This window comes from Lynx canadensis, chromosome C2 (assembly GCF_007474595.2).
Source record: "Lynx canadensis isolate LIC74 chromosome C2, mLynCan4.pri.v2, whole genome shotgun sequence".
Lineage (NCBI taxonomy): Eukaryota > Metazoa > Chordata > Mammalia > Carnivora > Felidae > Lynx > Lynx canadensis.
The window spans coordinates 30,142,118-30,286,296 of NC_044311.2; the positions used below are offsets into that span (position 1 = coordinate 30,142,118).

General features: G+C 39.1%; 1 protein-coding gene across 2 annotated transcripts; it reads right to left on the minus strand.

Moving 5' to 3' along the window:
- Positions 1-5,137: 5,137 nt before the first annotated feature.
- RYK (receptor like tyrosine kinase) lies at positions 5,138-110,689 on the minus strand. Of its 2 annotated transcripts, none has more exons than XM_030329669.1 (15): positions 110,461-110,689; positions 73,740-73,861; positions 59,847-59,946; positions 57,549-57,683; positions 55,349-55,402; positions 49,921-50,065; positions 45,870-45,970; positions 41,473-41,598; positions 39,771-39,857; positions 33,532-33,601; positions 27,529-27,661; positions 26,175-26,284; positions 25,861-26,020; positions 6,496-6,632; positions 5,138-5,573 (listed from the first exon to the last, which is right to left on the minus strand). In XM_030329669.1, the coding sequence occupies exons 1-15, from the start codon at positions 110,687-110,689 to the stop codon at positions 5,462-5,464; spliced, it is 1,821 nt and encodes a 606-aa protein (XP_030185529.1). In that variant the 3' UTR covers positions 5,138-5,461. The 2 variants fall into 2 exon arrangements, with proteins under 2 accessions (XP_030185529.1, XP_030185528.1); XM_030329668.1 differs by having other exon boundaries at positions 41,473-41,607.
- Between the last annotated feature and the right edge of the window lie 33,490 nt (positions 110,690-144,179).

Sequence of the window (144,179 nt, forward strand, 5' to 3'; positions counted from 1 at the left end):
TTATTTTATTTTCAAACTATACATGTTTTCTCCAATCTTGATATATCCCCACGGGAATGCTTATCCCTCTCTAAAAATAAATCACTAAGAAATGCTTTAGTTTTGAAATATGGGATAAACCAAGTATGAACAAATGCCATATTATTATTTGCTCAAACAAATATCAATTCCCATTTCTTTTTTTTTTTTTAAATAAGTTTCTAACATCTTAGCAGCACTCAGCAAACAGAGGCCTGCAGATTCAGTCTACTTATATATAAAAGTTATATATATAAAACACTTATAAGTGCACTCAATACACTTATGTAGGATGTTCATGTGTCCCAAAGAATGAAGTTCAATGTTATTCTAAAATATTAAGCACAAAAATAAAAGTACAAATAAAATTAACTTAATAAGCAACTGTATTTTTCCTTTCTAGACCCATAAATTATATCACCTCCTTTTTATTATATGATGTGGGGATGAGGGGTAGACCAGGAAAACAATCTATCACTGATGTCAATGAATTACTTCATTTGGGGTAATTATTTTCATGTGTAATGACAAAGCTGACTTTGTAGAAATGTGAAACAATCTGCCATTGGGCTAATTATTCCTGTGACCAGGGAATAATGAAGTGAAAAAGTGGCCAAGGGATTTGGGGGAGGGGGTGGTTTAAGCCACCACTGGGGTGGGATATAGTCTTCCCTACCAATCTGTCTCTTCTTATTTCATGCCATATTGGTTTATATTACATAAATCTTAAACTCTTCAAATTTGAATATAAATATCACACTGATAATAGAACACAGTATTTTAAATATGAGATAATGATTTTAAAGAATCAGCAGACTTTTTTTAAGCCTAATTGCTCTCGTGCAAATAGATATTTTTACTCAATTCGTTAAATATTCAATCCAACCATGTGTCAAGCACTAATTAAGCAAATGAGATTCAGACGTGAGTGACATACAAATTCCTATCCTCAAGGTATGCACAGCCAAGTGGTAAAAATAAGCCCACATCTTACCTTTGTCACAGTGCAAACCCAGGAACAAGGCTGAAAAGCAACTACAAAGCCTGGAGGAGCAGGGCAAGGTGTCAGAGCAGTCTCCTGCACACCTGGGTGATCTGGAGTGGAGTGTGGCACTCTAAGAGGAGCAGCACATGCAAAGGAAAGGACACATGAAATGACACAATGCATGCGGGCAAGAGTAGTGAGCTGGAGAAGCAGTAGGTAAAACTGCAGGGTTCAGTGGAGACTGCGCACTTGGGAGTCCATAACCCTATCCTGAAGGCTTTGGGAAAGTGGTGAAGGGCTTAAGCAGGGACAGCAGCTCTGTTTTAGGAAGCATCACTCTGCCAGAGTCTGGGTGGGTGGGTTAAGGGTCAAGGCCAGTAGGAAGTTATGGAGGCAATGGAGCAAAAGATGATGGTGATGAGCAAGACAACCATGTTGGGTCTGAAGTCCTAAGGAAGTGAACTCAACAGAGCCTGATATTCATATAACAGAAACATTTAAAGTTCTGTGGACCACCTCCCCTCCCCTTCACATTTTTTCCCCAATTAAAACATCACCTTTACCACAACCAAAGAGACTGGGGGCAGGAGTCGAGAGTCTTTCATGCTTATAGACCAAATGACATGAAAAAACGTGTCCCATTCCCTAAAGGGACTTCTTCCCTTACTGGATCATTCCCATTAGCCTCTGGAACATTTTGTGGTACTGTATCTTCATCTGGAAAACAAACATGCTCTCCTCCCAGTCCCCCTGCCTGCACCCCCAAATACTTCTTTGATCTCCTGTAGTTAAATGCTCCATTCCCCTTCATAAGAAGAACTCTTCAACAGTGCTGACTACAGCAGCGTCTCCACCTACCCACTTCAGTCATACTTCAGCTTGCTCCAATCCCTCCTGCTTTTGTCAATAACCTCCATAATGCCAAATTCCATACAGGCTTCTTTCTCCATGTTGAAATACTTACTTTACTGGGCTCCCATGACAACTCATTTTCTTGTTTCTGTTGTTGCTTTTTCCCATGAGAGTGGCTTCTTTTCAGTCCTCTTTTGCCATCTCTTCTTCCTTCACTAAAGTGTTAAATGTTGAGAGAGCATAGGACTCAGTCCTAAAACCTCTTTCCATCTAAACTCTCTCCAGAGGTAAGTTTATCCAATACCATGACTCTAAATATAGTCTATATGTTATACTCCTACATTAACATGTTCGATGAGACCTCTTCCCTGAGTTGCAGACTCTCATCTATCTACAAAGATAACCAACTGGCATCTCAAACACGGCCTACAACAAATTACAGATTCCCTTCGCCAAAGCAAAATTCTATTCCTTTTCAAGGTTTTTTTTCCATCTCAATATATAGTTTGGCCATACAACAAGATGCTCAAGCCCCAAACCAACTAGTCATCCTTGATTACTCTTTCATTCTCCACCCAACCTTCCAACATCCAAAAGATCTAGATGCTGTCTGTTACCTTCAAAACTTGTCTCTAATCTGCCCCTTCCAATCTCTCATACTACCCAAATTGGTCCCAAACCACTGTCCTTTATTTCCTAAACTATGCAACATTTCTTAACGAGTCTTATTACTTTCCCCCTTGCCTCCCTACAATTCAATCTTTACAAAAGACCTGGCATAGTATTTTTTAAATGGCAAATCAGATCATGTCACTGCCTTATTTAAAAAAAAAAAAAAATGCTTGAATGAAAAATTCCATTTTATTTAGAAAATATGTGCCCCATGGCTTACAAGGCCTTGCTGTTATCTGTTCCTGTGTCTTTCAGACCTCATCTGGTACCCTCTTATCCCTAGCTATATTACAGCCATGCTGGCCTGTGTCCTCATCTTCCAGCAGCAGCAGCTGGAAGATAAGCAGAAAAGGCCACGTCCAGAGGACAGTTTGTTCTGTTTTGAGGCCTCTGCAATTATGTCCCTTCAGCCTGGATCTTCTCATAGCTGGCCTGTCATTCAGATGTCAGCTCAAATGCCACCTGCTCACAGAAGCCTGGCTAAATATTACACCTAAAGTTTTTCTCTATGATACACCTATTTTTTTTCCACAGCACTTACCAAAATCTTACTTATGTCCATTATCTGCTTTTCCCAACCAGAATGTAAGACTTAGAAAGAGAGGAGCCCCATCTGTCCTATTCCCTGCCTATCTTGAGAGCCAGACATACAATGGACACTCAATAAATATACATGTATTGAATGAATAACCTAATCCTCCTTGCTTCTACAAATAAAATTTTCTTACAATGGGGGTGTTATAAGAAAGGACAGACTGTAATAGAGCTCTAGGTCTTTGGAGACAACTTATAAAACCGTATCAGTGCTTTGTTAATTTACTTCTTCCCTATAAAAAGTACCTTTTCTGCAAAATCTCTTCAGTAATATTCACACCCTACAACAAAACAATTAGAAGAAGACCAGCCATGGAAATCTTATAACTGCTCTTTTCATTGAAGTCAATGACTCCAAGTAGCTCAGCAAGAAAAATCTATTTAAACTCTTAAACCACCTACTAAAACAAAAACACATATATAACATAAAACAGCTTACAAACACAAAAAGATAAGGTTAAAGGCATCACACATCCCAGCAAACTGAGAGCACCTCCAAGAGCAACTGCTAACTTGGGATAGTAAGTCACATGTCAGCACTTTTTCTTTTAAACTGATCTTGTACATAATAGAACTGTGATTTCTAAACAATGTATTTCTAAACAATAACCTGAACACAAAACAGAATGAAGTGAATGTTGGAAGGGATGCTAGAGTTGAACCATTCTATGTATATAATGCATATAAAGAACTAAATAAATATTTGTTGATTGAATGCCAAGATTACAGGTTGTGAACAAAATCATTTGTAACTTACAAACAGTTCAAAGAGCTTTTAAAAAACTGGGCATTCAGGGGGCTAAGTATTTCATAAAACCAAAGAACCACTGTTATTAAATAAATGGTACTCAGAAAAATCATACTCTTGGTCTGCTTTTGGAAGAGCATGTGCTGGGTGAGCTACTTTTCCAGATGTGCTGACTCATAAAACTTCTTTAAGAATGGCACAAGCCTCCAACTGCTACACATTCTCCCTAATAACCTGTAAGGATGGGAATAGAGGCAGGCACCTGCAGGCCTAGCTATTTAGGCAGCCCATTCAACTCTGCCTTAGGCCAACTACAACCAAGCATAAATACATACATACCCCTCATTTAATGGCTCTGGATAAAAGTTCCAATGTTGTAATACTTCCTTGTAATAATAACCCCAACATCTTATTAGACTTTGGAGGTTGAGTAGAGTCAGCTGTAACTGTGTTAGGGCTTCAGAGCCTGATTACATGGATGTCTAGCTGGTTGCTACATGTTCAAAGACTTATCAAACACAACCAATTGTTCATTATGAACAATATGTTCAATACTGTTGTAATATAAAACAAATCCTTTAATTTTTCAAGTGTTTTAAGAAATAACTTTATACTTAAGCCAGTCTTGAAGATTAGCACAAAATTTACCAGTTTACTTTCTTTTTTCTTCACTACCCAGAACAACTCAAGCACCCACTCTGTGCATAGCACTACCCTAGGTGCAATAAAAGGGATTCTTAATCTTAGAAACATGATTTCACTTTCTGGAACTGTATTATCTCCTTTCTCAGAGAGTAAAATAAATAAAATCGCCATCATTTACTACTGACCTGCCCCAAATCTACTTCCAGCTCACAGAAACACTAATTCCTGCCAAACTGAAGATGTTTCAATGAACTCAGCTTCTACTTTCCCCAAAATAAGAAAGCAGAAATAATTTCCATTAAAAAATTAAAAAAAGAAAAGTTTCCCACAAAAGGACTTCTATTTCTAAATTTTTTTTCATTTTTTTCCCCGTAGCTTTCCCACAGTTTTCTTCCTCTAATATTGCCTTTTCCTGTACAAGGCAAACCAGACATCTTTTTATGCTGTTTTTCTTTTCCTAAGGAAAAAGTAATGTATCTTGAAGACAAACCATTCCCAAGACTAGTGATAAATATTAAAAAAAACAAAAAAACAAAAAAACTTTAAAGGTGAATCACCTATATTACCTTGACGAAGTAAAAAAATAAAAAGCAGTTGGCACTAAGATAGCTATTTCAAATATCTGTGTTTAAACAATTTTTAAAACTGTTTATTTATTTTGTAAGAATGTACCCCTAGTCCAAAGTAACTATGTTTTAAAAAATTTGGGGCCAAAAAATTTACAAAAGGCTTTTCAGTTCAACCTAATAAAAATGATATCTAGAAAATATTCCACATTATTACGTCTGTCTTTAAAAGTTCAGATTCTAAAGCATTCCTAAGGCACGGTGTTCCGGAAGACATGTGCTTCTGCTGGTGTTGTATGATGTACGAAGCATCTATGACTGGTTCCAAGTGAGCCCCGACAGGCACAGTGCTCCTGATGCTGTGGGACTGTGAGAAGCGAGTCAGACATAAGCCCCCAGGGCTGCATGGAATTCCGTGAGACACTGTACCAGCTGCTGGAACTTGGGCCTCTCCTCTGGGTCTAAGGCCCAGCAACAGGCCATCACAGCAAACCTGCAGAGTGACACAAATGGAAAACTGGGTTAATGATAATACAGTACTCCTAATCTTCTGGTCAATTTGATGCCAGTTATGTTTTTTGTCTAAAGGTGGGCATGGAAAAAATGATATTAAAAACCAATGAATATTACTATATGTTGGCAGTTCTAAAATGAAAAGAAACTAAAACAAGTTACCTGGATTTTATGTGTGGATTTCCATTCTTCATGATGTCATATCAAAATACATCAGCAAATACAGAGATTTCATATAAATACCTAAAACCCATGTTTTCTGAGAGAAAGAACTTGAAGGAAGTAGAAAGTTTATCTAAGCTCTAAGCACCCTACATCTACAGTGAAATCAGTGCAAAAGATGCCACCTCACGTTGGTGTATAAAGCTTCGGGGGATTCAGGAACTGAGACCAGAGTCACGTGTGCACCCAGTCACCCCTGAATAGCCTCCTGCCCCCCTCAATCCCATAATTTATATGGGAAGTTACATGATGAAAGCAGGAAACAGGAACTATCTCAGTCACTAGCCTGGAGCAGTTTCCTTACATATCAGTTGACGCCAATTGACAAGGTAAGATGACAGTGAGAAAGGCTTTTTATAACTAAGGCTGTATAAATAAAAGTCAGATACTCACTCTACATAGAATAACTGACACAGTATTCAGTACTGTCTTACTCTGTACATTATTAGTCTCTCAGATTAGACTTACAAATAGAAGAACAATAAAATGTTCTAATGACAAATGTATTAAAGAGTGAATGAGTCTGGTTTACTTTGTGATTCTCTATGAGTCTAATTCAAATCCAAAGAGTCATTCTTCTCTAAAGGAAAGTCTCTGTATGAATACGGACACTGGCTCTTCTTTTATCCCAGTATCATAAATGGAGTGAAACCCATGTCTTCAAATTCAGAAACACTTACAGTTCATCAGGACAGTTGATTGGCTGGGCTATTCGGTAGCCATCTTTCAAGTACGCAGCCATCTCAAAGGGATCAATGTCCACATACGGTGTCTGTCCCAGAGTCATGAGCTCCCACAGCGTCACTCCAAAGGCCCACTAAGGAGAGGAGGAGAAACACAATGAGGCAACATTTACAACATGGGCAGACTGCTGCTGCCCATGACCAGGGATGAACCGAAAATAGCACCCAATCTTAAAGGAAGCAAAACATCTACCAAAAGAAGTCTATGATAGCTACTTAGTTTCTCTGAGACAGAAAAGAGCATTTGGGGGCGCCTGGGTGGCTCAGTTGGTTGAGCGTCTAACTTCAGCTCAGGTCATGATCTCACAGTTAGTGAATTTGAGCTCCGTGTCGGGTTCTGTGCTGACAGCTCGGAGCCTGGAGCCTGCTTCGGATTCTGGGTCTCCCTCTCTCTCTGCCCCTAGCCTGCTTACACTCTGTCTCTTTTTCTCTCTCAAAAATAAACATTAAAAAAGAAAGAAAGAAAAGAGCATTTTAATGAATGCACCCTTTAATGTGAATATCATTATTATATATTCTAAGGTAATTAGATCCCTCGGAATGAACTGTTTTTACTGTTGATTACAAGACTCACCACCCTAGGGGCGTCTGGGTGGCTCAGTCAGTTAAGCATCTGACTTCAGCTCAGGTCATGATCTTGCAGTTTGTGAGTTCAAGCCCCGCATCAGGCTCTGTGCTGACCACTCAGAACCTGGAGCCTGCTCTGGATTCTGTATCTTCCTCTCTCTCTACCCCTCCCCTGTTCACACTTTCTCTCTCTCTCTCAAAATAAATAAACATAAAAAAAAAAAAAAAGACCCACCACCCACCACCATTAATTATATCTAAGATTTTCCTAAAATGAAAAATCTGTTACATTATATAACTATAGCTAGTGTCCATAACTGAAAAGTGGAAAATGAATAAAACTTAAGCCTAACTGCAGGAAGGGCATTCTGAATACGCGAAATATGTAAACTATTTAAATATAAGATGTCATGGATTTTTACTATATTCAAATAATTTAAATTAATAAATGAAAGTATCTTGAAAAAACATCTTTGGCCCTCGCTTGAGTAAAAGATCAGATTTATTTAAAATCAACATGTGAACTGTCAGTAAGAACAGAAATCATAAGCAGTGGCAATAGTGTTTATTCATGGTCCAAGCAGGACTCCCCATTTTGGCCCTGGCTCACAGGGATTGCTATCCTGGCTCACAGGGATTGTGCAGCAGGCAGGCAACACGTCTACATAGAGTTACTGCCATGTGATCAGAAAGGGCTCAGAGCAGGGACTCCCGCTGATCCACTGCCACTTGTGAACCCTGAGGTCAGAACAGCTGAAGCTGGATGAAGAGGAAGATATCTGTGTACCATGGTATCGTGTTTATGAGTCCCTTCTGTTCTAGACATTTTGAATCCTTTACCTTATCTAATTCTCACAAAAAACCTATGAGAAGCACTGGTAGCCCAATTTTACAGGTAAGAAAAACTGAGGCCAGAGAAATAACTGGCCCCAAAAACCAAATTTTTTTGAGTGAAGGAGAAAAAAAAATTAAGAAAAAGAAAAACACACGAGTCAAAAATGAGTCTGTGTACAAAATCTGAGCATAGTGCATTAAATTTTAAGTAATTATTTTTCAATAACAAAATCGAGAAATACTCCCTAAAGTATACAGATTTAAAAAAAAAAACCTTATATTAGTGAACAACAGCTTTATTTCTTATTATAATCTATGCAAAAAAAAAAAACAGTGGAAAGATATCTTTTAGGATATTTAAAAAACTATCAATGGAGAATTCTATACCAAGCCAAAATATACTTCAAAAATGAAGGCAAAAATACAGAATTTTTTAGACAAACAGAAGCTGAGATGGAAATTAGGATCTACACAAAAAAATGAATAATACTAAAAACATGAGTAACAACTAGATTTTTTTATTTTAAAGTTTCTTCAATAGATTGTTTAAAGCAAAAACAGTAACAGTGTATTGTGGGGCTTATAATGTATATAGTAGTAAAATGTATGTCCACAGTAGCATCAAGGATGGAAGGAGATACTAAGTGGAAATATTATAAATGCTTCTATTAAACATGAGTGGTAGAATATTATTTGAAAGTCGAAGGTGTACACTGTAAACTCCAGGAGAGGGTTCTCAACCTCAGCACTATGTATATTGTGGGCTGCATAATTCTTTGCTGTGAGAGACTATCCTGTATCTTGTGGGATCCTTAGCAATATCCTTGGCCTCACCCACTAGATGCCCCAAGTGGGGTAACTGAAATTACCTCCAGATCTTACTCAATATCCCCTGGTGGGGAGGGTAAAAATGCCCCCAGCTGGAGGTGAAAACCACTAAGCTAGACTAATCAAAGAAAAGAAAGGACACACACTACTGATACCAGGAATGAAAGAGCATCATTACATCAAAAAATATGAACTCAACTTTATGACAATAAATTCAATTAACTTAGATGAAATGAGCAAATTCCTCAAAAGATGTCAATTATCAAAGTAGACCTAAGAATAAACAGAAAATGTATGTAGCTTATATCTATTACAGAAATTGAATGCATAGTTAAAAATGTTTCCACAAAGAAAACTGCATCCAGTTTCACTGGGTGAATTCTACCAAATTTGAAAGAGAAAAACACAAACCTTTATTAGTTTCCTAGGCCTGCCATAATGAAGTACCACAAACTGGGTGACTTACACAACAGTATGTATTATCTCACAGTTCTAGAGTCTAGAAGCTTATTCTCAGCTTCTGGTGGCAGTCAGAAATCCTTGGTGTTCCTAGGCTTACAGCCGTGGCAACTCACTCTGCCTGTTTTTACTGACATTCTCCCTTCCCATGTCTGTGTCTCTTCTTATAAGGACACTAGTCATACTGGATTAAAGTACACCCTAATTGAGTATGACCTCATCTTAACACTATGTCTGCAATGACCCTATTTCCAATAAATGTCACATTCTAAGGTACTGTGGTTTAGGACCTCAACCTAGTTTTTAGGGGGGCACAATTCAACCTATAACACAATCCCATACAAATTCTTCTCAGAAAATGGAGGAAGGGAATATTTCCCAACTCATTTTGAGGCTAGCATACCCTTAAATACCAAAACCAAAGAGTTAATAAGCCTTTGGAACTCAGTATCCTTTTCATTAACAGATCATTAGGGTGGAGCAATGCCCATCCCTGAGGTCTAGGTTTTTGAAGGGGGATGGAGTGCAGGGGAGAGTGGAGAGAAAGGGACAACAGGTGGATAGAGTGCAGGGGAGAGTGGAGAGAAAGGGAGGACAGGTGGAGAGGGATGTATAATTTTAAAATCTCCATAGAGACAGCCTACTGGAATTTTCCTTAAAACTGCTGGTTTAAAAATGGAAAAATGATTTCAAATTAATAAAATTTAAAGGAAGGTGCCTGCATACATCTAGGTATTTATCTATCTTAAAGGCTCACTCTAGGTGAACTTTTAATAATGATAATAATTAGTAATACATAATTTTAAAAATCATGTCCAACTTCCATATGGAAGGCAGTTCACCACCCTGATGCAATAGAGCCCAAAGAAGTAAGACTGGTTGGGTGTTCTCACCCTTTCTTCATGAGATGAGATGGGCCTGTTCTTACTCACTGGATTGTGGCAGCAGCTGTGGAAAAGGAATAATCCAAACTAGATTTTGGAGGAATAAACAATGGGAATTAGTAACAAGTGGATACTGCCATTTTGTACACAAGGAATAACCCCACCCACTGACAATGGAGGTACATTCTATCAATTTCTGACTGTAAGGGACTTTCACAGTAATGCTGCTGGTATCTGAGATCTGGACATACACGGGTATGAAAATAGTATAATGTGCATAAGCTGATTTTAAAAAAATTACTTCTTTCGCATTGTTCTGTTCACATTATTTTCACTAAGCTTCCACCTAAGGTTCTCATATTACATATTGCAACACTAATAAACACCAAAAAAAAAAAAAAAAAGAACAATAAAGCCAAAGGGTACACTGCAGTTTCATTTCCTTAAAAGCCAACAAAAGTGATTAATTACATGTTGGCTCACCAACCTTTAAAAAAAAAAAAAATCAAGACCAAACAGCACAAGGATGATTTGTGGAAAAATTGCTCTCTAAAGTCTTCCGATAACTAAGCCATTTAAAATTTAGACAGACTTATTCTATAATTTCCTTTTGTTTGACGTCGTTGGAAAGGGGGCAATAAGAAGGTCAAGCTGTTTTTTCCAGAGTTTTATGAAAGGCTGTTGCTATATCCGTTTAAAGAACATTTAGAGAATAACAAGTGTTCTTTCATTCGTCATATTCTCTTCCCCCAACTTGTGTTATTTTATAGCTTAATATATAGGACATGAAACTTTTTTTTCACTAACAACATATACTGATGTGAGCTAAGGTATACAAATAAGATTCTTTTTTTTTTTTTTTTTTTTTTTTTTTCTTTTTAAATGTAATATTAACTAATGCTGGGTCTATTCAGAGATTTCCATTCTGTTACTTCAGGAATTTATAAGGCAAGGCTGACCTCAGCATACTATATACTGCTGAGAAAAGAATTCTGTCCATTTTTAAAGGGTCTCAATAAAAGCAGGACAATCAGGTATTTTATGGCTGGCCTTTCTGTTAGTACTAGAAACCTAACAACCCCTTCTCACGTACGAAAATGGATTCAGATGACCAAAGTGCAATTAATTTAATCTGGGTCAAGTGTTTTCCAAGCTTGACTAATGAGAAGAATCATCTAGGGTGTCTGTGACAAGTACACATTCCCCAGTCCTATCCTAATCATTTTGAAGCCCGGAACTCACTCTTTCTCTCCATCCATTCATTTATTCATTTTAGAGAGAGAAAGAGAGAGAGAAAAAGAACAGGGGAGAAGGGCAGAGGGAGCAGAAAGAGAATCTTAAGCAAGATCCATGCTCAGTGCAGAGCCCCACATGGGGCTCAATCCCACAGTCATGACTTAAGCCAAAACCAAGAGTCAGACACTCAATGACCGAGCCACCCAGGCACCCTGGAACTCAGTATTATAAACAAGAGTCCTTGTTCAGTCTTAAGATCCAGCAAATTTAGGAATTAATTTTAAATGTGTTAGCAAATGGTGGTCAGGTAACAAAGATAGTTTTTGTTTTTATTTTTATTGCAGTTTGGCTGACACTGAATAAACTGCACATGAAGTGCTCGATTTGGTAAGCTGATACATGTATATATTCCTGCAACCACTGCCACAATCAAGATAATGAACATATCCATCACCTCCAAAAGATTCTTTCTATTCTAATCCTTTCCCCCTGCCCCTCCCCACCACTACCCCTACCATCCCCAAGTAATCATTAATCTGCTTTCTGTCACTGGTTTGCATTTTCTAGAATTTTCTATAAATGGAATCATTCAAAGAGTACACTTTTTTGCCTAGCTTCTTTCACTTAGAGTAATGATTCTGGCACTCATCTAGGACACAGCATGTACTGACAGTTCATCCCTTTCATTGTTGAATAGTAGTCCATTATATGAATACAGCAGCTTGTTCATCCATTTACCTGTTGATGGACATTTGGATTATTTTCTGGTTTAGTTACTGAAAGCTGTTATAAACATCTGTGTACAAGTACTGGCAAGGATACACGCTTTCATCTATCTAGGGGCAAAATGACTGCATATGGTAGATACGTTTAACTTTTTAAGAAACTGCAAACTGTTCTCCAAAGCAAATGTACCATTATGTATTAGATTCCCACCAGTAGCGTAAGAACACTACAGTTCTTCCATGTTCTTGTAAACACTTGTCTTTTCAATTTTAGTCATACAAATGGGTGTGTAATGCTATCTAGCTGTGGTTTTAACTTGCATTCTCCTAATAACTAATTAACTTGATATTTTCATGTGCTTATTTGCCATATATCTTCATTGGTAAAGTGTCTCTTCAATTATTTTGCCTGTTTTTGTTACTGAGGGTTTTTTTTTTTTATGTTTATTTATGAGAGAGAGACAGACAGAACGTGAGCAGGGGAGGGGCAGAGAGAGAGGGAGACACAGAATCCTAAGCAGGTTCCAGGCTCTGAGCTGTCAGCACATGGCCTGACATGGGGCTCGAACTCACGAACCACGAAATCATGACTTGAGCTGAAGTCAGATGCCTGACTGAGCCACCCAGGTGCCCGTTACTGAGTGTTAAGAGTTCTTTATATATTCTGCATGTATTTCCTGTATCAGACATATGATTTGCAAATATTTTCTGAGTGTGACTTGCCTTTTCATTCTCCTAATACTTAATGCCAGCATTACCTGGTCTTGATTACTGTAATTTGAAATCAGACTTCTAACTTTTTTTTTTCCAAAGCTCTTTTGGCTACTCTAGGCCCTCCACATTTCCATATCAATTTTAGAATCAATCTGTCAATTTCTACCAAAAAAATTAAAAGCCTGCAAAATTTTTGTTTGGGACTATGTTGAATCTATAGATAACTTGGAGAAAACATCTTAATATTGAGTCTTCTGATCAATAAAGAAGGTATAATTCTTTGTTTATATAGGTCTTTAATTTCTATTAACAACGTTTTATAGTTTTCATTGTGTAGATATTTCATATTTTAGTTACATGTATTCCTAAGAATTTCATGTTTTTTTAATGTTTATATGTTTATTAAAAACCTAGGTAGAGAAAACAATATGGAGGTTCCTCAAAAAATTAAAAATAGATCTGGATACAATCCAGTAACTCCACTTCTAGGTACAGCCAAAGGAAATGAAAACAGTATTTTCAACAGATAAATGCACTCCCATGTTTACTGTAGCATTATTCACAATAGCCAAGATATGGAAACAACCTAAATGCCCATCAACAGATGAATGCATAACAAAGAGGTGGTATATATACAATGGAATATTAGCCATAAGAAAGGATACCCCGCCATTTATAACAGTATGGATGGACTTTGAATATATTATACTAAGTGAGATAAGTCAGAGAAAGGTAAGTAATATACACTATCACTTATACGTGGAATCCAAAAAAGGCAAACTCATAAAAAATAGAGAGTAAAATGGTGGTTACCAGGGGATGACGGGTGAGAGGATAAAACTGATGTTGTTTAAGGATACAAACTTGCAATGAGTGGTAAATAAGCCATAGTGATCTAATGCATAGTATAACAAGTATAGACTATAATACTGTAATTATATGATAAATATCACTGTAACAGCAATATTACAATATATAAATGTATCAAAGTAACATGTTATAACCTTACATTTACAATGTTATGTCAAATATATGCAATAAAATAAGAATGACCAAAACAACTTTTAATTCTGATTTTTCATTATTTGTATATAGAAATACAACTGATTTTTACACATTGATCTTGTACCCTAACATTTTTTAAACTTGATTATTAGTTCTAGTAACTATTTCGTATATCACACTGGATTTTCTTCATAGATGATCATGTTGTCCACAAATAATCACTTTTTCCTATCCAATCTTTCCTTGTGTTTTATTTCCTTTTCTTGCCTTAGTGCACTGGCTAGAACCTCAAGTACAACACTGAAGAGAAGTGGAGAGTAGGCATCCTTGTCTTGTTCCTGTTATTAGCTAAAAACAATTCAGTCTTTCAGCATTAAGTATTATGTTAGTTATAGCTGTTTTTGTTTTGGTAGATGTCCTTTATCAGATTGAGGAAGTTCTCTTCTATTCCTAGACTGTTGAGAATTTTTATTAGGAATGAATTGAGGATTTTTTCCCCTAATACTTCTTCTGCATCTATTGAGATGATCATATAGTTTTTCTTTTTTAGTATATTAATGCAGTAAATTGCACTGCTTGATTTTCAAACGGTAAACAAACTTGTATACTCAGGCTAAAGCCAATGTGGTCATAAAGTGATTTTTTAAATATATTTTGGATTCTACTTGCTAAATAAACTTTTGTTTAGAATTTTAACATCTATGATCATGAGAAATAATAATCTAGTATCTTTTCTTCTGATCTTTGGTGATGTTTCAAAGTAGTGCTGACCCTGTAGAATGAATTAGAAAGTATTCTCTCCTCAATTTTCTTGAAGAGAATGTATAGAATTTGTATTATTTCTTTCTTAAATGTCTGGAATACCAGTGCCCTAGAGTTCACTCTGGACCCAGAGTCTTCTCTTTTAGGCAGGTTTTTAACGAAACAATTTCTTTATAGGGCTACTCAGATCATCTACTTTTTGAGTGAGCTCTAAAAGTTATTTTCCAAAGTATTTGTCAACTTCACCTAAGTGTGTGAATTTACTGGGAAAAAGTTGTTCATAATATTCTTACTACTTAATACTTGCAAAGAACCTGTAATGCTGTCACCTTTCTCATTCATTATATTGTTAATGGGCAACTTATTTCTTTTTTCTTGATTAGTCTGGTGAGAGATTTATCATAAACGGTATTCTCACAATTTCACAGTGAAAATCAATTTCACTAATTTTCTCTATTATTTTTCTATTTCATATTTCACTGACTTCTGTCTATAATATCATCTTTTTTCATCTACCTACTTGGGGTTTAAGTTGCTCTATTTCTAGTTTGTTAAGGTGAAAACTAAGATCACTAATTTGAGACTTTTCTTATCTAATATTGATATTTAGTAGTGTATATATTCCTCCTTGAGTAGCATCCCTCAAACTCTGAAATATATTTTTTCATTCAATTCTAAATATTTCATAATTCCCTTCTTTTAATAGTTTATTTGAGAGAGAACACACACACATATGCGAGTCAGGAAGGGGTAGAGAGGGAGAGAGAAAATCCCAATCAGGCTCTGGGCTGTCAGTGCAGAGCCCGACATGGGGCTTAATCTCAGAAACTTAGCCAAAATCAAGAGTCGGACACTTAACTGACTGAGTCACCTAAGTGCCCCAAAATTTCTCTTTTGATTTCTTCTCTGACACATGGGTTATTTGGAATGTATTATTTAGTTTCTATGTGTTTGGGAATTTTCTAGATTCCTATTTTTGATTTCTAATTCAATTCCACTGTGTTCACAAAACTCTACTTTGCATGAATTGAATCTTTTTATATTTATTGATTTCTTTTATGGACTGGAATATGGTCTATCTCAGCAAATATTCGATGTACACTTGAAAAGAATATGGATTCTGCTGTTGTTGGGTGGAGTGTTTTGTAGTTGTCAATGAGATCCAGGTTGGTGGACACTGTCATTCAAATCTATATCCTTACCAATTTTCTATTTTATCAATGAGAGAGGAACACTGAAATGTGTTCAATTATGTTTTAAAGAGAGTCAAATAATAAGAAAAAATTTAAATATTTATCCATATAGTTACCATTTCTGGTGCTCTCTGGTTCCTTTGTAAATTTTTTTTTTAACGTTTATTTATTCTTGAGAGACAGAGAGAGAGAGAGAGCAGGGGAGGGGCAGAGAGAGAGGGAGACACAGAATCTGAAGCAGGCTCCAGGATCTGAGCTATCAGCACAGAGCCAGACACAGGGCTCGAACTCACAAACCACAAGATCATGACCTGAGCCAAAGTCAGATGCTTAACTGACTGAGCCACCCAGGCGCCCCTCTGTCTCTGATTCCTTTGTATAAATCCATATTTCCATCTGGTATCACTGGTTCCTAAAGGGCTTCTTTTAATATTTTTTGTAGTGTGGGTTTGCTCATGACAATTATTTCAGCTTTGGTATTTCTAAAAAGTCTTTATTTCCCCTTCATTTTTGAAAGATATGTTCACTGGGTATAGAATTCTATATTCATAGGATTTTTTTCTTACAGTACTTTAAAAACATTGTTTAGGGGCGCCTGGGTGGCGCAGTCGGTTAAGCGTCCGACTTCAGCCAGGTCACGATCTCGCGGTCCGTGAGTTCGAGCCCCGCGTCGGGCTCTGGGCTGATGGCTCAGAGCCTGGAGCCTGTTTCTGATTCTGTGTCTCCCTCTCTCTCTGCCCCTCCCCCGTTCATGCTCTGTCTCTCCCTGTCCCAAAAATAAATAAACGTTGAAAAAAAAAAAAAAATTTAAAAACATTGTTTAACTGTCTTCTCCCTTGCATTGCTTTCAGTAAGAAATTTGTTGCCATCCTTTACCTATTTCCTTTGTATATTAATGTTTTTCTTCTGGCTGCTTTTAAGACTTTCTCTTTGCTACTAGTTCTGAGAAATTTGATTATAACGTACTGTGGTTTCATTTCTTCTTGCTTCTTGGGTTTGGGGTTTGCTCAATTCTTAGATCTGTGGGTTTACAGTTTTCACCAAATTTGGAAACATTTGTCTTCATTTCTCATTCTTTCTGTCCCTCTCCTTCACTCTGTGGACACCAATTACACATATATTCAGGAACCTGAAGCTGTCCCACAGCTCAATGAGAGATCTTTCTTCAAGAACTTCCTGTATCTTCTCTCTCCTTCTACTTCTCACTTACTCCCATCTCAGAAGAAAGGTATTCCTCCTCCCATGCCAAGACTACACCTTCACCTGGCCTCCTGAGCCCATTTCACCTATCATCTCTTGGACTGCCCCTCCAAAAACCACACATCAATCTCTTTATTTCCATGTTACCCTGGCCTAAAAACCAAACCAAACAAACCCAATAAAAAACAAAACAAAGAAGTAACAAAGCCTCTGTTAATTCTGCCATCCCATCAAGCTAAGATCACTTCATTCCTCTTAACAGCTGTACTTCTTCCAAGTGTAATCTACTTATTGCCCCCCCTTCTCATCTCCCACAGACCCCACAACAATCACATATATCTTTAATGATTTACTAAACCCACTTGTTCAAATGTCCTCAATGATTTCCTAATCCTCTCTGACCACTGCAGGTATGTTTATAGACTAAAGTCTCCTTGAAACTATTTCCTTCCTTGGTTTCTGTGATGCAACATTCAATTTAATTCTTTATTCATCTTTCTTTTTTCACTAACTGATACTACATATACCCTATATTCTTCCCTTGGTTTTCTTTTCTCTCTATTCACTACCCCTGGGATCAAATGCTCCTGTTCATTCAATCCTCACTTTAATGAAGCTTATGTCCAATTTCTAATATCTTGCTTCTTTGTTGTTCCAGAACTCCAGACCCACATTTGATCCATTAGTATCTTGAACTCAACATGCCCCACATATCAAATCAATCATGTTTTCCCCCAAAACAGATATTCTACCTGTTGTCTTCAATTGTGTTATATCTTCACACTGACTTAAGATTTACCTCAACAGCAGAACTAAAGAATAGTACAGAGCAAAGATTTCACTGAAGTTTTTGGAAATATGGGCCCCAAGTAGAAAGGCAGAATAAACATCTATGCAATAGATCTAATGGTTAAGAAGGAAGCCTCAGTGACAAAAGTCAATTAATAAATTTACTCATAAATAACAACTGTAGTCAAAACAGATGGAATCTCTGAAGTAAGGTCTGTGGGAGTGAGACAAGAAGAAATGTGAGATTCAGCATGGAAATAGAGAGGATAAGAGGTCAGTGTGAGCCATTCAGGATTCTTTTACACATTCAAGTACACAGCTCTCTTAAGGATAAGATTAACACAGTTGGCTGTGAATGTTCTTAAAATAAATGACCCAAAAAGGCATATCTATATACATCAACTTCAATTCTGTAACTATGGAACATCTGCTAAAGGAAAGTAAGTAAAGCAGAGTTTCTACTACCCATTCTGGAAAGAATGACTTATGCATAAAAATATAATGCAGCATGTGGTAGGTGCCGTTAGACAGGTACAAGACTTTCTGGATATCCAAAGAAGACCAAATTAAAGAGCATAAAAGTACCTTGTGTATTTGGACTCAGCAGGAATTCAAGACTGGATGAAATGCGGACTATAAGGAAATGTACAATGGAAAATATAAAGCTAAAAATGGAAGATGAGGTAAGAAACAGAAGGCTCTGAAAACTAGGGGAAGGATCATGGATTTTTCTTTACCAACTCCCTGTGATCAAGAGTTCACTTTGAAGATCAAAATATCATGGAGGAATATTCCTAGCAGTGAAAGAAAGCTAGTGTTCACTTAACTTACTAACATTAATTGATTTTCACAAGTTTTCAAAACTGATATCCACTGTGCACAAGGTACAGGTGTTATTATTATATACTCCTTCCTAAATATCCAATTTTTAAAGCTTTTATTATTCTATGAATTTTAGTTTTCAGACACATAGTTTCCATGTCTTTTTCAATAACTGATATATATGTACAGGAGTAAATTACTTTAAAAAAACTTAAATATTTAAAATTTAACATATAACTAACAAATTTATACAAGTCACCCTTAAAATGGAACTTTCAACAATTCTTCAAGGTTAACGGTCTACCTAAAAATCTTGACACTCTTCCAGATTTATCATTGTGGCAAGTATTTTTTTTATCCCAGCTAAACAAACCCAGATACACAATGACTGTATACAAAATGCACTGACTGCATCAGATATCAAATTTAGTACATGCTGCTGACTCAACTTCAAAAACTGGCAATCTTGGGGCGCCTGGGTGGCGCAGTCGGTTAAGCGTCCGACTTCAGCCAGGTCACGATCTCGCGGTCTGTGAGTTCGAGCCCCGCGTCGGGCTCTGGGCTGATGGCTCGGAGCCTGGAGCCTGTTTCCGATTCTGTGTCTCCCTCTCTCTCTGCCCCTCCCCCGTTCATGCTCTGTCTCTCTCTGTCCCAAAAATAAATAAACATTGAAAAAAAAAAAATTTAAAAAATTAAAAAAAAAAAAACTGGCAATCTTTAGGCACAGAGTGTCATACATGATTGAAAAGACATGACTTCTACTATGAAACTGCCCTAGGATCTGTGATTAAGAAAGACAGCAGAGCCAATATTGGATGCCTATCAGGCCATTACACATATCTGCTATTTATGACACTTTACAGTACCAGCTGCTTAGACATTGCCCCATCAAAACACAGGCTATTTGAAGGGAATGTTAAATACAATAAGGACAAGGAAGGGAAAGGAAAGGGAAAGGGATGTTCATGAAACCTCCTGAAAAAAATAGCTATTCTTAGGGAAAGCCTAATACAGAAAATGTATCAAGGGCAATACTTGATCACAAGACAGCAACCAGTCACCTCCGAAAATAATAACTGTTCCTAAAGTAAATCCATTTATTCCTCTTTCCCAGGAAAAACTACTAGGACTATTAAAATAACACTATTAAATACAACTAGGCAATATTTTAATATTAATAATATTAAGTTTTAAATCTTTATTTCCTAATGTCTGAATGATCCTTTCACCTCTCCAGTTTTTTCTTAATATCTTTATATCAATTCCTCTTAATGCTAATTTTTATTTAGTTATATTTATTGAAGTATAGTTGACACAAAATATCAAATTAGTTTCAGGTGTACAACATAGTGATTTGACAAGTCTATACGTTATGCTACGCTCAAGTGTTAGCTACAATCTGTCACCATACAAGGCAACTCTATTCCTCTTAAAATGTGAATTTTATGTTTAAATCATGAGTCTAAGATTGTTGATGTGTAAAATCTGCAACTATAATGGAAATGAATAAATACTGGGAATCTACACATTATTCTAAAATTAGTAAGAAACAATATAAAATAGGAAGTTTTCCATACTTTTAAAAACATTAGGTATTCTCCCAGTGAAGAAATAGGCAAAAGACATGAATAGACACTTCTCCAAAGAAGACATCCAGATGGCCAACCAACACATGAAAAAATGCTCAACATCACTCATCATCAGGGAAATACAAATCAAAACCACAATGAGATACCACCTCACACCTGTCAGAATGGCTAACCTTAACCACTCAGGAAACAACAGATGTTGGCGAGGATGCAGAGAAAGAATATCTCTTTTTCACTGCTGGTGGGAATGCAAACTGGTGCAGCCACTCTGGAAAGCAGTATGGAGGTTCCTCAAAAAATTAAAAATAGAACTGCCCTATGACCCAGCAATTGCATTACTAAGTATTTATCCAAGGGATACAGGTGTGCTGTTTCGAAGGGACACATGCACCCCCATGTTTATAGCAGCACTATCAACATTAGCCAAAGTATGGAAAGAGCCCAAATGTCCATTGATGAATGAATGGATAAAGAAGATGTGGTATATATATACAATGGAGTATTACTCAGCAATCAAAAAGAATGAAATCTTGCCATTTGCAACTACGTGCATGGAACTAGAGGATATAATGCTAAGCGAAATTAATCAGAAAAAGACAAATATCATATGACTCCATTCATATGAGGAATTTAAGAGACAAAACAGATGAACATAAGGGAAGAGAAGCAAAAAAAAAAAAAAAAAAAAAAAAAGGGAGGGGGACAAAACATAAGAGACTCTTAAATATAGAGAACCATCAGAGGGTTGCTGGAGGGGTTGTGGGAGGGGGGATGGGCTAAACGGGAAAAGGGCATTAAGGAAACTACTCCTGAAATCATTGTTGCACTATATGCTAACCTGGATATAAATTTAAAAAATAAATTATAAAACTTTCAAATAAATAAAACAAAAACAAAAAACATAGAAGCTATAGTTCTCAAACCCCTCCTCCCCCAAATGCTACATATTCTCTGAAAACCGTACCTTTCTCTTTGATACCACAGTAGTTCAGAAGACCACTCTTCATGAGTGTATTACCAATGTGAATTTCTTCTGCTCAAGGCATGGGCAATGACTTTCCATGACACTGGGCAAATGAGCAGTAAGAAGCACTCTGCTATAGATACAGTTATCTAGATACCTAGATCTAGATAACTAAATTTCCCTCCTTCTTCTAGGTCATCTTTAACGTTCACAAAATAAATATTGTAAAGGCACAAGAAACACATTTTAATTTACTCTGTACCCTAAAACTGTTCAAATACCTTAAAGAGTCTCATTACAGTAAGTCATACTGATAAGATTAGCATGGAAATCATTTCCTTGACTTGTTTTTGCCAAGAAAATGTTTTTTAAAAACAATGTAATACTATAAAGACAAAAAAGTACTAAGAAAGAAACTCTTAATTGTGCATTCCTGATTGCATTTAGTCTCTTAATAGGAGGTAGTCTCTTAATAGCAGAATTATGTTAGCTACTATAATTACCTAAATAATTGAAAGAAGATATAAATCAAGAAATCTATTTTCAAATAAAGGAAAAGAAAGTCACACAAAAAAATCCATGGTGGTATCTATATCTGATGAAAACAGAATAAAAACAATATCCAGAAATTCTTAAGAATGCCTAAGATGATGTCATATCTTGGAATAATAAAACAGATTTATAACCAGTCAAATCTAGTTGTGCATATTTCCTAAGTTCAACAGTTAAAAGCTGATATTAACATTATAAGAATATTGACATACTGAAATATTGAATCTTTTCAGTAAAAATTATGGAAACACAATCAAGAGATGCAATGTATTATTTTTAAGATAGAAAACATTAATGTATTTCCAAATAAATCACATAGAATTTTCAACTATAAAAAAAAAAAAAGCAAAAATGTTAAGGCTCTTTTAAAGGACAAAGAAAATGCCCCCTCCAAGGCAGTTATATCATTTGTTAGGTGCTACATTTACACCTGAAATGTGTATTTTACATGTGTAGGACTCTGTTGGGAGTGGAGTTACATTACTTATCTTGCATATGACTACACACAAAGCTTTTCAGCCCCAAACCAGTATTTCAAATGGAGCTTTTGAACCCCCAACTCCATCCATAATGGAAAAGTGGGAACAGAGAACAATGATTATGCATAAAGATTTTCAATGCAAGTGTTAACAAGCAATCTTTAACATTTGTGTTTTAATGTAAGAATTCAAAAAGTATTTAATCCCACAAAACTGAATACACTAATAGTGAGTGTGACATCACAGTCATAGGACACAGAAAAGTGTTCCTATTCCTTTTAATCTTAACTATCTAAGACAAAAGATATTTAAAGGGAAAATATATACACGCACATATATTTTAAAAGAAATGAATTTCTAAGAATCTAAAGAAGAAAAATCTGAACATTTTAGGAGCTAACCATATTAAATGTAAATCCATGGGTTTTCTCACTATCACATTCTAAGTACAGCCAGAAGAATTTGGGTCACACAGAGATTTCAAGTAAGTTTATGCCAAGATACACTAAAAGTAATTATGATTTTAAAGTAAGTCTGCTGTTAAGTTGCTCACCATTAAGTTCGTGGAGATTTTTTAAAAATAAAGCTGTCAAGTGATCAAGCAGCAAGCAACAAGGTATCTAGTACAACAACTACATTCTGAGAGAAGACAGATTCTTACATAAAATACATGAACTCTTGCAAAATTTATAAAATACCATAACCATAAAAGTAACTAATTCTAAATATAATTTTGAAATGTTTGCTCAAGTAAACCATGTATCCTCAACTTGGGACTTGACCAGCTAATACAGGACAGTGTACTCGGCTGAAGAGATGTAGATCACATTGCTCAGGGATGTATTATTTTTTTTTTAATGTTTATTTTTGAAGGTAAGAGACACAGAGCGGGAGCAGAGGAGGGGCAAAGAAAGAGGGAGACACAGAATCCAAGCGGGCTGCAGACTCTGAGTGGTCCACACAGAGCCCAACACGGGGCTTGAACCCATGAACCATGAGATCATGACCTGAGCCGAAGTCGGATGCTTAACCAACTGAGCCACCCAGGCACCCCACCTAGGGATGTATTATTAACTATAGTTTCATTGGTTGCAAGTGTATTATCTAATTTAACTTACACTCTGCAGTTCCTGTGAAATATTTAATCATAAATGTTATAAAAAATAATTCCATTACTTCTCAAACTTATAGTGGAATAACCTACGCAGCTAAATACATTAAATTAAGCAGTGCATTTTCTAGGGGCTTCCACTGTAAGAGCAAACAGCACTATTGGCCATCTTGTATATTACCTTGAAATAGAAACTATCACTACCTCTTTTACTGAGAGATTAATCAAACAATTCCCAATCTCTTGAAGTTACATGGCATACTTGTTATTTAAGAAACATCTTCCATTTCCTGCCCACTAGACTAGTTTTGGGTTCACCCCAACTGCCCCTTCATTTCTGCTAAGGCAATTATGCTGTATTTCAACGAGTAACAAAATCACAAATTTTAAAAATCAACCATGGAAAAAAATAGTAATATCCCAAAGAGATGAGTGACTTAATCTTTTAAATCAACAATGGAGTAAGAATTTAAAAAAACTATATTGAACAAAGTTACTTTTCTTCACTCAAAAATGCTCAGATTTCTACCCCTTTCTATTAAAGGGGTAGATCTGAAAACCATATAGTTCTAGTTTAACTGATATTATGTTTTAAGCTATGTGCTAAAAACGTTAAACTCATTTGTACTCCAATGAAAACAGCTTTGCTTAATGTAGAAGCTGGCAAAGAATTCCAGCTACAATTCGGAACTTCTAAATAAAGATCTGGCAACCTCCAAAACATATCAATAAGAGCATAATTTGTCCTTACTGATATTCATACAGGAGCTGTGTGCTAGACTAAAATCAAACTCCGCTTTCCCATTTTATATTATTTGAGAAAAATCGGTATCAAAACTGAAAATACAACCTTTCCCTCCCACCCTCAAAAAAGCTTATCCTGGATTATATAGGTGGGTCCTAAATGCAATCATAAATATCTTTATAAGAGAGAGGCAGAAGGAGTTTTAAGAGACAGACACACACAGAAGAGAAGGTGATAGGAACATGCAGCAGAGAGATGCAGCCATGAGCCAAGAAATGCCAACAGCCATCAGCAGCTGGAAAAAACAAGGAAAGTTTCCCCCTTAGGGGCTCTGGAGGGAGCATGGCCCTGCCTACACCTTCATATCAGACATCTGACCTCCAGAATTCAATTGTGAGAATAAACCTCTCTTGTTTTACCACCAAGGTTGCATAATTTGTTATAGCATCCAGAGGACACTAATACAACTAAGGAAATGAGGGCATTAAAAGAGCAATCCTCGGGGCGCCTGGGTGGCGCAGTCGGTTAAGCGTCCGACTTCAGCCAGGTCACAATCTCGCGGTCCGTGAGTTCAAGCCCCGCGTCAGGCTCTGGGCTGATGGCTCAGAGCCTGGAGCCTGTTTCCGATTCTGTGTCTCCCTCTCTCTCTGCCCCTCCCCTGTTCATGCTCTGTCTCTCTCTGTCACAAAAATTAAAAAAAAAAAAAAAAAAAAAAAAAAAAAGGCTATTCAAAAAAAAAAAAAAAAGAGCAATCCTTAAAGCACACAAACTTAGAAATAAAAGGGTAACCCTATATTATAAATAAAATCTATTGATGTAAACCACAAGATACAAGGATATAGTAAGCCCAATTTTTACAGCTGAAACTTCAAAGCAAACAATTCTGTAAGATTTTATATTTATTTATCTTTAAAAATTTATGTCAGGTTAGCTAATATATAGTGTATACAGTGTGCTCTTGGCTTTGGGGGTAGATTCCTGTGATTCATCGTTTACATACAATACCCAGTGCTCATCCCAACAAGTGCCCTCCTCAATGCCCATCACCCATTTCTCCCCTTCCCCAACCCCCCATCAACCCTCAGTTTGCTCTCTGCATTCAAGTCTCTTATGGTTTTATATTTAATACTAACGTATCATCGAGTGGTCACAGAGGGCGACCCTATAAGCAAAAGTTTTACCTAATCTCTATTCAGCTACAGTAACAAACTGTACTGAGATAGAAATATAAATCCATCTTTCAAATGAGACTAAAAAGTGAGAAATTAAAAGCAATTTAAAATGTCTACAAAATACCCACAAGTAAACGTGGCTACTGAAACTATTCATCACTAAGTATAAAGGATCCCACTATATGATCTTCTCTGGTGGGCAGAACTACTCAGAAACAGACAAAAGGGAAGAGAGTGGCATCTGGGGAATTACAAATAACACAGTTCATAATGTTGGAAGAGGATGTTTGAAAGGAACAATAAATCTTTATGATCTGGCAATCACTTGGTTCTTCTGAGACTTACATAAGAAAAAAAAACCCAAATACTGAAATCTCTCTAAGCCTTAGTATCTACCTTTAAAACTGGGATATTCGTGTCTAGCTACTTCATAGTGTTAACAGCCCCCTTACAGGGTTACTCTGAGGATGAAATGTGATTACACACATTGATGGCCCCTGGTCTGAGTCACAGCATCTTTCCATGAACTGGTTGACTGGCGCTAACTACACTTGCTTTCTCAATGAAACATTTCAGGGAACAGTTACTAAATTAAAAAAAATATATAGAAAAAAAATTAAAACATAAAGCCTCTTCACCATTCTATTGATATCCAAGATTCCCAGCACTTACCACATCACTAGCACTGGAGAACTCATTATTAACCAGACTTTCCAGAGCCATCCACCGAACTGGCCTGTTTTCATTGTCCCCCAGACAGTGATAGTCCATGGGGAACAAGTCTCTGGAGAGGGCATTGTCTGTGATCTTAACTTGAAGTGTGTCATCAATCCTGAAAAGTAAAGACATGAGCATCAAATGCAATCAGACTGTTTAAAACATATGAATCAGGGTTACTCTTACAATTCCCACAGTGACTCCTGGAGAGAGCCCAAATCCAGGGAAAACTAAACATCAAAGGACAGTGACAAGCTCATGGCACCTACACACAGTTCCTAGCAGCCAGGTCTTTGTGGATGACTTCCCTTCTGGCCAGATAGCTCATTCCACAGGCAATCTGAATGGCCATGTGTACCAGGTCTTGTTGAGAAATTGCCTGTGGTTAAAAAAAAAAATGACATTGCTTGTAGTTAGCACAAAAATTATGATGGCAGCTACTTATTTTATTCCACAATCCTACTCCATCCCAAAATACTTCTTTACACCTACACTTGACTTTTAAAAAGCTACTTCTTGACCAAGAATATGTTCCCATGGCTCCCTAATATTTGTATCTACTAGTACTTATCATTCTGTAATGTAACTTACCATTTACTTCACACTGTCTCTCTCATCTGTTAGGTAGATCTCCCCAACAGCTAGGACTTACAATAGGTGCCCAATAAATATCTGTTCCATGAATGCCAAATTCTCAAGATAGTATTTCAAATGTTTATTATTTGATAACCTGTTCTTTAAAATCAAAAGTTTTTATTAGATTATCTCTGGAGACCATTTTCAAACTAATATAAGTCTATAGCTCTCACTACTGATATGCTCCTCTAGAGCCAGTATGCTAGTACTGTGGGCTAAGGAGTGAAATTCTTCCTCAGGTAATGCTGATGGGCTGCAGCCTCCAACAATTTTTGGGGAACCCTGGCTTTAATCCTGTCAATTTACAAAGCATATTGACTTATAGGTCACTTGATGCAGCATTTGAATCCACTTTCTCTGGGCAACTGTAGTAAGTACATCATTATAAACTCTAAAACAAACAATACAGCTACAAGTTACAGTAGGCAACAAAACACCAGCTAGGCTTTACTACCACTACCATCATAATGTGTCTGGAATATAACCAAATGCTTCACAGCCATGTGCACAAGCAGCAAAGAGAAGGAAACTCCTAAGTGATCGATATCTTAGAGCCAAGCATATTAAAAACAGATCCATTATCCCCATAATCTAGACCTCCAGTCACGACCAGCTTTTGGTATAATATGGACCAAATGACTCTGTCAAGTATGTTTCCATTCCTACAAGGGAGATCTAGTACCAGTGCCTTCAAAGAGTTATCAGGAAAATGGCTGAGATGGTGTCAGAGAGGGTCTGAGGTGATTATAAACAAACACACAATGGATAAAAGGAGAAAGTTCAGCCATCAGTGAAGTGCAACCTTTAAGACAGGAATCATAAACCATTTTACTCTAAATCAACAGGGTATAAATATCTTCTAGTTTATTTTGAGTTTCTTTTTATAGGTTTTTAAACAGTTTATATATAGGAAGGTTAACATCTATTTTCAAAGATAATATCAGAAGTTCCCGGCAAATAATTAGTATCGGGGCAAATTTTTCTCACCTGCGGATTATTGGCCTCTACTAATTTGCACTGCCGTAAAAACAACTTAAGATTCCCCCAATTCATGTAAGGCAGTATCACCATGGGCTTTTCTCCTTCTTCTATACACACATGCGTAATAGGAAGAAGATTTCTACAAAATAATGAAATCAGGAGAAAGACAAGTGAAATCTAAAACCTCAAGGGCTTATTTTTAATAAAAAGCAATAAAGGTAACCTAAAACAAAACCAGAAAATCTCAAACATACTTAAAAACATGATAACCATTAAAAATGTAATAATGTTATAAATGCCCCTTAAAACTAGACATCAGTGTTTCCCACATATACTCTTGGTGGATAGATAGGGAAAAGCTGTAAACTCAGAGTTGTTTCCCGTGGACTGGATTCTCTGAAGACACTCTCTAGTCACACTAAAACTTTACTCTTATGGGGTAATCAGAGACATCTAAAAAATGACTTGATGCATTTATATAACATCTTCTTTAGTCCATCAACACATTAAAGAAAAGCAGACCCCATGCAGACTATGGACCAGAATATGCTATCAAGAAGGCCTCAGAGAGGCTGCAACCGCCACAAAAGCCAAGATGCCCTTAGCTGGTCCCATGGGACTTAGAATCTGATTTCCAAATCCTAAATTTACCATGTACTGTTTGTGCAACCATCTCTCCTGGCCTTAGTTTCCATACCTCTAACATGGCATCATACCAACCATAAAATGTTGTTATGATGTACAAGATAAAGCCAACCATGTAGTAAGCAGTATTGTTTCTCTTTAAATTTCCATGGCACACATAAATACTTTCATCCTATTTCCTGACGACACCTCTTTCCATTGATACCTGGAAATAATTTAATTTTCTTCAAGGTTTGTAACTTTTTACATAATTATCTCATTTTCCCAACTATGCCAAAAAAGGCAAAAACATGAATTCTTATTTTTATGCCCAATGCTTTGTATTCTGTGCCATAGAAAATAAGCATTTAATAAATATTTGATAAATAACACAAGTATCACAGCCTTAAAAACAATCCTACTCCTTAACTTAGTAAATTCTGCCTCTAAGGATATTTAATAAAGAAATAATATCAAACATTAAAAAGCTACATGAACAAGGATAGTTAATGAAATATTAATAGCAAAAAGTTACAAACAACTAACAGCACACCCAAATAGCAGGATAGTACATAACAATTAAATGGTCACAAAGAGATGTTAAGAAAAGAAGAGTAAAAGTTTATCTTATATGAAAGCAAGATACAAAATTTACATATGTTTGCAGGGTAATTTCAAAGATGGGAGAAAAACTAATAAAACTCTGCACAGAAATATGACAAGAATTAAAAGTTGTTGTCTTTGAGTTGTGGGGCTTTAGATCATTTCTATCTTGCTTTTTCTGTTTTGTTTTTTTCTAAATTGTTTCAATTGAGCATGTGTCTCTCTTAAAACCAGTCACACAACTCTGACCCAACAGTGCACAAGTGAAAGCTGCGGACTCCTCTACTGCTATGTAGGACTTACTAATAGGGAAAGCACTGACCCCTAAGCAGCAGAAAATGAGGACTCAAGAGATTAGTAGACCTGCACAAAAAAACCTCCTAGTACAGCTTCTGCTTGCCATTACAGCCTAAGAGTGGCAGTGATGATTAGTCCCACTCAGTTGAGTGAAGAAACCCATGCAAAGAGAGGTTAGGTTATCTGCCAAGCACAAACAACAAGTGCATGGAGAAGAAAATTCAAAACTTCATCCAGTTCCAAAACCCTTTGCTTTTCCCTGGCTCACTGGATATTCCCTCCCGGGAGAGCAAGAAGGAATGCACGGGAAGTGACAGTGCCTCTTTTCTTACCAAGTCCCATGCACACTAAAATGAGTACAACAGGTTTGCATTCAGGTTTAACTGAGCACACAATGATTTGAGGTGTAATGTGAAGAGTTACCTGATCTAACATCCCCAAAATTATTTCTCTGCTCCTCTCCTCAGGTCTGAAATTCACTGAGCAGAGTTAAAGGCATTTTATCCAGGCACAGTAAGTTTGCTGTTTGAGATCAAATCATTTGCTGTATCACCAGGGGATTAAAAGCCCTCTAGGAGAGGTAACAAGTTGCACGAACATGTTTTTTTTTAATTTTTTAAATATTTTATTTATTTTTGAAAGACAGAGACAGAGCGCAAGCAGGGGAGGGGCAGAGACAGAGGGAGACACAGAATTTGAAGCAGGCTCCAGGCTCTGAGCTGTCAGCACAGAGCCCCACGTGGAGCGCGAACCCACGAACCGTGAGGCCATAATCTGAGCCAAAGTCAGACACTTAACCAACTGAACCACCTGGGCACCCCTGCATGAACATGTTTTAAAGTACAAATGGCTGGCCTTCATTCTATCCATTTTATAAAGAAAAGGAGGATAAAAAGGAAGATCTGGGACCTAGATGAAGAGCGGATGAGAGTAGAAACTGGTGCTGTAGGCAAGAACAAGGTAGAAACAGGGAAGGTTCTGTGGGGACATGAGACAAGAACTGCACGCAGTTCTCAGTCTTGCCAAGCGTGCCTGCAGAGTGAGGGCCAGGAGGCACTCAGTGTGAGGTCACCACCAGGCAACTTCAGGTCAATGGAGAGCCAAACTGCACACAGAAATAACTCAAGAGTACTTTAATATGAAGCACTTCAGATGTAATTAAAATAAATTGGTATCTTTTTATTTATACAGCTATTTCAATTTACAGTAAATATTATTCTCATAAATTCCAGTAGAAAAAGGAATAAAAAGAATTTCAAAATACTTAAAATATATCAACACTTTACAATTCTTATTCTTGGAATGTTAAAACATGAAGTAAACATGCTTTGCATGTGGAATTGCGTACCACAACCAGTTTTAAAAAGTTAAATTCTGAAATGAGGTGTCATTTCTTACTAAGTGTATTTTGTTGGCTTGATAAGTTGTACAATATGAACACTGAAGATCATTAGTTCATTTTTGTCCCTCAGGCCTAGCAGAGTTCCAAGTACAAAACTGGTGCTAAATGAATTAGAATAAGAGAATGAACAAATAAATGCACAGACGCACCCATGATACTCATTAAAAACTAGGAGTCCTGGTATTACTCTACAGCCAGGAAGAACAATTAGCCATGACCAAACTAGACAATCTGCCTTTAGAATACTTTCCCCAATCGCTGAATGTCCAGTATGAGCCCTATTCAGCATGTGGCATTCCATCACCTAAGGTGTCCTGGGCTGCTAATTCATCCTGATAGGATGCTGGAAAACCATACAGACTAAAGCCACATGAGAAATGCTGCAAATACTTGCTCTGAACGTTATTCAGCCAAAGCACCTAGGCTACAGTGGATATAAAACTGCTTCTTGGGAAAATCTTGGCTTTGTCTACATTTATCCCTGTTTCCCACTTCTGTGAAGTGTACAGACCTTTTATCAGGGTAAGAATACTAGGTAGGTACCTAAATACTAGGTTGACATTACATACTAGTATTAAACACTTTTGGCTCTTCCTCTCAGAGTCAGCAGAATAGAACATCAAGCACTTCCAATCTGGTCAAGAAGGACATTTCTAAATGACCATTATCCAGTTCTTGTTTTGTTACTCAAAGGAAACAAAATGTATTTTTTATAAAATATAATCTCAGGAATGTTATCCATGCATTCCTCTGTAAATACGTTCTATACTTGGACTGAATCAGACCAATGCAAGGTAACATTCTTCAATCACTTGACTTTAACCCTTCAATGGGACATCTTCAGTCCGACCATTACTGTATGTCCAATTTTTTCAAACACCCTGGGCTTTTTTATGCTCAATGAAACTAAAAAGTGTATCTGTTCATTATATTAATCAATGCCCCAAGTATGATAAGCCTAATGTGACATCTACTTGAGAATTTGAAACTAGGAAAACTTTTTTCCTCCCCCAAAGAACATCTGTTTCTTTCCCTTCTAATACTGAGATTTATCAACTTTTAATGTTTCCCCAGAAACTAAAAGATGTTTTATGTTCAATCACAGCAAAAATATTTGTATCCTTATTGTTGGCTTATTTGTTTTCTCCCCCACCATCACAAAGCCATAAAACTCAACTTTCATTACCATTTTATTGCTCTCACTACTGCTGCCTTCTTTTTAGGTTCTCAAATTCTTTCAAATAGGAACCAAAGTATAAATGAAACTCAAAAATAAAACTCTGCATAGTCATCTTATTTTTTGGCAGAACTCAAGTAACTGCCAAAGTACAAAGAAATTAAAATGCATGATGCCTTTTGCATGCATCACTTGTGTGTGTGCGTGTGTGTGTGTGTGTTTCCCCAGAAGTCCATAAATATCTTCCAAAAGGGATGGTCACTGACCCATTTTTTTAAACATATGCAACCAAATCTGCAATAGGCATACAAATTAAGCTGACTCTATGTAGTTTTTTTTCTTTTTAAAAACCTTGCCCCAATACTGATACTGCAGCATGTTGAGATACAATATTTAAGTCCTTTTTGTTTCAGAAGATAGAGCTTTTGTTATAGCTCTGTAAGAGGACTGATATGAGTTTTTTTTTAAAGTTCTTCATACAGAACTACAAGTATTTCTTAAAAACCATACTATGACCTAATGACAAGATCGTGGTCAACCATTCAATGAACTGCTCCAAATCTTTTTTAAATGTAGATATGAATTCATAGTTACTTACATAAAAAGTTAGATACACTGCTCTGTTATATTAAGAAGCCTGTTAACCTTGTTGAAGATAATAATGGTATTATGATTATATTAAACATCTTCGGATCACCTGGGTGGTTCAGTCATTAAGCATTTGACTCTTGATTTCCAGCTTGGGTCATCTCACGGTTTGTGAGGTTCAGCCCCACATTGGGTTCTGCGCTGACAGCGCGGAGCCTGCTTGGATTCTCCCTCCCTCTCTCTCTGCCCCTCCCCCACTTGTTCCCTCTCTCTCAATAAGTAAATATTTTTTAAAAAAATCTTCATGGGGGGAGGGGAATTGCAGGCTGGAAATGAATTTAAGTGCTGAGATGTCTAGTTTACTTTAAAATATTTCTACACTCCTAAATATCTATGTATCATCTAGGTAGATAATAGACATTTATATACACCAAACAAAAGTGGTAAAATGTTAACTTTCACTAAATTTAGGAGATGGGATTACTGGTGTTTATTATTCTTATCTCTGGTATTCTATGTTAAATAATTTCATAGCAGGTATTTTTTAAATATTTTTTTAATATTTTTTTTCAAGTTTTTATTTATTTATTTTGAGAGACAGAGAATGAGCAAGAGAGGGAGAGAATCCCAAGCAGGCTCCGTACTGTCAGCTTGAAGCCCAATGTAGGGGCTTGAACTCACAAACTGTGAGAACCCATGAGACAAAACCAATAGTTGGATGCTTGACCGACTGAGCCACCTAGGCACCCCTCATAGCAGATATTTAAAAAAAAATTTTTTTTTAATGTTTATTTATTTTTGACAGAGAAAGAGACAGAGCATGAATGGAGGAGGGGAAGAGAGAGAGGGAGACACAGAATCTGAAGGAGGCTCCAGGCTTTGAGCTGTCATCACAGAGCTAGAAACAGGGCTTGAACTCACAGACCACGAGATCATGACCTGAGCCAAAGTCGTATGCTTAACCGAATAAGCCACCCTGGCGCCTTTTTTTTTTTTAATTTTTTTTAATGTTTATTTATTTTTGACAGAGAGTATAGCAGATATATATCACTATCCTAATTTTTAAAGAATAATATGCACACAAATATGTAAAAACTCCCTTTTCTCAAAAGTTTAGCTATGTTTTATCCAGCTATGTTTTCTTTTCTTCCTTAGAATCTATTGCATTTTTTAATTTTTTTCACTGATATTCTATTTAAAAAATAAGGGCATTCCAAAAAGCTTTCAATTCAGAACATATCACAACTTTCTTAAATAAAAATGTAGTATACAATGTTACCATGCTTAACACTTAAATGCTGGGTAGTTTTCCTCTCACCTGTGATGAAGACCTCGTAGCTTACAACTTTCAGTGAGCATCATTGTCACCTGAATTTCAGAAGCTTGATCTATATAAAGAAAAAGACATTGTCATGGATGTTAACACTATATATGTGACAAGACCTATTCTGCTATTAGCAAAAATTTATCTCAAACTATAGGATGAATTTTCATTATAAGATACAGGTAAATCTACATAGGTCTAGCCTATTTCTATTATCAAATTACAAAATATTACAAAATTCTATTGCAACAGGCAGTGTTTCATTTAATAGATGAACATTAACAGAAGCCATGAAGAATAAATTTGAGTATGTAAAAATTAGAAATTAAGTAAGGTTCCATAAAAAAAGTAAAGAAAGTAGTAGCAGGCTGGAAAAATATACATAAAGGGCTAATTTCATTTTTTCCCTTCTTTAAAGAACTCCTACAAACCAATAAGAAAAAAATTTAGAGTCAAAAGATAAAAGCATAAACTTTACTGAAAAAAAGCAACACAAATGACAAAAAAAATTACAAAATGACTTTTAGCCTCACCCTTCTGTAAAGACAAACAAACTAAATTAAGAGGTATCATTTTCTTTTTTTTTTTTTTTTAATTTTTTTTTTTTTAACGTTTATTTATTTTTGAGACAGAGAGAGACAGAGCATGAACGGGGGAGGGGCAGAGAGAGAGGCAGACACAGAATCGGAAACAGGCTCCAGGCTTTCAGCCATCAGCCCAGAGCCCGACGCGGGGCTCGAACTCACGGACCGCGAGATCGTGACCTGAGCTGAAGTCGGACGCTTAACCGACTGAGCCACCCAGGCGCCCCAAGAGGTATCATTTTCTTGGTCAGAGTGGGACAAAAACAATCAGCTACCTGCCAGTTTGGGCAGGAGTGTGATGAAACAGGTTCATCAATAGCATCTTGGGAAAGTGAGGGAAGCAATACCCAACAAAGTGTAAAAATACATATACTCTACATCATCAGCCCACTATTAAGAGCATAATCTACAGATATAGTCACAAAAGTTCATCTACATATAATGTAACAAGAATATTATTCACTTGTAATAGCAAAAAATTCAAAACAACCCAAAGTGCCCATCAAAAGAGAATCAGTTAAATTAGCACACTGGGATACTATGCAATTACTTTTAAAAAATAAGATTTAAGTCTCTATGTATGACAGAAGATCTCCAAGATATATTAAATTTTAAAACCAAGGTGACAAATTGTTTGAGTGACCAGTTATGTTTTAAAAACAAATTATTTGAAAAATTAGATACATCTGGACACATTTTTTTTCTTACTCATGAAGAGAATCATAATAAATTGTTAATGATGGTTAGGTTTAGAGATGGGAGAATTTAAATTTTGCACCTTTCTCTTCAATTTACATGTTCAAACCTTAGAAACATAAAACTATAAAAAAAAATGACCACAGGGGTTCTGAAGGGAGATTGTGGCCCTTTTATTTTCTTCTTACCTATCTGAGTTAAAAGCTAGCAAACAAAAAGAACTGATATTAAATTAATAGAAAAAAATGTAATTATCATGTAATACCCAAAACTAGTATGATTATTCCATTTTATTTTTAGCATCTGAACTTACGGTTTTTGGTCCAAAGTAACAGAACTATAATTGGCTTTTAGTTCAATGTTTTTGAAACACAAAACACAATAATGCAATTTACTAGTATCTTTAGTTTGCGCCTCCAAAGGAATTTTAAGTCAGCAAATATCTGCACAAATCTATAAGCATTCTTTATCTTACGGGGGCCACTACTTTAATAATAAGGATTTTCTCCACTATTTAAAAAGAACATTTCCATTAAGTGAATGGCATATTTTCATTATAAAATTGGAAATGAGTTTCAGTTTTTTAAAAACCAGCCTGAAGATGGGAATGCAAGCTGGTGCAGCCACTCTGGAAAACAGTATGGAGGTTCCTCAAAAAACTAAAAACAGAACTACCCTACAACCCAGCAATTGCACTACTAGGTATTTATCCAAGGGATACAGGTATGCCGCTTCAAAGGGACACATGCACCCCCATGTTTATAGCAGCACTAGCGACAATAGCCAAAGTATGGAAAGAGCCCAAATGTCCACCCATGGATGAATGGATAAAGATGTGTTGTATATATACAATGGAATATTACTCAGCAATCAAAAAGAATGAAATCTTGCCATTTGCAACTACATGGATGGAACTGGAGGGTATTATGTTAAGTGAAATTAGTCAGAGAAGGACAAAAATCATATGACTTCACTCATATGAGGACTTTAAGAGACAAAACAGATGAACATAAGGGAAGGGAAATAAAAATAATATAAAAACAGGGAGGGGAACAAAACAGAAGAGACTCATAAATATGGAGAACAAACTGAGGGTTACAGGAGGGGTTGTGGGAGAGGGGATGGGTTAAATGGGTAAGGGGCACTAAGGAATCATTGTTGCACTATATGCTAACTAATTTGGATGTAAATTTTAAAAAATAAAAAATAAAATTAAAAAAAACTGGCCTGTAAGATATCAAAAACAAAATTATGAGTATAGTGTACCTTTTATTTACTTATTTATTTTTAATGTTTTTATTTTTGAGAGAGAGACAGAGCGAGTGGAAGAGGGGCAGAGACAGAGGAGACACAGAATCTGAAGCAGGCTCCAGGCTCTGAGCTGTCAGAGCCCAACACGGGACTTGAACTCAAGAGCCATGAGATCATGACCTGAGCCAAAGTCGGACACTCAACCGACTGAGCCACCCAGGCACCCTGAGTACAATGTATCTTTAAAAACACTTTCAAGGGCACCTGGGTGGCTTAATCGGTTGAGTGTCCAACTCTTGATTTCAGCTCAGGTCGTGATCCCAGGGTCGTAGGATCGAGCCCTGCATCAGGCTCCGTGCTGACCATGGAGCCTGCTTAGGATTCCCTCTCTCTTTCTGCATCTGCCCCCTCCCCTGCTAGCACTCCCTAAAAATAATAACAACAACAACACTTTCAAAGAAACCAATAACTAATTTGTATGTCAACAGTAAAAATAGTAGTAACTTGCAAAGTTTCTGATCAACGCAACAAGAAGGAGAAAAAGATACAAAGACTGGCAAAGCCAAGATTCACATCCCAGCCCTAGATAGTAAAATGCCAAACCAAGAGTAAAATCCAGATCACTGAAGTCAAGTACTATGAGTATGTGTCACATTTACTCCTTAAAAGTGCACCTGTCAAAGCTAAGCAATCACAAACTTCATTTTCTTCCAAGACTAACTAGTGGAATCACTCCCTCTTCCACAACTTGCTAGTAGTGTCCACTTTTCCAGACAGCTTCACTTAGTTTAAACCTTTGTAGGAATGTAAAATGGGCGGATGAAAAGCCAAGGGCTTGAAACACTTGGTACTTCTTTGGAAAACGTGCATCACACTGATGTCTGCCAGAATAAACTCTAGTTGTCTAAAAACTGCTCAAAATTTAGGATCATCTAGGAATGGCAGAATGTGCCTTTATTTCTTTTTCTGTAATCTAAATAAATTTTAATCAAATTATGACCAGGACGATTTGGGGACTGTTAGGGTCTTTTTCAGATTGAAATCTAGTAATATTTGGAAATCTGCACCCAGTTAATAAGTGGTGACCTTCCTGTCAACTGGCATGAAGATCCAAATAAAAGTCAATTTCAGGACATGTTATTTTATGCCTAATTTTCTTCAAATTATTAACTTTAATAAGCATACTCTATTAAGCAAGGGACACTTGAACTAGATGATGATCTAAGAACAGTTGGAGTTGGAGAAAAAATAATTTTATCCATTTAGTAAGAAAAAACCATTTTCCTGGATTCCCTTCCCAGTCTAGTCCAAGTCTTTTAATTTTAAATACTGAAAGATCTATTTTAAGATGTGCACATTTGAAAAGAATACTATAAAATATTTACATTCCAAGTTACAAGAAGAACAAATGATTAAAAAAAACTCATTTCCAAATTGCGAAGTAGTAGCAACTATAAAACAAAATAAGAACCCAACACCAATAACCTCAAATTAATTAATTTACTTCATGGAATTCAATTTCACAATATTCACTGTATGAGATTCAGATTCTTAATTTCAATCTCTGGAAATTTCTTTCTTATACATTATACACACACACACACACACACAACTTGTGTTTTATATATAATATACATATATAATAACATTATTGTTATTTTTAAGGTTAGTACAACTTTTTAGAAACAACATAAATAATAGACTGGAATGTCTATTAAGTCTCTGTGCAAATTTACAAATTTTTTATGAAGCCAAATTCTAATTTCTTGCTTATGTCTAAAGGTAAAGGTCAATAATCTTTTAAAAAGTTATTTTTTACACTTTAAGCTACATTTCTAATTGTGTGGCAAGTAATAAAGCATACGGATTTGTGAAAGAAATTTGCCAGATTTTCATAGCTTCAATTAAAAAAAAATTCCAAAAAAATAAATCTCAAGATACCCAATCATATGGAGTTATCTAACAATTCTGCGCCAACGACTGTGGTCAATGCACTTCCTCTTTGTTTCTCATGCAAACCCTAACTATATCTTGGCTAAGGACTCACTGTGCTTTCTCTTGTTTCCATCTAGCTCAGAAGGAACATTACAATCACAGTGGTTAAGGCGTAGAAACAACCAATTGACTACAATTTCAAGTGTATCCGGAAGGAGAAATCTTATCTTGTGAAACAGTCCCAGAATCTGCATTGTGTTTTCTTATCACTATTATTTCCTTTTTTTCTCCTTTCCAACCCTAAGTCAACCCAATTATACATAGAAAGTTCTTTTGCTAATTCAAGATTCATTCAGAACAAATTAGTGACAGCCTAGTTGTAAACTAACCACAGATTTATAAACTCCAGAAGAAATATTAAAATCACAGAGGAATGTTTCCTTAAAATTTGGGGAAAATGTAACAAAAGTCAACAGTATTAAACTAAGGGTTCAAATTCTATATTTATAAACGGTAATATGTAAAATATCTTTCAAACCTAGTCAGAAAACCTAACGGACCAAACTTAAATATTAACCTTTAAAAATGCTTTGGGGCTAGGAGAGGTAGGTAGATAAAATATATACTGAACAGTATAATAAGTTAAACCGTTTAGAAAACAATGCGTGAATGGCAAGTGTGTGTTAAGCAAGCAATTTTGCTAAATTAAAAGAAATCAAATTACCCTTATTTTTAAGGTTAGTACAACTTTTTAGAAGCAACATAAATCCTTCATACTTTTCCATCAATTCATTTAAGTAGATTTAGAAACATAAGTTTTTATAAATTAACTTTGAAAGCTTCATAAAATGTCACCTCTTACATATAAAACGGAATTTAATTTTTTCCTCAATTTCTGCATCAAAATGTTATTATTTGTTTTTTCAAAATTAACATCTTGTCATCTCAGTCCATATCAGACACTGTCAGACATTAAACACCCTATAAATTACATTTTTCTTTTTCTTAAAATGACCAAATTTAACTAAAATTTAAGCTCTTACAAATATCAATTATAAAGTGAAAAATTAGGCATCATATTGCTCCAAAAGAATATGTGAAAATAGATATTCTGTTCATGATAACATTAACTAGTGTGATATACCCTTTAGAAAACAATCTGACAACATCTATCTAAATTTTAAATGCAAATACCTCTTGGGGCAACAATGTCAACTATGGCTATACCTATAAAACTAAGCCAAGAAGGATACATACACACATGGATATTTTCTGCAGCATTACATATAATAGCAAAAAAAAAAAAAAAAAAGGCAGGGAAGTGGGAGGAAGATAAACAAGCCTATTCATGTAAGGTACTATGAGTCTGGGGTGGAGGAGGGGGGACAGGGTGTTTTTTATTCTTTGTAGACAGCAGTATTGGGAGTGGGGAGGAGGAAAAATAAGTAACTGTTTTTAAGAGGAAAGAAACAACTTTTACCTAAGAAAAACACAATAGTACATATAGCAACAATGAAGTCAAATAGATGTAATTTAACTACAAGCTCAAGTAATACCCAGTAAGTGTTTAACATCTTACATTATTAGACCTTTTTTTCTATACCTTATGAAAACAAGCCAAATATCCTCAAAAGTTAGCCTCATATGAGCTAAACTCACATGAACTGACTTAAAGGTCTGGTGCAGACTCAGAATCTGAGACAGAATCTCACTGGCATGATCTACCTTAGGGAAACATTTTGGTAACAGTATGGAAAAAAACCCTACCTTTAACTGTTTTTACAAATGCTTGTTTTTCTTTATTTGGATCTTTTTCATCTACTAAAATCCCATGGAAAATACGCCCAAAAGTACCTAGAAGGAAAAATAATAATTAATGAGATCATCATATGATAACCTTCATAAAACTGTAAGTACAAAACTTCCTGGCACAATATAACTTAAACATAACAAGGACATATGTGATCAGCAGCATTATTCTCACCTAAATCTTTGTTTTTTTAATGACTATTAGAAATTCTTTGTAACTATGGAATATTCTAACTTGCTTTTGTTTTTTTTAAGTTTATTTATTTTTTGAGAAAGGGTGTGCGCCAGCGCGCGCACGCGCACACACACACACACACACACACACACACACACACACACAAGCAGGGAGGGACAGAGAGACAGGGAGAGAGAAAATCCCAAGCAGGCTCCGCGCTGAGAGCACAGGGCTCTATCTCACAAACCATGAGATTATGACCTGAGCAGAAACCAAAAGTCAGACACTTAACCAAGTAACCCAGGCACCCTTTAACTTGCTTTTAGAAATACCATATTTAAACTAAGTGTATGAGAATCCTTTCTGAATCATCCTAAATAAACTAATGATATAGCCAGGAACACTGGAACTCAGTAATGGGGTATCCATTAGAGGCATTTATGAGTTTCTAAGCTTAGCTTCAGAACAATAACAAAAGAGAACAATGGACTCCCCTCATACATTCAAAAACAGACCAAAAATTTTTGCTTCTTTTAATTACTACTTGTCACTGGGGACAGTTCAAACCTCTCAGCTGTGATTGACCTATAAGCATCTCAACCAAAGATGAATTCAGAATGACTCATATGCATTCAAAACATTACAAACTGGATTGTGGAAGGGGGCAAAGGTAATTCTCTCTTTAATAACTTGAGGGACTCAACTCAATGAAGTACGTTATTATTAATTTTGGTCCTCATTCAGCATCTCCTCAATCAATACCCTAAAATTCAAGAAAGAAAACAAGGACCAACAGGTGGGAAAGGGAAGGGTACTAAAATCTACCAAACATCTATTATGCGTAAGTTCATTTAATGTACATCATTTCATCTAATCTTCACTACTAGTCCAAGTGCAGACAATGCAGTGCAAATTTACAGAAAAGGAAACTGGACGTGGAAGACATTAAATGAGTTCTCCAAGGTCACACAGGTGACAAATCATGGGACGGGGATGGAAGTTGGGTGTGACTCCAAAGCCCATGCTTGTTCCATCTGCTCCATCCCCATACTATCTGTCACAGAGAAAATTACTTAGAATATTTGAAACAGGCTTGCTAGGTAGTGATCATCTTTAAACAAGAACAGAAAATATATTTAAAGGTAGTATTTAAATGCTAATATATACAAATACGTATATTTCTATACATATTTAATACATAAGTACATTATGTCTTAATACGTAATACATTTAATACATAAGTACATTGGTAAGTACATTAATGCTTTAATGTACTGAAAAATCAAGAATTACACCAAAGCTGTATTACGGCAAATTAAAGATCTAAAGAAAGAGAAAATAAAAATCAGTTTTAGAAAGGAAATAAATTGTATACTTCTATCCTTAGACACAAAGACATGAAATTCTTACAATCTGAAATAAAAAAAAATTTTATAGTGTTAACATTAAATCTTGCTTGAGAAACGATTTTAAGAAAATAAATACCTTCTTGGAGTACATCTTTTAAAGTTATCCTCTCCCTGGATATTGCTATATCCTTCACCTTAGCTTTGGCCTCCAAAAGAGTGACACTTCTCAGGTCGTTCTTCTCTATCCGCAAGGTAGGATAACCTGAGGAGCCAACAAAGCCAGACCAAGAAATATAAATACCCTATTGTGCCATCAGGGTCAACTAATACAGTTCAAACCTCAGGACTCAAGTCACAGGAATGAATAAATGTAAGAATCACAAAATGGGGGTCGCCTGGGTGGCTCAGTCAGTTAAGCGTCCGACTTCGGCTCAGGTCAGGATCTCACGGTCCGTGAGTTCGAACCCCGCATCAGGCTCTGTGCTGACAGCTCAGAGCCTGGAGCCTGTTTGAGATCCTGTGTCTTCCTCTCTCTCTCTGACCCTCCCCCATTCATGCTCTGTCTCAAAAAATAAATAAACGTTATAAAAAAAAAAAGAGAAAGGCACACACATGAACAGGGAGAATTACTTATGAAGGTCACACAAAATTATTCTTCAATGTTTATATATTTTTGAGAAAGAAAGTGTGCGTGCACGCACACAAAAGGGGGAGAGGCAGAGAGACAAGGAGACACAGAATCTGAAGCAGGCTCCAGGCTCTGAGTTGTCAGCACAGGGCCCGACGTGGGGCTTGAACCCATGAACTGTGAAATCACAGTGAGACACTCAACCAACTGAGCCACCCAGGTGCTGCAAGGCCACACAGAATTTTAAAGAAACACTTTCTACCTATCCCAAATCCTTAAAATGCATAATTAAGACAAGAAACACTAAAATGAGTATTACCATTACCACCACTTCAACTGCCTTTCACCCAAATGAAATAAGCTTTGACTCACAGAATATTTATTTGTTTGTTTATAGTGTGCAGGGAAGGGGGAGAGGCACAGAAAGGAGAGAGAATCCCAAGCGGGCTTGTGCTGTCAGTGCACAGCCCATTGTGGGGCTCGATCTCACAAACCCTGAGATCATGACCTGAACCAAGATTAAGAGTTGGACATTTAACAGAGGCACCCTAGGCACCCCTTTTTTTATTTGTTTATTTTTATTTATTTCACTTGAGAGAGAGAGAGGGGGGGGGAGAGCGAGCACAAGTGGTAGAGAGGGGCAGGAGAGAGAGAGAAAATCTTAAGCAGAATCTATGCTCGGCACGAATGTGGGGCTTGACATGGGGCTCGATCTCACAACCCTAGGATCATGACCTGAGCCAAAATAAGAGTTGGATGCTCAACTGACTGATCCACCCAGGCACCCTTGACTCACAGAATTTAACTTATTCCCCTTTATGGACTGTTTTTTTCCCCAAAAGATTTTCTAATATAATCTCCTAACAAAACAACTTTTCAAATGAAAAGACTATCTTTTCGAACAAAACATCTGGTTGATTTAATCAATCTCATGCTTATACAGCCTAGTTGTATCATTGTGAGATACATCTGTTTTTCAGCTCCGCTATTTTCCCACTCATTCTTACTGGCAAAAATAAAATTTCTAGCTATAACTTAAAATTTTCATTCCAAGAAAAAAATGTTAGAATAGAAGGAAGATTCAGTGTTAGCAAGTAGAAACCGGAATGGTTTCTCTAAGACTTATGCACTTTGGTAAACACATGGTAAGAAAACTCCCTGGAGAGATAAAAGACCTAGACAATGGTCATCAATTGTTGCTACAAGATCTAGACGAAAGGCTTGGGAGAGTTCTGTAACCAAAGGATTAGGCTGATTCTACTGATTCACCTGATTCTACTGATCAGCAGTTTGAACAGGATACACACAGGTGTGTGAGTATCTGTATTTGTATATGTTTAATCGTACCTGGAGTTCTCAGAGTTTCTTAGATCTATGGTCTGTTGTTTTGTTATTTTGGAAAATTCTTGGCCATTGTGTCTCCAAATATTTTTTTTACTCCTCTCTTTGTCTTTCTTTTATTTATATACAAGTGGATTTCCACTGGATTTTTAAAAAAATGTTTGTTTTTGCCCTACATAATAAATGAATCATCTATCTCAAGATAATGTCCACAAAAATAAGTACATTTCTTATCAATAGTAACTAAAAATATTTTTAATAAGTAATTTCAAGTGACTTTTTTTTTAAATGTTTTTATTTATTTTTGAGACAGAGAGAGACAGAGCATGAGCGGGGAAGGGTCAGAGAGAGAGGGAGACACAGAATCTGAAGCAGGCTCCAGGCTCTGAGCTGTCAGCACAGAGCCTGATGTGGGGCTCGAACTCACAGACTGTGAGATCATGACCTGAGCTGAAGTCGGACACTTAACCAACTGAGCCACCCAGGCGCCCCTCAAGTGACTTTTAAAAAGCATTTCGCTTTTAGCATATAATAATTGAATCTCTATCTCTTTAAGGTTATAGCCACAATCAAGAATTGACTCTACTGAGCAAATCTTGACATTTAAACATTAAAATCAATGATGTATTTCTTCTGAATAGTCTGGACTACTTTCATATCTATCATTGTGTTTTCTGAAGAGCATATAATTCTTTCTTTCATTGGCGGTGATGGTAACTACTGATGATTTCTTTAAAATTTCATTTAATCTTGAGCATTCCCTCTTTCCCCCTTTTCTTTTTCTTGCCACTCTTATTAAAGAAACCAGTTCTGTTATCCTGAAGAATGTTCAGCATCTGCTTCTTCAAGTATCATTTAACTTGTTCTTCGATCCCTGTCTTTCTTGTAAACTGCCAATCAGTTCCACAGCCATAATTAGGTGCAGGTTACCTCTTAGGAGTGGGGAAGGGAGACAAAAAATACTCCATGGGTGGTATATCACATGTGGGAGTACAAAATATCTAGTTGTCCTACTTTCCGTGATGCAAAGTTTCATTAGAGGAGTCACACCATGACAGTCTGCTCCCTCAAATGATCCCATTTCCCTTTGTTCACAGGGTTTTAACACTGATGGTCTTTTTCTGAATCAATTATTTTAACAGAGGTTGTAATTATGATTTTCTTTTTTTTTTTTTAATTTTTTTTTTCAACGTTTATTTATTTTTGGGACAGAGAGAGACAGAGCATGAACGGGGGAGGGGTAGAGAGAGAGGGAGACACAGAATCGGAAACAGGCTCCAGGCTCTGAGCCATCAGCCCAGAGCCCGACGCGGGGCTCGAACTCACGGACCGCGAGATCGTGACCTGGCTGAAGTCGGACGCTTAACCGACTGCGCCACCCAGGCGCCCCGATGATTTTCTAATTCTATCATTCCTTCCACATTTATTAGCTAGGATTCTTCTGTAAAGAAGCATTTTCCCTCATCAACCAGCACTATCTGCTTACTCTGAAATACAGTTCATATAGCCAGTCATCAGAAAGAGGGATTTTTGGTGCCTTAGTTACTTCTCATAATGATTAACTTCTTCAATAACTATCATCACAAACTCAAGGATTTTTACACATTGTTTCCATCCACTGCAGTCATTCTTTTTGATGCTCAAATGTCCCATTTCAACCTGCCCCAGGTTTATCTTGCCCATTCCTGACCTAGTCCTGAAATTCTCCATTTCCCCAAAGAATCCTGGTTCTTTTTAATGGGAAACAGTACTGGAAGACCACAACAGGGCACTGGATGAAGAACAGATAGTAAATGCCAGTCCAAGGAAGATACCAGCTAACTGCCTATAAGACCTAATTAATCGATAGCACTACTGAGTTGAGCCATGATTTATGGTCCACTGTTTATCCTGAGGATTATGTTGTTTTCTATTTGTGTGGAGACTCATTCCTCCTTGCGTCTAAATTATATTCTAAGAATGATTATTTTCCCCCAACATCAACATGTTACAGTGTAAAAACTTTTATCAAAATCCTGTTTAAAAAAAGGGGGGAGTGCTCGCTTCGGCAGCACATATACTAAAAAAAGGGGGGAAATCAGATTTCATGTTCTCAATTCTAATGGCAGCTATCCTACAGGATAGGAAGTTATTCTATCATGATTAAAAAACAATGTAAAATCCCTACCACTGCCCTTCAGATTATCACACAATTCATTAAAATCTAAGACTCATCTTCATACAGCTCAATGGCTTATTCTATCTAACTACCTGAAAATATTTCTTCTGAATTTCTACAGAAGTGATTCAGTATCCCTTTTAATGTAATTAACCTATGGAAATCTCCCCAAAATTAATTCTAGCAACTGAACTTAAATTATATTTTCAGTATTCCAATTTTAGAATGTTTCACTCAATGTTCTAGAAAGCAGAAGTTGAAGATCAAGCCTAATTCTGCGCATGTTAGATACTATGTACATGGGATGGTACACATGCCCCACAAATAACCAAGCACACAGGAACCACTGGCAGACAGACCACAGACAGCAATAGTAAATCATCTTTAGAATTAAATTAACTCTTACTGGTGATAGGAGTTGCATTGTTGGGTGTGTCAGCTCTCAGATATTGAGTCGTCTGGGTAGATGGCTGAGACAGCCCTTGGGAACTACTGCTGGCACTGATGCTGCAAACAAGTTTTAAAAGAGAAATATTTGGTAAGTCAGCTTCAGTGAAAACCCTCCTTTTTCTATGTATGCAAAAACGCATCCAACCCGTATAACCAGCTTCAAATCCTGATGGCAATCACAATAATGCATGGATCTCCATCACAAACATGCCATATTGAAATTTTAATCTCATAATATAGAGCCACTTCTTCTTTCCTTTCTATCCTCACAATCATTAAGCAGGTTCATCTTATCAATCATTCAGAAATGCAGGTATTAGTCCTTAGACACCATAGACAGCAGTCCTTAACCTCACACAGAGATATGATATGTTAGGGATCTATGGGTCATCTCTTAGGAAAAGAGCCCATGTCATCCAATTAAATTGCTTTAAAAAAAAAAAAAGAAAAAGAGGAGTAGAATGACAGGCCTCTTTTACTAGTGGTCCAAAATCAAATGGCCTAATAAAGAATATAAAAGCAAATCAAATATGCCAATATGCCCAAGGCTTTTTAAGGGGTATTATCTCTGGTTCAAATCAATCCCACCTTTTTAGAATTTCTGGAACTTATTACAATTTTCTAGTATTTGAAGCATTCCATTATACCATATCCTTTAAATAATATAAGAGATCCAGAAAAGGACAGGCTCAAGTAACTGTTAACCCTATACTCAAGATTTTACAAATTAATCCCTCGTTAAGTATGTGCTTTTGTCTTTTCTGTGGGTAAAAACCTTACCCCAGGTTACCCTTGGGCACATTTCAGTTTCACTACCTCAGCCCTTGAATTCTGTAGTAGACGGGGGAGGGATAGAAATTTAACATGAAAAGTGAACTCAGATGGCAGGAAGTCATACCAAACTGTCAGGATAGGCTTTTCATGCCTTCCTTAGCTGTAGGATCAGCAGGGTCCAGAGGCTCCCAACTTTCCTAAATATGCAATATCTTTGAACTGACCAGGCCCCACACAATAACTCTGTATTTTCAAAACCTGGTGATTGAAAAAAATAATGACAAAAAGTTGCTACTCAATCAGGGTGCCTGGGCAGCTCAGTCGGTTAAGCGTTCGACTTCAGCTCAGGTCATGATCTCACGGTCTGTGAGTTCAAACCCTGCGTCGGGCTCTGTGCTGACAGCTCAGAGCCTGGAGCCTGCTTCAGATTCTGTGTCTCCCTCTCTCTCTGCCCCTCCCCTGCTTATGCTCTCTGTCTCAAAAATAAATAAAAACATTAAAAAAATGTTTTTAAAAAGTTGCTACTCAAGAACTGATCTCTGTGAGTCTACACATGTAGTGGGTATGAGGCAGTACAGTGAAGAGATGAAGACCATAAACCTTGGGTATGGGGGCAGTACAGTGAACATAAACCTTAAAATCAAAACTGCCAGCACCATTTACGAGCTGTATGATCTCAGGCAAACAAATGGTTCTGTAGCCTCGAATTCCTCATGTTTAGAATGAGTTTGATTCTACCTCCTGACAAGGTTGCTAAAAGGATTATATGAAAAATAAAGAAAGAAAGCTTTTAGGAGAGTGCCTTGTCCTCAAACATACACTTACAAATTATTAGAAATTATTATTATAATATTATTAGTAATATTAGAATGATAAGGAACCACAGGACACCTGTTTTTGGAGTTCTGGGTACTACTCAAAGATCAGACTAAAAATCAGTGTTGTTGAAAGTCCAGGGGAGGGAAGAGAAATGTTACCATCCCCAAAGAGTGGAAAATAAAGGACTTCAATTTACTTACCCATAAAATAGGATTAAGAAAACCTATCTCCCAGGAGTTTTTTGAGGCCCCAGTTGTATAATATATGTGAAACTATTACCTAACTATTACCTGCAACCAACATAGTTAAATAAGTGGCCAAACTCCAATTTACTGGTCATTTGTTTCTCTCCAGTAACTGAACAGTAGGTGGCACTCTTGTACCACCTCAGAATTCTTGAAAAGCCTACAAAGAGTACATTACTAGCCATCAAGCTAGTAAGTAGAACAGCGAGAATTCAGAGATGCTTTGTTTGGCTCTTAACCACTAGGTTATGCTCTGAAAATAAGTGATAATGTAAGTTGCTTTTATTCAGGCAATGTCTGGAAACCTTTGCCCAAAAAAGGAAAGAACCAGAACACCTAACACATGAGTATAACTGATTTAATATATATTTTAGCAAGCTGAGGTATATGCTCCATTGAATCTGTAAGTTTTTGCACAATTCTGGCTTATGTGTGTTCACAGCCCTAGCACGCACGTTAAGCATTCAAGGAAAATGTGTGTATCAAGACTTCTAAATGCCAGGTTCCTCAGTGACTCCTTTAACTGTGCGTATGTCCTCTCAAAGTCCTATCTAAATGTCCCTGTTACCTTACTTCCCACTCAGAGGCTTCCAAATGTCATTTCTTCCTCTATAAACCCCAGTGCTAACTTTAACACCACCATATACACAAAACCTATTCTGAAACACATCTCCCAAGTATTTCCCTTCCTATTCTTACCTTCTTCCTCTTCCTTCTCTACTCAGATAAAGCAAGTAAAACAGAGGGGACAAAGAGTACTTAGGGGCAGATACTGAATCCAACCAAGTTGTGTTGGTTGTTTATGCCACACATATGCTTACCCACTGTGTGTATAACACTGTGTAGGCCTGAGGATTCAGTAATCAAGAAGACATATTGCTCCCTAGTTGGAAAAAGCTTATAGTCTAGCAGCAGAGACAAGTACACAAACATGATTACTGGAGAAAAAAGTAGAATAACTGCCACCAAAGACAGAGAGACAGAGAGGGAGAAGCAGAAAGCAGGAGACAGAGACAGAGGAGAGAGAAATGGGCAGTTGGGAAGCTTAGAAAAAACTTCATGTAAGAGATGGCAATGGAATTGAAATCTGAAGAAAGAACAAGGTTTAGGAACCCTGTGGGCAAAAGGAAAGCATGAATTAAAGTCCTAAAGGGCAAATATAGGGCAAAACTGTGGAACAAGTAATCATCTGACTACAGCATAAGTAAGGGTACAGTAAGGGAAAAAGAGAAAGGTTCAACAAGTTTGGAAAATACCTCTCCACCGAAAGAAAGGCTTTGAAAGGCAAGTCATGAAGTTGGAAGTCTTTCAGTCAGCAAGTGGGAATCACTGAGGAGAAAAACAAGAATTGTGTACTGGGAAAATAAACCTATCATTCCATCTTTACCTCTTACCCTATCCTACCTATAAAGTCGTCCCTGTCATCTCTGATCCACCTAGGCTGGGACAAGTACCTTTTCTATTCTCGCACTATACTACACATATCATAATCACCAGATTTATAAACTTCTATAATTATAGGTTGTCAAAGATAAATAAATACTTGAAGCTACAAGGTATATCATTATTTTTTTTAATATTCCCAGCATATCTAACCCTGTGTATCTCCAAGGCTACACATTAGAATCATCCAGGAAGCTTTAAGAAAAATACTGATGCCCTAACACCACCCCAGACCAATTACATCAGAATTTCTGGAAAGTAGGACCCATGTTTTATAAGCTTACCCATGACTATAATGTGCAACCAGGTTGAGAACCAACGGTTTAAAGCACAGCAGGTTCTCAATAAATTTACTGGATGGATGGATGGAAGGATGGATAGATGGATGGATATAATGACAATGATGGAGGGATGAACTAGGCGGAAGAAACAGGGCTATTTTAAAAAGGTACTAGGAGTGGAATAGAGTCATGTCAAAGGGGAAGGGAATAAAAGTGTGCTCACCACTTCTTACCCATAAACTAATAAACTATAATTTGTCTTCAAAATATCTTTTAAATAAAATCAGAGAAACATAAATAATCACAAAGACAACAGTTGTTCTTTTGGCAAGACCTGATCACCCTCCCTCCTCTCCCTGTGCACCACTGTGCATACTGTGTGGGCTCCCATGAAAATGCAGATAACCGCTTTAATTTTTTTCCTTTCCCAAAATAGGTATAATACCTGTCATCCAGTTCAATTCTTTTCATACTATGAAGGTGCAAAACAGCTAATATTATTGCTACAAGAAATATTACTGCACAGCAAACCCCCACGCTGATATAAAACACACGTGTAGAAGTGGTTGGAGCTGCATGTACAGGATCATCTGAAATAAAAATGAAAAAGCACATTAAGCTTCCTAAACAAATATTATCAATTGCTTTGTGACACAATGAGTATCCTGTTCTTTGTGAGAAAGATTTTCATTTCATGTGTCCATTCTTTGATAAAATCAGTCACCAATGGTGTGTTGATAGAAGTTCTCAAATTTTTTTAATGTTATTGAAGGAATTTTTAAAAATGGTTTTAAACAAAACTTTTCATGAATGAATATAAAAGTCACAAGTGCTAGACATATGATAAACCATCTGTAGCAGTGCTGTCCAACAGAACTTTCTGCAGTGATGGAAATGTTCTCTAGTGTGTTATCCAATATGGTAGCCACTGGCTGCCTGTGGCTATTAAGCCGCTGAAATGTAGCTAGTACTACTGAGGAACTGAAGTTTTAATTTTATTTCATTTAAATTAATCTCAAGTTTGGGGTGCCTGGGTGGCTCAGTCGGTTAAGCGTCCTACTTTGGCTCAGGTCATGATCTCGTGCATCATGAGTTCAAGCCTGCTTCGGTTTCTGTGTCTCCCTCTCTCTCTGCCCATCTCCCACTGACACCCTATCTCTCAAAAATAAATAAACACTAAAACATTTTTTTTCCAATTAATTTCAAGTTAAATAGCCACATGTGGCTAGTGGTTACCATAGTGGACAACACAGATGTACAGATCATTCATATTTGTTCAACAATGATATCTAGAGTGGAAAAGATCAGACATCTTTGTTACCAACCACTGATTCACAGAAGGAATATACAACACAGTGACCCCACACATTTTAAAAAAACAAACTTCTGGTCTTCTCTTATGAGAGTAACAGATTATTTTGCTTATTTATTTTTTATTTTATTATTTTTTTAAATTTACATCCAAATTAGTAAGCATATAGTGAAACAATGATTTCAGAAGTGGATTCCTCAATGCACCTTACCCATTTAGCCCATCCCCCTCCCACAACCCTTCCTGTAACCCTGTTTGTTCTCCATACTTATGAGTCTCTTCTGTTTTGCCCCCCCCACCTGTTTTTATATTATTTTTGTTTCCCTTCCCTTATGTTCATCTGTTTTGTCTCTTAAAGTCCTCATATGAGTGAAGTCATAAGACTTTTGTCTTTCTCTGACTAATTTCACTTAGCATAATACCCTCCAGTTCCATCCATGTAGTTGCAAATGGCAAGATTTCATTCTTTTTGATTGCCGAGTACTACTCCATTGTATATATATACCACATCTTCTTTATCCATTCATCCATGGGTGGACATTTGGGCTCTTTCCATACTTTGGCTATTGTTGACAGTGCTGCTATAAACATGGGGGTGCATGTGTCCCTTCAAAACAGCACACTTGTATCCCATGGATAGATGCCTAGTAGTGCAACTGCTGGGTCATAGGATAGTTCTATTTTTAGTTTTTTGAGGAACCTCCATACTGTTTTCCAGAGTGGCTGCACCAGCTTGCATTCCCACCAACAATGCAAAAGAGATCCTCTTTCTCCACATCCTCGCCAACATCTGTTGTTGCCTGAGTTGTTAATGTTAACCATTCTGACAGGTGTGAGGTGGTATCTCATTGTGGTTTTGATGTAGTTCCCTGATGATGAGTGATGTGGAGCATTTTTTCATGTGTCGGTTGGCCATCTGGATGTCTTCTCTGGAGAAGTGCCTATTCATGTCTTTTGCCCATTTCTTCACTGGATTATTTGGGTTTTGGCTGTTGAGTTTGATAAGTCCTTTATAGATTTTGGATACTAACCCTTTATCTGATATGTCGTTCACAAATATCTTCTCCCATTCTGTCAGTTGCTTTTTAGTTTTGCTGATTTGTTTCCTTCGCTGTGCAGAAGCTTTTTATTTTGATGAGGTCCCAATAGTTCATTTTTTATTTTGTTTCCCTTGCCTTTGGAGACGTGTTGAGTAAGAAGTTGCTGTGGTCAAGATCAAAGAGGTTTCTGCCTGCTTTCTCCTCGAGGATTTTGATGGCTTCCTGTCTTAACATTTAGGTCTTTCATCCATTTTGAGTTTATTTTTGTGTATGGTGTAACAAAGTGGTCCAGGTTCATTCTTCTGCATGTCGCCGTCCAGTTTTCCCAGCACCACTTGCTGAAGAGACTATCTTTATTCCATTGGATATTCTTTCCTGCTTTGTCAAAGGTTAGTTGGCCATACGTTTGTGGGTCCATTTCTGGGTTCTGTATTCTGTTCCATTGATCTGAGTGTCTGTTCTTGTGCCATGCTTATTTTTAAAAATAAGAGCAGGATAACAAGACCCCACTCAGTAAACAGTATTCAATTTTCTATTATTCAAAACAGAAGGAAAGAGAAAGCAAGCCTTGGCGCTGGAGGAAGTAACTCAAAGACAGGCAGACAGACCGACACACACACACACACACCTACACACAGGCAAACTGAGGAAGAGATGCACGGAGACAGAGATACATACGTTCTAAGCGAGGACAGGTGAAGACAGAGAAATAGAAGCAGAACTGGTGTAAGTGAAGCATCAAGTAAGTTTTGATGATGAGCACTCACATTATAATTCTACTGAATAAAACCTAAGAAATTTGGGTTCTATCCTAAATAAGACACGAAATCATTACTAAGCAAAGGAATGATATACACTATGACAGCTGAAAAAAAAACAAAGCCAACTGCATGCTGTGCAAAGAATGCTATGAGTGTTGAGCAACAACAGGGAAAGGGAAGAAGTTAGAAGGTTACTGCAGTAGTCTAAAAAAGAGACAGCAGTGGTGTGGGCAAGAGTGTTATGGAAGATAAATTAATAGACTGGCGTATAGTTAACAGACCTTGCTTATGAATGACACTGGGGTAAAAAGAAAGAGAAGAATCAAAACTTTGGCTTAAAGAATTAGGTGGATAATGGTAACTTTACAAAGATTAAAAAAAAAAAAGGCAAGTTGAGGGAAGAGAGAAAAAATCAATAGTTTTGTTGTGACTAAGAGTACCCAGTATACATCTACATGGACATATCAAGCTGACAAGAAATACAAGTGGAGTTCTGGGGATAGGTAAGGACAAAAGATAAAAGCTATAGCTTTGAAAAACTTGGGAATCAGGTTGCTTTCTAAAATTTAAACTTTGCTTTGAATCAACAAACAATAAATCAGAACAGATTAAAGCAAAGAAACCAAATGGCTTCTAGAGCAGCTACACTTTACTACAGGCTGAACGAAGGCCTGACTTTCCTGAAGAATGCCACAGACTAGTCAATCCTGGGAGGGGCAGAAAAGGAAGGTCACCAAGGCTGGTGTTGGCAGTACCTATCCAAGCACACACCAGGGCAGAGAAGAGGAAAGACACTGCTCTGCCGGGCAGGTCCCCTGAATGTATCCTACTTGTTCACCCCCCAAATTCCAGGCTTGTGTATGCACTGCTCCTATTCCTTCACTTTGACATTTCACTTGCCACCACCCGGTCACCCTTCAAGTCTCAGATGAGATGCCACTTTCTCAGGAAGCTGTCCCTCAATCCGTCAGAGATTACATGCCCCTCCTCAGGGTTCCCAAAGCACCATAGCTTGCCACATTCTTGTTAGTATCACTGCCTTACTGCCTTGTCCATCTCATCCTCTACATCATAAGCCCTTGAGGGCACGGACTGTTTTGCTCACAGTTTGATCCTCTGCCTCCAATCATACCACCTGGCGTACCACACATCCTCAAAAAATGCTGGATAGATGGATAGAAAGGGAGGGAAGGAGAGAGGTATCAAGAAAAAGAGCCAGAGACCAAGAATATGCAATATTCTATTCTCTTTGTTAGAAATAACATCCTATTAACATAAAAGAAATGGGTAAAGTCACCAGAATTTTCAAAGTAAATTTGAGAAGCAGTGATATTTTAAAAAATGGTTTTCTTTCTTCTCAGAGATAAATCCAATGAAATATTCTAAAAAAGTAGACAACATTTCATATTATTTTATCTTCAAAAAAGGCGTATGTTGGGATATCCAGATATTCTTTGCCTCCTGAGGTGAGAAAAAGATAAAACAGGAAGCACATACTACTATCTATGAACTATTCTTGCCAAGAGTTGGCCCTAAATCTAATCAAGTACAAAATCTAATACCAGTTTATAGGAGAAAGAAAAATATGTTAAATAATGCCACAAGGATGAAGAAGTGAGAAATTCTATGTGATAAGTGATTCCATTTTGTCAACAAAAAAGTGATACGGGGGAGAGGGGTGATCTCCGATTAATATAAAATATTTGTCAACAAAACAGTGTGTGGGCCTCATTTGATCCCACTGTGGAGGAGAAAGTATAAGATATTTTTGAGACAATCAGGTTAATGTGAACATGAACTAGCCAAATAATTTATTAAGGAACTACTGTTAATTTTGTTAAGTTTGTGATAAATCAGATATAAGTGAATAGGTGCTGGGTGTTTGTGAGTTGTTTTTTTAATTGCCTTTTTAAAAAGAAATCCATACTGGAATATTTATACATGAAATGATGCCTGGATCGTGCTTTAAAATACCCCAACCCTCCCCACCCACTTACTCATCCAGAAAAGGAGGAGGAAATCAATGGAACAATACTGGCAAAACATTGATCATTACTGAAGGAGGGTAATGGTCACACAAATGAACAAAGGTTCATCAGTGCATTCTCTCAGCTTTTGCATATTTGAAACTCTTCCCTTCCACAATTTTTTTTTTAAGTTTACTTTTATGAAGAGAATCTAGTATCCTTTTAAGATAGTGCTATTAAAACTCTCTCAGGAAGAATAGGACTCAATGTGTCCACATCAGAAAACTAAAAAACAAGTCTAAGTTATACCATTTAAACACAACCATTACCAAAATAAAAATCTACTTTGAGTTTCTGCTCTGCAGGTTTAAGTAAGTATCTTTAAGTATCCTTAAGCTGCATTTTCACCTGGATGAAATTAGCTGAGGGTTAACTGGTCCAGGCCACAAATCAGATTTTCTAACCTTCTGCTATTGAGATGAGGATCTTACATACGTTTTCATGTTCATACTTTAATTATTACCATTTGAAATGATGTGATATAAATTCTTGCCTATAAAAAATTTTTAGATCATTTGTTATAAAATATGTATGAATTTTGCTTCACAAATATTTCACTATTCTAACAGTTTCATCTGACTATATACCAATCAGTGAAATAAATAGTAAGGCCTCATGTATCTTTTGGCAAACTGGACACTACTAGGCCTCCAAGCCTCATACAATCATGTACATTTACAATCAGGCAGTTTTTATTCCTCATGATGGAGAAAGGTAATACATTAACACTTACAAATAGTTCTGCTAGTGTTTTTGTCCAGGGCTGAAGTTTTTACTTCTTCAAGTTCTGAATTTAAAAAAGATAAAAGATGCTTTTAGAAATTCCTTCTTTTCCATGAAAATCCTTAAATACTTAAAATACACTTTCTGAATTTTTCTCTAACATAGTTTTAGTTCTATTAGAACATTGCCTGAACTAATTAACAAGGTATTTGTTGCAAGATAATAAATCCTACATTACTATTCTGATCATCATCACTCTAACCACCAATCATTAGTCTATGGGTATTGTTTATAGATGCTCAATGAAAAAGGATTTCTGTGGTCAAGAAGTTTGGGGAAAGCCAAGTATTATATCATCTGTGGAGATTCACAATTCACATTAGCAGAGTATAAAGGCTCTAAGGAATGCTTAAGTAATGAAACTTATCTGAGCCAGCGGTCCCCACTCTCACATAAAAAAGGAACATTTTCTTGCCAGTAACACCCATTAGCATTTGATATAGTACAGATATGTTTTCTGTTGCAGTTTTTTAAATGTAGTAGGTGGAAAACCACACAAACACATTAGGATCACATATTAAAGTAAGAGTCATAAATTGGATAACTGGGGTAGCCAGAAGTATGACAACAAAATGAAAAGGGTGGCACTATATTAAACTTAAGTTAAAACAGAATAGAAAATTATGCTGTTAATGTTAATTTTCATGTACACATTAAAGAAAATGGAGAAAGTATGAGATCATTCTGAATGTCATCTAACCATTAACCTCAGTGGATACTAACAGTGGTGGGCTCCATTGATCACATCATATTTGGCCATCATTTTGCCTTTAGATATTAAGAGATGAAGCACCATGGTACAGTCAGAACACCCTCCCTAAGCATCAGGAACCAGGCTTCTACACTCCTGACTGGCTGTGCAAACTTAGGTGGCCTCTCCAGGGACAAGTCTCCTCACATCAATTATATAATGACTAGGTTGAACTAGTCTCTAAAGTCCTCTTTGGCTTTAAAATTGTGTGAAAGTACATACATAACCGAATATACTAGAACTATAAAATATATCAAAACAGTGAAAATAAAAGGTGCCTGCTAACTTTCCATTTAAAAAATGTCCACTCTAAGGCAGTACAGCTCTTTTATTGGCATCTATCTGGACATTAGCCATGATAACTCACTTGCTGGCCCCAAGTATTTTCCTAACCCTTAGCACTAACTTCAATTAGGAAATGTGTTAAGACAATTTAACAACAGAGCTAAGAGCACGAGTTTGCATGCAGCTGCACCTCTTAGCTGTCTGACCTTGGCAAGTTGGTCAGATTCTCTGAGCCTCAGTTTCCTCTTCAGAAAATGGAGATAATGACAGAAACTGCTTAGAATTGTCACAAGGACTAAATAGGTTCAATGCATGTAAAAGCACTTGTAACATAGTACAAATGCACAGTACGAGGCACTCAATTTTAGAGGGCTTTATTTTAGTTCCCTCCCCCCACCCCACATCTTAGTAACCATCTGTACATTAAGTGAAAGAAAGCGCAAATTCAGGTCACTTTACCTCTGTGCAACTTAAAGTGAATGGATTGGACAATCTTTCAGGAAAACTCTCAAATTCTTTCATCTATTGCCCATGGGAATTCTCATAGCCACTGTCATTTCTTGAGTACCAGATTATTCAAACCCAAAGCTATTAACATTTATTAAGTACCCATACACAGTATTCTAAGATTTAGGTTTGATTCAATTAACCAAAAAGAAAATAAATAAGAACAACTTCTGAAACAGGTTATCATGCCCATTTTACAACTGAAAAAACTGAGACCTAGGTTAAACAACTTGTCCAAATATCCTGCCAAGTATATCCAGCCCCAGGACAACTGAGCCATAGTATTGTTATAAGACAAACACAGTTAACACTGAGTTACTCAGGGGCCCCTATCAGAATTACTTGACTTCTTTACCTCTTTAATACTATTTCACATTCTTAATGGAATTAGCAATTCTGATAAAAGATTTTGAGAAAGCAGGGCCTGAGTGAGATTCCTGGCAACAAGGTAGCTATCAGGCAATTTTCTCAGAATTTCATTTGTTAGTGCTTTTTCTTTTCTCATTTGCTACTATAATCAAGATTTGGTCACAAATCTAGAAAAAGATGACAAAATGTATTTTTGACATCTATATAAAACACATACTTTGGCGAATAAATTCCTTACTTTTGTAGCACATTTTCCTTCGTTTAAAATTTAAGACTGTAAAGTTTTTTGAAGAATTTACTGTCAAGTTGAGCTGCATTAGTATCATAACCTCAGAATCTACTTTGCCAGTACAGGAAAGCTCGACCCGAAACACTGTTTAAAAAACAAAAAAGAAAAAATATTTTAATTTTCTAAAAAATCAACATTAATACCTAGTATTTTACAGTTCTTTATTTTTGTTGCATAAAACTAAAAGAATATTTACATAATACTAAAATTTTCAGAGAACTTATCTTCAGACTACATACCTTTAGACATCATTCATTTATTATAGATATAAAAGTTAAACATTAAAGAACAAGCCAAGACATAAAAGAAGAGATTATTATCTTCAACTTTTTCTCATGATTTTTAATAGATTCCTTTGTCTCATAAGTCCTCTCATTATAATATAGTAAAGCTACTGAATAAGGCAAACCATGCTACCTTACCAGTCACATCAGCAACGATAACAAAAATTACTTGATAAAAAGGAAAGACAATTTATCACCAAAATGCAATTATGTATTGCTCTTAACGAAGATTAAATATAAACCCATAAACTGATAACCTGATAAATCAGTCAACTGTGAATTTAAAAAATACAAAGCTTTCAAAACAAAACCTTTCTTTTTTTAATGTGTTGTGTTTTTTTTTTAATTTATTTCTGAGAGTAAGAGAGACAGAGCACGAGCGGGGAAGGGGCAGAGAGAGAGAGGGAGACACAGAATCTGAAACAGGCTCCAACCTCTGAGCTGTCAGCACAGAGTCCCACACGGGGCTCGAACTCACAGACCACGAGATCATGACCCAAGCCGAAATCTGATGCTTAACCGTCTGAGCCACCCAAGCACCCCCAAAAAAACCTTTCTAAACAGAAACTGACTTTAATCAATTATTGTAGCAATGAGGTAACAGACTTTGGTGCACACCATTTTTTTCCAATCTTTCAGTTTAAGATTCTTTTCCTATAAATTTAGAGTATCATTCTTTTCTTCTTTTCAGAGAGAGAGAGGGAGAAAGCACACACTAAGCAGGGTAGAAGAAGAGGAAGAGAGAGAAAGGGAGAATCTCAAGCAGGCTCCACATTCAGCATGGAGCCCAATGCGGGGCTCAATCCCATGACCTTGGGATCATGACATGAGCTGAAATCAAGAGTTGAATGCTCAACTGACTGAGCCACCTAGGTGCCGCTACAATATCATTCTATCTGTATGAGCATATGAAAAATATGGGCATTTCTGAACTTCTTTACTGACCCATAAAAATGAGTAAGCCTCCCTATGCTTTCCTAAAGCTTAATGTATGTCACCAATAACGATGAGTGACTGCCAGAAAAAGTTCCACAATATTGTGGAAAGTACATGGCTTACCCTTTCAAATTTTAAGAAGTTCACTGTTCTTAAAATCTCACATCTTTAGGAGCTTTTCTCAAAAGGCTGGCTCAATAGTAGTTAAACTGGTATATATATGACACTTAAATCATTTAGTCAGATGTATTATGTGACTATCCTGTGCAGATGCTGTGCCAGGCACCAATGCTAGATGGCTGAAAAATAGAGCTCCTGTCCTCAGGTTAACCACAGGCCAGCAGGGAGAGACAAGCACAAAGAATTACAAGATAATGTGATCAGTTCAAAAACATTTAAATTACAAGATCCTGCAGGGTAGGAAGAACAAGATCCTGCAGGGTAGTATGAGTAGGAGTTTATAAGCAGAAAAGAGGAAAAGGCAGTTCCAAATATACTGACGAGCACGTGCAAAGGCAAGGATGTCAAAACCGCATGTAGTATGGCACCACTGGAATGCTGGGGCAAATGCAGCAACACAGCTAGACAGGCAGGTAAGGGGACAGGATAAACATACAGCACACTGGCTGGAGAGTCTGCAGTGGACTCAGTTGATGGGAGTAAGGGGCCCTGATGGGCTTGATGTCATTTGGTCAGATAGGAGTGTTCAGTGATCATCCAGGCCATGGTGTGGGAATTTGTCAAAAACGAACAAGACCAGACACAGAGATCCATGTGGAGGCCAGTGCCAGCAATGCAGAAAAAGGAGATAAGGAAGTGCTGAGTATAGACAGTTCTGAAAAGGATGGAAAAGAGGGAATGGTTTAAAACACAGTGCAAATAATCAGTATTTTCAAAAATTACTTTTCAAAGTACTTATACACCTATGCCTATCAAGTAGAATACACTATATGTCAATTGTTAAGCTGTTCTTTTTGGGATATGGGGGACACAATTGAAAACAGTATGTTCACTCTTTCAGACTCACCTGATAAAGTGCGTGGAACTTCCCCCTGAGCAGAAATGTTGACCTGGGGCATGTCCATAGCCACAAAATTGTCTACTTGGAATCCCAGCTTATATTCAACCTGTAAAATGTAGAAATAAACAAACTGAATCTGTGGTAACAGAAAGGACACTAACAATTTGGCTTTACTGATTAACTCATTAACTAATAAATGCATGAGCATTTATTATTATGTACAAATCTAGCTCTAACAAAATCCAAATTGTCAGAAACAGTCCTAGGAGTTTTCAACTGGATAAAAACTCAACCCAGTGAAGCCACCCCTCTATTTCATGTCCAGAACAGTACCACCACTCTCCTATAAAATCTGCCAACTAGGATTCAGAAACCTTGCTGAAGACTACACTACCACTGACCGAAGAGCCCTGGAGAGACAGATACGAAAAGCCAAGTTGTTGAGATGTGTAATTTACAGACCACTGACTAGTCACCAATGTCTTCTCTAATTAATAAGTGCCAGGCTCTAAGGCTTTCCATGTAGCTGGTGGATGAAGGTCTACTCCATAGACCCACTCACTACACAAGATTACAAAGCACAGATTTCTCACAGAATATCTCTAGTCCAGCTTTCACCATGAAGAAAGTTTGTTTGGATACCCATCTAATCTCTGAATCTATTTTTCAAGTGAGTCGGTATCCAGAAAGGAAAAGATGTGACTATGAAGGCATCACTGGAACACCAATATTAACTATCGATACCTGGCCTACTTGGGGGCTTAACATAACCAGCCAGCCCCAATAATACAGCCCTACTGCTAGATTGATAGTCATGAAAGAAACAACTCAAACTGCAAAACAATAGCTGAAATTCAGAATAGCTGCCACCTTCAAGACCTTCAATGAGGCCTTATATTTCACATTACTCTTTGAACAGCCCACTGGGGTCTTGATAAGAACAGGTACTCCTCTCCCATTAACTGGTCACATGGGTGGTTTTGGTGGAGAGATAGAATTGGCAGAAGGCAAGGGGCAGTGGATTGGGAAAAGAGTGATAGGAAAGAGGTTTATGAAACCATTCTTTAAGAAATTTAACTAGGAAAAATGGAACCAGGTTGGGAGTGGTGTGAGAAAGAGGTGACAGATTCTAAAGCTTTTCTTTCTTTTTTCAATGGGCAGTATTAAAATGTGTTCATATGCTAATGAAAAAAGCCAACGAAATGGGACATAATAAAGATGAAAGGAAATAGGAAGAGAGTACCATCCTAGCTTATAAAGAAAGGGATGGACCTGGACATTGGCTGGGGCAAAGGGTGTTTATCAATGGTTAAGAAGGGTTCAAGCCAAAGGATTTAACTCTCACTGTGGGTGTCTTTTCACACTTTCATACTTGAATGTCCCTAAACACTGTAGGGGTATAAATCATATTATTACCTTACAGTTAAGATACATAGACAAACAACTGTTAAAGGCTGTATTTGGGAAGTGCCATGTTCACAACAAAGAAAAAGGTCTTGCTGCTGCCTATCACTGACTTTGTGGTACCTCAGGCTAGTCAGTGTTCACTCTTACCCTAGCACACCACACTTCTGTCACTGCCACCAGGGGGTGCTAGAGAGCTAGCTACACCGTTGTTGTGTTTGGGCCAAGAAGGAGCAGACTTTCCAGCAACACTCACTAACTATATATAACACTACAGAATGCATTGACTACATTCCTGTATCTATGCTGTCTTTGAATAGGACAATACATGAAGTGCAAGTGCACAAAAGAAATTAAGCATAATCAGTAAGAATTGGATAGGAACCATGAGACTGTGTGACCTTTAGGTATATTAACTTTCCTGAGTTTCAGTTTTTGTAAAATGAGGTAACACATTATGAGGATCAAAGAGGATAATTAAGACAACACACCTGTCAGCTTGGCACAGGTCCCCTGACAAATGCAGACCGCAGTGGCATCAGCTGTCGTTCCAGAGTAGCTACCCTACTGCCCCATTGTGCTTCCCCTATAAGCACCAGCCTACTACTAACCCCAGAGATTGACACAAGTAAGCCTTCCAGTGCTCTGCCAAGAACTTGCTGCAGTCCTTCTGTTTTGTCCTCCATCTTGGGACCCCCCACTATTCTAAACAGCCCCTACACTCTCAGCCTTTTCACAAATGTCTTCTCCACCTTCTCCTACAACCTGGCTTTCCTCAGATCTCTTCTCCCTGCCTATCATTAGTTCTTACAACACCTAACCCTTAGGGTCTAGACAATAGGGTCTGCATTCTTTTAGAGTCATTAGGTCCTTTCTAGACATCCTTCCCTCATGAGAAATCCCCTATACCCTGAAGCTCACAAATTCTACTCAAGATGGCTATTTGTCATGCCATAAACATCAACAACAGACAAAAACTTTGCAGAGGCCTTGGCCCTTGGCTCACTTTGTCTCCTGTCACCTTCCCAGGTGGGCTTCAATATTACAGTATTCAGTAAACCTCCATGACAAAGAATTACTCCAGAACCAAAACAAACACAAAAATCCCACCCTATCAAAGACCCCATCACTACCTCTGATTCCTATAAAACCAGTTCTTTGGGGCGCCTGGGTGGCGCAGTCGGTTAAGCGTCCGACTTCAGCCAGGTCACGATCTCGCGGTCCGTGAGTTCGAGCCCCGCGTCAGGCTCTGGGCTGATGGCTCGGAGCCTGGAGCCTGTTTCCGATTCTGTGTCTCCCTCTCTCTCTGCCCCTCCCCCGTTCATGCTGTCTCTCTCTGTCCCAAAAATAAATAAACGTTGAAAAAAAAATTTAAAAAAAAAAAAAAAAACCAGTTCTTTGTCTCCATCACTGATTCAGCCAACATTTATGAAACACATGTGTAAGCCAATGGCGGTGTACAGAACTGGGCTACAGTGGACAATTCAGCTATTTCCCTTCTCTCTGATCCAGCCAGTGGCCTGGTTTCACTTTCCTACAGACTATGCCCCGAAGACTACAAGGTTACTGACATGATAACTGGTTCATTCCCCTCCATACTCTTAGAGGGCCGCACCAGCACCCTAACCACCTCTCACTCTCATGTTGCCCAGCACGGATGGAGGAAATCCATTCCTGGAGAAAGGGTGCTGCTACACAAGAATGACCCCTAAGTTCAAGACAGACCCATAATCCTATCAGCAAGCCCTTCCTCACAGCCTCTTCTCTCTCCCTAGTCTACTCACTCCAAATGTCACAGGACCTCACCACTTCACTACCTGCTGCCCTCCCCACTTCCTCACTCTCAATGTTCTTATCTCCTTTAGCTAGCATACAAGGACCCCCCCACTTCTTCATTTCTTTTCAGCACCAGAGAGATCTGTTAGAGTACTCAACCTCTGCCCTCCAGCCCCAAGGAAAGACATATTCTCCTCTCCAAATAATAAACACTCCTCTCCTAGTATATTAGGTTCTAACCCGTTTCATCACCGATGGGATCTTGTATCATCCACTGGTCTCTCACTCTCCTATAACTTCAATCTCTCCCATAGGTGCAATTACCTACTGGACATATATGTCTAATAATCTTATAGCTCTCAAATCTAACAGATTCAAAGCCAAATGTATGTTTCCCCACATTTGCTGTCTCCTTTATTCTAGGTCTCAGTTATCGTAAGCAGAGGCACAGCTAACCAGAGACCAGAACTTCTAAGAAAGCAGAGAGCAGCAAATGGGGTCACAGGCCCTAATGGCAATGTGGAGGGCAGGGGGCAAGACTAACACCTAAGTATCTCAAGGAAGTAAGGGGGAAGGGAAATGAGCTTGTGAGTGGAGCTAGGGAGAGGTGGCAAAGGGACTGGGTAGCAAGTCTGAGAAGGCTGACCTCTGGCCAGAACAGCAGCCTGGAGGAACAAGGAGTATGAGAGCACAGAAGCCTGCCGTTTGCTGGCTCCCTTTCTGAGGAACTATCTACACATGTGAGGCATTCACAGGGCGGTTCTCTTCTCCCTCTGAAATCCTTAGGATATTAATTTTTAAACTGCAGTTTCTGGGGTCAGAGAACTGTAAATTTTCTCTACTTTGCCATGTATCGATCTACGTGGAATCTCACTTTCCAGTGATCCTTGAAGAAACAGATCCATTCTAAAGCTAACATTCATAAACTAGTGGAACAAAGAAAATGTGAACAGCAGTTGTTTATCAGAAAAAAGAGGGAGCCAAAATATTTCAGAAAAGAAGCTAGAGAAAATATAAATATTTGAATAAGCTAAAAAATAAACATTTTTGGTAATCTTCCCTTACTTGGAAACAAACAGCAATTGCCAATAGGCAGCTGATGAGTAAAGCCATTTCCTTCTGGAACACAGTACAGATTTAAAGCGAATACTTTTGCCTACAGCTGGATAGCCTTTTAATTTCTCTGAATTGACCAGAAGTGCTCCTTTTTCATAGAAATCCCACTCTGCAGGGGATACTGCTGGCTCTCCCTTGGGCTGCTGCAGGAACTCTGGACAAGTTCCCTACAAAACCTCCTGACAATGATGAAGAATTCCTGAAACCTGAGAAGAGATACAGAGCGGATGTGAGTTGGAGGAATATTCTGCTCCATTTTGGTATATTTTTGCCTTCCAACTCTCTAAAATACCTACAGACACTTAACAGATGCAATGGAATGCTTTTTTTCCCCTAGATATCAGAGAATGTTCCAGAATACAGAAGAACCTAATTATTTGTTAAAACCACCTAGTAATCTTTGCTTTTTTGATGACCACGTGGCCTTGTGAAAGAGAAGAAATTACCAGTGTTTTTATCCCGCCTGGAAATGCAATTAACCAATGGTATTTAACAACCACTCACTAAAGCAATCTGACACAGATGTCAAGAATAAGATACAGCTTCAGTATCTGAGAAGACCATAGTCTGTTTTGCAAGACAAAGCCAAGTAAACACTGAAGAACAACACTATTAGCAAAAGCTCTGATGTGTGAAAACTAACGTTAAAGTATCTATGGTGTGAACGGACATATCAAGGAGAACCTTGAGATTTTTGGAAGTGAATATTTTACCTCCTGGCTCATCTTAAAAAGCAAGAACTGAGAAATTCTGATAAAGGGTTGGAGTGTAGGAGCCACAGCCTTCCTCCAGAAAGTTCACTATCGCATCTCAGAGCCAACAAGATTAGGTGAAGAACCCTCTGTATCTCCCCAGGTGAAGATGTCATGTCTCTCTTGCTCCCTTGTATGACTTTCCCACTTGAAGTCATCTCTACTTCCTGTGTCTTCTGCCTCCAATACTACCTTAAGCAAGTCTCCTTCCAAATCTAGGTCTTATTTTTTTTTTCAAAGTAAGTGATCAATAAACCAAAGTGCAACCATTTAATGTATTTTTTAGTGATTTGAAGGAAAAAAAGTTCAAGTCTATATGCAGGGACAGAGAACCTTTATCAGAATATGTTGTTCAGTGCTCTGCAAACTGCAGAAAGTACGCAGTATATAACTTGTTAAAAAAAATATATATATATATATATATATATTCACACACACACATACATATACACACATATGCTTATCCATGCACAGACTATCCTTAGAATAGAAGACAGGAATCAGGTAACAGTGGTTGACAATGGAAGGGAAACTCGGTGGCTGGATTGTTTGGGGATGGTACTAGGAAGGTGTAGAGGACTTAATTTTCACTGTTTACCCCTTCCCTTATGCCTTTTGAATTCTGTACCATATACATAAATTGAATACTCAAAAGACTAAATTTTAAAATAAGCAAAGTTAAATTAATTACCAAAGAGATTATAACCTAAAACTGGAATTAGGAGTTGCATTGGTGGCCAAAGCCTGAAACTGAATACAAACATATTCCTTAGTTTTTTATTATAAAATGTTATAAGATAGAAGATGATTACTTTCCCCTAAATTCTAAACCCTGTTACACATGAACTTGTGAAATTAGTTTTGCTATATATTCAATCTATGAATTTCATCTATTCCTCCAAATTTACAACTTTATTCACAGTGAAATACGTGAAAAGTCCCAGATGGACAACTAGTGTCAAGTATACCCAGCTATGTTTCACACTTCTAGAAACAGGAAATTCACCACTCCGAAAGCAGTACATTCCAACTTTAAAAAGCTCTAAGTGCTCAGAAGATCCCCATTTGTTGAGCTGTGCCCTGTGGCTTCTATCTATGCATCTCTTCTGTAGTCAGTAAAAGAGCACCTGTAACCAAGCGTAAGTACCAAGTGCTATACAGGGAACACAGAGAAAGATGAAAAGGAGTTCCTCACTTTGAAGTGTTTTGCATCTAGGAGGGAGACAAAAAGAAAATCAACCACCACAATACTGTTAGATTATGCTAAGGGTTATGAGGGAGGAAAGAGAAAGGTGCCGTGGGTACAGAAAGCACCTGACACAGTTGAAGGAAAGGTGACACCAGTTCTCAGATTTATGAGACGAACAGGAGTTAGTGAGGTAAACAAAGAATGGAGAAAGGGAATTTCTTGCAATATAAACAGCAGCAATGTAACAGAGTCCAGGCCATTCAAAAAATTGCCAAACAAAATGGCACTAAATAACTAGCTGGAGAGGAAGGAGAAAAGAAAGGCAGAGACAAGATCATAAAGGCTTCCTAAAAAATCAGAACTTTATTCTGGTGGCAACTGGGAGCCCTAGAGTTGCTTCTGAGGGTGGGAGTAGGGGGTGAGGGTGGGGCAGGAGTGCAGCAACAAGTCAGTCCAGAGGCAAGGAAACTAGTTAGAAAACTATTTCCCATCTAGTTAAGAAACAAAAAAGGCCCAAACTACAGATGAGGCATTAAGTCCAGAGAGAGGTAGGAGATGAATTTAAGGTATAATTATGAAAGACAATCAACTGGACCTGGCAGGTGCAGGAGAAGAAGTACTGGACCCCTTCTAGGCTTCTGTCCTAGATGTGTAAATAGGTGGCAATGCCCTCCAACAAGTCAGGGAACTTCTGCCCTCCCAGGAATATCACATCAGCAACAGTAGCCCAAATGTGCACTAATGATGGTATTTAAAACCTGCCACAGAAGTAGTTTAGAATTTATGAGTGAAGAATATGGAAGTACCATAAGAGCTATGCCAAGGCTCCTCCTGACCCAACATGTGCCCAGGCCAAGTACTGTTTCAAATATATATATTCATCTGAACCCTTACCTCTATCTACTCTATTCCACTCCAACTTCCTTCTGCGACAGGCTTTAAAAGTCCTCAGACATCCACTATTAGCAATGTCAGATCTCTGAAACTCCCTCCAGATAAAAAACATCTAATGTGTGTGTATTTTTTAAAAAGAATGATTAAGAGAGTTTAATTCTCTTCACTTCTAACTGCCACATGGCACACTGCCAATTTTTATTCACAAGTCACTAACCATATACTTGCCCAGGTTAGATCATTATTTTTTCCTAAGTAGGCCCAGGAATAATCACAACAGTGGAGTACTAGAATAGATTCTCTACTATTTCATTCGATTTTTCACTACTTTAAAATATATGTATTATTTGCTTTTATATTTACCAACATTAAAGGTAGGAAAAGTAACAAAGGATTTATTATCAATTTTTTGGAGAATATAAAAAGATTCTCTGCCTAAAAGATGTTCACAGAAACACTGGATCTCAGAGTTGCAAGGGAACTTAAAATTCAACACCCACTGCTCCACAAATCCTTGAATTCCCTCTACAACACTCCCACGAAATAGTTACCCAATATAGATCTGACCTCTTCCAGCGAGAGGAAACTTACTACTCATCAATAGCACTGGCTAAAAAGTGAAACCTAGTTCTAAACACAGATGCAAATACTAGTAGTTTAAAGGGTGATGAGGAATGGAATTTTTTAAATATAATTTCATAAAGTCTCCCCACAATTACTTACTCATCCTAAAGGAGAACACTTTGGTAGAGAAACCTAGTGAACTGAGTGATCAGAGATCACCAGTAATAGGACAAGATGACATCATGTGTCCTGTGAAGGACAGCATTTTTGTGGTGTTACTAGCAAAGACACGTTCCTGAATCTAATCATGAGGAAACCTCAGACAACTCAAATTGAAGGACATTCTACAAAATACTTGGCCTATTTATTTCAAAATCATCAAGGTCAAAGCACACAAAGAAAGGCCAAAGAAATGTTTCAGGTTAATAGAGGATTAAAGGTACCTTAATCAACTGCATGCATGATCCTGAATCAGGTGAAAAAAAGAGCTATAAAGAACATCATCATGTTAATTGGTGAAATGTGAGTACTACAGATTAGATACTAGATAACAGTATTATATCCACGTTTAGTTTCCTGATTTTGATCATTGTACTTAGGCTTTATAAAGAATGCCTTTATTCTCAGGCTCTTGGGTGGCTAAGTTGGTTGAGTGTCCAACTTCAGCTCAGGTCGTGCTCTCACGGATTATGAGTTCAAGCCCCGCATCAGTCTCTCTGCCGTCAGTGCAGAACCTGCTTCAGTTCCTCTGTCCCCCTCTCTCTCTCTGCACCTTACCCACTCTTTAAAAAAAAAAAAAAAGAATGCCCTTATTCTTAGAAAATATACATTGATGTATTCAAGGCTAAATGGGCAGGATGCTTGCAATTCACTTTCATATAGTTCAAGAAGAAAGGGTGTGTGCATGAGAGTGGAGGGAAAGAAACAATGAATGATAAAGTAAGCAAATGAAGCAAACCAGTAATAATCGGTGAATGTGGGTAAAGGATATATGAGAATTATTTGTACTGTTCTTATAATTTTCCTTTATGTTTGAAATCATATCATAATTAAAAGTTACCCCCACCTCTAAATAATAAGGTCACACAATGTTATGTAAGAATACTGGAAAATGTGTTAGTCCAGTTTCCTTGAAGAGTCCAGATGCTTATTCGTTGAAAATGACACAGCTCATATTAAAATATCTCAGGTTGGGACACCTGGGTAGCTCAGCTGGTTAGGTGTCCAACTTCAGCTCAGGTCATGATCCCACAGTTCATGAGTTTGAGCCCTGTGTCGGGTTCTGTGCTGACAGAAGCCTGCTTTGGATTCTGTGTCTCCCTCTTTCTCTGCCCCTTCCCCACTTGTGCTCTGTCTCTCTCTCTCTCTCTCTCTCTTTCAAAAATAAATAAACATTAAAAAAATTTTAATGTCTCAGGTGAACCTTTTCTGAATTATCTGTACCATTTATTTTGGCAGTTCAGCATATCCAGGTTACCATTTACTACATGTTCTTAATTGTTTCGCATGACTTCTCTCTCTTGACCTCTGTTTTTGCAGTTTTCACCCTAAAGAGACCTATCTACTGCTAAAAAAGCAGCCCATGTTTGGATACCCCAAGGCAACAGTGTTGGACAGTTGAGGTGCTCCAACAAGGCACATATGTTTTACCCAGAATCCAAGGTAAGTCAACTTTAATCACATTACTGCAGTTTATATTTTAATGCCTGTATGTATATGTGTATATAATGTTTCTGTAACATATGCTTGAGTATATATACAGCTGATCCTTGAACAGTATGTGTTTGAACTGCACAAGCCCACTTATGTGGATTTTTTTTTTTTTTTTAGGAGAGCACAAGTAGGGGAGAGGGGCAGAGAGACAGAATCCCCAAGCAGGCTCCACACTCAGCATGGAGCCCAATGTAGGGCTTAATCCCATGACTCGGGGATCATGACCTGACACAAAATCAAGAGTGGGATATTCAACTGAATGAGTCACCCAGGCGTCCCACACAGATTTTTTTTTTTATAGTACAGTACTATAAGTGGATTTTCTCTTCCTTATGATTATTTTTAACATTTTCTTTCTCTAGCTTACTTTTTGTAAGAATTACAGTATATAATACCTATAACATATGGGGCACCTGGATGGCTCAGTCAGTTAAGCAACCAATTTCGGCTCAGGTCATGATCTTGTAGTCTGTGGGTTCAAGCCCCATATCAGGCTCTATGCTGGCAGCTCAGAGCCTGGAGCCTGTTTCATATTCATTCTCTCTCTCTCTCTCTCTCTCTCTCTCTCTCTCTCTGCCCCTCCCCCACTCATGCTCTGTCTCTCTCAAAAATTAACATTTAAAAAATTTTTTTAAAATATCTATAACATACAAAATATGTGACCATTAACTACTTAACTACTAGTTAAGTTTTGAAGCAATCAAAAGTTCTATGTGGATTTTCAACTGCAGGGGGAGCACATCAGTACCCTGTAACCCCCACGTTATTCAAGGGTCAACTGTAATAATAATAGGAATATATGGATAGTTATATAATCATTTTTACTCACTGATTAGCAAACAACTATACTTAAAATATTTAGTGTTAAGGAGTGAATTGAAGAAATAAATAAACACCCCTATTCATTTGGTAAGGAACATTGGTTCTTTGGTACCATCTTGGGAGAGGGAAGGAGAAATAATTTGGCAATGTTAATCAAAACTTTAAACACTCCGACCCTGCCATTTCACTACTTGGTGATAATTTACTATTCAAAAATTATGCCACAAGTGCACAAAATTTTTTGAACAAAGATGTTCTCAATGTATGCACACACACACACACACACATACACCCAAGTACACATTCACACACATATTTTTTCTGTGTTTCTATATTCAACAATAACAAAGTTAGAAACAGTAACAAAAGATAAACTACCAATTGTTTTCACTATCTCTGTACTATGGATTTTGCCTGACAGATGAAGGGAAGGAAACTATCTCTAACACAGAAAGGAAGCATTGTTTGAAATAGTGAAATGCTATTAAAAATACATGTGTCAACGAGGCACTTAAGAAATAATCATACATTCGGGTGCCTGGGTGGCTCAGTTGGTTAAACGTCTGACTTTTGATTTCAGCTCAGGTCATGATCTCACAGTCGTTTTGTCCCACATCAGGCTCTGTGCTGAGTGTGGAGCCTGCTTAAGATTCTCACTGTCTCAGGACCACTATGAGATACTACTTCATGCCCACTATGATGGATATAATCAAAAACCCAGAAAATAACAAGTGTTGGTGAGGATGTAGAGAAATTGGAACCCTTGTACTTTGATGATGGGAATGTAAAATAGTACAGCCATTTTGGAAGAAATGGCAGTTTCTTCAGAAATTAAACACAATTTTACTACACAACCCAGCAATTTCCAACCTTGGTAAATACCCAAGAGAAATGAAAACATAAGCCTACACAAAGACTTGTATACAAATGATCACAGCAGCATCATTCATAACTAGTCAAAAAGTAGAACCCCCCCCCCCCCAAAAAAAACAGTAGAACCCAGATGTTCCTCAACTGGTGAATGGATAAACAAATTATGGTCTATCCACTAAAAAGAAATACTACTCGGGGCACCTGGGTGGCTCAGTCGGTTGAGCGTCCGACTTCGGCTCAGGGAATGATCTCGTGATCTGTGGGTTCGAGCCCCACATCAGGCTCTGTGCTGACAGCTCAGGGCCTGGAGCCTGCTTTGGATTCTGTGTCTCCCTCTCTCTCTCTGCCCCTCCCCCGCTCATGCTCTCTCTGTCAAAAATAAGCATTAAAAAAAATTTTTTTAAAGAAATATTACTCAGTAATAAAAAGGAATGAAGTATGGATATCATGCTACAACGTGGACAAATTTTAGAAACATTTGCTAAGTGAAAGAAAACAGTCACAAAAGACCATACTTTCTATGACTCCAGTTATATGAAATGTCCAGAACAGGCAAATGCATAAGGACAGAGGTAGATGAGTAGTTGCCTGTGGTTCGGGGTAGGACTGAAGAGTGACTGCTAACAGGCACAAGGGACCCTATTGGAGTGACGGAAATGTTCAAAAATTGGATTGTGGTGATGGCTGCACAACTCTGGAAAACTCTGCACAAACTCAAAAAAAATCATTGGACTATGTACTCAAAATGAGTGAATTTTATTGTATGTAAATCACACCTCAGTAAAGCTGTTAAAAGTAACTAGAATCTGACCATATTATATTCTCTGCCACTATATCCAGTGTATAGATAATTGTCAAAGTTGTCTTTTACCTTTTCCTTTTTTGTACGTTGTTTTCCATTTTAGTGTTGAACAGCATTGTCACCAGAAATAAATAAGGAAAAGGAGATGAAAAATTTTTTAAATTTAAAAATATTCTCACTCAAAAATAAAAATAAACTAAAAAGAAATAATCATGCATCCATACAATATCATATTATAATAAGCCATTATACAGAATGAGTTAAATCTGTAAGTAGTGAAATGGAAAGATGCCAAAAGACAGTATTAGGTAAGGGGGAAAATACTGTACAACATAGGTATCATAAATCCCCTTTTTGTTTAAAAAGGTAAAAAAAAAAAGTGAGTTTGGCAGTGTGGGGGTGGCTTAGTGGGTTAAGCATCTGACTCTTGATTGGGCTCAGGTCATGATCTCACTTCATGGATTCGAACACTACATTGGGTTCTGCACTGACAGCATGAGTCTGCTTAGGATTCTTTGTCTCCCTCTCTCTCTGCCCTTCCCCTGCTCACGTTCTCTTTCTCTCTCTCTTTCTCATTCTCTCTCTCAAAAATAAATAAACATTTTTAAAAAATGAGTTTGAAGTATACTAAACTATAAACAACAATAATTTCTGGGTATAGATCTACAAAGTCTTGGTAGTTTTTTAAATAATTCTATTAATACTTGGTTTTCCTAGTACTCATTATTGTTTCTAAGTAGATAAAAAGATCTATATTAAAGTCACCAAATTTAAATGACTTGCAACAAATATCAGGACAAATATCACTTTGTAATACTTAAAAAAAAAAAAAACTCTGCTAGAGATTTTAGTAGCAAAACTATTTTTATTTCCCAAATAAAATCCTACTCAGTTCATATATAATGCTAATAAAAGAAATTAAAGTTGATTGGAGGAGGTGGGCTCTTCCCTCAGCTTCCCACTTTTGACGTATGAAAAAACTTTTCATGTTCGTGGAGCTCAGTCAGAGAAAATGTGAAGAATTCAGCTACAAGTAAGCCAGGCAAGAGGTTCATTACAGTTAAAGGAGCTTGGCCACAGCACACGTGGGTGCCTGCATCTACTGTACCCTACTTTTACCATTTCTCCATAAATGGCAGAACTATATCCATTACATCAAACACGCCTAAAACAACTTCCCCATCCTGCATTCCTATTGCTTCACAATAACAGCAGTCAAGGGGAACCTGGGTGGCTCAGTCGGTTAAGCAACTGACTTTGGCTCAGGTCATGATCTCACAGTTCGTGGGTTCGAGCCCCGCATCAGTCTCTGTGCTGACAGCTCAGAGCCCGAGCCTGCTTCAGATTCTGTGTCTCCCTCTCTCTCTGTTCCTCCCCTGCTTGTTCTCTGTCTCTGTCTCTCAAAAACAAATAAACATTTTTTTTTAATTTTTTTTTTCAACGTTTATTTATTTTTGGGACAGAGAAAGACAGAGCATGAACGGGCAACGGGGAGAGAAGAGAGGGAGACACAGAATCGGAAACAGGCTCCAGGCTCTGAGCCATCAGCCCAGAGCCCGACACGGGGCTCGAACTCATGGACCGCGAGATCGTGACCTGGCTGAAGTCGGACGCTTAACCGACTGCGCCACCCAGGCGCCCCCAAAACAAATAAACATTTAAAAAAATTAAAAAATAACAGAACATCAGCAAGTTCAACTGTTCCCTCTTCACATTGGATCTGCATCCCTGCTTGAAAAGCCTGAAAGGATATAAATGTTCTGTCATAAGCCTGACATAAATGGTGGCTACCTTCATTTTATAGGACTTGAGAAAGTCTAAAGGAATAGGCTAAAGACTTAAAATATAAATCTGAAAAGACTCAGTACTGCTACAGCCCACCACCTACTAGCCCTTTTGTATAGATGGCAGTCCATCCCTCAGATATAGGCCTTGCATTGGCATCTGGGCCTGAGTGGTCCTGTCTTGACATCTTTGGTTGACTACTCTCTTACCTTGGACTTTGCATGCCAAGTGAAGTGCAGGAAATTTGTCTCACTGGGTACTAACAGGTTAAAGGATAAGGCGTAGTGACTAATAAGGTCATTTCTCACATAATAAAGTTCTGCATCAAGACCTAGAAAAAAAAATAGAAAAGAATTAAACACCTAAAATTACAGTCGAAATCATTAACCATTAGGATTTCAAATACTAATAAGAATGAAAATAATATGGATATACAAGTGTATATCATGAATGTCTCTCACATATGCTGTCTAATGAAGCAGGTAGGACAATGTGTTTCATCATCATCAATAAAGATGAAGAAGATGGGACTAAAAACAATTAGGTAGCTATCCAGCTAAACACAGGTGTGTTAGATCCAGAACTCCGGAAGCCATTCTGTCTCCCGAGGACCAATGTGACACTCCTCCTTTTGGACCCGATCCTTCTCAGAGTAATGCCTACACACAAGAGCCTCTTCTCTCCGCAAAACTGATGTGGATTTAGGAAGAGAGATTCAAAATGGAAAAGAGAAAGGTACATAGGTGAAAACATTAGTTTGAGCCAAAGCCTCAAGACCCCAGCCAGAGATGGCCTCCACTTCCTCATCCGCACAACGTCCTGGCCGCTCTGACAGCATTTACCATCATACACTCACATTAGCTGCCACATCAACACATGTCCTCTCCCATACCTAGACTACAAGGTGAACACCGTATTTCTCCTCCTATTCTCAGAACAGTTCTCTGAACAAAGCAGATGTTCAGTAAATAATTGTTAAACAAGTTAGTTCTGCAGATAAAGCAGAAATAACCAAGATGCCTGAGAAATGCTGGAGAAGCAACTCCCAAATCTCACTCACTCCCATATTACCTTTTCCATCAGGGCCACATCTAACCTCCCAACATATACCACATTCTCAAATTAGCATTTTTCTTTGAAATTGATTCAATTTTTTAAAACAAAAATTTTAAAGGAAAATTTAATCACTATCTTGAATGGGAAATTAGTAATTATTGTGAAAAAATACAAGGTAACAAAAAGAAATCACTTAAAAGGAAAACAAAACGGTATTACTAAATTCTAGCTAAATACTGGTGCCTAACGAGGCAGTGAGTGAGCTTAAGTCCAGTTCACTATTTACAAAAAAGTAAGGAGGGAGGTTATCAGCAAGTGTTTGACAAAAGTAAAGAATCAAACAGATGCTTTCTCTCATGATAACCCAGAAGAACTGAATGAATAAAAGCAGGGTAACTCAATTGATTTATTGTTATTTAAATTGCATCTAGGTGTCCCTCTAGTACTGCATGACATATATATTCCATATGCTAGAGGAAGAGGGTACAGGAGACCAATCAAAATGTAAATCTCATTTTTACTAAGTCTATACTGTGGGCCTAAAACCTTGATGCAGAGGTCAATATGGAGATCTCCACACCTTCTATGATATAGATACAGAAACCAATAACTCTGCTACAGGTATGTCTCCTGTAAAATTAGTTTTCTCATTTCTGAACTGAATCTAAAACAATCATTAATCCAGAAATGAGATTTGAAGCTTACATAGGGGAAAGGAGCACTGTCTGGGTAACACTGCTTTATTCAGTTATTCTGTAGAGATACCAAATGCAATGGGACAAAATTAGAGGTTTTCTGCAAAAGACCCTCACTGCTAGCAGGACAGGAACTGCCAGCAAACACTGGGAGGAGGAACTGGTGGTATTAGAGAAGGGGAAAAAGGAAGGTAAGAAGGTGAGAGAAAGGTAAGGGGAAAATGCAACAAGAAAGCTGGGTACAAAGAAAACATCAGCAATCACAATAATTGTAAACGGCTTAAATGTGTTGTTTTTTTTTTTTTTTTTAAAGGGGGGGGTGGTGCCTGGGTGGCTCAGTCAGTTGAGCGTCCGACTTCGGCTCGGGTCATGATCTCACGGTTCGTGAGTTCGAGCCCCGTGTCGGTTTCTGTGCTAACAGCTCAGGGCCTGGAGCCTGCTTTGGATTCTGTGTCTCACTCCCTCTCTGCTCCTCCCCTGTTCACACTCTGTCTCTCTCTCAAAAATAAATAAAGATTAAAAAAAAAATTTTTTTTAAAGTCTATGTCTTATTCTAGTCTAGACTGATGCTGTTTACAAGAGGCACACCTGGAACGAAACTTCTAAAAATTAGAAAAACAGGGCACCTGGGTGGCTCAGTCGGTTAACCATCCAACTTCAGCTCAGGTCATGATCTCAGGGTCTGTGAGTTTGAGACCCACGTCTGACTCTGTGCTGACAGCTCAGAGCCTGGATGGAGCCTGCTTTGGAATCTGTGTCTCCCTCTCTCTCTGCCCCTTCCCCACTCACACTCTGTCTCTCCCTCTCTCTCAAAAATAAATAAACGTTAAAAAAAATTTAGGGGTGCCTGGGTGGCTCAGTCAGTTAACTGTCTTTGGCTCAGGTCATGATCTCACAGTTCATGGATTCGAGTCCTGCGTTAGGCTCTGTGCTGCCAGCCCAAAGCCTGGAGCCTGCTTTGGATTCTGGATCTCCCTCTCTCTCTCTCTGCCCCTCCCCCGCTCTGCCCACATGCGCGCGCGCTCTCTCTCTCTCTCTCTCTCTCTCAAAAATATTTTAAAAAATTGAAAGAAAAACAAAGTAGATGAGCAATATTGACATGAGATAAACTAGAACAAGGTAAAAAGATTTTATATTAGTAAGAAAAATTTCATACTAATAAAAGACATAGGAGCTATGATAGTGTAACTAATAAAAGCTTCAAAGAGCTTTCTGTAAAGCAAAAACAGATAGAAAAACATTAATAATAAAAAGACAAATCTACAATCACAGTTGGAGACTAATATTATTTCAGAAAACAAAAGATCAAAACATAAAAATTTAATGTGGATATTCTGTTAACCAGCTAGACTTCAACAACTAACCTTTTACTGCCCACCTGCACGTACCCACCAACCTTTGTTCCACCCTTTTTAAACTCTTCTTCCCAGCTTACCTTTCAACTCAGGCAAAGAACCCCATGGGCATAGACAGCATCCCATGATGGAAACCAAAACTACCCCTCAAACAAAAATGACTGCCCACACAAACCTCTGGTGGCTCCAGACCACCCAATTTGAGCTCAAATCCCAACTCACAACTGCATAGATGCCCCATGGAGTGACAGTTACTTTTACTTGATTATAACACTAAAATCTTTGCCCCAGGAAGAGCATAAGCCTCATTAACATACAATGTATGTATAGACATGTTTCCTCAAGGTGCATGCATAACGTTATGCCTACCTCTACATACAATGACAAAGCCCCCTTTCTGAATATTCATCCTAACCCTAAATAATAGCAACCCATTCACCCTTGCATGACCTTATTTGCTGCAAATAGTTTCCTTTGTGTGACAACTCCACCTGGAGTAGTCTCTACCTGTAATTCACCAAGGTGCGAACTCCATGTTAGTTCATTATTTAAACAATGTATTTATGGGACAAGAAACAAGGGAGTTGTAGATGCTGCTTTTAGGCAACAGGCTTGAGCAATGGAAACTTGAGTAAGGCAAAAGGGCCCATAGGGACCACAGGGCTGAATGCAACCAGACTCATTAAGCAACCTACTTCAAAACAGCCATAGGTTCTAACTGACCAATTACAAATAGGTACAGTTCCTACGATTGCCAAAAAAGATAAAATTCCATATGTCCCATACTCCCTCACTCTGCCCTATAACTGTGGCCCCTCACCACCGACTGCCTTGTTGCAGACAGTGTCTCTTTTGCTGTCCTGCCCACCATTCCATTACAGTAGATCCAATAAATCATATCTCTTCTGTTCTGCCTTGAATGAATTCTTTCACTGCCTGTGCTGCCAGCCTCCATCCAAGTGGGACCCCCCACAGTTGGTAGCTCCCCCATCCAACTGGCGTACCCCAAAGGGGTATTAATCATGAGTTAGACCATACACATTTTTAAAAATGGATTCTAACTAGAAATAATACAGGCTACCTTCTCGATCAAATGTTGTAATAAAGAAATTAACGGGGGTGCCTGAGTGGCTCAGTCAGTTGAGCATCCAACTTCGGCTCCAGTCACGATCTCACACTGTGTGAGTCCTGCGTCAGGCTTTGTGCCGACAGCTCAGAGCCCAAAGACTGCTTCGGATTTGGTGTCTCCCTCTCTCTTTGCCCCTTCCCCCACTCATGCTGTCTCTCTCTCTCCCTCTCCCTCTCTCTCTCTCTCAAAAATAAACGAATATTTAAAAAAAAAAAAAAAGAGGGGCGCCTGGGTGGCTCAGTGGGTTAAGCGTCCGACTTCGGCTCAGGTCATGATCTCACAGTTCATGAGTTCGAGCCCCGCGTCGGGCTCTGTGCTGACAGCTCAGAGCCTGGAGCCTGCTTCACATTCTGTGTCTCCCTCTCTCTCTGCCCCTTCCCTGCTCATGCTGTGTCTCTCTCTGTCTCAAAAATAAATAAACATTAAAAAAAAAAAGAAATTAACTATAAGATAAAGTCAAAAGATGATTATTTGACCAGATTAATGAAAGTTAAACTCTTTGCAAGATTAAGAAAAAAAAGAGAAAACACTAATTATGAATATTAAGAATGAAGGGGGGGGTGACTGAGTGGCTCAGTTGGTTGAGTATCTGACTCTCGGTTTCAGCTCGGGACATGATCTCAAGGTTCTAGAGATCGAGCTCCGTGACAGGCTCTGTGCTGACAGCAGGGAGCCTGCTTGGGATTCTCTCTCCCCCCCTCTCTCTCTCTCTGCCGCTCCCCCACTTGTTCAAGCTCTCTTGTAAAATAAATAAACATTAAAAAAAAAAGAATGAAGAGGGAACATTGCTACAAATCCTACAGATATTAAAAAGAATGTTAGTATGAACTTTATGACAATAAATTCAGTAACAGATAAAATAGAAAAACCCTTGAAAAACACAATTTACCAAAACTGACAAGAATAAGTTAAAAATCCAAATAATAAAAATTTCTCCCAAAGCTCTGGGTCCAGATGAATTCTATCAAATACTTAAGGATGATATAATATCAATCTTGCATAAACTTTCAGGAAATAGTTAAAAAAAAAAAAAAGGTTCCTAACTCACTGTATAAAGCCAGCATCACACTGATATTAAAACCTGACAAAAATATGAGAGGAAAAATACAGACTGACATACCTCTTGAATAGAGACATAAAGTTCTCCCTAAAACATTAGCAAATGGAATTCAGCAATATACAAAAAGAATAATTACATCATGATTAAGTGTATATGAGAGGCTAACCTTTAAAAATTACTAATTCATGAGGTGCCTGGGTGGCTCAGTCAGTTAAGTGTCTAACTCTTGATTTCAGCTCAGGTCATGATCTCATGGTTTGTGAGACTGAGCCCTGTGTCACCAGCATGGAGCCTGCTTGGGATTCTCTCTCTCCTTTCTCTCTCTGCCCCTCCCCTGCTCATGTGCTCTCTCTCTCTCTCAAAATTACCAAACATGTTTTAAAAATTACTAACTCACTACATTAATGAAATAGAAGATAATAACACAGATCATCTCAATAGATGCAGAAAAAGCACTTGGCAAAATTCAAAGCCTATTTTTAATGGTAAAAACTGTCTACAAAGTAGGAATAGACATAAACTTTCTCAGTCTGGTAAAGAGCATCTATTAAAAACCCTAGGGCTAACATCATTCTCAATAGTGAATTATTAAATTCTTATTTCTAAGACCAGAAAAAAGGCAAGGACAAGACCACAACACATGGTCTACTTCCACCACTTCTTTTCAACCTTGAAATGGAGGTCCAAACCAATATGTGAAGACAAGAAAAAAAGGTTGGAGAGGATGAACTAAAATTCCCAGATGATAGGATTATGTGTGTAAAAAGGACTATGAGATCTACTAAAATACTACTCAAACCAATTCATGAATTTAGCAAAGTCTCAGAACATAAAACTCCAATATAAAATAATCAATTGTAGGGACGCCTGGGAGGTTCAATCAGTTTAACATCTAACTTTGGCTCATGTCAGGATCTCACGGTTTGTGAATTCAAGCCCCATGTCAGACTCTGCTGACAGCTCAGAGCCTGGAACCTGCTTGGGATCTTGTGTCTCCCCTTCCCTCTGGTCCTTCTCTCTCTCTCTCTCTCTCTCTCTCTCTCTCTCTCTCTCTCTCTCTCTCAGGATTCTGTGTCTCCCTTTCTCTCTGCCCCTTCCCCACTCGTGCGCGCATGCTCTCTCAAAAATAAACATTAAAGGGGCGCCTGGGTGGCTCAGTCGGTTGAGCGTCCGACTTCAGCTCAGGTCATGATCTCACGGTCTGTGAGTTCGAGCCCCGCGTCGGGCTCTGTGCTGACAGCTCAGAGCCTGGAGCCTGTTTCCGATTCTGTGTCTCCCTTTCTCTCTGACCCTCCCCAGTTCATGTTCTGTCTCTCTCTGTCTCAAAAATAAATAAACGTTAAGAGAAAAAAAAAATTTTTTAAATAAATATTAAAAAAGGAAAAAAAAATTTTTAATCATTTGTATTTCTATATATTTGCAACAACTGTAAAACAAAATTTAAAAATCAATACTGTAACATTAAAAAAATACCAATAAGTAGAAATAAATCTAAGTAAAGATATGCAAGACCTCTACACTAACATCATTCTCAATAGTGAATTATTGAAAATATTAACTAAGAAAAATACAACTAAGAAAAATTAAAGATGACTTGGGGTGCCTGGGTGGCTCAGTTGGTTGAGCGTCCACCTTCGGCTCAGGTCATTATCTCATGGTTCATGGGTTCAAGCCCCGCATCAGGCTCTGTGCTGACAGCTCAGAGCCTGGAGCCTGCTTCAGATTCTGTGTCTCCCTCTCTCTCTGCCCCTCCCCCACTCACGCTGTGTCTCCCTCTGTCTCAAAAATAAACATTAAAAAAAAATTGTTTTTAAGAAAAATTAAAGATGACCTAAATAAGTGGAGAGACACCATTCTCTTAGATAAGCCTCAATATTCTTAAGATGCCAAGTTTCTTTTTTTAAATATTTATTTATTTTTGAGAGAGAGAGAGAGAGAGAGAGAGAGAGCGCGCGCGCGCATGTGCACAAGCAGGGTAGCGGTAGAGAAAGAGGGAGACACAGAATCCGAAGCAGGCTCCTCAATGTCAGCACGGAACCCGACATGGGGCTCAACTCACCAACTGTGAGATCATGACCTGAGCCAAAGTAAGATGCTTAACCAAATGAGCCATCCAGGTGCCCCAGATGTCAAGTTTCTCAAACTGATCTACAGATATAAAGTAATCCTAGTCAAAATCCCAACAGATTTTTTTAAGAAACAAATTAATTCTAAAATGAAATTTAAATGCCAAAACAATCTTGAAAAAGAAATATTGCTGCAAGACTTCCTTTATCTGATTTTACAACATGATTAAGAATTATAGTAATTAAGACGGTGTGGTATTGACATAAAGACAGGCATACTAATGGAACAGAACAGAATCCAAAAATAAACTTTCAAATACAGGGCCAATGGAATTTCAACAAAGGCACCAAGGCAACTGAGTTAAGGTGATGCTAATGCAACTGGATAAAAATATAGGGGGAAAAGTCTTGACCCCTATCTTACATATCAGACAAAAACTGATTTGGGATCAATTATAGACCTAAATGTAAAAGCTAAAACTATAAAGCTTCTCAAAGAAAATATAGGTGAGTATCTTCACAACCTAGGGTAAATAAAGATTTCTTGGAATGGTCACCCAAAACATGAATCAAAAGAGAAAAAAACATATGAACTGGTCATCATCAAAATTAAAAACTTCTCCTTGAAAAACATTGTTAAGAAAATGAAATTCAAGTCACAAACTGGGAGAAAATATTCACAACACATCTTTCTAAAAAAAAAACCAAAAACTTGGGGCACCTGAGTGACTCAGATGGTTGAATGTCGGAATTCAGCTCAGGTCATGATCTCGTGGTTCATTAGTTCGAGCCCCCATGTTGGGCTTGCTGTTGTCAGCCTGTTAGCGTGGAGCCCACATCAGATCCTCTGTCCCTCTCTTTCTCTGCCCCTCCCCTGCTCATGTTCTCTCTCTCAGAAAATAAATAAAAACATTTTAAATAAATAAATAAGTAAATAAGTAAAAGACTTGCTTCTAGGATATACAAAGATCTCCTACAAACCAAAAATATAGTCCCATTAAGTAAATTGGATAAAAGATGTGAACATATATCTTTTAAGAAAATATATGCAAATGGACAATAAGTACATGAAAAGGTGCTACACATCATCAGTCATCAGAGAACTACAAATTAAAACAATGAGATGCCATTTCTAGCTATAAGAATTATGAAATGTTGGCAAGCATGTTGGAGCAACTGCATCTCTCCTACATCGCTGGGAGTATAAAAATGTTAAATTACTTCAGAAAACTGGCAGTTTTGTATAAAGTTAATATACATACTCTATGACCCAGTAATTCTACTCCTAGGTAATTACCCGAAAGAAATGAAAACATATGTCCACAAAAAAATTTGTACGTGAATGTGGATAGCACTTTTATTCAGAAGAACCCAAACTGGAAATAACACAAATGTACACCAACATGATGAATAACCAACTGTGGTATATTCATAGGATAGAATACTACTCAGCAATGAAAATAAACTGTTGAGACTTTGTAACAAAAGGGATGAATCTCACAAACTACACAGAAGAAGCTACACAGACTACATACTATATAATTTCATTTATAGAAAATTCTAGAACAGGCAGAACTCATTTATGGTGATAGAAATCAGATCAGTGTGGTTGCCTGGGAAAGGGGGTGGGAGAGAAATTGGTGAACTGATTGCAATGGGGCACCAGGGAACTTCCTAGGGTAATAAAAATATTCTATATCTAATTGGAGTAGTGTTTATACAGCTATATGCATTTTTCAAAACTCAATCAACTGTACATTTAAAATTTGCACATTCATTATATGAAACATTTCCCTAAAATTTTCAAAAGAGGAAGAAAAAAGTCAATAGGTTTTATTTACCTCTCTTTTCTAATCTCAGAAAGCTTGCATACCATAGAATGTCACTAGCACTAACATACGAGTTGTAGAAAAAAATAATTAATCTTAAGTGATCAACAACTTCCGAATTTAAACGTAAAACATCTTTCACAGGGAGGGGCATCTGGGTGGCTCAGTTGGTCGAGCAACCGACTTCAGCTCAAGTCATGGCCTGGTGGTTTGTGGGTTCAAGCCCCGTGTCAGGCTCTCTGCTGCGTACAGCTGGCTTTGGATCCTCTGACCCTCCCCTGCTCATGTGCGTGAGCAGGTTCTCACACTCTCTCTCTCAAAGATAAATAAACATTTGGCACAAAAACAGACACTCAGATCAGTGGAACAGAACAGAGAATCCAGAAATGGACCCACAAACATATGGCCAACTAATCTTTGACAGAGCAGGAAAAAATATCCGATGGCATAAAGATAGTCTCTTTAGCAAGTGGCACTGGGAAAACTGGACAGCGACATGCAGAAAAACCTGAACCACTTTCTTATACCATATACAAAAATAAACTCAAAATGGATGAAAGACCTAAATGTAAGACAGGAAGCCATCAAAATCCTCGTGGAGAAAGCAGGCAAAAACCTCTTTAACCTTGGCCACAGCAGCATCTTACTCAACACATCCATAGAGGCAAGGAAAACAAAAGCAAAAATGAACTATTGGGACCTCATCAAAATAAAAAGCTTCTGCACAGTGAAGGAAACACCAAAACTAAAAGGCAACCAAGGGAATGGGAGAAGATATCTGCAAACAACATATCAGATAAAGGGTTAGTATCCAAAATCTATAAAGAACTACTTATCAAACTCAACACCCAAAAAAACAAAAAATCCAGTGAGGAAATGAGCAAAAGACATGAATAGACACTTCTCCAAAACAGACACTTCTCCAAAGACCATCCAGATGGCCAACATCACTCATCATCAGGGAAATACAAATCAAAACCACAATGAGAAAACCCTCACAACTGTCAGAATGGCTAACATTAACTCAGGCAACAAGAGATGTTGGCGAGGATGCAGAGAAAGAGGATCTCTTTTGCACTCCTGGTGGGAATGCAAACTGGTGCAGCCACTCTGGGAAACAGTATGGAGGTTCCTCAAAAAATTAAAAATAGAACTACCCTACGACCCAGCAACTACACTACTAGGTATTTATCCAAGGGATACACGTGTGCTGTTTCGAAGGGACACATGCACCCCAATGTTTATAGCAGCACTATCAACAACAGCCAAAGTAAAGAGTCCAAATGTCCATCGATGGATGAATGCATAAAGATGTGGTAGAAGCGCCTGGGTGGCTCAGTCAGTTAAGCGTCTGACTTCAGCTCAGGTCATGATCTCACAGTTTGTGAGTTCAAGCCCTGAGTCTGGCTCTGTGCTGACAGCACGGAGCCTGGAGCCTGCTTCAGATTCTGTGTCTCCCTCTCACTCTGCCCCTCCCCTGCTCATGCTCTGTCTCTCTGTCTCAAAAATAAATAAAACATTAAAAAAAATTATTTTAAAAAGATGTGGTGTGTGTGTGTGTGTGTGTGTGTGTGTGTGTGTGTGTATGTGATGGAATATTAGCAATCAAAAAGAATGAAATCTTGCAACTTGCAACTACGTGGTTGGAACTAGAGGGTATTATGCTAAGTGAAATTAGAGAAAGACAAATATCATATGACTTCACTCATTCGAGGACTTTAAGATACAAAACAGAGGGGCGCCTGGGTGGCGCAGTCGGTTGAGTGTCCGACTTCAGCCAGGTCACGATCTCGCGGTCCGTGAGTTCGAGCCCCGCGTCGGGCTCTGGGCTGATGGCTCGGAGCCTGGAGCCTGTTTCCGATTCTGTGTCCCCCTCTCTCTCTGCCCCTCGCCCGTTCATGCTCTGTCTCTCTCTGTCCCAAAAATAAATAAACGTTGAAAAAAAAAAAAAATTTAAAAAAAAAAAAAAATAAGATACAAAACAGATAAACATAAAGGAAGGGAAGCAAAAATAATATAAAAACAGGGAGGGGGACAAAACATAAGAGACTCTTAAATATAAAGAACAAACAGGGTTATTGGAGGGGTTGTGGGTGGGGGTATGGGCTAAATGAGCATTAAGGAATCTATTCCTGAAATCATTGTTACACTATATGCTAACTGACTTGGATGTAAATTAAAAAAATAAATTTAATAAGATAAATAACATTAAAAATTTAAAATGAAATCCTTCATAGGGAAATAAAGAACTCTGTTCCTAATAAATAACAGCTATAATGCTATTACTGGTAATAATAACAATAATGTATAAATGCTTACGTATTCTAGGTATAGTTCAAAGTATCAAAAACATCTAGGGGTTCCGTAAATTCAACTCCCTATAAAACCAGATGAAAAAGGGCTATAAAAGAAGAAAAGAAAGAACAAAAAAGCAAACACATCCGAGCCATGCATGCAGTCTTTAATAATTTGTGGTTTTAGTCCTACTAAAAATTCTCTGAGTTCTTACCTCTCATAAGATGAGACTGAGGGATATAGCCAATTCCCTTTCTAATATCCTAGGGGCATCTGTCCTCTCTCCAAATTGCTCAAGGTCTCTCCAGTTCTACCAATTCAAACTCTAGACAGAAACCAAGGTTCCTAACTAGAAAACGCCCTCTTTGAAAACACGAGAGCAATTTCTCCACAACATTCCAACAAAGGTTGAGCCAAGATTGGCCTCTGCTAACTTTATCAAGGTTCTAAAACCCATTTGGACCTCAATTTATGCTAGCATGCTTATTACCCTGTTCATCCATCCATGACCCCCTCTCTTCAAGGACTCTTCTCTATACCCTAATACCACTGTGACTTCCACCAACCCACTCCCCTTGAAGCATACATAGCTGGCCCTGTAGACCTTGAAGGAACCATTCTCCCACCCTCAGTGGGCACTGCCCTGAATCTGTATAACCACTTCAGATGATTACTTGAAGTATCCTTATCAAAAGTCCTGTTTCCTTTTAGATATATACCATCACATCATAATTTTCCCAGTATCATAATTACCTCATTCATTGAGGACTCTGAAACCAATTTATATAATTTCTATACATCCTTATTCTGTAATTGTTATGGCAGGTTCCCAATGTCCTTGAGACCACTGTTCTCTCAATCTGTCCTTCAATGTTCCTTTTGTTCCTCAACTCCAACAATAACCTTCACATATACCAAAGCAACCCATTTCTATAGGCAGCAGCAATATATAAATTGCTCTACTTCCAAAATCTTGAACTGTAATATGTCAATAGCTAGTAGCTCTCAGTCTGTCCCCATTATTGTTACAATAGCTGTTTTCGGGGCTCATTCAATCTCTAGTGTCCAAAATCCTTGTTTCTTCCATTTTATTATACCAATCATTTCCTCATTTTCTTCTTGCTGGCTTTGACCCCAATTACTTCAGTTACTTTACTAGTACGCTCAACTTTCTCCCACCAGCCTAATTTGGACCCGCTTACCCAACCCCAAAACAGCCAATCTTGAACTGACTTGATTCCCCTACTCTCTGCCTTCTCTGGTGCTGTAACTTAATGCTGCATATTCTTGGATGAAGCCATTCCCCAAAATGAGAGTCACTACAAAACCATGACTTCTATTCTCAACAAATAAATTAATATTTATAAGCTGCTGATAGTTTGGATCCCTGTGATCCATATCTATAAACACTTAATGGCCACCAAAATAAATTGGAAATTTGAAATTTACTACTCTAGATTAAGGTGTTTAAATTCTAATACAATTATTAAACAGAGTTGATGTTTTCTGACTACAGATTTTGAAAATATTTGTTTTGAAATAGACATTCTTTATGAACTAAGGTAATTATACCTAGTTTGAAAGGGTTTCAAATTTTCTGAAGAAACCATTAAAATGAGATTCAAATTGGGGCACCTAGGTGGCTCAGCTGGTTAAGCATCTGACTTCGGCTCAGGTCATGATCTCATGGTTCGTGAGTTCGAGTCCTGCATGGGGTTCTACACTAACAGTGAGGAACCTGTCTGGGATTTTCTCTTTCTCCCTCTCTGCCCCTCCTCCACTCATGCTTTCTCTCTCTCAAAATAAATACACTTTTTAAAAAAATGAGATTCAAATTTTCACCTATCAGATAAGCAAAAACAGTCTGTTTTGTCACAAGACAGTTTCCCATAACACCAATTAATTTATTTTTAAAAATTTTTTTTTTCAACGTTTATTTATTTTTGGGACAGAGAGAGACAGAGCATGAACGGGGGAGGGGCAGAGAGAGAGGGAGACACAGAATCGGAAACAGGCTCCAGGCTCCGAGCCATCAGCCCAGAGCCTGACGCGGGGCTCAAACTCATGGACCACGAGATCGTGACCTGGCTGAAGTCGGACGCTTAACCGACTGCGCCACCCAGGCGCCCCTTTTTTTTTTTTTTTTTAATTTTTTTTTTTTTCAACGTTTATTTATTTTTGGGACAGAGAGAGACAGAGCATGAACGGGGGAGGGGCAGAGAGAGAGGGAGACACAGAATCGGAAACAGGCTCCAGGCTCCGAGCCATCAGCCCAGAGCCTGACGCGGGGCTCGAACAACACCAATTAATTTATAAGTGGTTAGTAAATAAAATAACAATGCCAGTATAACACAGAAATTATGACTTACATTTGAATTTTCCCAGCCAAGGGGAACTGAAATAGGAGGTAAAGAATTGTAACTTTCTGTGGGAAAGGAAAGACCCTTACTCAGGCTCAGCTACTGTCAGGCAGGAACCCTCTCTGCCCTATTTTTTTTTAATTAATTTATTTATTCTTGAGATAGATACAGAAAGAGAGAGAGAGAGAAGGAGGGAGGGAGAGGGAGAGGGAGAGAGAGAAAGAAAGAAGGACAGAAAGAATGAGTGAGGGAGGGACAGGGAGGGAGAGAAAATCCCAAGCAGGCTCCACACTGTCAGTCAGCATGGAGCCCAACATGGGGCTGGAACCCACAAACCGTGAGATCGTGACCTGAGCTGAAATAAAGAGTCCAATGCTTAACTGACTGAGCCACCCAGTCACCCCCCTCTCTGCCCTATTTTAAGAAAACTAAAAATGAGCACCTGCAACCAGGGCTTCCTGCTCAGAGGAGCACCGCCAGCCTACACACGGTTCCTGGAACACAGCAAGCTGTACTTCCTCATATGCCCTCCTCTATGGCAGCTCCACTGACTTAGAAATCTACTTAACGTCTGTGGTATCTCAAGATCATGCAGGCCAGCGATTTCCATCTTATTACATTTTAATATCTTTAACTATCCTCTGAGGCAGCCTCAGCTGTGCTAAGTGGTTTGACTGGGCTGTCCAAGTTATCTCATAAGGTACCAATTATGCTTTTGTTAGTACTTGGTTTGAAAATTGCAGAGGTCTTGAGTGGTTTGCCCTTAACCTTATTTTTCCCATAAGTCCTATTATTTTTAGGGAACAGGCAATCTTGGAATGTTTTTTTTTAGGAATGCATTTGATGTAACAGAAACGTTTATGTTCTTTACATATAATACTGAATGTTAGAGTATAGCAAGCAAACAACTTGTGAATATATATCAAAGTTTTACAAATATTTATACTCTTTGACCCCCTTCATTCCACTTCTAAAAATCCACCCTAAGGAAACCAAATATAGATACAAATTTATGTGTATAAGGATTTTAATAAAAATTATTTAAAATTGAAGACAAGAAACAAGATAAATGACCAGCAACAAAGCAGTAATCAATAAACTATAATGCTGTACATCCATAACAGAGAACAATAGGTTTCAAGAGTTTCTCTTTCTTTAGAGGACAGAGGTGGTACCCCAAGCCATTATACCCCTTCAATCAAATCTCTCCCTGTTCATCTATGTGATAGATTGAGGTTCACCTTTGAGGACAGGTTTTAATGATCAAAATGAACTTAAAAAGACTATGAAATCATGAACAGGAAGGACTATTACAAATAAATTTAATACATTGGGTTTTGCTTAGACTATACCATAAAAGCAGACAAGATAGAAACCATATACAGTGAATTTTAACAATGTCTGACACCTGAATACATCATGAATATAACAGGTATTCAATAAATGTCCAGTGGACTAAAGTTAAATGTGTATGTATATGCATGATGTGTGCTCCATTTCTCAGAAAAGAAGGGAAATATTAAATATTAATAGTGGCTGTTTATAAATAGTGGATTATGGATTATTTTATTTTTTTTTCAACATTTATTTTATTTTTGAGACAGAGAGAGACAGAGCATGAACAGGGGAGGGGCAGAGAGAGAGGGAGACACAGAATCTTAAACAGGCTCCAGGCTCTGAGCCATCAGCCCAGAGCCCGACGCGGGGCTCGAACTCACAGACCGCGAGATCGTGACCTGGCTGAAGTCGGACGCTTAACCGACTGCGCCACCCAAGCGCCCCTGGATTATTTTTTATTGCATGCTTTTATTCTTTTTCTTCTCTTAAATTTCCTACAAAAATTAACTGGAAAAAATTCATTTTCAAAAACATGTTTAAAGAAATATGCATAAAAGCTTCAGGGGCGCCTGGGTGGCGCAGTCGGTTAAGCGTCCGACTTCAGCCAGGTCACGATCTCGCGGTCCGGGAGTTCGAGCCCCGCGTCGGGCTCTGGGCTGATGGCTCAGAGCCTGGAGCCTATTTCCGATTCTGTGTCTCCCTCTCTCTCTGCCCCTCCCCCGTTCATGCTCTGTCTCTCTCTGTCCCAAAAATAAATAAACGTTGAAAAAAAAATTAAAAAAAAAAAAAAAAGCTTCAGCAATTCACTAAATAAAAATCCAGTTACTGACTAAAGTAATCCACGAAGGCCTGTAAGAGCTAGAAAGAATGCCCTCAAGTAATGAAATTCAATAAAAATCACATTGGTAAAGATAGTATCTTCGATATACCGATATTAACACCAGTAATGATAACTTATTAGTGACTAAAACACCTTCCTCTAACCTTCCCTTAAAATACCCAGGTGTACCAAAAAAGGTAAAATCTGGCAAAACACTAATAACTGAAAAGACAACATCAAAGAATTTCCACATGCCACATGCCACACTGACACTGGGGCTAAATGAGAAGAAAATTCTTGGACTATCCATGCTCACCATCTGAATGACAATAACACAGGAAACCCTGAAGATGACAGGGAATGCAATAAAGTGGTATTTTTCAGGGGAATAGCAAGCAGGCCAGGAATTGTATTCCCAAACTCATCATATGTAAAAACAATAGATTCTCAGGTCTCAGAATATATACCAATTATGCATTCTTCCCCCAAAAAGTTACTTCAAAACATTCTGCGACATCAATAACACTTTTATTTTTAACAGAAGAAAGCATTTTATACTGAAGTATACTTCATGATGGAAGTATAATAATCTTCAATCTTGACAGCTCTAAATCAAAATGTAAAAAGTCCAAAAACCCCCAAATATTAGAAATACAAAGATAACCCCATGGAAATACAATTTTCCCCAAATATTAGAAATATGGAGAGAACCCAATGTAAGTTATATAATCATGATACAAAACTATCAGTCTATGATTAATGCTAGCATGTAGAGGATATAATTTATATATATACATAGCCATAATTAATATGGTAGATAATCACACATCAAGATAGCACTCTATAAGAAAGTTAACTCTTTGAAAGCATCTATAAGAGATTTATCAAAAAGTGATCAGCCATTAGAAAAGCATAATCAGTTTCTTAAAGTAGAAAATGTACAGGCCACAACTTCACCACAGGGCAGTGGGAAGGAGGTGGGGAGGGAGGGAAAACTTAACACTACAGATTTTGAAGTATGATCTACCTCAAAAAGTTACCTATTCATAAGAGTGCAACTACATTAAAAAAAAAAGTGAGAACATGGAAAAAATATTGGAAAGATATTTGCCAAAAATTATAAATGCATGATTAAATAATGTATTTTTTCTTCTTTATGGTCTTATACACTTTCCAAATAGCCTAAAATAAGCATGTTTTTACCTTGATAATCAGAAAATAAAATAAAAAGAATTTTCAACAAGCTGATATTTTGAAAAAGATGAAATCTGTGGAAATATCATACTTTAGTTTTGAATATAATCTTTCTCTTCCCTTCCCCAACATATGCTCACAAAACAAAGATTTAAAGAAAAAGTAAAAGACAAATGAAGATGGGATCTAAATAATTTATTCTTTTCTAATTGCTACTAATTATTAGTGTTTCAAATATGACCATAGCAATTAAATGCAGCCTCAAAGCAAGGGTAGTAGATGGAAGGAGTGTTACCACTCCAAATCAAGTAGGCTCCAAAGAGGTGAAGTGGGCAATGAGGAATGGTTAGACAGGCAATAAGGGAGACAATCTATTCAGTAATGCTTTACTGAGCCACTCTGCAGCAAGCCAGGAAATAGGTAACTCTTTAGGAGACCAGGAAACAGAGACTGGTTTTGGTAGAGGACAGTGACTGAGAAAGAAGATTGGGGTGCCCTGGTGAGAAAAAGGAAGTTCCAAGGACTAAGAAGACGACCAAGTCTCAGTGGCCATTTCAATAAGTGCCTTATTTGGAAAAGAGACCTGGGAACTAGAATACCAGCATGGTCAAAGGAGGGATAAAGGGAGGGAAATAATAAAAGCAACTCAGGGTATGAAGTTGTGGAGGATCATCTTATAAAGGTCAGGTGATTACAACAACCCCAATAAGTCAAAGATAATGTAAGTAAATATCACAGATGTCAAAAGAGAAGATGCTAAGTCACTGTCTTGGGGAAAAACAATCAAAATAGGAAAGGAAGGATGTCATGCATGATAAAAACTGGTCCCTTAATAACAATCCAAAAAAGAAATTAAGGGGCGCCTGGGTGGCTCAGTCGGTTAAGCCGCCGACTTCGGCTCAGGGCATGATCTCGCGGTCCGTGAGTTCAAGCCCCGCGTCGGGCTCTATGGTGACAGCTCAGAGCCTGGAGCCTGTTTCAGATTCTGTGTCTCCCTCTCTCTGACCCTCCCCCGTTCATGCTCTGTCTCTCTCTGTCTCAAAAATAAATAAACGTTAAAAAAAAAATTTAAAAAGGAAATTAAGAAAACAATTCCATTTATGATAGCATCCAAAAGAATAAAGTACCTTACAATAAATTTAAACAAGGAGATTAAAGACTTAACAGGGAAAACTATAAAACATTGCTGAAAGAAAGTAAATTAGACTTAAATAAGCGTTAAGTTATCCTATCTTCATGGATTGGAAGACTTACTATTGTTAAGGTGGCATTACTACCCAGAGGGATCTACCAGTAAAAACTCTATCAAAATTCTAACTACTTTTTTTTTTTTTTAGATAAATGGAAAAGCAGATTCTCAAATTAGTATGGAATTGCAAAGAGTCCCCAATAGCCAAAACAATCTTGAAAGAACACAGTTGAAGAATTCACAATTCCTAACTTCAAAACTCACCACAAAACTCACCACAGGAACCAAAACAGTGTGGTACCAATATAACAACAGACATGTAAACCCATGGACTAGAACTGAGAATCCAGAAACAAACCTATATATTTCTAGCCAACTGATTTCTGACAAGGATGCCAAGACCATTTAATGAGGTAAGAACAGCCTCTTCAACAAATTATGCTGGGACAACTAGATAACGACAAACAAAAGATTGAAATTAGACCCCTAGCTCATACCATATAAAAACAATTCAAAATAGATCAGCAACCTAAATATAAGACCCAAAACTATAAAACTCTTAAAAAAAAAAACAAGAATAAATCATTATGACCCTGGATTTATCAATGGATTCTTAGATATGTAACTAAAAGCATGAGCAATGGAAGTAGATAAACCAGACTTCCATAAAAATTTAAAACTTCTGTGCATCAAAAGACATTATCAAGAAGCTGAAGATAACCTACAGAATGGAGGAAAATATTGCAAATTACGTGTCTGATAAAGGTCTTGTATCCATAATATATTAAGGACTCTTACAACTCAACAACGAAAAGACAAATCAGTTAAAAAATGGGCGTTGAGTAGACATTTCTTCAAAGAAGATACACAAATGGCCAAGAAACATAAAAAGATACTCAACATCATTAGTCATGAGATACAAATCAAAACCACTATGAGGTATCACTTCACACTCACTAGGATAGCTCTAAGCAAAAAAAAAAAAAAAAAAAAAAAAAAAAAAAAAAAACAGAAATAGGAAATGTTAGCAAAGATGTGGAGAAATGGAATTTTTATACATTACTGGTGCAAAATGCAAAATGGTTCGGCCACTGTGAAAAACAGTTTGGTGGTTCCTCAAAAAGTTAAACATTGGAGCTCATGGTTGGCTCAGTCAGTAAAGTATGCAACTCTTGATCTCAGAGTTGTGGGTTCAAGCCCCACATTAGGCAGAGCTTACTTAAAAAAAAAAAAAGTTAACTACAAAATTACCCACAATACCATTTCTAGGTATACATCCAAAATTGAAGGCACTCAGTCAAGCACATTTACCCGTGTTCACAGCATCATTATTCACAGTAGTAAAAACGTGAAAACAGCCCAGATGTCCATCAACAGATAAATGGATTTAAAAAACCCGATATATACATAGAATAGAATATTATTCAGCCATAGAAAGGAATGAAGTACTGATACATGCTATAATGTAGATGAACCTCCAAAACATTATGCTAAATAAAAGAAGCCAGACACAAAAGTCTCATATTATATGATTCCATTTATATGAAATATCCAGAATAAATAAATCCATAGAGATGGAATGCAAATTAGTGGCTGCCAGAGACTGAGGGAGGGGGAGAAGAGTGTTTAATGGGTAAGGAGTTTTACTTTGGAGTAATAGAAATGTTTTTGGAATAAGAAGTGGTGGCTGCACATCATACACAACTAAATGTCGCTGAATTGCTCATTTTAAATAGTTTTATATTACATGAATTTCACCTCAACAAATTATTTTTAAGAAAGAGGAGTGCCTGGGTGGCTCAGCTGGTTAAGCGCAGACCTCGGCTCAGGTCATGATCTCACGGTGCATCAGGCTCTGTGTGGACAGCTCAGAGCCTGGAGCCTGCTTCAGATTCTGTGTCTCCCTCTCTCTGTGCTCTCCCTCCCCCACTCTCAAAAATAACATAAACATTAAACATTTAAAAAAAAAAAAAAAGAAAAAGCTGGCCTCTGCCCTGTAAATGGGAAGGGACTGTAATAAAATTGGCTTTCAGTGACTAGAAAGAATTATGAGGAAATTATCACTTACAAGAGAAATCAAGTCTCAATTAAGCTAAAGAGATAAAGAGATTATGAAAACAATCAAGAGACCTCAAGACCGAACTGGAACTGGAATCCTGCAAGATAATGTGAAAAGGTCAGCAGAAAAGAGCACAGAGCAGGCAAAGCAGAGTGGGTGGAGGGGTTCTGCTGGAAGGTGGACAGGACCAAGAGTGGACAACCACAGAGTGAAAAAAGGCAGTATTTTGTTATTCAAATGAGTATAATTTTCCTATTCTAACAAAGGATGAAAAACATTTCAGTTGTTCGACTACAAAAACCAGACTTAAATTCTTCACTGCCAATTCCAGCAAAGTAGGAATGTTGTTCTTATTAGAAAATATGACATTTGCTCATAATTTTATTTTTAAACAACCCAAATTCAAAGCTGAAAAACCAAAGTTGTCCCCCAAAACTCTCAACTCCCATCAAGAAAATTTCATTTTTCGCTATACAATCTTAAGTTCAAACTTTAATTCAAGGTCCGTGTCCTACATGTTTTGGCCTGTTTAGCTCAAGTTCAAATAATTCAATAGTTCAAAAATTTTTCCAGATGACTTTAAAAGTTAACTATTGGTTTCCCAAGGCCACAGCAATGGTTGAACAGTGCCAATGAGCAAACCATCTCCCTTTATAAAAAGAGCCACCTTTATAGCACTTAAAACACATTCCAGGAAGCTGTTCACATGTCTGTCTTTCCCACTACAATGTACACCTCACAGCAGGGCTAGGGTCTTAGAATATTTGTAGCTATTCAAATGTTAGATGCATGAATGGCAGCCTGTTGGAAAAATCAACTACATCAAAGATGAATCTAAAGGGAAATGGTATTTTAAAGAAACTGTCAGGAATCAGTTAAGGCAGAAAAACAAAAGTGATGTTGTGGACACAGAACTAAAGCAGAGTTTTTGCTAATAAGTAACTGAGTGAACTTTGGCAATCAATTTTTTAACCATTTTCTCAAGGCATCAATTTTCTCAACTAATAAAACAAGAGAGTTAAACCAGATGATGTTAATGTCCTTCCCCAGCCACAAATTTCTACTATTCTATGATATCATCTATGATTTCCAAATGTCAGCCAAACCTCTATTATATTCTATGATATCATCCAGAGTTTCTAAATGCTAGTCAAAACTTAAGTAAAAAATTTATTTAGTCAAGATAATCTTCCAGTTTCTTAGTACAGTGTAGCACATGAGCCAGGAGGAAAAAAAAGCCAACATCACTTATTATGTATAAAACCACTAAATACTCCGTATTTTAATCCACACTGAAAATAAATAAATTAAATAAATAAGATCTTATTTCAAATATCCAAGTTTATGGAAACTAATAAGCTGAAATAGATACAATAAAATAATTTGTCCAGCAGGGGTCCTGGCTGGCTTAGTTGGTAGTGTGTGCAACTCTTAATTTCAGGGTTGTGAGTTTGAGCCCCACAATGGGTACAGAGATTGTTTAAAAGTAAAATATTAAAATAATAATAATAAGTCCATCAGAATCTAATAAATCTAGCTGTAGTCAAATTACAACTAGAAAATTAGCTGAGACCTGTTTAACTGCATTGTAAGACAAAGAATTTACAAATATTAGACTGTAGGAAAGAGGCATTCTTTCCTCATGATTAAAAAAGAAAAAGCACATAAATCTTCAATTCCTATAACTGTTCAAACAATAATCTTACAGAGTAAGATTTTTCATATAATCCTCTACCAATTCACCATTTTCCTCCAATCTTTCTCCTATAACCTTAAGCGTCTCCACAGAACTTAGCTGAGAGCATATACATGAATGCACAGAGAGTATAAAAAGAATAAAAGTGAGCTTTTAAGAGAAAAACGATATGCCTAATGGACAACAGAAGACAATATAAATATGCCCCTCTCCCTCCACCCCCTTCCTGGCCAGGCCGTCTCATCTCCTGCCCAAGACTGGCCTCTTCCAAGGAAAGGCAAGCAGGCCCACCTCAGAGGTGGCTAGGGAGTCAACTTCCAGGAAGGGAATCTCCTGATCCCCCTGAGGAAAAGCCAGGCATCTGCAATCACAAAGCACCTTTCCCCACTTTGCCACTTTAGGAAGAAAACAGGATAATATGGTCAAAATCAATAGTTCACTTAAAAACAATCCACTTGGGGCACCTGGTAGCTCAGTCAGTTAAGTGTCTGACTCTTGCTCTTGGCTCAGGTCAAGATCTCATGGTTTGAGAATTCAAGCCCCAAGTCAAGCAGAGAGGAGTCTGCTTGGGATTCTCTCTCTCCTTCTCTGCTCCTTCTCTGCTCACACTCACACATGCTCTCTCTCTCTCTCTCAAAATAAGTAAACTTTTAAAAACTAAAAAGTAAAAAATAAAAAAAATCCATAAAAGAATTCTCCCAAAGATGTGACTTATGCCACATCTGCAGAGACAATAAAGGTACTTCACAAATCCTATCCAAGTATTAGTAAGTAACAAAAACAACCCATAATCTCCAGCATTATAACATAACATATGAAGCATGCCCTGCCATTGTGCTAGAATGTTCCAGTATCTGGCAAAAGATACTCTGGAAAATAACTTGTCATTGGTACCTGCCCTATTTAAATAAGAAAACAATCTGACCAGTTCAAACATGGATTGCAGGTACCTCTCTGTAATAGAGATGGAGTAAGTTACTGTTTGATTTGGTCACCATTTAACTTCTTTCATAGCCAACTCCCAATAGGAGTATGATCTCCGATCTCAGTCAGCCATGGAGGCCGTTAGTAACTTAGAGCTGGCTGTTATGTCCAGTGGCTCAAAGCACAATGGAGAACTCACAAATATCCCTTTCCCTGCCAGCAACTTGCATTGCAAAGTGCTAACTTGAAATCCAGTTCCAAAACTATGTGAATTCTCTTCTTAGCCAAGTCATTCAGCTCTATGCTAAAAGTCCCATGAAGGCAGGGATATTTATGTTTTACTCACCAAAACATATTAAGCCCCTAAAATAAAGCCTAGTAAACAATGAATAAATAACTGTTTGGAGAGTTGAAAGTGTTGCTACTAAAGGCAATCAATCAACCAGATAATATCTAAGTGACCTCTTTTCCAAACATTCTATCATTTTGGTTTTCCTTCCAAAACATGCAAATCCCTCACCAACAACTAAACTAAACAGTTTTGAGGATTACATAGCATTTTCATATACATTATAGTAACTGTGGTAACAGACATCCTGTTGTAGTTGAAAAGTATCTCATCTTATATATGAAAACCAACACTCAGAAACAGGAATTAAACACCTGTATCTTAAGATGGAATTTAAACTTAAATATGAAGATTTCAAATTTAGTATTGTCCCACACCACATTATCTACTATATTCCCACATGTGCTTAGGTTTTTGTTTTCAAATTTTTATTTAAATTCTAGTTAGTTAACATATAGTGTAATATTGGTTTCTAGAGTAGAATTTAGTGATTCATCACTTACATATAACACTCAGTGCTCATCATAACAAGTGGCCTCCTTAATGCCCATCACCCATTTAGCCCATCCCCCACCCGAGCCCTCCATCAACCCTCAGTTTGTTCTCTATTGTTAAGAATCTCATGGTTTACTTCCCTCTCTTTTTTTTCCTTCCCATATGTTCACCTGTTTTGTTTATTAAATTCCATATGAGTGAAATCATATGGTATTTGTCTTTCTCTGACTTATTTCGTTTAGAATACACTCTAGTTCCATTCACGTTGTTGCAAATAGCAAGGTTTCATTCTTTTCGATGGATGAGTAACATTCCATTGTATATATATACCACATCTTCTTTATTCATTCATCAGTCAATGGACACTTTGGCTCTTCCCAATGTTTAGCTATTGTTGATAATGCTGCTATAAACATCAGGGTCCATGTACCCCTTCAAATCTGTATTTTTGCATCCTTTGGGTAAATACCTAGTAGTGCAATTGCTAGGTCTGTAGGGTAGTTCTGTTTTTAACTTTTTGAGGAACCTCCATATTGTTTATTCCCAAATTTGTGTACATGTGCATGCACACATATACAAACCTTAAAATATTTTCCTTTAAGTTGGACTAAATTCTCTCCTTTGACAAATAGTTTAAGTTAGAAAAGATGCAAAAAATAATAATCCTTGGCGAGGCACCTGGTTGGCTCAGTTGATTAAATGACCAATTCTTGATTTCGGCTCAGGTCACGATCTCCACAGTTTGTGAGATCTAGCCCCGCGTCAGACTCTGCACTGACTGTGGAGCCTGCCTGAGAGTCTCTCTCTCCCTCTCCCCTGCTCTGTCTCCAATAAACTAAAAAATAATCATCATCATCCTTGGCTATTTCCACTTCTAGACAAGATAGAATAATAGGACCAGACTAACTCTCTTGTCTGAGATAGCCAAAAACCATACAAAATATGAGAGTTCACAAAGACAAGGACAGCTAGAGCATGCAGGATGAAATAACAGAGAGGAGAAAGTTACACAGGAAACTTCCAAAATCTGCAGAGAGCTGCCCTCCAGTCTTCAGTTAAGTACTCATCAGAGGATGCATAAGTAAGTTGCATGAGAACAGAGAAAGGATAAAATGTACAATCTTACTTACATAGTAACTGGAATATCACCTACACCCACCAGCCAGACTGGAAAACCTCATGATTTACACAGGTCACTGGAGAAAGTACACAAAAGAGTCTTTAACTCAGTAGTGGGGAATAATTAGCCTATACTGAGCATTGCTCCTGTCCTATCTAACAAATCCTAAAAGCAAGATCTGGAGGATCAAACTGTTTCCAAGTACTTAACTGAGTCCAGAACAAAACCCAAGAATATTTATAGGAATACAAAAATACTCAGCACCCACCAGAGTAAAATTCCCAATGCCTCCCATCCAATAACTACTTGGCATGCAAAAACAAAACAAAACAAAAGCAAAATAAATAATTAAATAGATAGATGTTAGATAAACTAACTGAAACCAACCCAGAACCAGCAGAGATGTTAGAATTAGTAGAAAAAACATTTAAACAATTATTATAGCTGTACTTCATCGGTCAAAAGTTAAGAAATATGGAAGACATAAAAAGACCCAAATCAAATTTCTAGAAATAAAAACTACAATGCATGTGATTAAAAAAATACACTGGACATGGGGTGCCTGGGTGGCGCAGTCGGTTAAGCGTCCGACTTCAGCCAGGTCACGATCTCATGGTCCGTGAGTTCGAGCCCCGTGTCAGGCTCTGGGCTGATGGCTCAGAGCCTGGAGCCTGTTTCCGATTCTGTGTCTCCCTCTCTCTCTGCCCCTCCCCCGTCATGCTCTGTCTCTCTCTGTCCCAAAAAAAATAAATAAACGTTGAAAAAAAAATACACTGGACAGAATTAATAGAAGCTTAAGCATTTCAGAAGAAAAGATGAGAAATCCTATTTCCCAGCTTTTAACAACTGGAAAAGGCTTCTGCCAGAATCTCTCTCGAATACTTCACATCCTTCAACTGTAGTGCAGACCAACAATCTGCGGAGAGACTGCCACATGTCAAGCCATGGGGTGGCCTTAGTGCAGTATATGGGAAAGACAGAATGTGATGGGTACAATGATACTGATTTGTTTGTACAGAATGTAGAGCTATGGAAGCCAAGATGGGATATACTTAATCCAGAGAGTAGGGTACAAGGAACAGAAACTTGAGAAAATTAGGCAATCTCAAAGAAAAAGTATTAACAACCAATTTATTTAAACTCCCATCCATAAACATAAGTCCAGTCCAACTCCCTTTTTGGATAATAACTCAGCAGACAATGGGAAATGATAAAGAGAATGATGACCCCCATAAGGCATAAGATGGTGAATCTCCTCTAAAAAGAAGTCTGGTTTATTCATTCATCGAACTTTTACTGAACATCTACTACATGCCAGCTATTGTTTAGGTGCTGGGGATATAGAGTGGAATGATATAAAAGGTCTTTAATCAAACAGAATTAACTTTTCTATAGAGGGAGACAAAAACGAGTATTAGATGCTTAAAATAGAATAGGATGATAAGAACAGAGTGGTACTTGGGGTCAAACGTAGGAAAGCAAGGCTGAGGCAGTGACTTTTTTTTTCTTTTGAGACACAGCTCACAAGCAGGGTACAGGCACAGAGGGAGAGAGAGAATCTGAAGCTTAGCGTGGAGCCCCAATGATCCCACGACCCGGGGATCATGACCTGAGCCTAAATCAAGAGTCAGATGCTTAACTGAATGAGCCACCCAGGTGCCCCATAGGCAGTGACATTTTAAGTTGAGATCTGGAAGTCTCCAGCCTTGTGAAGATCTGGGGAAAGTATGTGAGGCAAAGCAACCATAAAAGGCAGACCCTAAGGTGAGAAAGAGCTTTTAGCACCAGAGGAACTAAGAACTAAACACACGGGGGGAGAGGGGGATAAGAGAGGAAAGAGGTGGCAAGCAAGAGTCTTAATATAAACATTGACCTATAAATCAGAAAGATCTGAACAGCCTAGATGCTTGATATTTATGAATTGTTAATTTCTTGGGTGTGATAATGGTTATTATAAATTTTTAGATTCCCTATCTTTTAGAGATACATATTAAAATTTTTTTTATAAAATTATGTTTGAGGGGTGCCTGGGTCAGTTAAGTGTCTGACTCTTGGTTTCAGCTCAGGTCATGATCTCACAGTTCATGGGTTCAAGCCTTATATCTTGGGATTCTCTCTCACTCCCACTCTCTCTACTCCTCCCTTGCTTGCTCTCTCTCTCTCAAAATAAAAAAAATAAACTTAAAAAAAATTAATGTTTGAGTTTCCTTCAAATAATCCAAGTGGGGAATCAGGGAACTAAGAGCAAAGGAGTAGACTGGGGAGTGGAGTGGTATATACCCAAAAAAACTGGCCATGAGTTGATAACTGTTGAAGCTGGATGATTGGTACACAGAGGTTTGTTATACTAGTGTACTTCTGAATGTCTGAACTTTTCCATAATAAATACATTTTTAAAAGCAAATTGATTTAAAATAAATTGGAATTTTGAGGGTGATAAAACTATTCTATACAATACTTTGGTGGATACATGATACTATGCATTTGTCAAAACCCATATAACTACAATAAAGTGAACTTTAACGCATGCAAATTAAAAAAAAAATCATGTAGGAGGTCAAGGAATACCAGGGTGAAATACAGAATATAATATGACCCTTTCCAGAACCAGCTTTTGTGGGACCCAAATGCATCCATAAGCTTTCATCTATAAAGTACAAAGCCCCAAGGTCTAAGTCAGCACAGTATGCAAAATTTAATATGGTTGGGTATCCATCCCTTTGTCTAGGGAAAGGGCTGAAGACTTTCACAAAATAAGGCTGAGAATCCCTGATATTTCTTTTGCCAGCAACTTCTACGTGAAAACTGAATTACTATTGCTTGTAAACTTAATGGTAATATCTCACTGTCATTTGCTTTCCTTGCAAGGAGATTACTACCCAGCCATTACCATAAGCAAATAATAAATACCACCAGTAAATTTTACAACTCTGAAAGAAAGTTGGGACAGGTATCCCTCCTCCCCCCAAAAAAGGAAAGGTGGTCACCGTTTTACAATACCATATTTCATTTCATGCAAAGTGTACCATTATTTTTTTGTGGCACTAAGAAAGAAATAGAACTGTCAATTAACTGAATACTTACCATTGAGTATAAAATGGTTCCAATTTCAGAGATGTCCAAACATGGGAAAACTGTACATCATATAATGAATGAAACATGGCATTCAAAAAGTTCATGAGTTGGGCCCCATCTCAGATCTCCTAAACAAATTGCTCAGGATAGGTCTAGGAATTCATATTTTGTTTGAGTTTCTCAGATGATTCTGGTTAGATAAACACTAAGTAAACTGCTAGCCTTCAGAGGCAGCACAGAAAGAAAGCATGCACTCTGGAGTCACATAGCCCCAGACATCTCTGTGACCTCCAGCAAATTCTGTAATTTCCCAGAGCCTCAGCTTTATCTATTGAAAAAAAAATGTCAATGCCACCACCTACTTTGTATGACTGACTAAAGGAGAACACATGTGAAGTACTTGGTTCACATGTGAACAAGAGGTATACTAAAACACACATATTTATAAAAGAATATATTTATTTATAAACAAGACATAACATTTATTTTATGAACAAACATGGGACCTAGAAACTACTTTTAAGAAATATTCTTGGGAATGCAAGCTGGTGCAGCCACTCTGGAAAACAGTATGGAGGGTCCTCAAAAAACTAAAAATAGAACTACCCTATGACCCAGCAGTTGCACTACTAGGCATTTATCCATGAGATACAGGTGTGCTGTTTCAAAGGGACACATGCACCCCCATGTTTATAGCAGCACTATCAACAATAGCCAAAGTATGGAAAGAGCCTAAATGTCCATCGATGGATGAATGGATAAAGAAAATGTGGTATATATATACAATGGAGTATTACTCGGCAATCAAAAAGAATGAAATCTTGCCATTTGCAACTACATGGATGGAACTGGAGGGTATTATGCTAAGTGAAATTAGTCAGTCGGAGAAAGACAAAAATCATATGACTTCACTCATATGAGGACTTTAAGCGACAGAAGGGATGAACATAAGGGAAGGGAAACAAAAATAATATAAAAACAGGGAAGGGGACAAAACAGAAGAGACTCATAAATATGGAGAACAAACTGAGGGTTACTGGAGGGGTTGTGGGGGGGGGGGATGGGCTAAATGGGTAAGGGGCATTAAGGAACCTACTCCTGAAATCATTGTTTCACTATATGCTAACTAATTTGGATATAAATTTTAAAAAATAAAAAATAAAAAAAAAAAAAGAAGAAATATTCTACCACTCAGCAGTATCACTTGCTGGGCACAATACAAAGAATCATTCACTAAGTATATATTATGTAACTCAGCAATATACACACACATTTGTTTTGGCACATCAGATTTTAAGGGGTCCCACAATAAATCAAAGTTGTTTAATAACATTTTGATCAGAAAATATTGTACTTGATTTGCATCAACAAGGGTAACACAATAAAAGCATACGTTTTTAAGTGTAATTCAATTTCAGAGTAGCCAAAGGCTCTATTTCATGTCCAAGTTTTTGTTTTGTTTTGTTTTGTTTTGTTTTAGTATGTATAACTGGTAAGTTTTGTCACAACACTGGCATAAGTGCATTAAAACCACAAAAGTAATGCTATGGAATTTCTCAATTCAGGGTGCTCAAAGAAATACCCATGTTTCATTTGTTTCTAAAGTGACCCTTAAAATCCAAACAGTATTTTAGGCAGCACCTCCAAAATTGAGTAGTCAACTCAGGATGTGACTCACAGGGGACAGGTTTAGCCATAATTGGATAGAGTTCTCCCACATGTGTAGCATGAAGAAGGGGGGGGGGGGGACTCAAAACCCACAATTGCACAATGTCTCAGCCTAACTCTCCCAATGAAGAACACATGGACTCAAATTAATGCTGCATCGATGCCACCAACCACACCCAAAACACCCAGGTCTAAGAGTTTGCTTCAGGGTGCTAACTCAACTCCAATGACAATCACCCACACCTCCTCAGGTCATGCCAGACCCATCGGTAGGGAGGACACCCTCACTGCCCTCCCTGACCAAGCACTTGGCCTAAGGTTTAAGAGGAAAGAGAGGTGCTGGGAGGAGTGGAACACATGGCTCATCTCATTTTTCTTTCCATCAACCACCTCCCAAAAGAGAAGAGTCCCTCAGTTCAGCACCCCAATTCTGAAACCTTAGCATCCTCTGTGACTCCTCTTTTCTTTAGCCCTCAGGTCTCTCCCCACTACGTGGTTTTCCAAACTCCCTGCAAATTCCTCACCAATCTATCCCACTCCTTCAACTGCCCTAGTTGATCCCTCTTATCACCACAAGGCTGACTCTGTCCCATTTCCCAGATCCAGCTTATCTGTCTCCAAGCCCCTTTTCACTAGAGCCAGTCATCTCTTCTGTAACCCAGCCCTGTTTGTGCACTCTCCTTTCCTAAATTCAGCAGCTCCTCATTACCTACAAGATAAAATTCAAATTCCTAATCCAATCTTAACCTAATTCCCAGCTTTATATTCTCCCTGGCTTTGCCAATTTTTCTCATTTTAGCCATATTAGATTTTTCCTACTTCCTGATTTCACACCCATCTGCTTCTATACATCTATAGCTTTTTCAAGCTATCTTCTCTACCCAGCATGAACCGCTCCTCTTTTCTGCCTAGCAAACCCATCCTGAAGATGAATTTCAAATGCCTCAGTTCCTGGAACACTTTCCCTAAACTCTCTAAGCCTCTCTCCTCTTCCCCTTCTAAAGTCAAAAGTAATCACTCCTACAATATAAAAGTACCCACTCCTCCAATAAAAGTAATCACTTCTTACTTATGTCAATCAGTAGTATAACTCTTATCTCAGTGTTATAGTTATCAATATAAAAGTCTCCCCTACAAAATTCCCAATTCTTCAAGAAAAGGAATTTAGTAATTCTGAATTGCTATTTTCTCCCTCAATATATGGTACTTGGTTGAGCTTCAAAAATTTTGACTGGACTGATTTGGAGAGCACTGATCTCATCTTGTATTAAATAAGATTTTAAATAAGATATGAAATAAATACTGATTTTAAATAAGATATGGACAATGCTTAATTCTTTCAGAGGGTATTTATTTAAAAGAAAAGCAAGTTACCCAAACTGAATTTCTAATTGGTGAAAGGCAGAATCTATTCTTAGAAGACCCCTGACCCTTACAAATCCCTATCACTACCATGACTGCTGCCATAACCAGTTTATACCATACTGCTTACCCCTCAGCATTTTATTCCCAAACCCTTAGCACTGCCCCAGTCACATGCCAGTTTCACAAGTCCTGGATTTCCAGGGAACTGAGTACTATTAGAATTATCAATTAGAGAGAGAACAGGATGCAGATAATAGTCAAGACCACAAACATGTGGCAGCAGGCTTTCAGATTCTACTTCTTGGGTATTTTTGGTTAATCACTGCTCCTCCAGAGCTCACAAGGAGGCAAGATGGATTCTGGATTCAGGCATGACTAAGTCAAGACCTGACCCTCTACCAAAGGGTCCCAAATCAAAGTCCTCAACAGTAAAAATGGGAAAATGGACATGGCAGCCTGTTAAGAAGAGTAAATGAGAGCAATGAAACTAGGCCTGAGGAAACAGGGATGCCACCACATGGAGAGTAAAACCTCCTGAGGCTTTTGGAGTCTCTGTACACGTAGACTTCCATCAGGACTGTATGCCTTACAATCAAGGAAGTGGGTTAGTTACATACTTCTGCCAAGCCTGTTTCCTCATCTATAAAATGGAAATAACAATATATATTTAAAACAGGAATTATCTTTGTGCCTGACAGAGGGAAAAGATTGCTACATGTCAGCAGCAATCTAAAAAGTGTCAACTACTAGTCTTCTAAATATTATTCCAAAAAAAAAAAAAGAAAAAGAAAGAAAAAAAAAAAAAAACCCTGTTATACATCAACAGCTCTTCAATAGTCAAAGCCCAATCCTGGGGCACCTAGGTAGCTCAGTTGGTTAAGCGTCCGACTTTGGCTCAGGTCATGATCTCGCGGCCCGTGAGTTCAAGCCCCACGTCAGGCTCTGTGCTGACAGCTCAGAGCATGGAGCCTGTTTCAGATTCTGTGTCTCCCTCTCTCTCTGACCCTCCCCCATTCATGCTCTGTCTCCCTCTGTCTCAAAAATGAATATACGTTAGAAAAAAAACATTAAAAAAAAAGCCCAATCCTGTCATTTACATATTGTGAAATGACCACTCACCTTTATCCCCATTTCTTCCCCAACTCCCTGAAAGGAAACTAATGAAATCACAAAGACATTAAACCACAAAGACAAACACAAAGGGGAAAAAGACAACAACATATCATAAATTTCAACAAACTTCTTCAGGAGGGGAGCCAGGTGAAGAAGTGGTCACTGCTCCTCAGGACCCCTCAGGCACCAAAGGCCAGCCTGAGGCTCAGGCTTGACAAAGAGGAGCTTCTATAAGGGGTGGGCTCCCAGATCCAGCAGGAGACCTTAAGTTTTTTCTGAAGAAACTGAACCACAGAGGCAGAAGAACAATAAAGAGAAGTCCAAATCTATACCGGGAATGGTGGCACCCTCCATCCCTCCTTAACCAGATAACCCAAACCCGGACAATCAGTGTATTCCCAAACACACCAGAGGCAGGCTATTGGAGATACCTTCTCTGCAGACACTAGTCCCAAGGAGGATGTGAAGGTACTGTTATGTGAGGTAGATGCCCCATAAAAAGTCTACCTATACTCTAAGGGAAGTCGTGAGACCACCAGCACACACACTCTCTCTCCTGATCAACTTTCCAGCATCTCACTCTTAATTGTAGACAGCCAAGGACCACCAGATGTTTGTGATGTACACAAACATAAAAAGAAATGAATAAGCACACTGGAGGAAGCAGAAGAAATATTAAAAACATATTAAACATATAGAAAAAATGAAAATCAAATAGACACGTACCTCAAAGATAAAATATCCATAAAATAAGAATAAAATGGAAACAGAAAATGAAATTAAATGGAAATGAAACCAGAGAACAAAACCCTTCTGAAATTTAAAAACACCACCATTAAAATTTTTTAAATAAAAGCCTAAAAAATTGAGAAGATCCCCTTGCTACTGTCCACATCCAAATACAAAGATGTAAGTAACAGACAACATAAGTTAAGAGTATCTGAAGATCAATTCCAGGATATTCAATAATCAAACCAACACGTGTCTCAAAAAGAAAAAACAAAAAATAAAGGGTAGGAAATTATCAAAGTAATAGACATTCTCGAAAACTGAAAAAATATGAGTCTATAGGCCAAAGGGCCTATAAAATAAAATAGACAACAGGTGAGAAGAAGGACCCACACAAAAACTTACAAAATTTCAGAATGCTGGAGAAAAAGATGCTTACCTTCAATTAAAAAAAAAAAAAGGAAAGAAAAGAAAAGAAAACAAAGAAAAATAAAAGGAATCAGATGGCTCTGGATTTTTCATCAGAAACCGTTAAAGCCAGGGGCACCTGGGTGGCTCAGCTGGTCCACTTCGGCTCAGGTCGTGAGTTCAAGCCTCACATCGGGCTCCACACTGACAGTGACAGCCTGCTTGGGATTCTCTTTCCCTCTCTCTCTGCCCCTTTGCTGCTCGCTCTTGCTCTCGCTCCCTCAAAATAAATAATAAACTTAAAAAAAAAAAAAAAAACCTCTATAAAGCCAGAAACTGTGAAAATGCCATCAAAATTATGGAAAAAAATATTTTCAGCCTACTATTCTAAATTTAGCCTAATCATCTATAAAGCACCTATAAATCATCTAGAAAGTATCTAGCGTAGACACCTTCAGACATGCAAGGCCTCAAATAATTTACCTACCATGGAAGCCACTGAGGGTACCCTTTAGCAAATGAGGCAAACCAAGAAAAAGAAAACAAGTGATCCAGGAAACAGGCTCCAAGGCAGAAGAGAAGGGAACAGAAATCACAGAAAAAAAATAATACTACTGTCCAGACTGGAGCAAGAGAATGGAAGGCTCCTGAGCAAGGGAGCCTCTAAGAGGAAACCAAGTGGAACTGAGGGATGATTTGTGCTACCTGGAAAAAATATCAAAAGGCACTGAACATATTTCTTGGTGTTTGAGGAATGTAGCCATAGATACACGAAAAACTAATCAAAAACTTGAAGGCAATTATTTGCTCCAGGGAAAACAAAAAAACCAGAGAAAAACCCCCACATAATCTGGCATCACTATTTACCTCAGAAGTGAGCAATAAATTTTTATATAATAATGTAATTTCTGATGGTTGGTTTTACTAAAAATTGTTATGTAGCTATATTGAGGGACTGAGAGAGAACAGGGCAAATGATCAATTATGATACTAGAAAGTCAAGTCCCTATTCTACATTAATTTCAAAATATGAAAGTAAAAACCAGGAAAATAAATGAACAGAACTATAACTGGTATGAGATGGTGGCTTCCACTGTAAAATAGGACGTGGAGGATAAAGAGGCTAAGGGTAGAACACTTGTTTTATGTTAAGCCTTTTAGCACTATTTGATTTTTTAACTGTGTGCATATATTAATTGGATTAAAACAACAACCTATTCTCATATCAAGGGCAATTAGTTCAATTTATAAAGCTGTCATTATCAACTTCACTTACAAGTTTTTTATTTGGAATTCCAAACTCATTGTCTTAGATATATTACAAAATGATGGTTAGTTTCCCAAGTCAGCGTTCAGAGGCATTTAACCCATCATGATACAAAAATATGGTACAAACTATTATTTCAAGTAGTCTTAAACACTGTAAGAGTTTCTGTGAGAAACTGCAGTCTGAGAACTCAATATGCCTCGTACAGATCTGAACCCTACCCACTTGTTCTTCTGCCCCCAGGAGCAGCCAAGGGAATACTTTAAAGGTAGAATGGATGAGGGAGATGGACATAGATCTGGCAAGAAGGAGAGTCAGACTCCCGGTAACAAGTCCACTCTATTTGCATTAAAGAAAATACTACTGGAGGTCCCTCTTGCCCCAGAGGTTGGTCAGTGAGGCAATCTTCCCTCCCCTCCTCCCCACAGCCCATTCCTGGGCAGAACCTGGATGCTCATCAGTCGGGTGACAAATACATACACATCATTTCAAGTATTAATTAGCAATGATTTCTTTTCCACCATGCCATAATAAAACCTCTATACAAACAATATCTTCATTACCCTTAATAAAACTTTGTGGCCTATGTCAACATTATGTTTAATTTTTTTTAATGATTATAAATTGTGTGACCTTGAGAAAGTTACTTAAAGCCTCACTTTTCTCAACTCTAAAATGGAAATAATGGTGTCTACTTAACTGGGTCATAAGAAAATTAGAGGAAATGATGTGTGTAAAACATAAAGGGGCAGGTAAATGGCAGGCACTCAATCAATGTTAGCCTCTGGTTGTTCCCTGTCCCTCATCCCCACCTGGCTGGTTTCTAACACGTATTCTTATATATAAACAAAGCCACAAATCATATGCAGTACATGCTTCTACCAAAAACAAAAACAGAAACCTTTAAAACCCATGCATAATGCATTAATTTTTAAAAATAATTATGTGATACGAGTCGATTTATAAGTATTTTTCCTAAATCTTAGTTTTATGTTCCAAGTACTAACCTAATTTGCAGTTTTAATTCATCTCAACTAAATTTAGCTTGTTCAACTAGACTAAAAAGAGGATTAAGAAGGGCAGGACATTACAGAAACTCAGCATTCTTCTTTGATTAAAGACTACAAACCCATATATGTAACAACGTGTAAACAAACCGCTGCAAGCAATACCATTTCAACTTTGAGTCGACCTCAAGAAAGTCTTATAAACTTTAAAAAAAAAGAATAAAACTGACAGATAATGGATGATAAAAAAAAAATCCCCCCCCCCCCACCCATCACACAGACACACCACAAACTCGAGATTAAATGAAGAGGGGGGGAAATGTTATTCTGTGCCGCAACACACAAAAGAAAGTCTAACACACAAAGAAATGTCTAGGTATCTGCAACTACCAAAGACTTCCCATTTGGGGCCATTTCTCTCAGACCTTCCTCTAAGGCTCATTTCCAGAATCCACAAAGTCTCAGCACAAGAACACCATTATTTTTCAAATCAATTCCCCAAACGACAAAGCCAATTACGTACAACAGAACAACCAACTGACCCAAAGCTAAGTTCTCCTTTCCCTACAAGGTATTCAAAGGAGGCCCTGAACAAACAGTCCACAGTCCGACACATCCAAGACAAGAACCAAAAAGATACTGGAGAAGTTAGCAGGTCTGCTACCGGAAGATTCGTTCACCATTTAAAATTAAGCTTTTCGGTCACAAGATTTAGAGACTGCCACTAACGTGTAGTGCCCTTTCTCCCTTCCCCCCTCCCGCCTCATTTAAAAAAAAAAAAAGTATGGTAACAAGAAAGTAAGAGCACAGTATTGTGGTCGTCAAAACCACAGGCAAGAATTTGCAGGTTTGGTCTAAACAAACGTGGACTCGAGGTATCCAAAATCCAGGGCCCCAGAATGACACGCATCAGGAATGGTCAAAGAAACTTGGTGCGGCAGGGAAGAAAAGTTAGGGCGCTTGACTGCGGAATAGGGCCAAAGGCTGAAGGGGCTGTGAGGAGGACGTAACGGGGTGGATCCCAGGTCTTTCGCGGCGGGGCAGCGAGGGCGAAGGGGGTAGGCCGGAAGGCTGACCTGGGGCGGGGGCCGGGCAGGGACCACACCTCCCGGCCAGCGAGGCAGGCAAAGGCGAAGGCCCGGGGACGACCCCGAGTACTGGGACGTGACCTGCTCGCGGTCCCCGGCCCGCGGACTGGGCCGCAGGCAGCCGGAAGCAGCCGGGGTCGGGCCCGACCTGCCCACCCCGGAGCAGGCGGCCCCTACTCACCAATGAGCCGGCGCACCTCGTCCTCGCTCAGGTAGAGGCTCACGCTGGGCCCCGCAGCCGCCGGCGACAGCGCAGGAGGCCGCGGGGCCGGGGCGGCGGCGGCGCCGGGCGCGGGTAGCAGCGGCAGCAGCGCGAATAGGAGCAGCAGCGGCGGCGGCGGGGCCCTCAGGCCGCGGGTCCCGGGGAGGCGGCCCCGGCCCCGCGGCCCCGATCGCGCCGTCCCGCGCATGGCCGCCGCCGCCGCCGCCGCCGCGGAGGAGCTTTGGCTTCCCGCCGCGCCGCCACCACCCACCCCCGGCCCCGAGCCCCTCACAGCCCCGAGCCGGGGGCGGTCGCCCAGCTCATCGCGCCGCCGGCCCGTGGCAGCCGGACGCCGCTTCAGACCGCCGGAGCGCGCCGCCGCCGCCGCCTCCTCGGCAGCATCGTCCACTGTGGAGGGCTGGCCGCGGAGGCGCGCCCGTGCGCGCCGCCGCCGCCCCCCGAGAGCGCGTACGCACGCACACTCCGCTCAGTGCTGGCCGCGGCCGGGCTGTGAGCGCTTTGATTTTCAAGTGCCGCCGTGGGCTCGGGGCATTCTGTGCACCCTCTGAAAGGAGCCTATCCCCACCTTACGTTGTCACCAGCCTGAGGTTTCCTTGCCTGCTGTCTGTAACACCCCCGCTTCCCCATTCCGCCCCGACACAGAGTCCAGACAGGCAAGCAGGCAGGCCCCGGCCTCGTCTGCGGCTGAGTGGGGTCCCAGCTCCAGGGAAACGCTTGATGCGGTCGCTCAGGTTTGCATTAAGAGAAACCTGCTTTTTCTTAGTGAGAAAATGGAGAAAAATGGAAAGCACCTTTTATCCTACCATCGGAGGTAACATCAACATTTCTGTGTCAGTTTCCATGTATAAATATTATATGCTTTTATTCTCCAAAAAGATCCTGCTCAGCAAACTTTAGTAACCTTATTCTTAGACCTTACGAAGTTTTATTTTTCATGATCGTTGTGCGCCCCCGTTATCAACCCTATCTGGGGTTGTTAACCTGTGGTGCGCAGTAGTGTGTGTCTGTTTTTCTCTGCGTGTGCTTGAGCACACACAGAGAAGTGCTCTGTACGTTTCATCGTTTGTTCTAGCGAGACCCTGTCGCCCAAAGAGGTTAAGAATCGGGAATACGCCTCTGCTTTTCGAAAGGCAGCCTAAGCAACCCGTGCTCGGACCTCCAGGTCTCGGGGTGCATTTATGTGAGCACCTACCATCGTGCTCAAACATGCTCCAAGTGCCCCCTCTCTCGGCTGAGAGTTCCAAGCGTCCTAGCCCGGCCGGGTCACCTCGCCCCTGCGGGCAGGTCCAAGCCCCGACCCCCGCCAGCTGCTCGAGGGGCTGGCGGGGTTTCTGAGCGCAGTTGCTGCTCCTGCAGAGAGGCCCTGGGAGGCGGCTATTTTTATCCTCTTGAGGGAAGCGGGGGCGGGGGGGGGGGGGGTCTGATGAGGCGGGAAGTCCTGGAACTTCATTTCTCTCGTTCTGTAGGGAGAGCCGTGGATTCCATTTAGAGATAAGCCAGCCTCGATTTGTCAAGCTTCAGCCCCCTGAGTTGTGCCTGTCATCCTACAGGACGAGGCAGAGAAGAGGGTGAGAGTTGAAGAAACGTGCTCCACCAGACAAGCATAAAAAACACAAAGGTCAGCAAAAATCCTTAGGTTGGAGCAGCCACTGCTACCTATTAGAGAATCAGGGCTCTGTCAAGAAGAGCTTGAGGCTGGAGATGTGCTGTGTGAACAGGGCTCTCAATTCAGAAAGGAGTCATTTTTTTTTTTTTAAAGATGGCATATGCCCTGCATTTTTAAAAATAGTTCACAGTCCCTAAGTGAGGAAGCTCCTGTCTTCAAGGCAATCTCCTCTTAATCAGTGACTTCTTGAAGTAGTCTGTGCTGTAAACAGAGCAGGGCTTGTCAGTCAGGCCTGGCCCTGCTCTGGTTAATGGTGTAACCTCAGGAACATTAAACTCCCCAAGCTTCGGTTTCCTCATTCATAAAACAGGGGTGATAATGCCAGATTCACAGGGCTTTCACAGGATTTAATTGGAGATGTTGAGTAAAACACTGAGACCAACACTGGACTGGGTAAGTGTCACACCCATTATTACTGTTGTTATAATGAATCCCTTCCCTGTAATGACCATTTCCTGAAGAGTTTAATCACCAGTTACCTCCAAACCCTTCAAACCAGAGATCCTCAAAAACTTCATTCAATGCAGCACCATGCCTAGCCCAGAGCTGAGTTCAGTGCATTTGTGAGACATCGTGCTTGGCCTTGAGACACAGGGGGTAAGCAGGTGCTTCCTTGAGGACGTATGATAAGCACATGTTCGTTGCACATTTTCATCAGTGCTGTGAAGAAAAAGTTGGTGGTTCTCAAAGTATGGTTCCCCAGACCAGCAGTACTATCTCACCTAGCAACTTGTAGAAATGTAAATTCTTTGGCCTTACCCCAGACTAATAAGTATCAACTTTGGAGGGAAGGAACACATAGAGAAGTGGTATAAACATGTCATTGTTTGCTCTAGAGTCCCTGTCCCCCAAAGAGCATCACAGGCCCTCCAGGTGATGCTGACCATTCTGTCAAGAAAACCTCAGCTCTACTACCTCTCCTTTGGACTGTTGTACTTGCTGCCTCACTGGCCTCCATGCTTTCTTTCCCCTTCCTCCTTTACCCCTTTAAGTCTGTTCTTAAAGCAGCAGCCAAAACTATCCTATTATATGTAACCAGATCTTGTTGCTACTTGATTCTTAGACTGCTAATGGCTCTCTAATTCATCTGGAATAAAAGACAAAGTCCTTAGAAGCTATCAAGGTAGTTCTCACTCCACCTTCCTCCTTCCCCTTCTGATATTGTGTCCTTCTACTCTCCCTTCCCACCCCCACTCACTTAGCTCCAGCCCCAATGGCTTCTTTGTTGTGCTTCCAATACACCAGACACAATCCTACCTTAGGGCCTTTGCACTGCTATTCCCTGTACCTAGAATGCTCTTCTTTCTGATATTCACGTGGCTTCATCTCTTACCTCTTCAAATTTACACTCAAATTTTTTTTTAATTTTTTTTAATGTTTATTTTAGAGACAGAGTGCGAGGAGGGGAGGGGCAGAGAGAGAGGGAGACACAGAATCTGAAACAGGCTCCAGGCTCTGAACCGTCGGCACAGAGCCCGACGTGGGGCTCAAACCCACAAACCGCAAGATCATGACCTGGGCTGAAGTCGAACACTTAACCGACTGAACCACCCAAGCACCCCTATACTCAAATGTTGACCTCTAAATAAAATTAAAATTGTGACCTTCCCAACACTTTAACTCCTCAGAGAACAAACAAATTCCCACACAACGATCCTCCCAAAAGCCCCATCCTATCCCTAGAGAAGGAATCATCCACCCCTCACCCTCACAATCCTCCACCAAGGTGTGGGTAGTCTTTTGAATTTTCCCATTAAGTCTCAGAGTGAAAATGCTGGGAATCCCTGACCTCAGCTTCCTGAGGTTTCTCTGTCTGGAGGAAATGAAAGCCGAAATCATCACCATACTCTACACACTGCCCTCTTTCTTGGTTTTGCTTGTCACCGTGGTTGACCTTACCCTGCTGCTCCAGGAGACAAATTTCAGAAAGCCTGGAAAATACTATCATCAGGGCTTGTTTTGCTGTTCCTAAAAAAGGCCAGCCATGGGCTTGAGATGCAGCAGGGTGGGTGGATGGGAGCCCTGGGCCAGCAGGAACTGGGCACTGCTGGGTGGGGCCTCCCAGATAATGGAAATGGCTGGGTGTTCATGTATGAGTCTGATGCTCCACTCGAGGATACATGCCTACACACAGAGCCTTGGAAACAACTCCTCACCCTGGCCTTGAGTTCACCCAGCTAGGGAAGGGCTCTAGAAAGGGGTGGCTCTAAGTTTTGGAAACGTCCACTTTATTTGCAAGGAGCAGTTGGGAATGCTGCTCTGTGTACTATAGAGCAGTTTGTTTGTTTGTTTGTTTGTTTAAATGTTTGTTTGTTTCTGAGAGAGAGAGAAGGAGGGACAGAGAGAGGGAGACAGAGGATCCGAAGCAGGTTCTGTGCTGTCAGCACGGAGCCTGATGTAGGGCTCGAACTCACGAGCCACAAGATCATGACCTGAGCCAAAGTCAGATGCAACTGTCCCTGAACCACCCAGGCACCCTGGGCTGATTTGCTTTTTAAACGTTCTCCTTCCACAAGTAATATATTAACCCATTGTGTTGTGAAAGACTTGAGCAGCACAAAAGTTCACAGAGTAAAATATGAACATCTTTCCTGATACAAACCATCATTCCTCTCCCCCTGTTCCCGGTTTGGTGTATGTTCTTATATATAAGCCCTTTCTCCCAATATTTACACACGCATACATGTATATGTGTATGTATTTAGACACACAATTGTGTGTTTATGCATGTTTTCAGTTTTATAGAAATGAAATTGTACAAAAGGTAATGGTCACATGATTTGATATTTTCACTGATCAAAATAAGTTGAGGTCTTGAGGATGCTTGCATGACAGAGCATGCAGAGGCATATCCATGGTGTTCTTTTGGTTGGAATGGACCATGATAGATTTCGTGGTTCTGATAGACCACACATCCTTGCACACATATCTTCGTGCATATTGTATATATTTGGTAGGGTAGATTGTTAGAAGTGGAATTGCTGAATCAAAAGGAGTTACAAATGTTGATGGAATTGACCTCCTTAAAAACTTTACCAGCATACACTTCCTCAGCTGGTCCTAGTTCTTTACCTGGTGGGGGTGACCCAAATCTTCTTTCTTAAAGGGTCTGGCCATCACTAATCTTACCTGGATTGAATTCTCATAGTTTGCCATTAACCTTAATCACAGGGCATGATAAACTAAAAGACCCCCTAACAGATCTCATGTATTCCAGACATATTCTTCTGTCTTCTGGTTTTCATTATTTCCATTGGAAATTTAGTTGTAATTCTAAGTGCCACTTTGACACATTATCTGTCTATTCTCTATAGCTGTTTTAAGATTTTTTTTATGGTATGTGCAGTTTCATTGGGATATATATGAGTGTGGATATCTTTCCATTTACTTTGCTTGAAATTTATTGAGAGTCCTGGATCTGATGTCTTTTAAAAATTCCAAGACATGAGGCACCTGGGTGGCTCAGTCAGTTAAGCATCTGACTTCAGCTCAGGTCATGATCTCACGGATCGTGAGGTTGAGCCCCACCTGGGGCTCTGTGCTGTCAGCTCAGAACCTGGAGCCTACTTCGGATTCTGTGTGTGTGTGTGTGTGTGTGTGTGTGTGTGTGTGTGTGTGTCTCTCTCTCTGCCCCTCCCCTGCTCATGCCCTATCTTTCTCTCTCTCTCTCTCTTTCTCTCTCTCAAAAATAAATAAAAACATTAATAATAATAATAATAATAATAAAAATTCCAAGACATTCTCAGGTAGGTAGGTAGATAGACAGACAGATATGCATTTTTTTCTGAACCATTTGAGAATAGGTCAGAGACATTGTACTCTGTTTCCCCCAAATACTTCCCAGTGCATTTCCTAAGAGCAAGGATTTTCTCTTTCATAACCGCAGTTCAATTTTCAAAATACAGACATTTAACATTGATAAAAAAAACTATTTTCTAATCCACAGTCCATATTTAAATTTCATCAGTTGTCTCAATAAAGTCTTTTATAACTATTTTTTCCTAGTCCAGCATCCAATCCAGAATCACACATTGCATTTATTTCTCATGTCTTTTTATGTCTTTTTTCCATCTCTTTTAAAAGTTCCTCAACCTTTCTTTTGCCTAAAGTTCTTGACCTTAACTAGTTATTTTGTAAAATGTCCCTCAGTTGGTGTTGCTTGACATTTCCTCGTGATTAGAATCAGGTTATGCAATTTTGAAAGGAAAGCACTGAAGTGATGTCTTCTCAGTAGATTATGTCAAAAGGCACATGATGTCAGTCTGTCCTATTACTGGTGCTGTTATCTTTGACCAGTTGGTTAATGTGTTGTCTTATACATTTCCCTGCTATAAAGTTACTATTTTTTTCTTTGTGATTAATAAGAAATTTGAGGGGGAGATACTTTGAAATGATGTAAATTTCTGGTTCCTCCTCAAACTTTTATCCACAAATTTGATCACCCACTGATGATTTTCTTACTACTATTCCTTTCATATTTAGTTGGATTCAACCATAGGGAGACTTTTTCCTTTTCTCCTATTTACTTTTTTCATTTATTTTTATCTGTGTAGATTCATGAATTCTTATTGTATTCAATGGATTACAATCTATTACTATCATTCATATGTTCATCCTCAAAATGTATTTGGAGGTATTTGAGATTTGGCCAGTGGGAGCTCCTTCCGCTGGTTCCTGTGTTCTTTTGATATGTCTCTAGCATTCATTGAGCATTTTCTTACTTTATGAAACAACAATATTCCTCCTGTCTTCTCTTGTACATTTCTGTTGCAGCCTACAATCAGCCCTTTTTCTTAGGAACCCCTGTTCCTTTTAGTGAAGAATGGTATTTAGAAACCAAGATTTGGGAGCTAGTTGTGTTTATTGCTACTGTGATGTAATCGATTCTAGGCCCTCTCAGGAGACAGAGTAAGGAAATAAACATATTTATGTATATGTCTGTGTACTTATGTGTGTGCAAATACACATACATTTGTAAAATCTATGAGTTCATATCAATACCTCTGATTCCAATCCCACACCATTCCTTCCTCATTACCTATTTGTAAATCCGTTCCCTGACAGTAAGAAACCTAACTCCCATTATCCTGAATGCATCTGCTTATTTGCTCAGTCTTTCCATTGTTAAGCCAGCTCTTGGCCCTGCTTGCTGAAAGCTCAGCTCTAGACACACCAATCTCTACCCTAAATCCCCATTTTCAGCCATGCCAGCCAAAACTCTGCCTCCACACATGGTGAAGTGCAGTGAAGTTGAGGGCAGAATAGGAGGGGGTCTAGAGCAGCACAGAACAGTCCAGAGCTTGAGAGAATGTATTAGTCACCTCTGATCTTTACATGACAGCCCTACCCCACCACAGCCTAAATCTCTCCAGCCATCTGCTGAGATAGTGAGCTAGAATCTCCCCACCCCCAAGGCTTTCCTCAACTTTCTTTCCCTTCTAGATCCCTTCCAAACCTTTAATTCCAGTTTGTTTCCTCTGCAGAGGAGTTAAGCTATCTCTTTATTATATATTCTCAACTGTTCATCTTCTGCAGCCAAGTATGCAGGTATTTTACCAAACAGAGAGCCCTGTGCTCAGGAGGAATGCATGCTTTAGGGGGAGACGCAGCTGCAATCTGTTATGGTTTTAAATATTAGCTTTTCTTCTCAGACATGCATGTTGGATGTATCATTTTGGTGAAGATTTAGAGGATGGACTGGAGGAAAAAGGGCAAGACCAGAGGCTGGGAAACCAGGCAGCATGACTTTTCAGTACCTAAGTGAGAGAAGATTGAGACTGAACAGGAAGGGCAGGGCAGTGAGGATGGGAACAGGGAAACTAATATGAGAAATATTTATGGGATAGGATCAGTAGGCTTGATGATAGATTGAATGTGGTTGGCTGACGGGCAGGGAGGTGATGGTATGGGTGGGGAGGCAGGAGACTGAGATGGATCCCAAGTGTTTGGACTGGGAGCAGGTAGAAGTGGTGTCTAATGTTCCTCACCATCCTCCTTCTCCTTCTGCTACTACTAATGATGGGGCCATTTGTTGAGCATGGACAGTATGTCAGACACTCTGATGAATGCTGGACATACATCATCAGACATAATGAGACCATTTAATCCTATAGGGAATGTATTATTATCCAGTTTTCCAGATGAGGATGTAGTAACTTCCCCAAGATTTCACAGATAGCAAAAGGTACTGTGTGCAAGTTTTGGTTCTGAAACAGTGATTTTAGCTTGGGGCACACTGAGTTTGAGGTTCCTGTGTAATATCCTGGCAGACATGTCCTGCCAGCAGGTGAAAATGCAGGTGCAAGCTCTGCAGAAAAACTGGAGTAGACGTACATCCATCCACAATAAGGTGGCAAGAGACACCAGGTGGTTAGTGTGGGAGGAATGGGGGAAGCTTATGGAGAAGGAGAGGAAAGGAGGGCTGAGATGGAACGCTGGGCACATCAACATTAAAGGACAGGAAAGGAAGAGAAGCTCCAGAAGAGGAATGGCCAGAGAGTGGGGAGAACCAGGAAAGTAGTGTAGTCCAAGGAAAGTGGTATGTCAGGAAGGTGGTGACCCGGCATGTTAAATACTGCTGAGTAAACCAAGCACTGAGGCATACCCAACACATCTGTCAACCAAAGTTGCATCAGTGAGGGAGAGCAGCAGGCAGAAGACTGAGTGCACGGGTCAAAGCAGTAAGGAGAGGCAAGGAAGTGGAGATAATGAGTACCAATGCCTTTGAGAAGCCTGGTGAAAGAGTAAGGAGAGAGAGAAAGAACATAATATCTAAATGGGGATTGCATAGAATTTTTTTAAAGTGGAAAAATGTAAGTTGCTTCTAACCTGAAAGGAATGTGCCAAAACAAGCGGGAGAGGTCAAAGATGCAAAGACTAGGAGGAGTTAAGTCTAAAAGAGGCAGGAAGAGCTGGTTCTGAAAGCCACAGTGTGGTCAACACAGTGAGAGGGGCACGTTTGGCAGCTTCAGAAGCAGAGCCTGGTAGTGAGTGTGGAAAAGGGGGCCTGGGTGGGTTCAGACACAGATACCTTCATGGGGTAGACAAATAGGGGAAGGAAATTGAGAAAATCCACATTTGGTTGCTTCTATTATTATTTTTTTTTAATCTAGAGGAGAGTCATTTCTGGATTAGAGCACCAAGAACTAGTGTAGAACTGGAGGTTTGATAAAAGGGTTGAATGTATGCAGTTGCTGGCGAGGTGGGTGGAAGATGGTATTGACCAGGGGTCTTTAAGTTCTTCTGGGCATTGTTGAGAGTGAGGCTGAAACTGAGAAGTAAAGTGTCTGAGGTCATACTGATCTGTGTAGTGAGCACTCTGTTTGCAAGAGGAAAGAGGATGGCCTGTGGAATAATTCATATTTGGATGCAGATCCAGAGCAGTGGAAGGAAAAAGGAACAAAGTTGTAGAGGATATTTAAAGTGCTACATCATGGCATCTAGCTTGTATGGTTCCAAGTGAAACCAGAAAGAGCTAAAGTAGAATGAGACACTTCTGCTTGAAGATGGCAGATTGAACACCATTTTTATCTCTTTAGCCTCCCAAACCCTACTAACATGGCAGGAAAGGGATTTCTTTCTTAAGGGTGTAAACCCAAATAACAAAGGGAAATGGCAGTAGAGACCACAGTAACTACATTTTGGAAGCTGAAAGCAGATGATCAGTGGCAATTGACTTAGCTAAAACCTAAGTCAGGAGTTGAGGCACCAGGTAGCTCTGAATGGGGGAATGCAGGATGGGCTAAGAATAGGAGGATTGATTGAGAAGCATTTAGATCCTGGGGTCTTCTCCCCAATATGAGCACAAAACGAAACATTTATACAGAGGTCTTTGGACTGGAAGACATCAGGTACTGATGAGAGCTGCGATGCCATACTAAAAGTAGGAACATAAAGTCAAATTCTGTGTACTGATCAGAGTTTTTTTTTCTAGTTCCCTTCCTACATTCAGCTCCCAGGATGCTGGGAACCCAGTGGGAGATTGGAGATTTTTCTGCAGGGAATCTGAGCAGCCCAGAAGAAACTATCAAAAGATACTGATAGAAAACACAAAAGACATTTGGTGCTCACTCCACCTTTATTACTCTAGGACAAGGTCACCAACCAACAATCAGATTTTTAGCCCTGCGCTCCTAAATAATAAAGGCAAAGCAAGGATCACTAGACATTTGTTCTACTTTCTAGGGTATTTCTTTGGCTTTTTATTTTAACTTTTATATTGGCTTATAATTTTTTTATTGTCATAGTTTATTTTCAGAGTGCTCTTTGCTTTTTGACTTTTCTTTTTTAAAGCAACCTATTCTTATCTCACAGATTCTATGTTATTGTCTCTATTGATACAGATTCCTTTTTTTTTCTTCCCCTGTTCATTTTGGTCTTTGCCTTTCAGATTGAAGGGCTGCCTAGTGAGCTGCCAGAAGGTTAGGTAGAAGGGTCTGGGAGCAAAGTCCCCAAGGAGAGGACAGGAATTTAGACAGAAGGACACAGAGGAAGAGGCCACTTATTAGCTCCGGGGAAAACTAAAAGTTGTTTGAGAAGGAAAGGCAATTAATTAAACTGCTTCATAGGGCTCACTGGTGACTAGCATTTACAGCATCAAAACAAAGTAAACCCGAAGTACTGGTGGAGGGAGGGTAAGTTAAATATGTGTGGGAGTCTTTAACGGGCGTGATACCTTCACCTCCCTCCTTGGAAATCCACAAATAATGCCTGTAAGTCAAGAAGTGGCAATGTGATCCCAATGTGAGCAATATAGAGGCAAATATCAGAAGAGACAGCTCAGGGACTAACATGAGAATGGAATGGAGGACAGCGGAGGAACCCAGGAGACTGCTGCGTTTCTAAAGTTCTAGAGAATTATATTTGACTTTTAAAATTATGTGTGTAACCTGTAAAAATTAAATTAAAAGAGTGGAATGGGAATTAGAAGGACCAATGGGAGCATGATGAAGGGGGTTCTGCCCACTCCGTGAATTATGCAGCCTGGTAGACCTCTTTGTGACTACAATAACCTGGTAAAAAGCCATGTCACTCAAGAGACAGGATACAACATGAAGTATTAATTTGTGGCAGACTGATAGCTGAGACATCAAATAGCATGTTCACTCCTCTCAGCCACCACAAAAAAAAAACAAAAAAACAAAAAAAAAAAACCTGCAAACAGGGTTAGACTGTTAGCAGACTCCCTAGCATGTCATTTCAAAGAACTCTGGTCTCTGGTGGATGGGAGACGAAACAGTCTGGAAAGTATGCACAAGCTCGAAGAACTGCTTTTACTGTGTGTGTGTGTGTCTGTGTGTGTCTGTGTTTGCACACAAGCATAAGTCCTTTCCACCTATATATATATATTTTTTTCAAATGCTTATTTATTTTTGGGGGGGGGGAGTGTGAGAGGGGGAGGGGCAGAGAGAGAGGAGAACAGAGGATCCGAAGCAGATTCCATGCTGACAGCAGTGAGGATCCAAAGTAGGGTCTGTGCTGACAGCAGTGAGCCTGATGCAGGGCTCGAACTCAGCAACCCTGAGATCATGAGCTGAGCCGAAGTTGGACGCTTAATCGACTGAACCACCCAGGTGCCCCCACTTCCACCTATATGAAAGGAGATTTGTGCTGTGGAGAACAGAGATGGATGGGCAGAACTAGAGAGGAAGAACCAGAGTAGTAACTGGTCGGACATTCCTCTCAGCATGAGTTCTCTGGAGAGGAGAAAGGGAGAGGGAAGAAGGAACAGTGCCCTTGAGGGCGAGGGATTATAACAGGAAGGAGGACTTATGGGTTCAGTTTTCCAGCTGCAGTTGCTCAAATGGGTCTTGCCCCTTCTGATAATAGGAAGCAAGAGGGGTAATGGCATAGTCCATGTGGACACGAGTGGGCCCCAGTTCTTCACAAGACCAAGTATGGCTTGGAGAGCTTCTATGAGCTTGTACTGAGCCACAAGTTAGCTTAGAGTGCATGACAAGCTAGGCCGGCAGGGTGTGGGGAGTGAACTCGGCTCATCCCAGGAGGTAAGAGGGACGGGCCTGATCCATGGGATGGAATTGAATGTGCTACTGACTAGAGCTGCCACCTCTGTCAGCGTTGTCATCTCTGAGAGAGCATCACAACCACACGATGTCAGTGTTGACAAAAGCATGGATCCCAGAATCATAGAGACCCAAAAAGGGACCCAGTTGTCCCTCTGCTTGGTGACTAGGCTGATGAGTTCTCAGATTATGCTGGACCAGGGAGGAATGCAGAGGAAGTTAAAATGGAGCTCTGAGCTCCAGTGTGGTAATTATCCCAAATGTGGTCAAGAAATCTTAGGATGGGACTGCCTGCACCAGGACCAGATTGTCCTCTGGAGGCTAGGACAGAGCCACAGCGTCAGAAATTCAGGCCAGGTCAAGAAACTAGTGAGGTTCCAATTTGCACACTTGAGTTTTGTTTTTTTTTTTTTTTTAATGTTTATTTTTGAGAGAGAGACAGAGACAGAACACGAGTGGGGAGGGGCAGAGAGAGGGAGACACAGAATCCGAAGCAGGCTCCAGGCTCTGAGCTGTCAGCACAGAGCCTGACGCAGGACTCGAAATCATGATCTGTGAGATCATGACCTGAGTGCAGTCGGTTGCCCAACCAACTGAGCCACCCAGGCACCCTGCACGCTTGAGTTTTATTCACAGCCATAACTGGCTATTATTTCTGCTATACCTGTTAGTATCTTTTTATGTGAGAAGACACAGAGGCCTGAAAACCTAGTTGTCCTAATAGTTGAAGAGCTATTGTTTATTGAGTGCAGTGCTAAGGGCCAAGTGCTTTATACCCAGAACCTCATTAAATCGTCACACACCCAGGGATGTAGCCCCATTATAATCTCCATTTTACAGGTAAAGGAGCTGGGATTTAAATAGATAAAGTAATTTGAAACTACTATCAAAGTAGGTAGTAAATGGCAGAGCCAGAATTCAGACTCAGTCTGGACTAATTCCAAAACCTGTGCTGACACTGAAGAATAACATGTTTAGATGGCACTCAGCCACAGAGCCTGGTTTTCTAGAAAGGAGATAGTGTCTGGACATCAGTGAGTAAGTGCACACATTCACTTTCTGGGGGTCTGTTAGCACTCCAGGAAGGTATGGTTGATGATGTGGAATGGCTGCCAGGGGAAAGCCCTGATGTGCAGCTAGGTGCTCTAACCTGGTAACTGTAGCAGAGGCAAGTATTGAACAAGAACCCTGAAAGTCTTCAAGCCTCAGGCATGCTTTTTCCAAAAGTGATTTTGAAACAGTTGAGGAATTTCTTAAATTTGGAATGTGTTCAATAAATGTCTGTTAAGTGAGGTATTCAGTTCAAGTTCTTTAAACCTGTGCCAAAGAGCCATCAACTTAGATCACAAAAGATCATAACATTGAAAGCTCTCTGTTCTGGCAAGCTTCATCAAGCCCATGCATTTCCCTAGTAAATGCTTCCACATCTGTCCTCTCTTTCTCAGGTCCCAGCACTGCCTTGTGCCTTTATCACATCCAATGTATGCCACTGCAATAGCTTCATCCGTTCAGCAGGTGTGGCTTGAACACTACTCTGGGTCAGGCAGCAGGCGCAGTGCTGGGGACCAGAGATGAGGAAAATGTGGTTCCTGCCCTCAAGAAGCTCCTAGACTCAGAGGAGGATGAGCATCTGTGGCACGGGCTGCCACTGCCCACCCTGAATCCCCTTCTTCCTTAATGATAGCACTACTATTCCATATGGCTGCCCAGCTGCACCATACTTCCCCAGCCCCCCTTGGGCTTAGGTGAGGTCATGTGACCAAGTTCTTGACAAAGATATGTGAAGAAAGTGATACATGCCACTTCTAGGTTGGGAATGTCAGGCCTGCCTCCTCTACCTCTCTTCCTTCTCCCAGACTTGCTGGAGCCTGAATTTGCTGGTGACCAAGTTTCTATCATGCAAGTTAGTGACATAGGGGAGAACAGAGCAATGACTTTGAAGGACCCATGTCCTTGAATGACCATGAGGGGCAGACCTCCTCTGAAAACTGCTAACACGAGCAAGAAAAAGAAATATCCACATGATTTAAGCCACTGTATTTTGGGAACTCTTTGTTATAGACACTTACCTTTAGCCTAATCATAACAGGAGTATTAAAAAAAAGAGTCCAAAGAATTCCTGGTGCTATGACAAAAGTAGAAGAAGCAGTTCAAGTAAGGCAGAAGGTAGGAAAATGGGAGAAAGCATAGGAGGTTTCCTGGGAGAGAGCACCCTTGCCCTGAATCTTGAAAGGTGAGTGTTTTCAGCAAATCTACTCACATTTCCCATTTACCCTTCATTCTTTTGATTTGCCACTTTGGTCCACATTACTTCTTTCAGATATATATTCTCTTTTATCCCTACTCTCCACCTGTTAAAAGCCTACACAGGATTCAAGACTCAGGTTAAATCTCATTTTCTCTAGGGAAGGCTTCCTTGATCAGCTCCCCACAAGTGATATCTTCCTCTTCCAAAATCCTGTAGCACTTAGTCTTTATTATTTATTGATCACACATTTTATATCTTCTCTACCAATATCTGACACTTTTCGATAGCCCTCCCAGCATTTGTCACACTGCCTAGACTTGTTCTGGATTCCCCAAGGGTATAGATATACCCTAAATTTCTATCATTTTGTTACAAACCTACCTCTAAATTTAGTGGATTAAAACAACTATTTTTATTGCTTGCACTGCTTTAAGAGTTGGCTGGTCTCAGTTGAATGGTTCTCACTTATGGCCTTGAATCCTGTTGCATTCAGATAACAGCTGGGGTTGGAGTTAGCTGAAGGCCTGACTGGGCTAGATGTTCAGGATGGCTCACTCCTGTGGCTTGCAGCTGATGCTACCTGGGAACTCAGCAGGTCCTATTAACCAGAGCGCCTACATTTGGCTTCTCCACGTGACATGGGCTTACATAATTATAGCTGGATTCCCAGAGGGTCATCAATTAAAAAGCTTGTGACTTAGCCACAAGAGACCTAGAATATCACTCTCATCACATTGTATTGGTAAAGCAAGTCACTAAGGCCAGCCCAGGCAGGGGAATTAGACTCTACATCTTGATGTGAGAAGCAGTAGGTACATTCAAGGAGATAAGGAATTAATGACAGTCATCTTCGGAGACTATCTTACCAAACCATGTAAACATGGAATCTGGAGTGATGGTCACTCCCACATCAAAACAAGTTGCCATCCTGCATTTCCTCATCTACAAACCAGAGCCCCAGGGAGACAGTGCTTCCCCTTCTCCGAGTCAGCCACTAGAATTCATTGTTAGTCTGGCATTAACCTGGGATGGGTGAGACATTCAAATGCCAAGATGTCCACCAAAATCTGGATGGCTCAGTGTTTGTGAGCCAAGAGGTTTCCAGGAGAGGATGGAAGAGGTCATGGAGAGAAAATGTCTCTGGATTAGAGATAAAACATTTGTTTCTTTGTGTTTCTTCTGAAAATCATTTGCCACCCATCTTTGCCCAACCACCCCTAATGTGGGGGTAAAGGACAAGGATTACAGCAGAGCTAAACTTGAGAAAGGGTTGCACGATGCTTACCTTGGAGAAAGACTTTTAGCTAAGCCCTTAACCACCCACTTGAGTTGAATTTAGGGCTCAGCACAACTGCTTTCTTGTATAGCCTCTGGCTACAGGAGGAGGAGACCATTCTCTCACAAGCTACCACCAGCCACACTAGCCTTTGAACTTTGTGGTAGACAAACAATGGCCTCCCAAAAGTATCCATGCCCTTAATCCCCAGAAACTGTGAATATGTTATGTTATATCGCAAAGGGGAAATAAATTTGCAGAGGGCAGATGCTCATCAGCTGACTTGAAGAGAGGAAGAATATCCTGGATGATCAGGGCAGGGCCAGTGTATTTAAAAGTCTCCTTAAATGTGGAAGAGAGAGGCAGCAGAACAGCCAAAGCCATATAAGGAGATACAGCGATGAAAGCAGAAGTTGGAGTGATGTGCTCACTGGCTCTGAAGGTGGCAGAGGGCCAAGAACCAAGGAATGTGGCAGCCTCTAGAAGCTAGAAAAGGCAAAAGCCAGATTCTCTTCTAGACCCTCTAGAGAGGGACACAGCCTTGCTGACACTCTGAGACCCATTTGGGACTTACGAACTACAGAAGTGAAGATAGTAAATTTGTGTTGTCATAAGCCACAAAGTTTGTGGTAAGTTGTTATAGCAACAATAGGAAACTAATACAAACTCAAAGGGCCTCAGTGATTAAAATGGGAGTCCTATCACAGGGGACAGTGGGCCCATACACCACTTTGACTGATAATATTCAAGAGCAGCAAATCTCTGGTCAGGACCAGTCAGGACTTCTAGGATGAGGGGTGGAGAGGAAGGTGGCCAAAGCTGATAGCAGGCCTTCCTGAGAAAGTGAGGAAGAAGAGGAGGCAGTGAGGATCCAGTGGCCAGAGGAGGCCATTTTATGAAAGAGACCACTTCTCTTCCCAAGAGGAGGGACTGGGAGAGATTGCTGTGTTGGGTGGCATAATTTCCCCTTCACTGCCCCTTTTGGAAGGACATTCAGTAAAAGCTGTCTCACCCTACAAGCTTTTGGAGATGGATTTGATTTGTGTGTGTTCTGGATGTACCTCTGAGTGAAGTGTGGTCACAGAGCAGCCGAAGTTGCTCATTAAATGAGTGTTGCATTTCCTTGTCTAAAGTACAGAAATTTATGCCAATCCGAGCAGTCCTTGCCCATAGTCTGAGAAGGAAACTTTTAAAGAGCCATCAGGGTACAACAAGCAGGAGCCAGAGAGGTGGTCATATTTTACAGTTCAGTTCTCTTGAAATGGGGAGCAAACTTCTCTCTAATCCTTCACCATCAAGAAGAACATACTATATAGTGTCTTGGGTTTGGAATTCAAAACTCAAAATAAGTTTCTTTACCTTTCAGGTCAGGCAGTTTCTCCCTCTAAGGTTAGTTAAAAATAAATAGATAAGATGGGAGTCTCTGTCTCTGTCTCTCTCTCTCTCTCAAAATAAATAAAAATAAACATTTTAAAAAAAAAATGGATAAGGAAGATGAGGTCTGTGGCTTTTTAATAGGCGTTTATTGTCCCCTCCTCTCTGCACCTGCCTTCACTGGAAAACGGGGATGGGTGGGGGAGATGCCACCTCTGCTGCTTCTGTTGGCGAGGGAAGCAGCCCCCCATGGGTGATTGGAGCTATCAGGGACAGAGCTATCTGGCTTTACCCTTGTGAGAAGGTGAGGGGACAACAGTTGCACTGCTCATAAATTCTGAGGTGGAAAGTGCTGCTCAGGCTGCTCCATCTCAAGGCTGCTCTAAGGGTTTGTCCACTCAGGGCACTCACTGTGTGGGTGGTGGTAGCAAGATCCCCAGTGTCAGCTGGCAGATGTTGTGCCCAGGGGTGGGGCTCAATTCCCCTTCCCCCTCGAAGTCCCCGAGATCCCTGCCTTAAGAAATGATTCTTGGGGCACCTGGGTGGCTCAGTTCGTTGAGCATCTGACTCATTTGACTCATTTGACTCTGAGCATTTGGCTCAAGTCCTGATTCCAGGGTTGTGGAATCAGGCCATGGAGCCCACTTAAGATTCTCTTTCTCCCTCAAAAAAAAAAAAAAAAAAAAAAAAAAAATTCTCTCTCTCTCCCTCTTACCCGTCTCTCCCACTCTCACTCTCTCTCTTCAAAAACAAAGATTCTTGGCTTAAAAACTCAGCCCCTGATTTAGACTTAACATTTTTTGCTAATGTCCTCCTCTGCCATTGTCACAGCTGGTTAAAAGATAATATATAAAAAATACGTGTAAAATGTAGAACAAATTAGTTCCCTTTTACAGTCTTCTCACAAAATAATGAAATCAATCTCCACAGCTTCCTGAACCAGAGCTGTACTCAACACAAAATACCATAGGTAGATAGCAGAGCTGAGGGTTGTGGATTATGCCCCAACTTGATTCTTCCAAGCCTCTCTATTCTCCATCCTTCAAGAATTGCTCAAATGCATTATCAGATTCACTGTCTTCATTTCCTTGCCTCCCTCTCAAGCTCATTTGCCAATTCATTCCAATCTGGCTTTGTCTCCCTACTCAATGGAAACTGCCCTCGTCTTGGTTGCCCATTACCACACCCAATGGGTTAGTTCTCTTTTCTCAGTTTAGTTCACTTGCCGGCAGCATTTCACACAGTTCTTCCTTAGGAAATGCTTTCTCTGCTTTCTTCCTACCTCACTAATGGCTACTTCTCAGGCTCATTTGCTGGCTCTCCCTTCTTACCTGACCTTTAAGTGTTGGTGGCCCCAAGAGCTCATATCTATGCCCACTCCAGTTTTCTTTTTACACAGTTTTCGTAAGTGATCTCATCCAAATTTGTATCTCTTGCTCATCTCTTTCCACCTGAGGTCCGGATTTATCTTTGTGAGTACCTTTTTCAGCTCTATTTGTGTCTTTAATATGCAGCTCACACTTAATATTGTTCAAAGCCAGACTTGGTTTCCCTTGAATGCTGTTCCTCCCCACTATTGTTCACCTCAGTTAAAGGTACCCTTGTTTACCATTACTGAAGCTGAATCTGATCCTCCTGCATTTCACTCCACACCTCTTTCAAAGCCGTTAGCAAGTCCCATCTTTTCCTTCTTGAAACATATCCTGAATTCCCTCTACTCTCCAGTTTCAGCAACTCCTTGGAAAGAGCTCCCTGACTCCCCACCCTGCTTCAACCATTTACCACTATCCACAAGCTCATACACACACACACACTTTCTCCCCATCTCTCTCTCCTCACTCCCTAGTGATTCTCTACCACCCTTGCCTTTATAGCGTTCATCCCATTCTGCTATTGCATTGCTTACCTCTTGACTGCTTTGTTTACATTCAGTCTGCCTCGGGCCAGGACTAGTATGAATTGAGTGAGGGAGGCACTTGCCTTGGATCCAAAATTTAAGGAAAACTCCATAATCAAGATAAGTAATATTTTAATGCAATATTTTAGAAAATCAGAATGCAAAAGATTCATGAAGAGCAAAGCGAATCCCAGCATCACATAGTTTATAATTCCTTAATATCCTTTCATATCTAGTTCATGTTCCCTTTCCCTTGATTGCCTTACAATGTCTTTTACAGATAGCTTGTTTGAATTGATTTCCAAATAGGGTTCATGTGATGGTTAATGGTGTGTATCAACTTGTCTGGGTTAGGGGATGCCCAGATGGCTGGTAAACATAATTTTTGGCTGCATCTGTGAGGTTGTCTCCAGAAGACATTAGCATTTAAATCAGTAGACTGAGTAAGAAGGTCACCACCCTCACCAATTCAGGGTGGGCATCATCCAATCCAATGAGGACTTGCATAGAACAAAAAGATAGAGGAGGGGCAAATTTGCTCTCTCTGCTTAGTCTGAGACTTCTGTCTTATCCTGCCCTCAGACAGTGTTGCTTATGGCTCTAGGGCATTCAGACTTTTACTTGCAACTTACACCATTGGCCCCTCCCAATTCTCAGGCCTTTGGACTCAGACTGAATTACATCACCAGTTTTCCTGGGTCTCCAAATGTCAGGCACAGATCATGGAACTTGTCAGTCTCCATAACCCTGTGAACCAGTGCCTATAATAAAACTTCTCTTATGTATATCCTATTGGTTCTGTTTCTCTGGAGAACGCTAATAGAGTCCACACATCTGTGGGGTTGATATATCTCCTAATTTTACTTTTCCACTCCTTTAAACCGTTTGTGTTTTGAAGAAATCAAGTCACCTATATGTAGAGTTTCCTACATATCCTCTGTATTTCCTGTAAACTTGTAGTTGGGACTTAATTTCAAGTTCAGGTCTTTTTCTTTTCCTTTTTTTTTTTTTTTTTTTTTTTTTTTTTTGTTGTTTTAGCAATAATAGTGTATAGACAATGTTGGAGATTTCTAATTGCATCACATCAAAAGACATGTAATGTCTGTTTGCCTCTCTTTTTGTGATGTTAAGATTAATCAATGGATGGAAGCACCTGCCTAGCTCAGTCAGTGGAGCATGTGACTCTCGATCTCAGTTGTGAGTTCAAGCCTAGTGTTGGGTGTAGAGATTACTCAAAAATAAAAATCTTAAAAAAAAAAAAACATCGATCAGTGGATGAAATGATGTGGTGTATGGGATTTACTTCAAAGTACCCAGTATGCTAATGGAGTGAAGGGACTTGGGTGCTGTTATGAATGAAACAGGATTGGCCATGAGCTGGTAATTGTTAATGACTGAGTGATGGGCATATGGAATTCAGTCTGTTATTCTCTATACTTTTTATATGTTTAAAATTGTACGTAATAAAAAAAGCAAGAAAAAGTTAATAAAGTTGTTTTTAAAAATTTGATTACTAAGTTCAGATATTTTCATTGGTTATAAATTTCTCCCTTAGCTTTGCACTTTATGGTTTTAGCAGTCATTGATGAGCATTGGTCACAATCCAATTATTTCATTAGTACAAATCTGTGATATTCTAATTCTATCATCCCTTGTATTAGTTAACAGTTTCTGCATAACAAATCACTCCAAACTTTAGGAGCTTAAAACAATGAGCATTTATTATCTGATAGCTTCTATGGGTCAGGAATCTGGATAATTCTGGTTCAGAGTCTCTCATGACACTGCAGTCAGTCTGCTAATTGAGCCTCCAGTCATCTGGGGCTGGAGGAGCTACCTCCCATTCACTCACGTGGTTGCTGGCAGGCCTTAGTTCCTACTGGCTTTTAACTGGATAACTTGTTTCCTCACCTAATGAGGCTCTCCATAGACTACTTAAATGTCTCACAATATGACAGCTGCCCCAGAATGAGTAATGAGAGAGAGGGAGAAAGAGAGAGACAGACAGAGAGAGGGAGAAAAGGAGATAAGTGAATGTGAGAACAAGATTGAAATCAAAGTCTTTTACAATCTAATCACAGAAATGAGGAGCCATCATTTCTATATGCTGTTGGTCAAACAGGTCAGCCCTGGTACAATGTGGGAGGGGACTACACAGGGTCTGAATACCAGGAGGAGGGATCACTGGGGGCCATCTTGAAGGCTGGCTACCATATTCCTTTGCATGTATTAGCTGGAAATCTATAATGTAAAACTCTCCTTCATCAACTACTTAGTTACTCTGAAATACAGTTTGTATAAAAGAAGCAAAATAAATTCTTTATTCTTTTCTTTTCCTTACCACTTTTCAAAATAATGTGTTGATACCCTAGCATCCACTTGCCCGACCAACAAATTATTTTTAATATCATTATGAACTCATGATTTTAATATGTTTACTCTGTTTTAATCAAGTATACATATATGTCATTATTATTTTATTTTTTGTTTGTTTATTTTTAATATTCAAATGGTTCCATCTTTGATTAGTGGAAAGTCCTTCCTGTTCGCTGTTGTGTCCTTTTGGCACAGTAGTCTCTTGTTTTCTGGTACACAAGATCTTCCAGGCTTATCTTGTAATTTAGTACCCTAGCTGTTTCTCCAAAGAGCCCTGGTTCCTTTTAGTTTTTGGTTTATTCTTCCATTTTTTCCTTTTTAAAAAATACCATGTATATATGTGTGTATATATGTATATGTATATATATAAACACACACACACACACATACACATACACATATATATATACCCATATTTCTCCTGCCTCTTTCTTAAAGTAAAGGTAGCATACTATACATACTGTTCTACACGTTGCTTTTTTTCACTTAACAATATATCCCAGAGATCACTTCATAACAGAATATACTTATATTTCTGATTACTTTTTTACAGTTGCATAGTATTCCTTTGTGTGGATGTACCCAGTCCCCTATTGATGGACAGGTAACATATTTGTAAGCTTTGGAATGAAAACAAAAAAGAAAGAAAAAAAAGAAAAAGAGGAAACCACAAAGGAAAAGACTAATGACTTTGAATAAAAAAATGTTTAACTTCTGTACCACAACAAAAACAATGAAAATAAAATAACCAAAATAAAAAGGGAAATAGACCAGAACAGGCGTGGTGCGGTGGAGGCTCCAAGATGTAACTACCAAGGCCAGAAGACTAACATCTTTGTTATATGAAGAACTTATAAAGAATGTTTTGAATAAATAAATAAACCAACATCTGTGCTAACAAATCATACAAGTGAAAAAATTGCTAGAAACAAATGCAGCAAAAGATTAAAGCCTGTGGTATTCTCAGAAATGCAAATTAAAACCAGGAAAAAGTATGATTTTTGTCCATCACAGTGGTAAAATTTACAATAATGATTATTCCTAATCCTGGTGACAGTGCAAGGAACTGATATTATTGTGGATAGTGTTTGTCTACCATATAAATCTTGGAAGTAATTTGTCAACTTGAATTAAGAGCCATAAAAAGGATTTTAATACTTAGACCCAGTTATCCCACATCTGGGAATTTATCCTAGGGAAAGAATCTAAAAGAAGAAAGAAACTCTTCTTGGTGATGTCAACTGAGTGTTACTGACATCTGAGGGGGTTCTGCATGACCTGGCCCTGAATCTATAATGCTACAGGTGGGTGGCATCAGGGGATACCCCTCTCCACAAGTATGTGTTTGTGTCAGTTGATGTCAGCTTTGGCATTTTGGTTGAAGAATGAGTTAGCATTCCCTAGGGAGACTAAAGATGAGGACTGTAGGGGATCAGAGGATTTGAGTCTCCACCACCATAAGACTGGCTGCCTCATTGGTTTTGAAGCTTTATGGGAGAAGTAGAAGGAGAAGAATTAACAAAGTACTGAGACTCCACGTCCAAGCAATGCAGCTTCGGGGCCTAAATGGTTGAAGGCTATACAGAGCAAGGAGAGGAATATCCTATGCTCTCTGCTCTGCCACAGACCAGCAGACTGTCAAGGAACAGAGTTCTTAGCAGTGTTCCACATGGCTCCCGGCAGCAAAGGTGGTATGTCCCCAGATGCATGTCAGGCATAGTGCCTCACATACAGCAAGCACTGTATATTCGTGAATGAGTAGAAGAATTTGAGTCACCTGAAGTCTGGTCACCTGAAGACTCAAGTCACCTGAATTGAGTCATCTGAAGACTCTGGGAAGGAGCTGGGGCTGATCTGACTGGGTGAGGATGAGAGCTGAGGTGGTGCATGAGTAGGTGGAGGCCCAGATCTGACAATATGGTGGTATCAGTGCCAACATGGCCACAACTATGAGCATAGTGAAACTGAGAAGTTCCACTTATATTTATAATATTAAAACATTGGGAACAATCTAAATGTCTAATCCTAAATTATGGAACATACAATTAATGAAAAGTTATGCAAACATAAAAGTTGAAAAGATGGCTCACCAGTACTCTCCATTTTCTTCTTCCTGGACACATGGAAAATGACATTTCCCAGGCCTCCCTACACTCTGCCTTGCCTTAAGATATGGTGTCACGATTAGGAAGTGATAAATGTTCTTCTGGGCTCAAGCCTTTAAGAGCCCATGCATGATTCTCCATCACAATCAAAGAGAAGACTGTGTGTTCAGATGGAGGTGCCTTCATATGTAAGTTACCACATGGCGGATAGCTGCATGAGTCACTAAGGTCCATAGGGGACATTGGGCAAATAAGGAATAAACCCTTATTGTATTAAGTTTATGAGATTTGGGGGTTGTCTGATACTGAAGCATAACCTGTCCTATACCTAAGAGGCAACATAGAAAATGTTTCAAAACACAATATTTAGACAATGCAAACTGCCTTATAAGTATAGACAAAGCAAGATGTTTCAGTTACCATTCTGAGGTTGTGACTATTTCTTTGCATTTTTTCTTTACTCCCAAACTTTTTTTTTTAATTGTTGCTGTACAGCCTTTATAAGTCAAAACACAATAGTGTGAGGGAAGGAGGAAAAGAGGGAGAAAGGAAAAGGAATTGGGAAGCCCCTGCTCTCATTTCTTATGCTCTTGTTTCTGAGCCCCAGGGTCCTGCTGGCTTCCTCTGAACCATCCAGCAGCCCTAAACAGACAGCTTTTATACAATGACAGCTGTGTGGGAGCACCGTGAAAGCTCACATACATTATGCTCACACAAAAGTCTATAAAGTGGCCACTACAGTGATCATTTTACAGGTGTGGAAATTATGTAAGTCATTCAGTAAGTAAATTCAGCAAGGTTTTCGCTTGCTCAAGGTTACGTAGCAAGTTAGTGGCAGATCCAGAATTCAAACCCAGGGCAGCCTTCCTTGTAACCAGCCTGTTCAGCTCTACAACTTTTTGGAAGTTTCCTGTATCTTTCTGCTTTGAAAGTCCACTATACTTTTTTCTCTACCTCCCACGTGATAACATGCTACTTCCTGAGCAGAGCTAACTTTTACCTAATGTTTGTATCTTAGCCTGTTTGTTAACAACAAAGAGGCAGCAGTAATGGTTTCCCATGTATGTGGTATGGTTGCAGAGACCCGTGTGGGACCGGTTGTGTTCTTCCTCTTCCCAAGGCCCAGTCAAAGGAAGTGTGATGTGATGACGCACCAGGTAGAGGCAAACAGAGCTGCTGAAGTCTCAGTAATGCCTCTTATGAGCTCTGTGACCTTAGGCAATTCTCTTGACATTTCTGGGCCTCTGGTTTCTCCTTTATAAAAATGTCATAATCTCTGCCTACCTCTTGTGAAGTCCACATAGAAGGAAAAGCTCTTTAAAAAGTGTCAGTGCCAGAGAAATGAAAGATAATGTCATTATTTTCCATAACAATTATGGGATCAGGACATGGAGAGGGAAGCACAGTTGGTGCCTGCATTAACTAGAAAACCCGTCGTATTTCCTCACTGCTCTCTGGTCTGGTTCAGGTGCTTAGAGCTGGCTCAGATTTGATCTCTTCCTCTTGTATAGCCAGGGCTCTCCCTGAGCTCCGAGAGGTGAAGTGGATGGGGAGAGGAATATCTGTGTCTGAACAGACCCCTAACCCACTTATGCTTCTCTTCCCCTTCCCCAAGACTGTGCCTAGGAAGAAACAGCTACTTCTTACCAAATAGCTGTATGCTCTCACATATTTCTTAGCCCCCCTGCAATTATGTGGAGCCATGTGACCAATTTCAGACAAAGGATTGTGGGTGGAAGCCCCCCACTTCTAAGCTGATACACTTAACCAGCATGTGTTCCTTCATCTCTTTCTTCTCCTGCTCTGAAGAGGGTGACCAGATGGCCCAGCTATAATTCAGAAGAGATTCCATTGGTCTGGTTCTCTGAGACTCAGTGTATAGTCACTGCCAAGTCATTTTGGACATGTGTTATGAGCAAGAGCATATAGACTAGAGAATGGGTGCTTCTCTGCAGAGAATCTGAGTATGGGAAAGGACACAAGAAAGAGGTTTCATGGCATTTGCTCTTGGCCATGAGAGCCTCTGAATCACTCCTCTTCACACTTGGCACACTAAGAAAATAAAGTGAGTTTTTAGAAATATTACTCATTCATTAAAAATATTAAAAACATAAGTGGCACAGAGACATAGGGAGAGAGGGAAGGAGCAGGGACAGAGAGAAAGAGAGGAAGCAAGGGTGAGCTGAGCCAATCAGATTATCCCAGTCTTTTGATGGTGCCCCTGAAAAGTCCTGATGAGATGTGGGAAGGCAGCCAAAGGGGGCCTTGAGCAAGATAAGTGAGTGGGGAAAGATTAGAGCAAGCCTGCAGAGAAAGAAAAACAAAACCCCTTTGTTTCTGGGCTTTCTTGGCTGTGCTTCCTGCCCTTGGTTTCATCATTGGTTCAACAAATATTTATTGATGTGCCAAGCAGCGTTCTGGGGTTGGATATTCAGCTTGAACAAAACACAATGCCTGCCCTCATGGGCCATATATTTTAGTGGGGAGCTGGAGAACAAAGCAACAAATATGTATATATGTGGAATGTTAAAGATGACACGTGTGATGGAGAAAAGGTTGGGAAAGGTGACAGAGGATAGGATGGCTCTGTTATTTATGTATGTATGTATGTATGTATGTATGTATTTATTATGTTTTTTATTTATTTTTGAGAGAGAGAGTGGGGGGAGGGTTGGTATAGAGGATCCAAAGCAGGCTCTGGGCTGACAACAGCCAGCCAGTGTGGGGCTCGAACTCATGAGCTGTGAGATCATGACCTAAGCCAAAGTCGGCAGCTTAACTGACTGAGCCACCCAGGCGCCCCTCCAGTTTTTATTTTTTAAATGTTTATTTTAGTTTTGAGAGGGGGGAGGGGCATAGAGAGGGTTTCATAGGATCTGAAGTGGGCCCTGTGCTGACAACAGAAAGCCCAATGCGGGGCTCAAACTTACAAGCCCTGAGATCATGACCTGAGCTGAAGTCAGACGCTTAACAGACTGAGCCATCCAGCACCCCAGGATGGCTCCAATTTTTATTTTTTTTTAAATTTTTTTTTCAACGTTTTTATTTATTTTTGGGACAGAGAGAGACAGAGCATGAACGGGGGAGGGGCAGAGAGAGAGGGAGACACAGAATCGGAAACAGGCTCCAGGCTCCGAGCCATCCGCCCAGAGCCTGACGCGGGGCTCGAACTCCCGGACCGCGAGATTGTGACCTGGCTGAAGTCGGACGCTTAACCGACTGCGCCACCCAGGCGCCCCATGGCTCCAATTTTTAAAGGGAAGTCAGAGAAGGCTTCACTGAGAAAGTAATCCCATCTGAACAAAAACCTAAAGTGAAGGAGCTAGCAATGAGGCTATAGGAGAGAAGTGCAAGACATAGCAAGAAACCAGTGTGGCTGGATTGAGTGGCAGAGGAAGAGAGTGGTAGGCGAGGAGATTCAAGAAGTACTGGGGAAGGCAGATCAAGGTAAGGACTTTTCTCAGAGATAAGAAGCTATTGGTGGATTTTGAGCAGATGGATGTTATGAGATAATTTACATTTTATTTATTTTATTCATTTTAATTGCAGTATAGTTAATATACAGTCTAGTATTTGTTTCAGTTATACAATATGATGATTCAACACTTACATACAACACCCTGTGCTTATCACAAGTGCCCTCCTTAATACCCATCACCTATTTAACTCATCCTCCCACCCCTCTCTCCTCTGGTACCCATCAGTTTGTTCTCTATAGTTAAGAGTCTGTTTTTTTGGTTTGTCTCTGTCTCTCTCTCTCTCTCTTTTCCCTTTGCTCATTTGTTTTGTTTCTTGAATTCCACATATGAGTGAAATCATATAGTATTTCTCTTTCTCTGGCTTATTTCGCTTAGCATTATACTCTCTCTAGATCCATCCTTGTTGTTGCAAATGGCAAGATGTCATTCTTTTTTTATGGCTGAATAACATTCCATTATATTATATGTGGAATATATATATTCTATTACACACACACACACACACACACACACACAAAACCACCTCTTCTTTATCCATTCATTTATTGATGGACACTTGAGCTGCTTTCATATCTTGGCTATTGTAAATATGCTTCTATAAATATAGAGTGCATGTGTCCCTTTGAATTAGTGTTTTTGTATTTTTTAAGTAAATACCCAGTATTGCAACTGCTGGGTCACAGGGTAGTTCTATTTTTAACTTTTTGGGGAACCTCCATACTGTTTTCCAGTGTGGCTGTACCACTTTGCATTCCCACCAACAGTACACAAGGGTTCCTTTTCCTCCACATCCTCACCAACACCTGTTGTTTCTTGTGTTTTTTAGTTTAGCCGTTCTCACAGGTGTGAAGTGATAGCTCCTTGATATCTCATTGTAGTTTTGATTTGCATTTCCCTGATGATGAGTGATGTTGTGCATCTTTTCATGTGTCTGTTGGCCATCTGAGTGTTTTCTTTGGAGAAACATTTGTTCATGTCTTCTGCCCATTTTAAAATTGGATTATTTGTTTTTTGGGTGTTGAGTTGATTCAGTTCTTAAATATTTTGGGTACTAACCCTTTATTGCATATGTCATTTGCAAATGTCTTCTCCCATTCAGTAGATTGCCTTTTAGTTTTGTTTTGTTAATGGCTTACCTTGTTGTATAGAAGCTTTTTATTTTGATATAGTCCCAATAGTTTATTTTTACTTTTTAAAAAAATGTTTACTTATTTTGAGAGAGAGAGCACATGAGCAGGGTAGAGGCACAGAGCAAGGGAGAGAGAAAATCCAAGCAGGCTCCACACTCTCAGCATAGAGCCTGATGCGGGGCTCTATCTCACGAACCTTGAGATCATGACCTAAGCCAAAATCGAGAGTTGGACACTTAACAGACTGAAGCACCCGGGTGTCCCTGTTTATTTTTACTTTTATTTCTCTTGCCTGAGAAGACCTACCTAGAAAAATGTTGCTGTGGCCAATGTCAGAGAAATTACTGTCTGTGCTCTCTTCTAGGATTGAGCTAATTTACATTTTTAAAGGATGACTGTGGTTTGTATGTGGATAGAATTGCCAGATTTTGCAAATAAAACTTAATCATATCCAGTTAAGTTTGCATTTCAGATAAATGAATAATTTTTAGTAGAAATATATCCTATATAGTATCTGTGACATCTTTATACTAAAAAATGATTTGTTGTTTGTCTGAAATGCAAATTTAACAGAATGTCCTGTATTTTATTTGGCAATCCTATACATGGAGCAAGATTAGGGCAAGAGGTGAAAGCTGGATCAGCTAGGGTATTGCAATAAATAGGCGACAGGTGACAGTGGTTCAGACGGGGGGTGGTAAGAAGTTGTTGGTTGGATTCTAGTATATAGGGTCCCTTGTGTATTCTCTCTCTCTCTCTCTCTCTCAGGCCTTTTCTGTGGACTAGTTTGATTCATTTTGCAACCAAAACTTGGGAGGAAAAGGGGTTGTGATCACTGGGAGGATGTGGGCGGAAGTCTTTTGGCATAGGGGAAGGATGTGGCTTTTACCACAAGTTTCATACAGTTTTAGAGAATCCATGAGAATAGAATTAGTCACTCAAAGGTAGAAAGGAGCCAAAGGTCAGTGACAGTCCTGAAAGAGCTCCTTCCCTCCCAGCTCAGGGACATGGTGATCAGCCCCTGGGAAGGTGGGAAAACACATTGACATGACACTTCTTTTTTGGTTTCTTCACCTTAGCTTGGCTCCAACAGACACCTCTTGGCTGGAAGAAAAGTAGGAGATTGCTTATGGGACAATGGTGACAGTAAGTGGATCTTTATATTCAGTATTTTTGTTCCGTACTCAGATCTCTTGTTATGAGCCAATATGCTGAGGACAGTCTTAGAGAGCAGGGCCAACTTCTGGATTGTTGCAGTTGGGGGCGGGGAGAGCCTTTGCAATGTGTGCTAAGTGCTAGATGTGTTACTCACAACAAGCCAATCCAGACATTATCACTTTCTTTTCATGGTGTGGAACTGGCACAAAAAACTTTAGCCACCTCCCCACGGGTGCTTTGCAGGACTCCCTGATTTTCCATCATCATCACTGGTCGGGTTCAACAAAAATCACTTCAGTGCTAATGAACTGAGAGCCTGAGAGGAGAAGATAGAGCAGCTGTACAGTGTCTATTCCATGAAAAGTTGAAGACCAAGTGTTTGGTCAACAGAGACCCACATAAACATAATCCCTACCAGCTGGCTTCCCTCCCTGCCTGCCTCCTGCTTCATTCCTTCAGTTGTTCAACAAAAGTACATTTAGCATTTTGTACATGCCAAGTTCTAGGCAAGGTCCAAGGATACATTGGTGAACACAAACCCATCTGTGATGTTGAGGTTTGAAGGAAGAGGGTAGTGAATCAGGCCAGGGATGAGGGATGGGGAAGATGCTTCATGAAGAAAGCTAGTGCAAATGCTCTGTGGCAGGAGGAGTGTGGATAATACCAGGGGGAGAAAGAAGGCTGGAGGGGAGACACGCAGATGAAGGATAAATACTGTGTGAGAGTGTCTGGCAGGTCATGATTAAGGACTTCAGTTTTTATCCCAGAGCCAGGAGATGCCATGGAAGTGCTTTAAGCAGGACTCATGACATGATCAGGTTTGCATTTTGAAAAGAAAAGCCCAAATGTCTGTCACTAGAGAACTGGTTAGATCAGTCAGAATACATCCATAGGGGGAATACCGGGGATCTGTTCAAAAGAACGAATATAATAGTATGATCCCTAAAATTCTTGTTTAAAAATATGAGGTACAAGGGCACCTGGGTGGCTCAGTTGGGTAAGTGTCCAACTTCAGCTCAGGTCATGATCTTGTGGTTCCTGAGTTCGAGCCCTGTATCAGCCCTATGCTGACGGCTCGGAGCCTGGAGCCTGCTTCAGATTCTGTGTCTCCTTCCCTCCCCGCCCCTCCCCTGCTTATGCTCTGTCTCTGTCTGTCTCTCTCTCTCTCTCAAAAATAAATATTAAAAAATTAAATAAATAAATATATATGGTACAGAACACTGTGCATTGTATACGGTTATAATTGATTCAGTTGTAAACAGTTGATTCTTGTTATTCATGGTAGTTCTGTTCTATAAAGTCACTACAAACATTGAATTAGCAGATACTAAACTATTGCTCCCAGGGGAAATTCAGGGTTAGGTGCCTGCCAGCCTCAGTCACAATATTTTCATCAAGTGATCAATGTAAGTATAACCTTATTTTATATGTGTTTCCTTTCAAAGACATTTTATCTAATATATATTGCTGATTTATAAACACTGAACTCATGGCCAACAGCACTATGACTCACGCCTGAATGGAGCTCATCCGGCACATGTATTTTCTCCATGAGACACATCAGAGCCTTCTTGCTCTTAGGAGGACTAGACAGCATGTTAGCAGTATGACTGGAGGCCATTTTAAACAGTGAAATCATCAACAAAAAGCACAAAAATGTGAAAAACGTGGCCTTGAAGAGACTGCACAAAGGACAGTTATTTATAGTATGGGAGCCAAAACCAGAGGCAGAACACCACCCTGTTTGACCTCAGCTGGGAACATGCATATTGGGCAGCTCAAATTTTTCACATCTCTGCACACATGTCTGGATGACTGTGGATGTGCTTGAGTGTTGTTGTTGGGGTTAAAGTTTAGCAAGTAGATGAATTTGCAAATACAGAGACTGCAGATATGAACATCAGCTTTTTAGGGACAGTAATCTCAAACTTAGGCATACATTGCAAAAATAAAAATAATACAAGAATATTCATCAACACTTGACCCAGATTCACTTATTGTTAACATTGTACCCCATTTGCTTTATCACATGTGCCCTCTGTTGCCCTCTCATGTACAAACAAACATACACACACACACACACACACACACACATTTTTTTTTTCCTGAATCATATGAGAGTAAATTATATACATAATGGCTCTTTCTTTCTAAGTATGGCAGTAGGTATTTTCTAATTAGGGATTCTCTTACATAGCCACTTTACACTTACACCAACTTTGATCAATTTAACACAAATACAGTGCTTTTATCTAATCTACCATCCTTCTTTATTCTGGAACACATGGACAGCCTTTCTTTGTGATATTGATGCTTCATAACCACCACTTTTCAAAAAAAAAACAGTATTTTGGGTTTATCTGATGCTTCCTTATAGTCTGGTTATGTATTCTTCCCCAGAATGCTGCATAGATGGTGACGTATAATGTATTTGCTCTAAAGCACATATGAGTATCTGTTGGGGGGAAGCTAAAGAAACTAGTGACAAGGTTTGTCTTTGGAGAAGACAGCTGGGAATCGAGAAGTGAATGGGGAAGGAGAGTGACTTTTCAGTGTATACACTTACATACCTTTTGAATTGTGTACTGGGTGTCTATGTAATATCTTTTCAAAAACCAGATTATAAAAATCCTAGGTCAGTGGATCTAGTATTATAACCCCCATTTTCCATATGAAGAAACAGGCCCAAAAAGGGTAAGTGAGAAGCAGGAAGCCTCCACTCCTGGCCTGTGGACCCTACATCAGGTGCCATGCCTGCTCTCAAACTGCTCCTCTGAAACTAGGCACGTGCAGCTTGCAGTAAGTGCCCGGAGGAGAACAGAGTGAGAGCAGGTGTCAGGGAAGGCTTCCTGCAAGAGGAGACACCTGAGCTGAGTGCAGAGCGGTGAGAAGTTAGCCTGGTAACCAAGGGTCCCAGGACTAGGGGATGGAAACAGGGAAGGGGAAGCAGGAAGGAAGTGTATTTCAGAGGGAAAGTACCTTGGATCCAGGGTAGCGGGCTTGCAAGTTTGCACACCCCATCAGATCTGCAAAGAAAATTGGGATCTTCCCTAGTAGGCCAGCCCTATTGTGTAGTGGGGAAGCCTGGGCTTCCCTTTTAACAATAGACTGAACAGTCTCTTTTCACTCTGAGCATTCAGTCTACTTGGAGTTGAACTCCCTCCTGTGGTGGTTTCCATAGACTTGGAAAACTCACTCATTCACTCTTTTTTTTTTTTTTTAATGTTTATTTATTTTGAGAGAGAGAGTATGGGGGAGGAGCAGAGAGAAAGGCAGAAAGAGAGACGGAATCCGGAGTAGGCTCCATGCTGTCAGCACAGAACCCAACACAGGGCTCGATTCCCCAAACACCAGATCATGACCTAAGCTGAAATCAAGAGTCGGATGCTTAACTGACCCACGCAGGTGCCCCAGAAAACTCACTCTTTTCCTCTGTCCCTTTTCCTTCCTCTCTTCAAGATGTCACCTGGGTATCTGGGTAAATAAGGACCCTTACCATATCCACTGAAGTGGGGGGGCCCTCAGTACACTCAGATCCTGTGGACCTCTGCTGCTTTCTGTCAGGAGAGGGGCTTCAGCTTCTGGCAGTTGACTTGAGAGATGAGACTGGGCCCATATGGCATCCTAGGGTAGTGTGCTGCCAGGGCCAGCTACATAATTGTCAAGATTCAGGGTAAAATAAAAATGCAAGATCCCCTTGTTCAAAAAGCAGGAAAAAAGTACTACCAAAGGTACTAAAATAGTAAAGTTTTTCTTTTTCTTCTGAGGCTTGGGTCTTTATTTGCCATGGTGTTTTTTTATTTGCTATGTAATGTTATCTAAAGCAAAATTAAAGTTTTATACCATTACTATGAACTTTACCATTCATCTTTATATTGTGCAATGCCAGTGTTAAATTAAAATTTTTAAAGCATGTAACTCATATGCAAAATCACAGGAATTATACAACTTATATTTTATAAATTGCACGTGCATCTGTATTTTACTCATACCAAACAGTGGAAACATCACATGAAACCAGCACTTTAATTTTACCTCTTGATGTGCTCACACCGTACCAACATTCTCTATCTTCACCTTACTTATTAGTAGCTATCTTCACCTTACTGATTAGTAGCGAGGGGCTGAATGTCAGAAGGAACTATGGGTTGCCCTACCTTTTATCTGTTGTCGTAAAAGATTGACTAATCTAGGGAAGCAACACAAGTAAGATAGGATACAATAGGTCCTTGGTCATTTGTGTTTCTTAGAATGCCACTCCCTTCTTTCTGCATTTGAAACAGGTTCTGGCTCCAATGGAAAGCATGTCCTCTAGAGCTGTCAGCTCCTGCTTACTCAGACATGGACATAACATGCTTACCTTGTAGTTGCTTGGAGTCATGCTAAAATCCCACACATTCTGGGTCCACTGGAAATCTGTGCTCCTGGTATATTGCAAACACTGTATGCATAGGAAATGGGTGGCAAGGAACAGGAGACAAACATATTACACATCCTCCATTGTCCTACTGGACTTCACTTATAAAACACAAAGATAAAATTCAAAATTCAAAACAGGAATAGGAAAAAATTAAATTAATGCTTGGAGGCCCTTCTGATTGTGTGAATCTGAGCACATGATAAGCATTCTGTGGAAGCTGCATAGCAGGCATGACCTATGTTGTATTAGAACAGGGTCTGCAAGGACCGATGACACACATACATGTTACACATACCTCCTCCGTTAATGTCCACGCTCCATTGTTCCATTGGATTTCATTTACAAAATACGAGTTCAAAGATAACATTATTAAGAATTTCAAGATGGGGCGCCTGGGTGGCTCGGTGGGTTAAGCGTCGGACTTCGGCTCAGGTCACGATCTCACTGTTCGTGAGTTCGAGCCCCGCATCGGGCTCTGTGCTTACTGCTCAGAACCTGGAGCCTGTTTCAGATTCTGTGTCTCCCT

Excerpts from the sequence above, each read along its gene's own strand:
- RYK (XM_030329668.1), bottom strand. The coding sequence starts at position 110,689 with ATGCGCGGGACGGCGCGATCGGGGCCGCGGGGCCGGGGCCGCCTCCCC. Across the intron at positions 41,608-45,869 it reads CAATGCAACTCCTATCACCA|GCTCCTCAGGTTATCCTACC; the intron begins GTAAGAGTTAAT and ends CTGGCTTTGTTG. Across the intron at positions 27,662-33,531 it reads CTACGAGGTCTTCATCACAG|AAATCTTCTTCCTATTACGC; the intron begins GTGAGAGGAAAA and ends ATTATTTTGTAG.